Genomic DNA, 110,339 nt, shown 5'->3' on the forward strand with positions numbered 1-110,339 from the left:
AAAAGGGACGAGATTTTGAAGCTCATGTTTCTCCGAGAGCATCTTCTGCTCGTCTTTTTTAGTTACTACCTGCTTTATGTAGGGAGCTACAAGTAGTAAATATAAATATCTGGGATGGGATGGCACGATATTTAAGACGGGGTCGGATATCTGGATACACTCTAAAAAATTGTGTGGTAACAAGAAATTGTAATTTGTTACCGAGCTGGAATCAATTTTTGGGATACATTTTGGGCAATTGCTAATAACGAATCCGTGGAGTGGTTACACCAGAAATAAGTTGGTAACAAAATGTTTGCTGTGTTTAGCCATTCTACCGCGTTGGTAACGATTTGGTAACAAATTTCCCTGAAACTTGCATAAAAAACTTGCCAAATTTTTTACCGGACGGTGTCAAATTTGAGTTCACGATTCGGTGACAAATTTCAGTGGCTATAAATCCAATTTTGCTACCAACGTATTTTGACTGTAAATCCGGTGCCAATTTTGTTACCACATTATTTCGTGGGTACTGGTCGCCTGATTTCTTGCTGACGGTTGGAAGAAGAAGTTTGTTACTTGAGACGTATTCTTCTTTGTTCTCGGATTATGAGAAGATGAGGTTGGGATTTTGCTGCATGCAACTAGTGGCCTGGCCTGGTGGGTGTGATTCTTGGTGGCTTGGCTGTTTGTTACTATACGATATGGATGATTACAAGAATTGGAGGGAAAATACATGCGTAAGTTTGGTTGTTGGAGATGAAAAGGATGATGATGTGAGATACACATTGCTGCTGGAGAAGAGGAATTGATTACACAAGTCGATTGAGAGATTCTACTTTTTCGAGAAATTTAAGTGATTTAATTTGTTTATGAAATTATTCGAGATAGAGTTAAAATCTGGCATTGTTTAATATGGAATGGAACATCAGGTATATTGCATGCGGTGTTGAACCTTAGCAATGAATAAACTTTTAGTAAATGTCACTTTTTCGACACTTTATCTAGGCATCAGTAAAATTAAATAACTTAATATTAGCAAAAGTTGTGGGAAAATTAGATGAAAAAATATTTTTAAATATCCGATGGATACGTGTCACAAGTTAGTTTATCTAAATTAACAACTTGACAATAGCAGAACCTGAAGACATATTGTTATATTATCGCACAAATACAATTTTTGAACAAATATGACATTGCATAATTTGTCCAAAATTTTCTTATGTATAAAAATTTTGACAAAAATTAATAATTGTGAAAAATTTGTGGTAAAATTAAATGCAAATTTAAAAATCAAGCTATTAAAGATGTCTGCAAATACATTGATGCAAATTTTGACAATTTATTATGTACGCATTAATAAAATGAGTCTAACACACAATTTTTTATTTCATTCACTTGGTCTTTTACCAAAAAATCGTTAAAAATGCGTATTTTATCTGCATAATGGTCCACATTATTTACTCGAATCCCACACTTCTTGATCTCATGCCAGATAAGTGCACATATCCCAATTTGATTACAATTTCCAGGAAACGATCCCACCGTATGGACAATAACTTACCCAATTTTTCCCCGTAATGAGGCGCATCGTTTACTTACCTAAATACAAATACGTACACATAACTCGTACCCATGCATGACGACTACCTATTTATTGACCTACGAACAAAAGTGCGTATGTCATGCCGATGTGCTTTTACATGTCAAAATCAACCTTGATTTTTAACTTGGTAAAGTAAAAATAAAGAAAAAAATAAGACCAAGGATATTATTTTGAGACAAAAAGTGTAAAAAAAAAAGTAAGTCTTGATTGGAAACAATACATATTCCTCGCTCGTGTAATGTAAAATACATAATAAACGATCCCATCCCGTACCATGCGTCGAATGACTTTTAGACCTCGTTAATAAGAGAAGTATTAGTTTTAAATGTCTAATTTGCATATTTGCATACAATAAATTCACTAATATACGTACAATATGTAAAATAAAATTGGACATGGTTTAGGGATCTTGTTTGGTATATGTAAATATGTATATCCAAAAATGTGTCGAAGGGTGACAAAAAATGTCATGTTTTACGTTACAGGAATATTTTGTATTATTATGCGTAACATGGAAAACTTATCGTATTCGTGACATGATATACAGCTTTTACACAAAGTTTTGACTCCGTATTACACGAATACCAGTGGCTGCGGAAGCAGCCGTGGGGACAAAAGAGGGACAATGTCCCCACGGTTATTTGAAGTCCTTATCATCTCCCCACCTTATGTAAACCCCTCCCTCCCCCCCATCCTGAAATGTTAACGTCCCACATGTCCCCACGGCTTCCGCAGCCACTGAGCAACACACATACATATTATTCCATTTGGCATTCGGTTAATAAAAATGGTATTCCCTGCTCAGTCGGGTGTTTGAATTTGTGTAAAATTTGAATCTAAAATAACATACAAAGTTGACAATGAATATGTATTTTTGTTTTTACATGGACCAGACCAGACCAGAGTCGGGTTGGATTTTGTGTGTGTGTGCCGTCAACCTTTTCTTCATGCAGATGATGATGACGATGACGATGATGATAATAATGATGCGAAAGGGTTGAAATGAAAATAAAGTTTTTTCTCTCACAATGGATATTGGACAAGGAAGGAAACGTGCCTGACTGGTGGTTTGGCTCTGTAGTGTGCAGGGAGACTTGTTATTTAGGGAGAGGAAAGGGTTGAAAAATAAAAATGATGTGGAATTATGCATCTGGAAATATGCAGTAATGTGGTAACAAACTTGTCACCGGGTATGGTAGAAAACTGGTAACAATTATTGGGTAAAAAATTGCCAAGTTTTCTCCCAATCAATTTCTCAGTAGGATGATAAAGCTGAATCTGGTGGAAAATTTTGGGTAACAATTTATTACCAATTTTATGATTATCTACCAGAGACAAGATCACAAAATGGTTGGATCTTACACAATTTTTTTTATCAAAACAAAGAAGAAAAGGGTTGATTAATTTCATGTGAGACGACGACGAGCTCCTCCACGTGTAGGGTTGGTTTGGCATGGAAAGAGAGAAAGAACAAAGATTATTAAATGTAGGTTATAGCTCGTCTCGTCTCGGCGGATGGGATATTATTATTCTAGGAATGAATTATTTTTCGTGGTGGTGATGGGAGGGATGCAAATAATTGCATGTTGCTCATTGTTGTCTGTGCAAAAAAGAGGGTCTTTTTCGCACGAAAAATAGTACGTGCAAGTACCTACCTATTTACATCATGCAATGTTATCTCCTCGAAACGTGTGGGGGATGAATGATTGGATAATTTTTAATGAGGTGGATGTCAGTTTTTGACCTAGTTTGGAAGCATCCAAGTGTTTTACGGAATGAATGATATTATGTACACGAGGGCAGGTGGAAAAGGGTTGGATTTATGAATATTTAAGTGTGCGCAATGGATGATTTGGGGTAGATAGTAATAAATGCGGCCAATTTGCTGATTGAGTAAAAAGAAGTCATTATTAGTGTTTTTTGTATGTACATGCACAGTAATTTGTCGGGAATTGTATTGGTTTTTATTGGGAAGAAGTGTGTCTGTTGACTGTTGGGAAATTGAAATCCTTGAGGAGTGAGTGCCTTAATGAAGGCCAAGTGTACCTCGTTGTGCGTACGTAAGTACCTTCAAGTTTTTACTAACAAACAAATCAAGGATGGAGATGAAGGGGTAGAAGAAAGAAGTGGTGCTGGTTTTGGAGGCAGGGACCCTGCTGAGGTGACCGTGATAATAAACCTAAAGCGAGATGATGATGGTGTGGATTTGAAGAATGGTTCGTTAGACGAATGCTGACTGGACCTTGGAGATTTGGATGGATGGATGGAAGGAAGAGAAGGACAGGCTAATTTTAGGGCTAGGAAGGAAGTAAATCTGGACTTTTAGTGAGATGAGTGCATAAATAAACTAAACTTGTATGAATGATTTCATTTCATGTAATTTTTCATGAAATAAAAAACAACGCTCCTGAAACTGATTTGAAGTTGGAGTGGATCATGTCGGATTAGAAATGGGATCAAGAGAGCATAAAACTGTATGAAATATAGTCACAAGCTGCTGGCTTTTACCGGGTTGGATGGATGAATCCAAATCCAGGCATTATTTTATTACTAAATATGGAGTAGATTTCTGATTTATTTAGCAGGGTGAACAGCAGATGTAGTTTGGAAGCATGAAATTATTTACATGAGAATTCTTCTGCCCCGACGACGAACCCGACCCGACCCACCCAACGAGATCAATTGGAATAGAAATATTATGCTAATCACAATACGGCTAACTTTTGTGTCTGGCCGGGTGGGAAATAAGCCGGTTTTTACTACCCGGGTGTACCCAACCAACCAACAAGGATTCTTCTAATTCACCCTTATTTACAGTGTTGGAGAAGTGTAGACGAATCCAAATCATACAATCTCATTTTCCATGCAAGGGATGACTTTGGTATCGGGAATTGGGGAGTGAGACGAGATTTAGATTCTGTAATTCAAATTCACATCGGAAGCAAGGAAGCGAATCCCGAATCCCACGGGGTGGATGTGGATGTAGCATACTGTGCACTAATCCAGTCTAAATTAAACCTAATAAATCAGAGGAAGAAAGTTGGTATAATTTTAGAATGTGTACTTGGATGGATGGCGAGATTGGAATGGGACTGTTCTTTCTTCGAGTTGTATTTTATAGTTTAGTTTTATAGTTTAAGTTTCATTAAAATATTGTTTTGATTTTTTGTGAAATTCACAATTAATTGGTAGAACAGGTTCATAATAGTATAAGAAGATAAGGTACGCATGAATTTACGTGGTACGTAAAACCTTCGGCTAGCTTGAACTTTGTGAAATTAGAGCTTGCAAAATTTCAAAAAACCAGGGAGGATCATCCTTTCCATATTTTACGACGGGGATGTCGACATGGAGTGGAAATGGGGGCGGTGGTGGAGAAGAATTTGATCCTGATGATGAGGAATCTGTATCTATCCGGAAGTGATTTTGTGACACCTGATGGAAAACAAGATATATAGAAAACAATGAATGAACTATCTGTAAAATTAATGTTAAGTTAATGACATTGTATAGGTACCATAATTTGCGGAACGAATAACACCCCAGCCTCCCACGACATGACTGATAACCGATCTCTGGTTTTGTTTAACTTTCCCCACGCAGCTTTCGACAAGTTCGCACTCGTGAGGAGAAACCAGGCAAGTTTTCTGACCCCACTTTCTGGCGACATTCTAAAGTAGGACTTGATGTGTGGCACTGCTCTGGATCTTCCGGACCGATCGGCTTTCCATTGACTAAAATTGTTAATTATATTAATTACAATGTGTAGTTTTGTTTAAATGTGTTAGAAATTTAAAAGTACCATAAATACTTATCCAGCCAGGTCTGCTTCTTATGGGTGGAGGCCGAGTATGGAAGACATCCTCCGCCATGGAGTCCTTCAAAGCTAGCTTTGACGTTAGGATAACTTGGGTAAATCTGCAACCAGGAAGTTATGAAATTAAGAATTGATATGCATTTTTGGATTGCTAATTTTTTTTATTTTTTGCTAACCAAATGAATCGGACCCTTCTGTACGCGATCCTTTCCTGCAAATGCGGTACCCAATTCGCTTTCAACCCAATCGCCTAATCCTTTGCCTAGCGTGCCTACAATTGAAGTGTGTCAGAACATAATTCACTAATAATAAAGAGCTGACAATGTTGGTTAATTACCAATTGATGAACATTGTATAACCAACGGCCAGGAAGGATCAGTTTCTTCATCAACCACAGATTTTAGAACTTTTTCCATTTTACAGCTCCCCCACTGAAACCCTGACGTACCAGAATTTGCCGTCACAGGAGCAGACGCGATTAGGTAAACTCTAATAATTATTTCAATTATACTCTGAAAATCAAGATAATTATGATGACGGATAAATAAATAATTACTTTATCTCTGAACAATCGACCCCTTTGATTATATCGATCCACGCCCTGGTAGCTTGGACTGGATAAGTTGATAAATATTGGATCATGTCGGATCTAAATTTTGTTGAGGAATCGCCATCAGAAGAAGATGAAGAAACAGGCATCTTTGGACAACGTGGACTTATCCAGATTCTGATAAAAATTATACTCAAAATTATGACAAGCGCATGACGAATTGAAATATACAAATTCACAAGTACCCTTGGGTCCTATTTTCCCAGTCGGATTCGATCAAATTCGCAGTATAGATCAAGAACCGCATCGACAAATCGGTGTATTGGACAAGGCTCATTTTGCTATGTAAAAGGGAATTAGGAAATTAATGCACAGATTTTCGCAATGAATAAATATGAAGAAATTTGCATTTCTGATCAAACGCACGTGTGATGATGTCCAAACGGAAAGGGAGACTTGACCCCGAAAACTTTAACCCACGGATATGCCTCAGCTAAACCTTGCATATCTTTCGCCACGCCATCAAATATGATTCTGGTGGGTTTTTCTTGAAGTCCGGGTTGCCCGTGGACTTGTTCCATTAACCATTCTGGATCAATCATGAAATTGATGTGAGCGACGGCACTTATTTCGCCAAGAGATGGGTCGAACAAGTCTGTAAAAGGCGATATATTAATAAGATTTTGATAAAAATTGAAAAAATGTGAACAAGTTGATGTATACACCTTTAAAACTTGCTGATAAAACTGGGTCAGCTTCAGGCCGGATGGCGGCGACCTTGGTGAGGAAATAGTTGTAGGGGCGACTCTCCTCCCACCTGTCCAGAATGGATTTTCTTGATGTCGTAATCTTAACCGGCAACGATGACGGCGATGCTTTAGAACTTTGACCTTGCTCTTGTCTTGATTCTAAAAATTTTCTCTTCCTTTCCTCCCTAATATCGGAGAGGGATGATGACCACGAAGACGATGATAACGCCTTATCATCACTGGAGTTCGCCTTTTGCTTTGCATCTTTCAAAATTTGAATTTGTTCCAGTACCGTGGCACGCTCGACACCCGGCTTATCGAACCCGGTAGGGAGGCTGAAAAAATTTCCGGATTTGGACATTGCCGTATAAATTTTGTCAACTGAATGAAATGCAATCAGTATTATAAAAATTAACTAAACTTTTTCCATTTGTAAAGTATTCAATTATTGTTTTTTTACTTACGCAATGGGTGAAAAAATTCTGTCAAATGAGCAGGATTTCTGCGATAACACTTGTCGCCAAATTGACACACAGGAAGTTTTGGGGTGGTCGTCGTCGGTGGCGAATTCGGCGTCAAATCTACTACTGCTACCGGTTCTACCTCTTGTGACAATTTCAGCCTTTTACTTTCGTGACCGTTTTCCTCCATGATGAATTTATTTAACTAACTAACCAATTTATTTATCTCCGAATAATGTACCAACGGATTAAATTAATTTTAACAAGCAAAATTAAATATACTGAAAATTAAAATAACTGAATTTCAGTTATTTTACAGTAAATCATTGCCAACTTACAAATTACGTTGGATCCATACCTGTCTTACTGACATTCAAACCTTTACTCTTTCCAATTCCCACTAACGGAGTCTCACTTTCGCAAACTTTGTCTTCGTATGCCGTTAAAATTTATTTAGTTTCTGACAAAATCTGTGAAATATAAATGGAATTATCTAGCTTTACAATTTAAAAAAATCTAGTGAACATTGATTATGTGTAAAAAAAAAAAAAAAGTTGATAGTGAACTAAATTCAACAAATTCATATTTTTGAAGAAGAATGCGTGGATTCTGAGGACACAGTATTTACTAGTAGCTCTTGGAATGCACTAGTTATTGATCTTTATTTTATCATATTTTTGGTCATTTTATTATTATTCATAACTTCTATTAATTTTTATTTTACCCATACACAATTTTGCAAAAAAGAAGTATAAAAGCATGTCACCTGCGACCTTTCATAAATAATTTTCAAAACTGTCTTATTTTGTATTGTATTGTATATTTTTCTCAAATCATCGCATATATTGAGCAGTTCAACTACACTGTTCTATCTTCGGTGACAAATTATAAATAAATTCTGGATAATATTCAAAATAATAAATTAAGTATTCCGGAATTTTTAAGCTAAATTGATAAGATCCCTAAGTATACGGAGTGATTAACCTTTTGCATGTAGATTTATAAAAAACTGCATACAAATATTTGGTCTACCTTGGGAAATTTCTCTCTGAAATGTCTACATAACTTTCCAGCCTTGTACAGATAGTCCTTATGATGTATTTCAAAGTTATATAATCTCTCCCTTCCTCAAAAGATAGGGATTGCATTATTTTCTTATTTCATGCATATATAAATGTACACAATTTTTATTTTTCTGGTAACCACTTGACTCGGAGATCATCAATGGGACGAAATTTATTCAACCCGGGCTTATCATCAATCATTGCGTATTATTCAGTTGTCTTATTATCCAGACTAAATATTTACATTGGCAGCTTACCCAAACCCAACTACTCTGTAAATGCGACTGAATTGATTATTGATCATTTTACGGCCAACAACCTGTGTCGGAAATGCAACAAGATAATTGCAAAAAAAACATACATATGTCGCACTCGTATTACGCATTGTGCAAGGAATATGTGGAGCAGAATGTACATATTTGAATATTATCGCGAATTTTCAGGTTCAACGAAAGTCACGCATCGGAACAATGCTTATCATATTATCGTTTAATCATTAAGTTCACAGTGGAAAAATAATAGAAAAAATTAATGTAAAGTTCAAAAACTTTGATACGCAATGAGAACAAGACAATGAAATTTTTTGGTATAAAAAGCACCCAAACTTTGGAGTAGAGTATCATTCATCACTTCAAAGAAATATTAACCACAACTTCAAATAACAGAAACAAAAACTACGAAACACTTTCACTCGAAAATGAAGCTACTTCTGGTACTTGTACTCGTCGCATTGGCGCAAGGCCGACCTGAAAATGGCGACAAAATCGACTACCGTCTCCTCCGAGCAGCCAAACAAGCCGAAACTGCCGACATTTTCGTCACCTTTCAGGAAAGCACGGCTGAAACATTGCAAGCGATTGAGGACACCCGATTCGACACTCGAGAAGATCGACTTGACGCCATGAACTCTGCCCTCGTCCGCCTCGCAGGTCGTGTTCAGTCCAACGTCCTGTCCTATCTCCAGGGTCGATTCGAGTTCAAATCCCTGTGGATCACGAACCAGGTTTACGTCAAGGGAGCCACGATGGACTTGATCATGGTCCTCGCCTCCTTCAACGAAGTCAAGAGTTTGGAGTTGGAGGAAATCATTGAACTCGACACGATCGTCGAGGGGCCAATTTTACGTGGAAGACAAGATCCATCGGGCGAATGGGGCGTCAAGAAAATTCAGGCGGCCGAAGCTCGGGAACTTTTGGGATCCACGACTAAAGCGTCGCAAATCGTGGTGTCAACAATTGACACTGGAGCTCGACACACCCACGAAGCCTTGAGAGCCAACTGGTTAGGAGAATATGGATGGTTCGACCCCTACGATGCCAACGCGTTGCCCATGGACATCAACGGTCACGGTACTCACACGACCGGGACGATCTGTGGCGCTGGAGGGATCGGGGTCTACCCAGATGCTAAATGGACTTCCTGTCGCGGATGTGCAACTTCATCTTGTGCCCAGAACGCCCTTTTGGCATGCGCCCAATTCATCACGTGTCCAACGCGTCCCGACGGAAGTGCCCCAGACTGCAGCAAGGCTCCACATCTCGTTTCTAACAGTTGGGGAGGTGGTCGCGGTGCTACTTGGTGAGTCTAAATTCAATTAAATTTACTTTACTAATGCCCAGTTTTTTATGACTATCTATTTTCAACTTTTCAATCCATCAGGTTTGATGGTGCAATCGCTGCTTTCCACACGGCTAACATCATCCCACTTTTCTCCATCGGAAATTCTGGCCCATCCTGCAACACGGCCAACTCACCCGGAGATCGGAACGTGATTGGCGTGGGTTCAACTACGGTCACCGATGAGTTGTCTTCCTTCTCCTCCGTCGGCCCCACAACCGACGGAAGAATGAAGCCCGACATTTCTGCGCCAGGATCCAACGTCCTTTCCGCCTACAACACGGCTGACGATGCTTATCGAGCCCTCTCCGGGACGAGCATGGCCTGCCCCCACGCCGCCGGACTGACCTCTCTCCTCCTCGCCTACAACCCGAGCATCAGCTTTGGAAATGTGACGGCCCACATGCGGGGTGGGGTTGACCAGGACCTCGTCGACATGGGAAAGATCTGCAGCGGAGTTCCAGACAATCAGTTTCCCAACCATCATCACGGCGAAGGCAGGATCAACGCCTTCAAGTCTCTCCGACGACTTATCGATGCCTCCAAATAACTGATATCATTTTCACCCGTGTAAATTCAAGCTGTACATTTCTTGTATCATAACCATTTTCTACTTGATTTTCATCAAAAATAAATCATTTCTGCAATCCAATTCACATTTCATCAGTCGAATCAATTTTTTTAATAAATGATTTTGTAATATGTTCATATAATTTGTGGTCCAATTTTATTCCACGTTTTTTAAAAGTGAGTGGCAAGGTTGCCAACCATTCGACTCATTTATTGGATGCACCTACTTTCACCTGTTGTCCTACTACAAAGGTGTACACTTGGTTCCAATACGGGAAATGTACCCATTTATTAAAAGCAAAAACTGTGCGAATCTTAATTTTGGCACTCATTACGCATTCATTACCCCTCCTACACCTGCAATAATATAGCACAACCTTCTACCTAAGCCACATTTTTGGACGCCTTCAGCCCCCATTTGACGAATGACTATGAATGTCCAGCCCACATGAAATATATTCGAATATGCTTACTTACATAACATGTAATAAAAATAAAATTGAGCATATTCTTGTTTGTTATTCTTCAAATATTCGTCTCACATGCACCTTCGCCCAAATCCCCAGAATTTCAATATCCAACTTCTCGACATCTCATCGTCTCAACTTCCTCTGGTCAACTGGTAAGCGAAATCTTAATTTTACTTTACTGTATTAGAGGAAAGCGGATGTATGGCAATGGCAATATATAAGTAGACGACGAAGATCAAATTATTGATTTAAATCGTATCTTGATTCATTTGATTTGAAGTTAATTTTTCGTGGCAGGGTTCCTCCCTTTTGGTGACGTTGTCTGTCATCCGGTACAATGCCCGAAATATGCAAACATGCAAAAAAGGGTTGCAAAAACTTTTTGAAGTGGAAGCCGAGTACGAAAACAAGGAAGAAATGCTGGTGCAGGGGAGTTAACCGGCTGAAGTACCCAGGACTGAAGGAAGTCGTAAAACCTGATGCCCACGTTTGTGAAAGGTCAGAAAATATTTCGAGTTTATTATTTCAGTAAATTAAAGACGAAATTCATAAATAATTCAATTTTCTACAAACGTCCTACGAATTTGGGCAAAGGGTGCATGCATTTTTCCAATTTTTTTAACAACGCACGAATTTATTCCAATTGCTCAAGTTAAATCATCAAATACATATCATTATTTATAAAATTGTTGAAGCGACGTCTTCTCGACAAGGCTTTCCAAATTTTGGCCGTCATGGGTAGAAACTGAGCCAGTGCTTGTCTCCTGTATCCTCTTGCCTCTTAAATTGTTACAATTTTTGGTTATTTGGGGCATTTTCATAATTCATAAAATATCATTTATCAATAAAATTACAAGGTTTTCTTATCTAACGGTGTATCAAAAATATAGTAAAATCTATACGTAAATCCGTATTATCACAATTTATCACATCATAAAAACTGTGGATTTATATTACAGACTAATTTACGACTAGGTTTTAGCTAATCATGCAGAAAAGGAAAGTTAATTGCATTAAAAATCTAAATTAATATTTATTTATTAGCTCACCCTGCGTAGCATGAGAGCTATTGAATTCCTCTTGTCCGTCCGTCTGTCTGTCTGTCTGTTAGCGATATTTTTGCATCAATTGATGCTAATTAAAAATCCCCTTGTCCATTAATGAATCAATTAGTCGCACCGTTGGTATCTAGCAATTCGTAGCGCAAATGGTGCGATCCAATTCGGAAGATCGATCGTGAAAGGACTACAAAGGAATAAGTAGCACCGTTAGTATCGAACAAACGGTTTACTAAAATGGTGGTAAACAAACAGGAGTACTGATGGAAAACGCACCAAATGTGCAGAATAACTAACAGAAATAATTTCAAAAATTTGACACCAGGATTTCAAAAATTCAGGACAAAAATTTGAATTGTGTCAAAATTAGATGGTTATTTTGTCGCCTTATCCTACACTATTGGTGTAAAATTTTATGGTTGTAATATATATGCAGAATTATTCTGCACCAATGGTGCAAAATTGCTTAACACTTCTGTACTTATCTTGTCGGCTTATTCAGCACCTTTGGTACAAACTTATATCAACTCGTTATTGCAGGGTGAGCTACTTCTAACGTTACTACGGTTTATTTTTATGTCAAATAAATCTTAACCCCTCCCCTTATTTTTGAAAAAAGAAGAAAGTGTACTGCAGATTAATAAGTACTCATTTGTGGGGTGGGTAAAATGACGAGTCAAATCCTTTGAGTTGAGGTATTTTTCAAAATTAATGTAAACCAAAGAAAATGTGCAAACATATAAGCTATTCATTTATTGGCATCCGTCTTATGCATAAAATAAGTATATAAACGCTGTTAATTTTGTCTTACAAAAAATGATTTTATTAAAAACAAACCCATTCACATTTACTTAAAATTTTTCATAGTCTACTATTATCGCGATACTAGTTTGGAAAATAGTGTAAAATAATCTGCTTTAAATCACCGTCTCATATTGCCTCCCACTCTGCATCAGATCCTAGTTTCACCCTGCCTCTCTGAACTTCATCAATTGCCCTGTCTCACTTTCCTCCATCACTTAGCTCAAATTTCTCCATCAATTTATCTATTTCTCGATTCTGCTCGAGACTCTTTGGGGTACTTCCGTATTGTACGTAGTATTACTGATATCTACTATCATTTATCTACTAATTTTCGTGCATATGTATAATTTCAAAAGATCAAAATATGCAGCAACAACTATACAAGATTACAATTTATTATTTAGAATATGACAACTACTTGGCATACATAAACAAAGACCTCAATTGTTCAATTACGAAATAATTACGAAATAATTATGTAACCAATATTACTGCACTTTCATAAATAATAAATTTGAACACCATTGTATCAATTTGTGCAACGGATGATAGATCAAATCCAAGATACAAATGCAAACACCGCACCATTCACGTGACGATTATTTCCGTGTCCAGAAAATGAATTAGGGATTGCAAGCGTGCGTATTATATTTGCAAAATGAGCATTTGCTAAACAGTTTTTGACGCAGCTTGAAATCTAAGCCACGATTATGAAGTGAGGAACCACTTAATTAGAGTTCGCTTTCTTTTTCACAATGCATACATACATATCGATATCTCATCCTCATTAATTATGTAATGACTAGCGGCTGCATGAACCAAGTTGGTTCAGTTTGCAAAGCATATTCATACAAAATTTTGCATCCTGTCAATTGTGCTTACGAATACGATTAATCTATGCAACCCTTGTTTTGCTTTCATTTAACAGTCTATTTTCCCCGTACATATACTGATTTTGAAACAATCCTTTGGTGCACTCCAGAAAAATATTGTCATTTATTTATCCTCGATCCTGAACCAAATAAAGCAAAAGTGATTGACAAGCACGAAATGTAGGGATCGAAATGATAATCAGAATATTACTTGCAAATTGTACCTACATAACAAATAAAAAACGAATTCAAAGTATTTTTTATGCCCTGGAGTGAATGTTGCTTAACCTCCGATATTACAGAAAAACAATTAATTCTGGTAGGGTACTTCATAATTATGTAATCGCATTGTCGCACGTAATTGATAGACACAAGCTGCCTACTATTCCATCACTTGAACCCAGAGCCAACGCCATGCCATGATTCACTCTCACGCGATTCAAATTGATAGAATTTGCTCAGGCTAATGATATACAAGCAATTTATGTTTCTGAATGAATTTCAGTTCGTTTTGTCCAACATGTAAATAATTTTGGGGGTTGTAATCTAACACGAACTGTTTGAAGTAAGTATAAAATAATCCAGCCCCGATAATGGTTTTCTTATCCACCACGATCAAATTCATTATTTTTATATAACCACTTGCACTTGGGTGCTTTATCTATATCACAAAATTGGTTGCAGTTTTACGACTGAAAATATTGTTAAGCAGTTAAACAATGAGTTTATTAATTTCTTTCTCATGCGTCAATTTTAACAATTTTAACAAGTATGAATGACAGTTACATAATTTGCTAAAAACTGTTGCGTTCCGAGGATCAAATATATTTTTAACTATCTAATCTACAAAGCCTTACGTTATAATCTATTTAAACATATCGGTAGTATAACAGACCAGTAATAGTTTATCAAAAATCTAGTATAATCGTTAAGTGTTTATTCAGGTTATAAATAAAATACAGATGAAATTGACAAATCATCGCTTTGCCGGTTCTGCATTTTCTGGAGAAGGTACATTTGTATGGTAATCTTTTAGACATGTTGCGAATACATTTTCCCGAACTGCTGGATATTGGGAAGCACTGACTGGGTTATATTGTCCTGGTTTTTCTAAACTAAGGTGTCTATTGGGTAAGCGCTGGACTGCATCAGCGCAGTACCTTATGCGTCGTTCTTCTCTGCAGCATTCTTCAGTGTGGCACTTTCGAGATAAATAAATTTCACAGAATTGGTGCGCGGCCTCAGTACAGTTCCCCCGAAAGGGAACCGCAACTCCCCCAAATTCTGTGCAATCGTAGACAAATTGAGGTTCACATGAATGATCATTAGTGATGGCTGTGATTTCCTTGCCGCAGATGCTGCCTGGCCATCCAGATTTCCACTCTTTCGGGCAAATGCAAGCCTTAAAGAAAATTATTTTAATTTAAAGAGGTCAGGGGACATAAGTATCAGATGTGTACCTGTAGTTTGGAAATGTGCAGTATCCAGAAGAAGAATAGAAACCACGTAGAATTAGATATAACCATTCTCATGTTTGCGTTTTGAACAAAAGTATTAGTAACCCGTCTGTAATGCTTGATTGTTCGATATTTGAATAGTCTTATGTAATGGTATAAATCCTTAGTTCATTCAGTAATTAATACTATTTATGTTCTTTTTTTGCATCCAGTACTGTTATTTTTATAGTTTAAGTAGATCCTTATTTATGTTTTAATCAGTGTCGCCACTTATGACGGTTCATTCATGCCAATAATTTAGAGACTTGCAAGCAATCCATCAAGGCTGCTAAAAATTAGACGTCAAATTTAAAAAGGAATTCTGGTAGTGTACTTCATAATTCTGTAATCGCATTGGCGCGGATAGACACAAGCGGCATATTCTATCACATGAACCCAGAACCAACGCCATGCTTCATCCTCACGCGATTCAAATGTATAGAATCTGCTCAAGCTTCAAACATTATTGAATTTTACTGTGTCATTTGTAATTTACAAAAATTAATGTTTCTGAATGAATGCCAGTTCGTTCTGCACAACATGTAAAATTTCTGGGGGTTGATAATTTAACGATTGCTTGAACTGCTTGGATTATTAGATAATCCAGTATCCAGTCTCAATAATGGCGTTCATATGCACGCCATGATCAAGTTAACTATTAACCATTTGCATTTGGGTGTTTTATCTCACAAAAGTATTTAATTTGATGTGATTTTATTACTAGAAATATTAAACAATGTGTTTAATCTTTAAGCGTTTATTCAAGTTGCAGATATTTAGAATGCTGGTAGAATTTACAAATCATCCCGTTGACGGTGTTGCATTTTATAGAGAAAGTTTTAGGCACGCTTCGAACATATTTACTCGAACTGCTGAAAAGTAAGAATTTTTATCAAAAACGCAATAGCATGTGGATGTACCTATAAATCATACGTATCAAGCAATTATTTTGCATTTACAAACCGAAATTAAGTAGGAAAATTATCCTTTCTTTTCGTACACTCTTTGGGAATTTTCCGGATAATCCTTTAGGCAGGCTTCGAATACATTTTCTCGAACTGCTGGATATTGGGAAGGACTGACTGGGTTAGGTTGACCTCGTTTTCCTAAAGTCAGATGTCTATTTTGTAAAGTCTGGACCACATTAGTGCAGCGTCTTTTCCGTCGTTCTTCTTTACAGTATTCTTCAGTGCGGCATCCTTGACTTGAAAACATTTCACAGAATTCATGCCCAGATTCAGAACAGTTCTTCTCAACGGAAATCGTGGCAACTCCTCCAAGTTCTATGCAATCGTAGATAAATTGAGGTTCACATGAATTATCATTGTTGATAGCGGTGATTTCCTTGCCGCATATTCTGGCTGGTAATCCATACTTCCACTCCTTCGGGCAGATGCAAGCCTTAAAAAAAACTTTAATTTGAAGAGGTTAAAGCAGAAATGTTTAAGATGTACTTGTAATTTTGAAATATGCAGTATCCAGAAGAATAGAAACCACTTGGGATTAGATATAACCATTCTCACAATTGCGTTTTGAATTAATGTATTAGTAACACGTATGTTTCATCGTTTGACGTTTGAATTGACGGATGTGATTGTATAAATCCTAAAAATTTGGGCTACATTCATACAATAATCTTTCATTCAGTAATAAATATTATAATGTTCCTTTTCGCACCCAATCCTGTTATTTTTATTTAGGTTTATTTTTATTAGGTTTATTAGATCCTCGTGTCTATTGCTGTCGCCATTTTATGACAGTTCATCCAAGCCAAGAATTTAAAGACTTGCAAATCGTTCTCAAGCAATCCATCAATGCTGCTTGCTGCTGCTATTATGTAAACATGTCAAACTTCCAAAATTGAATATTGGGAAGCATAATAACAGCTTTTCTAAAGTCTAGTTATTGCATTCAGATTTAAGCCAATAATATTTAATAATATCATACGTAATATGTACACACAAAAATTATTAATATGACAGTAAAGTTCTTGATCAGTTAAAGAATGCCTACTGAAAGGAAAAATTAGTCAAAAACCCTATAAAAAATGTGTATGTACCTACACATCCGTAATATACGAATTTACATACGTATGGAGCAATTAATTTGCATTCACAAACTGGATAAATTTTGTGCTTTCGTTCCGTACACTCTTAGGGCATTTTCAGGATAATCCTTCAGGCAGGCTTCGAACACATTTTCGCGAACTGCTGGATATTGGGAAGGGCTGACGGGGTTAGGTTGGTCTGGTTTTCCTAAAGTTTGATGCCTGTACTTATAATTGACGAGGTCAATGCAGCCCCTTTTTCGCCGTTGGTCTTTGCAACATTCCTCAGTTCTACATGCTCGAGTGAAAATCATTTCGCAGAAATTGTGATTGGAACAGTCCATTCTCGGGGGAATTGTCCCAACTCCTCCCAGTTCCGTGCAGTTGTAAACAGCTTGGGGTTTACATGTCTTGTCGCCGTTGATGGCGGTGATTTCTTTGCCGCATATTTTTGCAGGCAATCCGTACTTCCATTCATTCGGACAAATGCAAGCCTTAAAGGAAATCGAAAGTAAATTCAAGTAGCTAAAATGTTTGATGGCGTTTACCTGTAGTATGCCAGTCTGTAGGATCCAGAAATACAGAAGCCAATTAGTTAAGATCATTCTCTAGCTGGATATGTGTCAAATAGGTTGTACGCAATTGAATTGTATGACTCGAAAATCGTTGAAGTTGATGACATGTGCATATTGCCATTCATTAAATATTATTTATTCCCTTTTTACACTTTTAACATAAAACATGCTATGTATCCGATCGATTTTGCTTTCAAGCGTCATGTCATACATAGAGGGGTCGTCCCGGGAAGTGGTGATGTGAAATTTGTCCCTAAAAATGGTCAAAGAATTCTAGAAGTCTCAAATTTTGGGATAATATGTTAGTTAAATACATCTGACGTAATATCTCCGCTAACAAAAGAGACTTTAATCCATTATCTACTTCGTATTTAATCTTTTTAGTCGCATCCGGCAATAATACTTTTTCGGAAGTCTTTGCAAATTCATTGTTAATTTTTTCCTACCGGAACCGAAATTTTCTTAAAATATCGACTGTTTCACAAAGCACATAGTATTACTTCTTACACAGAATCCAAAATGTTTTGATGAGGCGAAGATAAGGGACTTTTGGAGGGTTTTCATTTTTCAAAATAACTGCCATTTGATCACCATACATTTTGACGCCAACCAAATCGGAAATTTCTTGAGAAGTTTTTTAAAACATTTTAATTTCGCTTCGGTTTTCACTTTCAAGTGAAAATATATCTCTCTTGAGAGATATATTAGATGGTTTTTTCTCATGCTGCGGATTTAAGGTTAACATTTTCGGATTCTCCATACTTTTTTATGTCAGTCTTAATTTTTGTACGGCTAAACCCTTCTCTGTTAAAATGTGGTAAAGACTTCTTCGAGTCTTTCTCAGGGTTCGGAAAACCCCGGGGTTTTTGTAGAAAAACCCAACCCCGTGGGTTTTTTTCCGGGGTTTTTGGGGTTTTTGGGTTTTTGTGGGTTTTTGTGGGTTTTTGTAGATTCTGGGGCAGGTTGAACCAGAATTCGTAAAATTATATATTAGAGAAAAACTAATCTAATATACGAATTCAGCGTGCAATTTTAACCGTTATCATTGACTTGGACTGTTGCATCGAAAATTCGTGTTTAACATGTAAACCTGGAAATATTCCATAATATTTGGAAATTCAAGTCGCACAAGAAAATTCTGAAAACTTCATGATGAATCTGAAAATTTAATTATCATTGATCTAAGTTGTAGTTTAAGGGATTTTGTTTCAATCTGCCTCAAAATCCTACAAAAACCCCGCAAAAACCCCATTAAGCATTAGGGTTTTTCCGGAGATTTGATACCCCAAAAACCCACAAAAACCCCAAAAACCCCAACCCACAAAAACCCGGGGTGGCGAACCCTCTTTCTAACTCAAATTTTGGTGCTTACAAAAAATTCGTTTCCCGACTTCCTCGCTTTGAAGTTGCGTACGAAATTTGTTTTTCAAGCAAAGCTTATGAAATTTTGAGGGTACGTGGTTGAATATATTTTCAATATTATACGAAAAAATAAGATCTCTGAAACTATTGTTTATTACCCTGCTACTAATTACAAACTGATCACCACTTCCCGGGGCGACCCCTCTACATAATATCCGACCGAATTTAATTACTTTCTGCAACAATAAATCAATTTCATAGGTTTTATTGGGTCTTGGTTCTTGTTGCAACCACCGCCATCGCTATTTTTATGACTGTTCATTCAAGCCAAGAATTCAAGGACAACCCAGTCGCCATACTTTTTAAACCAACCCGACTCCCAATCAATAATGTCACATTTCCACAACTGACTATTGGGAAGCATAATAACATCAATGACCAATTTTTTGAGGAAGTGTTGAGGCGAGTCATTTTAACTGTATTACAATTCATTCAAGTTCGCATGAACAATTTATGAATATTATGAAACTAGGCTTCAGAACGAATATGAGGAGACAACTGCAGTCATAAAACTTAACGGGATGAAATTAAATCAAAATCAAGCAACAAAGTCCCTAATTCTCATGAAAATGTTCTGCCAACCATGGTTAAGAGGTTCCAACTGGCGTTCAACTGAAATTCCTCCTAACCCAAGCGACGGTCTCATGCTAAATTTTGACTTCAATGACATTAGATTGTTGGATTTTGATGAAGACACTACTTTCGAGATGGATTTAGCTGCAAAGATCATAGAGGTTTTTTTCAAATCATGAAATGTATATAGATAATTTAAGCATACTGTTATCAAATCCTGCCTGATAGGGGACCACCAAGTGCGCTGAAATGATGCTGGCTTGCACATTTAATTCAATTCAAGTGGATTGTTCTGAACTATTTAAGGATATCTACACAGAATCTGGCCCTGCATGTAGCTTTAATGCCATGCCCTCCAACTTATTGAGAAAGTATGCTTGCAATTTTACTCATAAACTATTCAGTATTATGAATTATATTACTTCATTAGGCAACAAACATTCATTACCATGCTTGAGAAAATGCAACGGAACATTAGTGGAGCAGAAAACGACACATGGAAAGCCTGGAACGTGAAGAAAAATTTCCAAACCAATATTACTCGAGGAGGCAAGAAGATAGGGATTCCAGAATTTCAAGAGCAGGAAGGGGAGTGGTTTGGCTTTGAATTCGTCATAAAATATCCTAAACGTGGAAAATATTGTCGCCAGTCTGACTCCAGCAACTATCGGGTACCGAAAAAACTGTCGAAAGTATCTTTAGTACATAACCAGTTACTAATTTGTAATTTTTTAAGATAACGGTAAATTTCCCCCTTGATGAGCCCAACTTGCGAGATCATGGAAGGGACATCCCTCCAGGTTATAAGGTGATTAATGTCATTAAACCAAGGGTTATAATGGCAGAGGAGGATTCGCGACCTGCGCCACCAGTGAGTTATTTTTAGTCAACTGTCTCTTAAGTACATAAACACGTTCAATACTAATTTACCCTTTTCAAAACAGGAAAAGAGGGGCTGCTATTTCGCTACCGAAAGAAAGCTTGCATTCTACAATAATTACACTGAAAGCAATTGTTGGAGGGAATGCACTGTCAATGCGACTTTAAAGAATTGTGGATGCAGCAGAGTGTACCATCCACGTGAATAAATTGAATATTTGTTTTTCTCATTCATATTAATGAATAACTTAACCATGAATTAATCTATTATGACACCGTTTCAGGGAATTCTGATAACAGGATCTGTTCGACACGAGATGATGAAATTTGTGCAAATGGCGTAGAATGTATGAACCTTAATTTTTATTTATAATATAATGTAAAAAAAACAATTGTGATTGACTAATTAGTTTTTACTGTTTCAGCCAATCGAAACGGCTCCAGAGATTGCAAATGTCTCCCAGGATGCAACGAGATAACGTATGAAATGACCACGACACTAGTTCCATACCCAGAAAATGAGGTTCCTGAGCTGGTTCAAGACTTTCTTAAAGGGTAAAAAATTTCGACCTGATTTTTGTCTCACTGCAAAGCACAATTCTAATTTTATGACTTATGATAGTGACGACACCCCAACATCACTTGTCATCACGTACATGCAAGCTGCCTCTGTCCTAGTGGTCACTTCAAAACATCGCTTCGACTGGTTTGAGCAACTTGGTAAGTAAAAAATAAAACCTATTTCTTGCTTTCACTTCTTGCTTTCTCTCATAAAAATGCATCCACATCTTTCACCATTAAGGATTGCATGGAGGAAATTGGGGATTAACGAGTGGCCTGGGACTCTTGGACCTTGGGAGACTAATTTTCTCCGTGATTTATGTTTTTGTCATCACTGGCATTGTTTCCTACGTGGCGAAATGTTGTTGGTGTTGGTCACGACCAGAAGAGAGTCATTCCAAAATGGCCGAGTTGTACATGACAGCGATGACACTCCCGATGGGTATCGCCATTCCTGACGCTGTTAGAGTAGGCCAACTAACCAAGTACCCGAAAATGCCACAAATTGTAAAGGATTACATGGAAGACTTTGCAAAATCAAAGCAACCGGAAGTGGAAGAAAGTGACGTTGATCACGAAAATGAGAATGGCATCGAAGTTATCACAGAGCAACCAACTTCATCCTCTCCCGAACGACCAAGCACTGCCCAAAGTGAATCAAAATCACGGAAATTAGTCCGACCCAAATCAGCAAAAGCTATCGCAAAGTCAAAATTGCCATATTGGACGGTGGGGAACTTTTTGGAGTGGTTTCCAATTCGATATGGCTTAAAAATTAAGCACAATTTGGCAGATGATTTTGATGATGATAAAACTGAGCAATGCTGCTGCACTTCTTGCTTTCCTCGCTGTAATGCTAAAGATGAGGTGATTGTCCCCCTTGCTGAAGTTATTGTGGAGAATCAAGCGGTCGAATTAGTGGATGAACCCGTCGCTGGGCCTAGTCGAGCTGTCGCCCCCGCGAACGCCAGCAATACTGACACCGACCCAGCGGAAGCTTCCCAAAGCGACCCAGCAGTTCTGGAGGAAGAAGATTTTGAAGAGATGTGGCGACGGCTTTAAACTTATGCACGCTTATTTATGTGTCCTGCTTGCAGATAAGCCAATTCGCGACCGATATTAATTTTGCAGTTTTTCTGTATTGATCTCCAATTTCTGCTAATATTACGTATTTTTAGTACAGCTTCAATTGATACACATGCGTCTAAATAAAAATTCGCAATGCTTTGCTGCAAAATGTTTAAAATTTGAATAATTTCACGTATGCATAACTTGATCTCATTGTCAGATTTAGAATTTAACGGATGTAATTACTTGACAGCGTAAAGCGAATAAATAGGTATACAATATAGAAAAGTTACAAAATACGAAAACAAAATAAAAAACCTACTCCAAGCAACTTTGCGGGGCCTTTTAAGATAGCATTAATACCATCTTGGTAGTTAATGGCAACACATTTGGGTGGAAAGGACCCCCACTGGCCAATTACTTGGCCAATCATGCCCATCTCCGAACTCATCCTTACTTTTGACCCGAAGATGAAGTGTGCAAAATTTCAAGTCGATAGCTTGTGTTTAAAGAGAGTTATCGTGCGCACAGACGGACGCACAGACGGACGGACAGACAGACATCTTGGTAAATCTATAAGGCCATCTTAAAAGGCCTAAAAACGCGTCTATTTGCAATAAAATGATTTAAATAATTCATAATTCATTAAATAATTTAGGAACATGTTTTCTGCCTGTTTTTAGTCAGATTAGACTTGTTTTACGAATTTTAATTGAATTATTGTAAAGTTATTGCTGATAATATTTTGTTTTACTTATTTATAGACAAGTAAATTTGTACTTCATTTTGAATTTATTTTTTAAATTGCTGATGAACTATGTATCATAATTACACTCTCAAATAATTGTGCTTTTGGTTTGTTTCAATTCCAAGCAGGAATATAAATAATTTAATTAATAAACACTAATAGAATTTTTTTAAACAGTTAAAATCCCTATGTACATGTATTCTGACAAAGTATAATTTGATAATTTACTACATAAAGGATTGCATGATTCGCATAATATAAGCTACAAGTACTAAACGGTGGAACTCCCTTTTGTAAAGCGATTATTTTGCACTTACAAACCGAAATAAAATTGGAAACTTATTCTTTCCTTTCGTACTCTCTTTGGACATTTTCAAGATATCTCTTTAGGCAGGCTTCGAATACATTTTCTCGAGCTGCTGGATATTGGGAAGCACTGACTGGGTTAGGTTGACCTCGTTTTCCTAAAGCAAGATGTCTAGTTGGTATAGGCTGGACGGCATCGGCACAGCGTCTTATTCGTCGTTCTTCTCTGCAACATTCTTCAGTTTTGCATATTCGAGAAAATTTCATTTCACAGAATTCACGGCTGGACTCGTAACAGATCCCCTTAAAGCGAACTACTGCAACTCCTCCAAGTTATCCAGGTCATCCAGGTCACCAGGTCGAAAAAATGAAGTGAAACTTTTGTATCGAATTTCGAAATTCTACGTCGGGTTTCTTAAGATATGGGTACAATTCTTAGCGGATAGTCAGGTCATCGTATCCAGTGATTATCTGGCCGCACCCCCTAATTACAAGTCAAAGTGGGAGTGGTCAAAGGAAAAGTTCAATCAATTAAAGTAGAAAAAAATTTCCTAGCGCAGTGATTTCCGGAATTCAAGATCGCCATTACACATAATATTGATGATGCACCCAATCCCAACGACAGGATGTTATCGTTGACCCCCTGGCGACAAAGGGGTGTGGCCATTGGCGCTTCTGCGAATACCCAACTAAAGTACGTCATGCAACATATCATTCTTCTCAGCTTAGTGAGAGGATCTCAGCCGCATAATTGAAATTTGGAAACCACACCCCCAGTGGGAGTGGTCTTCAGCGACTTCTCGATTTTAATATCACCACGTCATGTGATATATCATTTTTCTCACTAAAATCACGGGATTATCATGGCATAATTGAAATTTGGAAACCACACCCCCAGTGGGTGTGGCCATCAGCAACTTCTCGATTCCGATACCACCACGCCATGTGATATATCATTTTTCTCACCAAAATCACGGGATTATCATTGCATAATTGAAGTTAGGAAACCACACCCCAGTGGGTGTGGTCATCAGCGACTTCTCGATTTTAATATCACCACGTCATGTGATGTATCATTTTTCTCACTAAAATCACGCGATTATCATGGCATAATTGAAATTTGGAAACCACACCCCCAGTGGGTGTGGCCATCAGCGACTTCTGGATTTTAATACCACCACGTCATGTGATATATCATTTTTCTCACCAAAATCACGGGATTATCATGGCATAATTGAAATTTGGAAACCACACCCCCAGTGGGTGTGGTTATCATTTTGCTCACCAAAATCACGTGATTATCATCGCATAATCGAAATTTGGAAACATTTCTGATAATTTCTGATAATTTCTGCTAATGCGATGACGCCTGAGGTATCGCTCCTATTTTGGCGCAACTAGGAAAACCATGTAACCCTTGCCGAGTACTTAAACACGTGTTTCAGGATTTTTGATAATGTTCAGGTTAAGAGAAATTATGCCGGAATCCGGGAGCGATAGTTCCCACGTTTACCCTCGGATTTTTCTCGCGAGGGAGAAAAGTACAGATTCCGCTCACAATTTCGATCATAATTTCGTCTAAAGTTAAAATGCGTGGGCATAACGTGGTTTACTCCGATTTTGACCAATTTGAAATTGCTCACAACGCAAAGCAAATAAGCAGACCCGTATTTTTTATTTTCCCTCATGCCCGCGTTTTGGTCGTTTTCACGTCGGAATTTTTGAATACATTTCTAGCGAATATAAGGATCTTTCAAAATGCTGTCAATGTCAATACTGTCCAAATTTAAATTATGCCGATGATATCCCGTGATTCTGGTGAGAAAAATGATATATCACATGACGTGGTGACATTAAAACCGAGAAGTCGCTGATCACCACACCCACTGGGGGTGTGGTTTCGTAATTTAAATTACGCCGTTGATATCCCGTGATTCTGGTGAGAAAAATGATATATCACATGACGTGGTGGCGTTAAAATCGAGAAGTCGCTAACGATCACACCCACTGGGGGTGTGGTTTCCAAATTTCGATTATGCGATGATAATCACGTGATTTTGGTGAGAAAAATGATATATCACATGACGTGGTGATATTAAAATCGAGAAGTCGCTGAAGACCACTCCCACTGGGGGTGTGGTTTCCAAATTTCAATTATGCGGCTGAGATCCCCTCACTAAGCTGAGAAGAATGATATGTCGCATGACGTACTTTAGTTGGGTATTCGCAGAAGCGCCAATGGCCACACCCCTTTGTCGCCAGGGGGTCAACGATAACATCCTGTCGTTGGGATTGGGTGCATCATCAATATTATGTGTAATGGCGATCTTGAATTTCGGAAATCACTGCGCTAGGAAATTTTTTTCTATGATCACTCATTTCTGCGGTTTTCGGGGATTATTTCTTGATTTTATTGTTGAAAATTGCTAGCTTTCAATGAACTACTGTCATTTTCATCAGGCAAGAATACAAAGATATCGGATACAAATCTAAACAATACATTCCTTTGACAAGTGAAAAATGGGAATTAATTGTCAGTAAATGTTACTTAGTCACAGTTAAATTATAAAAAAATTTAAATCTGTGACACCAAAACTGACCTCTGCTCATTAACTTGTCTTGTTATTAAGACGTATTGTTATTTTTAAAAAAATTATATTTACCCGAGTTCATTTGTGAAATAGGTTTGTCACCCATGGTAAAACGTCGTGTGATGAAAAAAGACCAGCGACCGTGCCTTTTCACTTTGTTGCTTCGTTGCAAAATCACAATTTCAAAAAAAAAGTTATGTTGCGAACTCGTAATAATTTAATTGTTTATTCAAAATGGTTTTCTTAAATTTTACTTTACGAGTAAATAAGCATTCACTAATCAGAAAATGTGGGACGACACTGACCATGGAATGGACGGTGCATGGACATTTTATCATTTTTTTTAGTCACACATTGTGTTAAAGACACGGCTTTTCCAAGAAAATGTGAACCTTTTTTTAACTGATTTTGGACTAATATATTATTTTTGGTAATACTTGACCCTTCACATATAAAAGGATTAATGTGTGTCTAATTTTATTAGACTAATAATGTGGTTATTTTATAAGAAATAACCTACAGTGCAGACTCCATATAGCCCGAGTCAGGGATAAGAATTTTACCAATTTTGTCATATTCTTCTATTAAGACCCATTAGCAACCTATCTACCAAATTTCAGCTTGGTATAACGATTTTGAAAAATCAGTATGGGTCACCCCCTAGGGTCACTCAAGATAAAAAATTTTCCAACTTGAAGTCATTATTATCTCGTAGGAGCCATTAGCAACCTCTGTACCAAATTTCAGCTTTCTACGACAATTTTGAAACTTTGGTGCATAAGACCCCACCCACCTAGATGACCCCCACTGGTCAAACACTTGACCGATTTCGCCCATCTTCGAACTCGTTTCCTAACTTTGCCCTATATGCATGTGGTAAAAATTTCAAGTCAATCGGTTCAGCCGTTTTGGCTCTATCGTGCCGGACAGACGGACGGACATGACGGTTCCATAAGCCCTGACTCGGGCTAAAAAGTATGTATAAAAACTTTTTTTATTAATTTGATCCATACCAGAAGCAAGATCTCAAAATTTCAATTCAGCATACGAAATTTCAACTTATGTGTATCAACAACACATTCGAAGCAAATGCAAATAAGCGAAAGAGAAATTTGCATAAAATAGCATGAAAATTTGTTCGGAGATTTTTAGCCCAAAAAAAGGCTTATGTACCCGTGCTGTCTGTCCGTCTGTGAAAAGTGCGTAAAATAAAGAGTAAAATTGAACATTTTTTCTTGCATAAATCTCGCGGTTACCATGGAAACGGGAAAGTGCGTAAGCCCGAGTCAGGGCTTATGGAACCATCATGTCCGTCCGTCCGTCCGTCCGTCTCTCCGTCTTACGATAACTCTCGTTAAACTCATCCTATCGACTTGAAATTTGCTACACATGTAGTATGGGGCAAATGAGGAGTTAAGTTCGAAGATGGGCGAAATCGGTCAAGTGGTTGACCAGTGGGGGTCATATAGGTGGATGGGGTATTATGCATCAAAATTTCAAAATTGTCATAGAAGGCAGAAATTTGGCACTGAGGTTGCTAATGGTGTCTAATGAAAGAGTATGAATTTAAGTTGGAAAAAATTTTATTTTGAAAGACCCTAGGGGGTGACCCATACTGATTTGTCAAAATCGTCATATCGAGTTGAAATTTGGTAGATAGGTTGCGTATGGGGTTTAAGGAAGAACATTAAATGAAATTGGTCAAATTTTTTATCTGGAGGGACCCGAGGGGGTGACCCATATCGATTTTTGAAAATCATTTAATTGAGCTGAAATTTACCATTGACGTTTCTAATAGCTCCTAATGAAATAATATGAAGTTAAATTAGTAAAATTTTTATGTGGAGCGATCCTAGGGGGTGGCCCATACCGATTTTTATAAATTGTCTTAAAAAGATGAAATTCGGTATGGTGATACTTAATGGTCTCGTATGGAAGTATATCAAGTTAAAAGCGAACAAAGTGGAACCAGAGTAGCCTAGGGGGTGACCCATACCGTTTCTAAAAGTAGCTATTTTAAAAATTGGTAACTGATATTCGAGAAATTGGTCATACTTGAATTGGCGAGATGAGAAGAAATAAAATTAAAGTGAAAGCTATTCATTGCGTTTTCTATACAGTTCAAAAAGGCACGCAAAAAGGCAAATAGGCAAATAGGAACAAATAGCAACAAGGCTGACTTTTTGCACACACTGGTCACCCCCATTGGTTTGGAAAACGGGCGTAGACGACTAAAAGTTGGCGTGGTCCTGCAGGGTTAGATTAGCTTAATAAATGTAAAGTAAACTTTAAGATTTTTTTGCCAGGAGGACCCAGTGGGGTTTTTGGAATTGGTTAAAGAAGCTGCAATTTTGCAGCGACGATTGCGAATAATTCGCAATCGACAAAAATTTCCCCATAATGACAGGTACCAACTACTATTAGTAGTTGGTTTGTACCGGTCACTTGACAAACATTTGGAAGAGGACTCTGTCCCTGACTCGGGCTATATAAACACTGCACACTGTAGGTTTTTATTTTTTTATTTTATTTTTTGTGGAGTTGTTTTTTCATGAAATTATTAAATTACGAAAAATGTATGAAATTTTTTGTAGTAATTTTTAAATCACGTGATATGTTTTATTTACTTTGGCCAAGAAAAACACTGTGCGTTACCATGGAAAATATTATTTTGATGATAAAAATTTATGGAATTATTTGCGAGTTTTATGGAATTTTATGCAATTTTTTGCGTGTTATTAGGTGCGAGGTTTCTATGGAAATTTAAAATTTAATTCTTAGGCGAAGTTTCTATTATTAAAAATTCAGAAACAAAATTGTGCGTGTGGACACGTGCGTTCGAAAAACTAGGTCAGAGCCAGCTGTGCGTAGATAGAGAGATTCCGGGATCGATCCTGATGACGCCCGGGTTTTTAAATTTAATTTAATGTGAAATTTAATTTTTTTCTACTTTAATTGGTTGAACTTTTCCTTTGACCACTCCCACTTTGACTTGTAATTAGGGGGTGCGGCCAGATAATCACTGGATACGATGACCTGACTATCCGCTAAGAATTGTACCCATATCTTAAGAAACCCGACGTAGAATTTCGAAATTCGATACAAAAGTTTCACTTCATTTTTTCGACCTGGTGACCTGGATAACCGGTGGGTGGGGTCCAATTTCAAAAATTTGAAAATATATATTTCGCGCAAGGGTCCAAGGTTTCCAAAACGGGCGCCATTTTGAAAATCCATCAACAACTGACCGAGCAATTAATTTCGAAACTTCACATGTTATTACTTATGGAGAGGTCGGCCATTTAGCCTCCCGAGAATTCCCTTGCTCTACCTTTTCCAAATGAACGATAATGGCAAGTGCATGCTACCATTCATTAGTACAAACAAATATTATTTATTGTCTTTTTACACTTTTAACATAAAACATACTATTTATCTATCCGACCGATTTTGGTTGTAAGCATCATATACAATAACTGATTTTAATTACATTTTGTAGTAATCAATCATTTTGAGATGTTTTATTGGTTCTTATTGCAACCAGCGCTATCGCCATTATTATGACGGTTCATTCAAGGCAAGAATTCACGGACAACCCAGCCACTATACTCTTCAAGCCCCCAATTAAAAATGTCACCTTTCCGCAATTGACTATTGGGAAGCAAAATAATAATAACCTCAATGTCCAATTTGGTAGGAAAGTGTGGAGGTTTGAATAGTTTTACGTGGCTTTGGAGAAGGTAGAAAATTTGCATGCTGCAAAATTCTTTGCAGAATTAGTTCCTGTAAAGTACATACATTGTACATGCACTTTTTCCCTTGTTAATGAAACATCGCTAAATGCCAATAATTGCAAAATTCAACGTGCATTCATATAAATACATATTTATATTCCATGCAGATTCATAATGCAATGCCCAATTGACGAAACTCTTTCAAAAATACTTATTGTTAGCTAAAAATATGTGTAATTGGGACAAGTCATGAAAATATTGAAAAATATTTCTTTAATCCAGTAAACTCTATAAGTTTTCTAAAAAATGTATTTTGCAAATTTTTAAAAGTGCACGATTTTCGTAAATTTTAATTTACTACAAAAATTAGATTATCCTTTATAAATGGTTCCCAAATAAGTTTAGAATTTTTTACAAAATTTCATAATGAAATATTGCCTTATTGCCTCATTCTTACCCAAGCGAATATTATACAATATGTTTGTCTTATGACAGAAATTAAATTAAACCATTACGTATGTATGTGCATGTACGGTATCAATTTCCCAACCACAATAGAACCACCACATAAAAACTCACCCATGTCAATGTCAAATTAGTAAAATCGCTGAGAATATCTATTGTATAAGTTTTCTCCCTTGAAAACCCAATCCAGCACAAAAAAGGACAAAGTAATTAACTGCCAATCTGAGGTGGAGATGCCTTTGAAGTATCTGCGGGTTGGCATGATACGGCCAATTTGCTCGTGTCGAGTGACTCGTACGTCGATATTTTAGTCACCAAATTAAAAGCAGGAATTGTTCCCCGGTGGCAGTTTTTGTGTAAATATTTGTCATACACGTTCACGTATTGGATTGCATGGATCTCGAAGTTGCTGTGATACGATATTGAACTGGATAACGGATTGGGTTCTCGGAATAACAGAAGCAGAGCGCGGATGCCAATGCAGTCCTTACAAGGGAGGAATCCTAACGTATGCTCACAGATTTTGAGCAAATTAGTGTCATCGATCACAAATTTAATTGGAATCAAATTTGCAAAGGACACAATCTGCTAATGCTCAGGGTAGGCAGAGATATTTGCATCCGAATAGGAAAAAACCCGCTTTAAAATTTGGAAAGTACACAATTTGTAAACTTTGGGCCGCATTTTCTCCTGCCAAACCTGAGCATTGGCTTCTGCAAATTTCACATTAATTAAATTTGTGACCGATTCCCACTAATTTGCTCAAAATCGGAGAGCATACACTGGAAGACCTCCATTGTTAGTTAGCTGCAATATACACCACTACCACTCCCACCATTGGCACGAGGAAAGCCCGTGTGCCTAAAAGTTACACAATAGAGGACTCGAACGATATTGCCACTTTTGTTGCCTTATCCATCTTGTTACAAAGTTAGGCTCCGTTTCGGAGAATAAGAGTGAAGTTTGATGAGGTAAACTTGACATTTTCCTGTTATTTCACGAGTGGGAGAAAGTTAGCCGGATGAATGCATACATATCACAGTGCTAAATGTGGACGCATGCACATGTATGTAACAATCATTACTGATTTCAACGTCATTTTAGAGGATGTATTTTGAGATATGTACATATTTATAATTTCCGAGCTTTCGTACACTGCAGAACTGCAAACTTCATCAGGCCAATTTATGTAACGATTTATGCAACAATTTGTTTCCGTATTCCGTACATTTTCATGACCAAGAAATGATACAGGAAATTGGTAAAATTGAGTTGCATGCAATTTTGTGCAAATTATGCGGTGCATATTTCTCCGGTATCCAAGAGAAGAGAAGGTCGAGTGCTGGTGTCCAAGGCGTAAGGAAAGTCAGGTTGGTCATACCGCCCTAAATTGCTACCCCACATTTGTCACCCCACTTTATTTGTAAGGAGGATATGCAAATGTATTTTGAAATAAACTTGATAAAGTTTAAGGAAGAAGACCCACATTTTTACATTTTTTTCAGAATTTAATGCAACATGGGAAAAAGTTTTTTACATACATTTTGCATGCCCAATACATTTTTTTCGGACAACACGGGAAGAAGTGAGATTATCAGTCTCAAATTCACTGGTAAAAGCACTCCAATTTTGCATAAATTCCGCCCAAGAGGAAGGAAGGAGGGGGAGAAATTGGGGGAAATTCCTGATGTGGCGTCGTAGCGGGATACTTTCACCATACGTTTTTGCGCATTTATGCATCTAAATAGCTCACTTTCAATGAAACTCTTTTTTTTCATGAAGTGACACACTGGTGGCTGGGACATGCGGGAGGACGTCGGTGGTGGGCGGATTATTAGCTTGATTTGACACGGTGTAGGTGTGGTTAGACGGTGGATAAAGTGAGTCAAGTCGTCAGTCCGGGAGAGCTAGCGGTCCATACCTGTTGAACTTTGTGAAAACTGGTGCCCAGTTTCCACAAGTTTACTACATACACATACGAAGGAAAGTACGAACAAAACAAGGTCACAAATTTATTTTAAACGTGCAAACAAATTAAAGGGATCATTTTTATTATTTTTTTAAGTTTTTAAAGTAATTTTTCACAATTTTCTTCTTCCTTGAGGATTATTATATAAATATGAATCGCTTAAAAGTTGTGAGCGTCCTCGTCATTCTTGCCAACATAGTTTGTTCAATTGGTTGCGACGAAATAAATAGCAAAGAGGAAGAAAGCGGAGAGGTTGAGATTTCTGGGGAAATTGAGACAAGCCCTGATCATGCTGTTCGTTCCACTCGGGTAAAGCGACTTCCGGAACATTTGGACCCTAATTATCCATTCTGGGTGAAAATTGGAGGTAAGTGAGTTAGTGTTTAAGATTAATTAACTGAGGAAATACATTATCAATGTTTGATACTGTACAAGTTGTACAGTACAATATTGCAAAATTTTAAAGGGGATTATCAAATATTTGTAATAAGTAGAAATGATTAAACTCTAGAAGCATATTTGCGAGGAAATTGAGACGATCATAATATAACATTTTGGGTGAACTTTCAGTGATGCAAATCTATTTCTGAAATGCAATTATTTCGTTGTTTTTACAATAAAATTAGTAAATTGTAGAACATTACAGAGAGAAAGTTCAGGAAATGACTTTTTCCTATGCTTAAAACAAGGGGTGTCGTATTTCAAGAATATATTTTATTTCATTTCGTCTCTGATTTCACTTCCTTCTGGTCGTATTTCATTTAATTAAATTTTCTAGTCTCTTTGATACTCATCGCCAGTCCGTCAAGATCGAGTTACGAATTTTGGGGGCCATGCATAAAGGATACGATACATTTTTTCGCACTACCCTTAAAATCGGTTGAATTGTGACTGTAGCTACATGCATATTAGATACCTTCATTAAACACCTTTATTAAGTCAGAATTTTTCGAATGCGTCACATTTGTCCATTCAACTCTTCAAGATTGCATCGCGTCAGTCTCACTCGGTCAAATTGTAATTGGGAAAATGTGTAAATCCGTCATGAATGAGACCAAAATTAAATCCGATCCAATTTGTTGTTTCTCATTTTCTCTGCCATGTCGCACTAATCCGTTAATCCATTAACGCCTCGACAAGAATAAATCACAGTGTAATAACAATAAAATAGGATGTAAAGACAGTCTGGGGACCACTTTCTATTAAGCGGATGGCCTTTTGGGGAGAACTAATTGGTCTTAATCTCAATAATTACCTGAATTTTTGCAGATTGCCCCACAACCTTGGACGGTACGAAGCAGTATTTCTGCCCCACCCCGGCTTCAGGGGGAGGATGGGTTTGTATCGATGGTGAGATATATGGAAATTTTGATGTGGATGAATTTTGAAAATTTCTGAATTTTTTTTTCAAAATTTGCCTGTTACAGATTACCAGTTGTGCGACGGTGTGAAGAATTGTCCCAACGCGGAAGACGAGTCGCACAGTTATTGCCTCTTTTTTCGAGTGGTATGTCATTCATGCAAATTCTGAGTTATTTTATTCACGTCAAAAATACGTCAAAAATACTTTGGCATTTTTTTACAAGGTACGATTTTACATAGTACGGAATGCGGAAGTAGACACGTTATAAAATTTAAATATTTAGTAAATTAGCAAACTCTGTGAAACATATTACTGGGTTTAAATTCAACGTGCTTAAAAATCTCGCAGTTTTTAATGAAATTAATTTGAGAAATAATGTATGACATTCTGAAAATGTGACGGAAATGCTCAGAATTAAAATGTGATCCTAACTTGATGCACTTCTTGTTGGGATGACCAACTGAATTTGGGGATGAATTTTTTTGTTGACATGAATGCGCCGAAATGCAAATGTATTTCAAAATCTATTTGTAATTCCACGACCTATTTAGCTGAAATCTGAGGTGGACGTGTTGACCCGAGCGATGACGACGTTGGGCTCCACCACGCCGAATGAGCAACCTATAATGGAAATGGATGACAGTGGTGGTGACGCTCCCTTGGTCGTCGACGGTACCGGTGGTGGTGACAGCATTTTTGGACGTGGAGATGATGACACAACGGTAGGAGTCGATCCCCTAAATCCCGAGGTTTTCGTTAGTCGGTATCATCGCCAGAGTGGACGATTCGTTCCAATTCAGTAGTAAAAACACAGTTTTGTAAAAAAAAAAAAAAAAAAAAAATAGAACTATCTAGTTGATTTTTGAATTTTGTCATAAATTGGATTATTTTTAGCTTAATTTTTTCTGATATGATCTCATTTGGTAATTAATATACATATGTATGTGTGTAAGTAAAAAAAATATTGGTATGTACAGAATAAAATTAATGCATGAGGTTTGCAGGATTTAAATATTTTTAAAATATACAAGTGATATATCGTTTCAAAATTTAAAATGTCACATTCACATATTTGTAAAGCTAATTATGCAAAGTTAATTCCTGGTTGACCAAAACATGATTCAAACTATAATAAAAGGATGTATGATGTGCTTTTTTTAAGCAGTTTTAGCAATTTTAAAAGCTGTCTTTACAATTTCAAACATTATGGGAAAAACCATACTTAATTGTGAACGCATCGTTTGATCATGTTCCATATTAGGCAGCACTTTTCACTATTTTAGTTACACATCACTTCATTACTTTATCTGAAATGGTAATGTCTCAAATCTTAATTCGTCATCATTTCTATCTCGTCATCATTCTTGATGATGAGTAATTGTTTTTGTAAATTATATAAGCAACGGCAAAACCACAAGTTACACAACTCTTCACGAATTATATTGGACTTTAAACCCTTTCTTATCCAAATATTTCTAGTTATTTCCAGTTATTAAAATTATTTCCAATATTGAAATATGCATATTACTCTATAGTAGACGAAAGTTGTGACATAATTCACACCGGAAATGAGACCACGAAAATACAAGAAATTGCGTAAACGTGACTAAAACTGTCATCAGAAATTGCATGGGAAATTTCACCACAAGTTTCACCTTGCTAAATGTTACAAACTAGACATTTGTAATTCAGTGAAACTTGTTTTTATTTTCGTGTCCTTCAAAGCAATTCGTTAAATTTGTTTGGTTTGGTCACGTATTCACAATTGGTGACGCGCTGACTAAACTGTCTGGACATGTGGAAAGTTGTAAAATTCAAGGGGAAATTTGGGTATAAAATGTGGTCACTTCTGTCTCACAAGTCATTCACAACTTGGAATTCTCTAAGCTACAAAGGAGGCAATTATCTACCAAATATAGCGATTTATATAGTAGCGATTATACAGTAGTGCCAAAATTTTTGTATAATTTTTTAAGAAATTTAAAAAATAAAATGTCTGTCCGGTTTAATAAAGTTCAGTTTACGAATTTTGTCATGTTTAGTAAACATTAATCAGAGGTGACAAATCTCAAGTGACAACTAAATAAATATAATTACTTAATTCCACTGCCATAAATCTGTGATTTTAAATATTAAAATAATTTTGTTTAATTAATAATTTGAAGAAATACAAATGCTAAAAAATACTCGATTTTTCCAAATCGGCTCGAAAGGAGTGGTCGAATACAATAATGACAAATATATTGGGTCCAAAGCGTCCTTTAATTCGTATATTGAAGGATTTGCAAAATTCAAGTTGGACGATGACGAAGATGAAGAAAAGTCGGAAGAAGGAATCACGATTCACGAGAAAAGTTCGGGGTCGAAGAGTTATAAAAAAGTGGAAAAATTTGAGAAACCCAAAAGTTCGAAAATTCCTTCCAAACCGGACAAAGTTAGTCAAACAGCGCTTCAAACATTAAGGCAGCTCGGGAAGGGGAACAATTTAGAGAAATTTTTGGAATCTCACGGTTTATCAACATCTGCGGGAGGAGCTAAACAGCTGAAGGACGCGTTCGATAAGTTCTTATCGAAGGAGGAGGAAAACAATGGTAAGCTTAATTGATTAGAGTTCTTAACCTGAGAAATTTTAGCGAAAATTAAGTTCAAATTCCAGAGTGAATTGTCTAAACGAATTTTCCAAAGTTGGAAAAATTGTCCACATTAATTACATTTTTTGCAAATTTTGAAACAATTTTCATATATTCGTTATATTTATAAATATTTCTATCGTATATTTTAGAAATTTCGAAATGGGCCACGCAATTAGAAAACCTAAATTCCCTCCGGGACGAAAAAGAGTTGAGAAAGTGGTTGGAATCCCGTGGCGTCCCTGCAGCGAATGTTTCCGTCCCCGCGGTGCAGAAAGAGTTGGAAAAATATTTTCAAAATTATCAACCCGTTACTAAAATAAGAAATGATGTACGTCCAAAAATCGGCCAACCAACTTGGGGAAAGCGATCTGAACGAAGTGAAAAATCTGACAAGAAAAGTTTAGAAGTTTCTGAAGAAAAAGAAAAACCTAAAAATGTCACAATTTCAAAAATGAGACAACTTTTGGAAAGCGAAGATTTTTTGAAGATTGACACAATTGTTCCGGAAACGAAGAAAGTTAAAACTTGTCGAGATTTCGGACCTTGCATGAAATTGGAGGAGTTTAATGGGAGATCAATTTTGTTACAAGAGGACACTTTGGCAAATAAGGTTTGGGAAGAGTTTAAAGGTGTGTAATCAAAATTCAAAAATCAAAATTTTCATAAATTTTGGTGAAAGTCATAGTTTAAATTAATTTTGTGCCTCCAGGAATGAGCGCTCCCAAGCAGATCGCAGTTGTGGTTGGGATAACTGTGGTCACAGCCGCGTTGGGATTCGTAAGTTGGAGAATCCTTCTGCTCGGTGAGTTGAGAGTTGTATGCAAATTTTCCCATGAGTAATTAACTAAATAACTAGTTTATGCATTTAATTAATGCAGCCTTTCCTACCGCATTCCAAGTTAACCATTATTGGGGCGAGGTTTTGGCGCAGTGGTTCATCCAACGCCAAGAGTCAACTTTCCACCTGCTGCAACACACGGCTATGAATTCAAAACCTCTTTCGACCGCTTGGGCGAATCAGTACCTGCTCTGGAAGTATGTTTAATTAATTAAGACCTTAATTAACTATGAAAATTTAAAGTTTAATTGAGAAAAAGTTAATAAAATAATTGGACAATTTAAACTTTCACATTCTCAAGATTTAAACAACTTTAATTAACACTTTGTTGTTAAATATGTTACAATTTACATACATGTGATTCATGATTAATGGCTTAACTAACACGTTATCTGCTACTTGTTCGTATTTGATGAACGCGTGTTCCGTTTGGACTTGATCTTTTTCGAAGGCGTCGATTTTTTTGTGTCGGCGACATCGATGCATTTCTTGCTGGGTTTTGGAACGCGGTCGGACTTCCGAGGTGTTTTGGTGGTACAGGTTCCAGCACATCGATCAGCTGGTGATGGGGTCGGTGGAACCTTTTTCGTGGGTGTGGCGACAGGAGTGCACGATTTTCTTGGGCGTTTCTTTGAGGACGATGATTTTGACTTTGACTTTCTGGGCGACTTTCCCGAACAGCTACACGTTTTACAATGTTTTTTCTTGGAAGGTGGAGACGGCGACGAGGACGAAGAACTAGATGATGAGCAACGAGAAGCTGGACGTTTTTTCAACTTTTTCTTCTTCTTCTTGGAGGAAGAGGAGGGGCTTTTACAAGGTCGGCATTTTTTCAAGGCTTCGATAAATGGTTTAAATGCGGCTTGGACGGCTTTTTCGATCTGCTCTTGACTGCAGGTGCATGGTGGTGGAGGGGGTCCAGTCGGTGGGGGTGGTTTTGTTGGACAACATGGTGGTGATGTACCACAATCTGGTGGGTCCTGAGTTGGTGGTGGTGGTTCCGTAATGGGTGGTGGATCCGGTTCATCTGTAATTGGTGGGGGTGGGGGTGGATCGGGATCTTCCGTTGGTGGCGGGGGCGGAGTCACAGGACAAGGTTTAGCAGGGTCATCTTTGCCTTTGTCGGGGTCACAGTTGTCACCCATCGCTTTGGAATGCTCAGTTCCCATGATGCAAAAGTGATACAGGCGATTCGAGTTGAAGAATGCAACAATTATTTATTAGAAGATTAGATTAGAGACGATTAGATTAGCGTTTTTTATTCGTCAGACGGAATTGTTTTCAGAACAAGTGTTGAGAATGTTTTCCCTGGACAACCAAAAAATGTACAACCGGATAAAGGAAGCGAAACTAAAAATATATAGTTATAAATAGTTAAATAGATAGTTTTTAGAGCAACCCTCCAAAATTGAGATTTTTTTAAAGACAATGAATGTACAGATAGTTGATACGATTTTTTCATTGCATTTTCATGCAATTTTTTTCATTTGTGGGGTTTTTACTACGAAAGCAAGGTATACAAATATGTATATAAATATCTGTAGATTTTAGGCAGACCTCTTTTGACGTAAAATTGTATAATCAAAGTCATAATAATCGGTTTGTTCAAAAGTTCAGAACTGTGTATTTAGGAATAATTATTTGCGAATTGCACATTTCATACGTCGAAAAATTTAAACATTTATTGCAATAATCCATTTTTAAATTGACTTTGAATTCACTATTTTTTTTAATTTTCTAAAATATTGCATATGTAATTCACTAACAAATGTTTAAAATACTGGCTAAAAAATATTCAAAAGTTAATATACTGATTGAGTTGATTTCATTTTAACTTGCTACATTCATACACATTAAATAATACTACATTCATTCAGCTCTGATACACATCATGGAAATTTTCATCAAAAAATTAAATCGTCTCTCATACTTTCTCTCTCAAAATTAGGTCATCATCACAATTCTCATTCTCACTTCACTGGTGCTGTTGCGACTCATCCTGGAAAAATCATAGTTAAAAATTTTGGTTAAAACTGTTCCAATTAAAAACCTAGGACTTTAATTTACTTCCAGTTAAAAAAATCATGGCTGATTTCCTTTAATTTGTCCAAAATTCCCATAAAATCTTGGAAATATTCAGGGAACTTAAAGTCCTTGGTTTTACTAAACTTCAAAAAATTAAAAATGCAAAAATAAAATATAAAATTATCGTCACAATTCCTTTTTTCGTTGATGTTCCGGTTCGTGGGTGTAATTGTAATCGCAGTGGACGAAGGCACGCTCCACGACCCCGATGGATTCCAACTTTCCTTGCAAATCTTCCCCTAAATCGTGCGCGACCTGCAGCGTCATGTCCGGTGGGAGGACGATGTCCACTTCGACGATGATTTTCGCTCCGGCATGATAAGCTCTGGCCGACTCTACGTGGATGATCCGGTCATCATGCGTCATGGCGAGGTAGGTCACTCTCTTGAGGAAATTGGGACCCGCCGCTTTCCCCGAGATCAGTTGACCCTGGTCCAAAATAGTTTTCGTCCAGGATCGAAACATGACAAGGGCGACGAAAATAGCACCAACGGGGTCGAGAACGGGTGTGTCCAGTTTATCGGCGAGGATCCCCATGCACACTCCGACGCCGTTGAGGAGAATGTCGTTCCGGTGGTCTTGTGCGAGGACTGGAAATTAATAAGAAAATTATTGTTTACGGAGTTCGAAAATTGTGGGTACTCAAAATTTTGTAAATTTTAGTTAAGTAGTGTAATTGTACTATTATTTTGAACGTAGAATTTAAATGGATAAAATTTGGAAATAAACTGCCTAAAGTTTAGCAACTTTTCACAGAAAAAAATATCCAATTTGAAAAAACTGTAAACAAAAATCTCAAAAAGACACATCAAAAAATATTTAAAAAAATTTACTCCAATAAATTGAAAATTACTACTAAAAAATCAACTTTATTACCTTGCACACTTTGTTCCGGGATGAGTCGACAGTACAAAAATAAGCAGAATTTGATTAAAATTGCCGTCCCAATCAGTGAAATCGACACCACGCCTAAATCCGGTTTCTCATTATCCGAAATGATCCTTGACACGGAATTAATAATAATTTGGAGTGACACGGTAGACATAAGCGTCCCAAAAATGATAATCCCGACCGTTTCAAATCTCGACTTTCCGGTCGGGTATCGCATCTCGGAAGACGATTTGGACATACGATTCGCCGCTAGAATAATTCCACCGGATAACAAATCCATGAAAGCGTCCGCCATCGTGGCTATATTAAAATAAGTAAATGGCCATCTGAATATCCACTTTTTTGGTAATAATTTACCAAAAATTACCGAAAATCGCGAGTGATCCGGAATAAAGGGCCGCAATAAGTTGAAGAGATGCTAAGAGAACGTTGGCGAGGAGAGATCCGTAAATCGCGATGTCTTGTTTCCTCCGGGAGCTGATTTCCATGTCTGCGGAAGAGGATTCATCCTCCAACGGGGCTGTTAACATGTCGATAAGGGCGTTTTGTGCCGTGTAGAACTTTTGGACCTTTTTGACCTGTTTTGATATCTCGGTGGGGGCTTGTTTCAAGGAGATGAGGTGAAGAGGGTCGAAAATTGCGGGGGTCGAGGTGGAGAGGCCGATTTCGATGTCGTGAATGGAAGGAGGGTCTGCTGTCGAGGCGGATGGGCGACATCGCAGTCCGGCAGGATTTGGATCTGGGGCTGGTTCTGGACTAGTGGGGGAAAAATCAGAGTTTAATTGGGGAATTAATTTGAAACTTGGGAAATGTGCTTACTTGTCTGTGGGAGATGTCATGGTGCGAGTTAGTTAGACTGATAAGTAAACTATATGGATTTTGTATTTTATTAATTTTAACTTTTTAACATGGGTTTTTTTTCTGCACGATAATTTAACTGAAGTTAAGTTTTAGTTAAATCTTGGTTGCTGGAGTTAAGTTGAGAATTTAGTTACCTGAGGATTGTTATATTATGGCATAAGTAGTTCTTTGTATAGTTATAGTTTACTGTAGGTGTAGTAGTGGAATGGCTTAATTATGTTTTTCTATGACTCGTTAACATGATACCGACTCATGATAGTTATTATTGTTACTGAAGTTAGTCTCAAATTCAGGCTTAAATTACTATGAAGACGATTAGTTAAGTATTTATCTATGTACATAACTTGAGTTTTAGTAGATCAGTTAGTTATGGTGTAGATATGGATTTTATGTTGTGTTGATTATTTAAGAAGGTGTCATGTTTTGTTTGCATGGACCGACGCGACTACTGAAATGTGACTAAATATTAAATTATGTACGTGTCTGGAAAATGTTTAATTTAAATTGATGTTTTCCACAGAATTATCTGTATTAACGTCGGATATTTAAAAGTTGAATACGCAACGCTGGGCACGTCCGCTCGATTGTTTTGCAAATTTTGTTATTAGATGTTATCAGTCCAGATAAACCGTGGTTATCATTTAAAGTCTGATTATTATGTAAGTTCAAAGTTACACAGGATTTGCATATGGACTTGACAAACCGGGTCCGGGTATTATACTGAGGTTGAGTAAACTTTATGGTAGGAGAAAATCCGGATATTCGGTTTTACCCGGATTTTCACTTTCCATACACTCCAAAGTAACAGTAGTGCTGATGTAGAGCGTTGTTATTAGTTTGTTAATAGTTGATAGTGCGAATTTTTGCATGAAAATGTAGAATTTGAGCAAACTTATTTTTTTCGTAAATTTTTATTTATTGTTAATTAACAAAATTGATTAACAGTTCATCCAAGTATTTTATCTGAATTATCTAATTGTAAGTACATTGTTTTAGTGTTTTAATTTTTAACAAAGTTTCACAAAGAATTGCAAGTCTCGACTGAAAAACAAGTACATATGCATTTTGTACAAAAAATAATTATTACTTACATTACTAATCAGTCATTTAATGATGATAATCAAAACATAGAAAAACTTTATGAAATTAAGTTACTGGCTTATCCGCGGTGTTTCGGCAAAGTAGGCGTCCACAATTCCAGATTTTTCGACAAATCCGTTCAAAAACTTTTCCTGATTGGGATAAATTTCCCTCCGATTTACGTGAAAAAGATTAATCGCTTTGATCAAGTTGCTTTCTTGTAGGTCTAGCATATTAGTGGGACAATTTTTAAGGTCATAGAGACGGATTTCTTGGTAGTTTACGACCGTAGAGGTTGTGTCGATGTCATGTGAGGGTGGATTGCCGTTGAGAATTTGTTCGCCGGCGACGGAGGCTGGTTGTGGCATTGGCGATGAAATGGATCGCATCCCAATCACAAGCTTTGGTACTTGGCTGACTGCACATTTCGCGTAATATTGGGAAAGTTTTCGACTAAAAATTAGAAAGAAAATGTATTTAAAGGTATTTAAGAAATTATAAAATAGCATTTAGTAAATTCAGGTAAAGTCGAAGTGGAAGAAAAGAAACCAGGAAACTTTTTAAAAAAATTTAAACTCACCGATTGAAATTCTCGATCGTGGCAGACGAACTTTTAATTTCCACAGCGTCATAGTTATCCTGATTTATCTGAACCCCATCGATTTCTCCAATGCAGAAAAATCTGTAGATTACGTTCCTCCCGAGGACGATCGAATCGAACGACGTGATCGAAAAGAAATGGAAATTCTTCTCCAGTGTGGCACGCTTCATGTAAAAGTCTACCACAAAAAGATAATAATAACTTTCAAATTGAAAATTTCAAGTCACAAATCTTCACCTTTGCACATATAAGTTTCGAACATTGCTCCCTCATTGTCCGACGATGACGTCCCTTTCCAAACGGTCCAGTTATAATACTTAGTAGACTTTGGGTTATTATCAGCATCAGCATTGATAAGCCTAACTTTGATTGCATAACCATACTTATGCTTCTTATTGAAAAATTGTTCTCCCGTCCGTGCGTATCGGACTGCTTTGTCGGAACAGATGATTCTTGAAAGGAAAACAAATACAACTTCATTAATTCCTCAAAATAATTACGTACATACAAAAAATGCAAAACTTACGGAACAACTACAGCAGATTTATTTTCACATCGTAACAACTCCTTTTCCCTACTTTGAACCCATTTTTGCACAAGACGGGTCAAATCGTGGCCACATTTTGTGACTTGATTGGGCAGGGACCTTACGGTCATTTTGACGTCACATTTGTACGCGGAATAGCTGACCAAACCACCATCACATTTTTGAAATAGATTTTCACCAAAGGTCAAGATCGGGAGGGGAGTTTCCTTCAAAAGAGTGGTTAACCCTTTAGGTTCCCACGGACCGGAAATGGGGGAAGGAGGACAATTTTCCTGGTCGGGGGAAGTACACGGGATAAATCCGAAACCGTGGTGGATCCGATTACTTATTATTCCCGAGGTGGACATGGTCACCCAGTCACAGTCACAGTCACTACTTGTGGGAAACTAAAGTTAAGATTGTGAAAATTTTGTAAACAAAAACACTTTTTAGAACGAATTTAAGGTTACGATCGGAAAATCAAGGTGGTTGGTAGACAGAAATGGAACAAGATGAGACGAAACAAGTCTCATACAGATCAAGTGAATGAAACATAAACCAGACACGATTCGTGAGATTCGTGTTTGCAAAATTAGATGTGCAGATAATATTGCAATACTGAACAAGTATATGAAGTGCAACTAGTCGAAAGTTTTGCGTTACATGGACTTTTTGACGACTGGAATGTCCAGGTAGGATTTATGACTATGATGTAACGATGCAACAACGATTTATTGGAGGAATAACGTATTTACCATGAGTCAGATAAATCTCAGATGAATAATTGGATAAACACTAATCCTTATCGGCCAATGTGAGCAAGCACAAACAGGGACAAATAACCTCTACAAACTATGTATGCATAAAGCTAACAAATAAAGCCATAAAATTAATTAGACTGCTTATCAATAAGTAAATAAATATTCCAAACTTGTATCGTCGTTTGATATTTTATTAAATAAACGTTGTTGCTAGAATTAAAAACGTACTCAACTTTGGTATTTGACACGTTTTACAAATTCGTCATTCATTTACGCTCATAGAACTTATTTTTAGTCTTCTGGGTTGACATCACTTTTTGAAACGATGGGATTTATCATTTGAAAACGCATGTTCAACCTTCGCCTTGTTTTCGTACTTTGCTGCAAAAAATATAGCAAATTTTATGTTCATTGCAAAAAATGGCATATTTACATACTATAATTTAGTAACCTTCTTCTTGTACGCTTCCACAGCCTGAAATTCCGTCCTTGCTGACGCCACCCGGACCCACTGGGGAACGCTTGGGACGAGATAGTTCACAGCGAGGCGTCCCGCGATCAGAATATGTTCCACGATAATTAGAGCAAGATAAAATCGATCCGAAGTCCAACCCGCTCGCTGTGCGGATTGTTTTAAACCTGCGGATGACACCAGGAGGGCGATGTTCGTCATCACAGCGAGATAACCGATAAGCTCAAAAGCGATCTGAAGAGAAGCAATATTCAAGATTTAAAAACAGTGAACGGTTGTTTTGAGAGAAAAGGAAGTTTTTAAAAAAATTGCTTTTGTCTAGAATTTGCCAGTTCAATGAGTTTGCTAAAAAATTATTTCGAAGTACTTGAATGAATACATTTATGAACTTTGCAAATTACGTACGTAATGTGAAATATTTTGAAAGAATTGTATTAGACTTTACTCATTAACTTTACGAATTTTACATATTTTTTTGGTAGTATATAACCCACAAATGAATGATATACCTGCCAGGATCCTATGTCTTTTACACGCTTTGGAACCGGGCGTTGAAATACGGCACACAACTTATAAATGTTGGCGTACATGAGGAAAACGTTGGCAGCGACAGCGATGGCGGAAGCTTGGGGGAACAGTGGCGAAAATAAAAACACGTATCCGAATTGGAGAAATAGTTGAGAATAGTCGTCGTAACATCCCTGTAAAATGTCAAAGGTCAAGGTCAAGAAAGTGGGACAATTTTCCTCACATTTCGTTCACTAAATAAGTTAATATGACCTTGTAGGGATCCATGTCACCCTCAAAAGTACTCATTTCTATGCGTGGGTCACTCTCGAGGAGTGGGACCAATCCCAAAGCGGCTGGATCGTGGTCTTGGTGGTGGAGATGGGAGATCCAGTTGGCGTTGTGACGCAACGACGGCGATCTGTGGTGCTGTTGACGTGACCTCCGTTTGCCAGCGAGAGTTTGATAGACGACGTCCGGAATTGTTGAGCCCGTGGAAGGCGAGGTCGGATTCGTTGAATTGCTGTGTCGATGGAGGAAAGTGGTCAACTGAATTTACAAAACAGATTTTTATTAGGTTTGAAATTTTTGGAGGTGATTTGAACAATTTGCTGCATTTGGGTAAAATTTAAAAAATTAAATATACTTGTTATGTCCGAATTTACTTGGAAGTTTTCTTAATAAAAATTTATAGTTCGTTCCGCTAATTAAAAAAACTGGAATTATTAATTCAAACGGTTTAAACTTTAAATTTAAAGTAACAAATTTATAATTTTCTTAAAATCGTACATGAATGTACGATTTTGGTTGAAAATTTAATAATAACTAACCTTCTTGGTCGTACTGCGCCAAAGTAATGGTATCACGATTTCCTGCACGGCTAGAATCAAGTGCATTACAGAGATCATGACGATTAATTGCTATCAAAAAGACCAAAAAACATGGATAAGAAATTTAAATAAAACTTAACAAAACTTTGAAATGTAATCCAGTCCCCTCACCTGCTTCAACAGTTCCAAATTCTTAAGAACAAACCCAATGTACAAGAACGACATAAAATTGTTCACGCTTTCAAATGCAATCAACTTTGCGACGTGGTGTCGATCAAATTGGGTTTGTGTTCTGTGGTTCTCTGCCAGAAAAATGGTTTCCTTATTTTTCCTTAGGTCTTGGAAAATGCAAAAAGAAATTACAAGAGCTAACCCCACTCGGTCAACTCGTCAGCTAGCATTCGATAGCAGTAGGTCATCGCAGCGACAGAAATGGCATATCCGATCGATCCCAAGAACTTGAACACGAGTCCGAGCAGAGACCCAGCATAGCGTATTTTGTACGGGGCGAGAATCTGTTCTGCCATGAAATAGCAAAGCATGACGCGATATGCACCCCACATGGAGACAATGACGAGTGGAAAGGAAACCAGCCACACTTTTATGTGCGTTTTGTACCCAGGGTAGCGTGGTTGATACTGTCCGGTAACGGGGTCAAGCGCCATGCGACCTCTACAAAAGAATAGAAATTAACTGCTGAACAAGATAACCACCTGATAGTCAGATCTGTAATTTTCTCACCTGTATCCTTGCCTAGGCTGTTCCCATATTGTCATCCTCAATGTCCCCCAACAATATGCCAGTTCGGAACACTTTCTCTTCCAGAACTTCAAAAAGTACGTGATAAAAACCAAATTCATTCCAGAAACGAGGTAAATTTCCACACGAGGGGACAACATCCAGTCCGGGATTATAGCAAAGAGTAAAGTAGCCAATCCAGGTAGTGAAAGGAGGTACGTGTAGCATCCCATAAACGTGAAATAGAGGGCGATAGCTTCACCAAAATAGCTAGAATAAAAAACGTCATGACATAATCTGGGGGCTGATAGTGCATGGTTTGACCCATTTTTGTCAATTTACCTTCTCAACGCCTCGAACGGTTCATTCGCAAAGAAAGCTTCTACCCAATTCGTTTCTAGCAGTTTGTCCAGCCCCTTTTCATCGTGTAACGGATGATACCCCGATATGAGACCAGCTTCAACGTAAAGTTGGAAAATAGACTGACCCGAATGCAATTTAAGGTTGGGATAGCCAGGAATGTGACCCTCGCCCGGAAGTGCGCCGATACTTTGAATCTCGGCCAACACAATGAGCTCTTTCTCTGCGGGGGAGATGAGCGTTTCAAGTAAAATGTCGTTGACTAGGAAAGCGTCGAGGTCACGGACATGGAATTCGCGGAGGAGGCCGCGATCGTCGACTTTCTTGAGGGAAAATTGTTCGGCGAGTTCGAGAAATCGGGGCGTGGTGGCCGTCAGGTGGAGGACGATCTGTGCGAAAGAAATGAAAATTAGCTAATTTAACTTCCCAATAAATCTACTACCCACCTCTTCCCCTGCTCCCGAGAAGGGTTCACACCGCACCAGGAGTTCCGCCCCACCTGAATTTTTTGACGCCATGAGCTTCTTTGCGAGAAAAGTGACAGCATCCGGAGAAATGTGATGATTTAGCCGAATGACGAGATTCGTCGGGGGAAAATATTGAGATGTCTTGTCATCATCATCCTCACCCGGAAGTTGTTCTTCTGACACGAGCAGGTTGATTTGTTCGCGAATGTTAATCAAATCTACTGCATCTGGGTCGATAGCGTCATCCTCGTCGATATCCAAGTATCCCAGACTAGACTCATTGGAAGATTCGGTGTCAAATTCGATATCGAGTTCCGACGGAGATGGTGTAACGTTTCTGAAAGAATTCATTTTGAAATTTGTAAATAAGAATATGTTTATCGCCATTTGGAGTAATTAAAATAAGGAGCTTACATAATTGTAATCGAGGTAAATTTCGCCACAACAACAAGACGAAGAAATGACGATAACGATTGTTTTCATCGTGGGGATCGTAAATAGCAGTGACGAATTTTGTAAATTGTTATGTAGTTTTCGAACCTATTGTCACTAAATTGACCAATATCACGGTAAAAGAGGATGAATGGATGCACATAAATATTTGTTTAACTACAAAACGTCAGGTACTAATTTCCTCACCTGTTAGTTAACTGACTGAGGATGAGCACAATGTAATCTTATCTCTAAAACGTGATTTATGTAAATATACTCGAATGTATGTATGTATCCGACCCAAATAAATAACTGAAACTGGAAAGTCAAGTAATGTAAATCTTGGTTCTTATTTGTCCTTCTCACCTGTTAAACGAAATATTAAAGTGTTTTTGTACCACTCTTGCGTCTCATCTTATTCATCTTCGTTAAGTCAAATCGAGTTCATTTCAGTTTATAACTGTTATAAAAAATTTACATAACAATGTCCTCATCATCGTCTTTTGTATCAACATCGCACCCTGGGATCAATACCAGTCCACACCCACCACTGGTGGGACCGGATGTGAAGGTGTTTCGGTTTTCTGGCATAAAATTTAATGATTTTTTCCATAATTTTGAAAATGTCTTTGTAATTTTCAGAAGAGGATGAAATACAAAACCTTCCCCCATCCGGAAAACCCTAATAAAAGTACCAAATTACATTATGACGGGGATGAAAGTGATCTGGATTTTGATGACAGTGATGACGACGACGAGGACAACGACTCGTTCGGTAACAAAAGTCGACACCGTCTGGAAGTCTCCAGTTTACCAGATTTGCTTCTAGCGTCGTCTACTACATCGACATACTCAGCGACACAAGAAGGTGTCGAAAGGTCACCAATTCGGAAGAGAAAAAAATTTAAGAGGAGGAAACATCGCAGATCTGAAAGTGAATTGGTTACAAGAGAAAGTTCAAAATTGTGGGGGTTATCATCATCTCCGATAAGTCCTGCCCCGTTATCAATAGTAGTGAAATGTGGACGCGGAGGTGGCGCGTCGTTCGTGGCGTCAACACCAGTGGTTGAATTGGTGGAAATTCCACCACTCAGGGCGCAGTGGGATTTGGGAAATTCGATTGGTAAGTAGAAAATAAATTTCTGCTAGAAATTCTATTTAGAAATCATTCAGATCAATTTTCATAATGTTGCCAATTTTGTAAATTTCAACAATTTGCTTTAACAGGGCGTCGTCGCGGCGTTTGTGGCTGTGGGAAAATAAACGCTTCGCAAAATTACCTTTTACCTCCCAGCATGTCATCTCTAGACACATCCTACCTCGATGTCGCCCTTTTCACCCTTTTCTACTTCAGCGACGTGTTCGACACGTGGATTCTGGACGAAAAAGCAGCCAAGGGATTTCCCACCGCTGAGGCGAAAGAGGTCCGTGCTCTGCTCCGAAAAGAGATCTTATTCTCCCTCAGAACGTCCTACTTTTGTCCGTCGGTATCGGTTGGAAGGTTGTTCAACTCTTTGTTCCCTCTAGAACAGCCATACACGATGGGTAAGCACTAAACCAGTTATCAAACTTATACACACCGAAGGGGAATGCCTGTTTAACACAACACCCTCAAACTTACAGAGTTTGGCCGATTTTTGCGTTATTTTCTCGACAAAATTCTCACCCTACCGGAAACGACGCATTACACGAATGGAACATCGAAACTTGTCCATATTCTAAAAGTGAGGAAGATGACAACCTCCACGTCCACGAAGGGAACGTGTCAGTTGGTCGGATTTTTAAAAAGTGCCCCACAAGAATCGACGACCCCAAAATCTGTGCAAACTCTATTTGAAGAGAGCTTATCCGACTTAAAATTACTCTCCCTACCACAACCTGGCCTCTTCTTATCGATAGATCAGCCCCTCAACACCCCGCACGCGGTTATCATCCCCAACCTTCAGCTCGATCTTGGCAAGACGCTCATCCAACTGTCCACAGACGACAACGATGAGACGGAATCCGCCGATTTTTACGATGAAGAAGACAAAATTGGATTGACAAAGAATGTGACGAAAAACAGTGATGACGAAGAGTCAACATTTTTCTGTAAATGGCTCCGATGCCTGGGGAAGATTTGTTACGAATATTTACAAAATTTGGTCCATATTTTCCCCACTTTTGACGGCGTGGAAGACTCATTTTATGCCACGGAACGCGACTCGATTGAAGATTCGTGGTCAGTTGCTTCTCCACGGGGGGTTTTCTCTCCATCACGGATAAAAACTGGCAGTGACGACGACGGGCTAACTTCTGACCCATATCTGAAGAGGAAAAGGAACCGGGGGAAACTCGTCATAGGTTTGGATCTGATGGCAGTTATCTGTTTAGAGGAAGAATCGGTAACTACTTATCAAAATCGATACACTGCTTTCGTACGATGCGGTCAGAATCCGAGGAGAGGTTGGGCACCATGGGTTCACTTCACACCGTGCGATCAGGGAGCTCCGCTGGTAAATTTTAGTAATTTTTTTGAAGATAATAAGGGATTTTTACTAAAATTGGAATTTTTTATCAACTCACGAACCAATCATCGCATTGCTTCCGAAATTCTGACAAGTTGTACCGAATTTTTTTAGGTCAGACGAGTTGGCGATATCCCGAAATGGTTGCATCGCTTGGAGAAAAATCCGAAAAGTTTGAAATCTTCCTGGAATCTGATCCCATCCGATGTGCAGAGTATGCTCACGTCGTCCACGTTTTTCATCTACACGGCTAAATCAGATCACGAGAGTCAAAATACGTTATTTTCCTATGTAAATGAGTGCAGTTAATTGTTGATTAAAGAATAAAGTTTGTTAAAATTGCAAAAGAAGAAATTTCTGTATTGCGGTACGAATTTACTACATATGTCGGAATTTTTATGAGATATTGACAGAATTAGGATGATATTTGAAGTTACAACACCAAATGGGGGAGATTATCGGCTTGGAGAGGAAAAATGGCATTTTCCTTCAGCGTCTTCATCTTTCATAGGTCCCTTTCCAGTAAGCGGAGGAGGTTATTGCTACTTATTCGACGACGGGTTGGGCTCCGGATTGTCGGGGAGTTGGAGAGCGGTGAAGCCGTACTTGAAGTCGGGAGGAACCATGCCGAAACCATAGTTAACGTTTTCGTTTTCATCCACCTTCTTACGGCCCCAGTTCGAGAGGACTGCGGGGGAATAGGTGGAACCCTTGCAGACTGAAAGATATACATACGAAATATGTAAATAAGAATTCGTTAAGTGCTAAAGTTGTAAAAAGTGTGGACCTATGGGAAGTCGTTAAATGTCTAAAATTTATAGCGTTTTGTACTCAGTACAATGATATATTTTATTATTACGTTTCTGAAATCGTAAGAAAATTATTTTCAAAATGTTGTCACGTTTTCTCACCCGTTTTAGCTCCTACTTTAAGACCTTCATCCTCAGCCATCTTGAGCAATTTTCCTCTCGTGATGTTTGGTCGTTTAACCCTTGTGTTGGGGACACGTGGGAGGAAAGCTTCGCGTCTCTGGAAGGAGGAAATTGTTTAGATAATTCTGGTAAAAAAATATATTCGAAATGTTATTACCATGTTTTCTCACCCGTTTTAACTCCTCCTTTAACGCCTTCATCCTCAGCCATTTTGCCGCCTGGAAAAAAATATTTTAGGATTTGTTTCTGTAAATAATAACAATGAGTTTTATTTTTCTTAGTCGCCCACCGTAATTTTGAGGTCAGGAGGCAAATTCTGGAAAATTAGTAATGGCGTGCCCAACTCCAACTCGTAGATGAAGGGATAATTCATATCATAACCGCAAAAGAATCCTCGCTGTTTCGAACTCTCGCCACGTTTTTCGATAAGCTGCTCTCTCAGAAATAAAAGCTCCTCCCAATTGTCCGGCTTCCTCGTGTGAACAGCTTCCGTTGTCCTAATTTTTCCATACTTTATTTTACTTGAACAACTTTGAAATTACTAAAAATGCCATAAACTCACCTGAAAACCAAATCTCTCTCCGCCTGGCTTGGGTCGACCTCAACTTTCCAGCTCTTTTTCATATATCTGATCAATTTGCGGGCCATTTTTTCCGTCCGGAGAGCCTCCAAAACTTCCGGGGGTTCAACGCAAGGCATCGAAAAAGCCAATTTGCTACTCCTCTTGCGAAGTTCTTCCTTCTCCTTCTTTGTCAGTGGCTTTGTCTGGGGTGCTACGACAAGATAAAATGCCATTATGCCAGGGTCATTAATTAAAATCATGTCAACCTATACCTAGTCGAGGAGGAGCTTTGTACTTTGAATCTCTCACAATTTTTGGATCCCTGTCCGGAATACATTTTTCTGTCAAAGGTTTCATAACCTTTTGGAGTTGGAGATCCCTGCTGGCCGCTTTCGAACCGTGTCGTCGGTGTCCTTTCTTACTCCCTCCGGAGCATTGCCTAGGCGGCGTGGCTCGAGAAGTCTTGGCGACTTGAGGGTTCTCGCCGTCTGGGTCTGGTCTGCCAGATTTTCTGCGAATTTCAGTGGCATTGGGTGTGACAGTGGGGGGAGGGGGAAGAGCAGAGGGGACATTATTAGGCGTGATGGCGGCGGTTTGTGGGGGTGGTGGTTCCTCTGGTCGCGGAGGCAGCAAAACTTTAACGGGCGTGGATTCGTCCCCCATTTGTGAGCGATTTTGTTCCTAGAAAGGCAAAATTTATGTTTAAAATACGTATGAATTTGTGAATTTGTCGATCAAATAAAAAAGTTTAATTAAGGGTCTGGGGGAAGTTGCTTAGAAATCACGTCAACTTTGACGATAAAATTCAGCAATGCACAAGAGGGCAGATTTTTTAAATTATGTTTAATGCGTTAATCATATCTTTAGATTTTACTTGAGTTTTTTTTGACGATCTGCCCTCTTGTGCAGTGGAGATATTTGGTCGTAAAGTGAGGACAAATTGGCTTAAAATTGCCAAATTAATGGCAGGAATTGCATTTTGAGTATCCATGGAACAAAAGAAACAACTTTTTTCAAAAACTTGAGGGACTTGAGGGAAACTTTTTCAAAAGCAGTGACAAAACCAAAGCTTTTGAACGTGAAATGAAATGAAATGTCCCATAGAAACGGTGTCAATTAATTGTGGTCGTAACCTAACAGAGCGATAATAATCTTGGGGCCCTGGCAATTATTGTTGCTAACATAAAATCAAGTAAATCTTCCCCCGGGCCCTTAAACAAAGTTCGCTTATTTTCAAGTTGAAATTTTCAACCAAAATATTTTGCACAATTTTCTAGTAGCTATAGGAATTTCTGTCATTCATTTAAAACTGTCAACTCTGACCCGTCGACATCCACGATTGCTTGACATTTAGTATCTAGGTAACTCTTGGCTCTTTTAACGGTTGCGACAAATGGTGGAGTTACAAATAAAATAATTAATTTTTAAATCGTTGGTACACGTCCCCTGGGCCTGTGTACCAACGACTTTGACCTTTAATAACTTTTGAAAGGGCAGACATAGAGACTTAATTCTTAAAGATGAAATCATCGTAATTTTTAGCTTGATTTTTTAAGCAAAAAATCTCGAGGCTACTATTTCGAGAATTAAATTTGAAATCTGCAACGTGCAGCCTTTATTTAGCCCGAGTCATGGTCAGTGTCAGCTTCTAAATTTTAGTCAGACGACCTGCACCAACTACTATTCGTAATCGGCAAAAATGTTCCCATAATCCAGCATGCAAAATTTCAGCTCCTTGACCAATTTTAAAACCAGTACGGGTCCCAGTCTTCTGGGCTGGGCCCACAAAAATATTCATTTTCATATTCTTTAGTCTGATGTGCCCTTACCCATGATACAGAATTTCATTTTTATTCTACCAATATAAAAAGCAATGTGGGTCACCTTGTTAAATCTCTGTGGAAAAAATCTTAATATTTACTTCATATTTTTCAATCTGGTCTACCCCCGCGGGGTCATGCCAAATTTCAGTCTTCTACGAGTGTCTGGAGCGAATTTCATCTTTTTAATACAATTTTTAAAAATCGATATGGGTCACCCCCTTAAAGGTCCCTCCACATAAAAATGTTTTAATTCATATTTTTTCATCAGGGACCATTAGCAATCTCTGCACTAATTTCAGCTCGATTGGATAATTTTCAACAATCGGTATGGTATCGGGTCCCTCCAGTCGAAAATTTTCCCAATTTAAATTCATATTCTTCAATTAGACACCATTAGCAATCTCAATGCCAATTTTCAGATTTTGAAATACTCCACCCACCCAGATGACCACCACCGGTCAACCACTAAATCGATTTCGCCCATCTTCAAATTTAACTCCTCATTTTCCACATACTACACATATACCAAATTTAAAGTCGCTAGGACGAGTTTAACGAAAGTTATCGTAAAATGATCGAACGGACAGACGGACGGACATGACGGTTCCATAAGCGCTTTGACTGAAAATTACATTTCCAACTGTAACCAATGGCATATTTTCAACAATTTTTAGTTTTCTAAAAATGAAAATTTATTTTGTAACTCGGCCATTTGTCGTAACCTTATAGATTGATAAAGTGTCAAATAATCTTGGTCGACATCCATCCACGATTGCATGACTTGGTGTCCTCGTCCTCCGTGAAAAATTAAAATATCGCCAAATTATCGCTACATATTTTAATTAGGTAAATTAAAATTAATTCAAGGGAGCCGTGTTCGATTCCCGGCTGGGTAACAATTTTTGGCATTATTCGGGATTTACGTATTTGATTTCTAAATAAAATTAATTTGATTTAATTCTCAGTCTCATCTCATCCGGACGCAAACCCGGGGCTGCGAGGGAAGGAAACCGCTCTCACTCAACCCATTCAACAACTTGTCACATCGAGCGAGGTTTATATTATTTTTTGTTTTTGTTCGTTTTTAATTAATTAATTAATTACATATTGTTAAAAATAATACATAGCGTTGAATAGTGTTGAGCGTGATTAAATTTAACTTATCATTGTTGACAGTAAGAATGCCTCCTAAGAAACGACCTGCCCGCGGGGCGAACAAGCAGGACACGCCACTTGTTGGGAACAAGTCTGCAGTTCGGCAAGTTAAGTTAAAATTGCCAGTGGCAATGCGTGCTGGTGTAACCGCCCCGACGACAAGTCCACATGACTTGAGCAATTCTTCAGAAGAGCCCGGTGGAAGGTCAGCGTCTCAGGAGAGACCACCTTCTAGAGCGGAAACCGTCGTTGCTCCAATTCTGAGGGCAAGTTCTCGTTCGCCGACGAGGTGAGTTAAAATTTAATTAATAAATTAAGTGCAATTTAGTATAAAGAAGATTGATCCATAAATTACAAAATATTACAGGCGACAACACAACCTAATTTCGTCCACCCCTTCCACCGCTGCGGCGGCACGGAGAACAGACAATTTGGGCACTCGAGTCTCTTTCATGGGAGCGAACGTGTCCCCGATTCGAAATCGAGCCCTTTTCGAACCAGCGGCGTCGCCATCTTCGACCCGGTCGTCGCCAGTACGGTCACCTCGCGCTCCCCCAAACAATACAACAGAAAGTGCCAGTCGCAGACTGGCAAAGAGAAAAAAATCGGTATGAAAAGATAATATCTATCACCTACTTACTACGTGTCATTTTACTGGGAACATTTCCGCCACTAAATTGTTTTTATGTTCCCACCAGTCCGTCCTGCCTTCGTCCGTTTTCAAACGACGGTATCGTCCCCCGGAAACAGCCCTCCGCGAGATTGAATACTACCAAAGAATGACGAGCACCCTCATCCCAAAAGCTCCGTTTGCCCGTCTAGTTCGCGAAATTACGGTATCTTTAACTGGCTGTGCCACTCTCCGCTATAAATCAACGGCACTGGAGGCCCTTCACGAGGCGGCGGAAGCTTACATCGTGGGCTTTTTCGAAGACGCTTTTCTCCTCGCCATACACGCCAAGAGGGTCACTCTTCAGCCGAAGGATCTCGCTTTAGCGTACCGGATTCGAGGCGATAATAAGGCAGCGTACAATTGAGATTTTTTCTACATTTAACTTTTAACTGCCGTGGTGTGAATAGATATATTTAAAGAGGACAAGTTGATATTCGGGTCAAATTGCCATCACATGCTATTGAAATTTAATATTTTTTATGGAATACCAATTAATACTTTTGTAGGCTAGAGGGCCAGGGCACTAATTTTTATGAGTGTTTAAAGCAATGTAAAGTCCATGTAGTACTAAGCGATTATATTAAAGAGCGTTTTTGTTGACCAATGTGTTCTCAAGTTAATCTTCTTGTAATTATGCCCTTAAAAATATTCCTTCGTGAATTTCTAATATTTTGATGACATCACACCAGATATTTGACTCTATATGAAAGTTTATGACATTAAAGGATTTATAAATAAGTAATTTTACAAAGATTTTACAAAGAATTTTATGTTCAATTTAAAATAATACATATTTTTCACTAAAACCTTGTGGATTTAGGTATTTTTTGTAAAATATATGCAATATTGTGTACTAATGATCTTGTAATTCCATTAAAAATGAGGTAAAGATAAATAATTGTTGTGTTGCACTGCCACACTTACTTACTTATCAGTCATTAGTGTCAAATCATGTCATGTATTGCTATTGTTATTTTGTTGTACGTACTTAGTTAAGAGTTGTCCTTTTTTAATAAATATGTACTTACTTTCTTAAAGTGGAAAAGCGAGAAAGAAAGAAATCAATAAAAATACAATTGATTGATTGGATAGCAGAGCAGCCATAAAATTCTCAAGTGTTGGTTAGTCACGCAATCCGGGGACAAGGACAAGTTGGAGTGAATTTTATTTTCACCTCGGAGACAGATATGGAGACACTAACACCCGGGTATCTATTGTAAAGTCGGTTAGTTAGGCATCGCATTTGTAGTGGCGAGAATTCACAGGTGGATTGGATGGGTGTCTCGATAGAAATTGAGGGGTGGGACCCTGCCCAAAAGTATTTTGGGGGTGATCTCATCACAGGAAGCGTCATTATTGAGAACAAGTCACCAAACAGCAAAATTTTGGGACAAGGTAAAAAATTTTGGGGGAAAATTTCCCATTTTTTTCAAATTTCATGCAATTTTTATTACATGAATTTTTTGTGTGTGCAGATTTGACCATAAAATTTACCGGCCGGGCAGAGTCGCATTGGAAAGAGCAACGGAAGAATGTGGGTCATTATCGGCAATATTTGGTGACCACTTGTGACAGCGAGGTCTACTTTGAGGAGAGGATAACCTTGCAAAACAAAGGTAGTTAAGATAGGGTAAAGTAGTGATTATCATTGTAACAATATTGTGTTATCTGAGTAGAGGGAGGCGTGGATAACCGCGAGATAAGGCCGGGAAGGTCAGAATATGGATTCAGTTTCCGATTTCCTGTCGGTTTACCACAATCCTTTAAGAGTGACCATGGGAAGGTGGAGTACTGGGCGGAAGTAGCTTATCCGAAATCGTGGGCGCCCGATCATCGGATAAGACTCGACCTGAATGTTAGCATTATGCAAAAAAAGCATTTACAGATAATCCAGTTAATAAATTTGACTAAATTCTTCTAGATCGGTGCCGTTTTGGATTTGAACATGGTCCCACGAGATTGGGCGCGTCCTGGGAAGTTCAATATGTCGAAAACGTTTTGGTGGGGGTGGGGAACCGTGGATGCAGTTTTGTCACTCCCGAGCCGGATTTTTGTTCCCTTGGACGACATCAATTTCTGTTTGGAGGTTGTAAATCATAGTCACTGCTATTTGAAGAAAATTAGAGTCTACTTTTGCCAGGTGAGTGTTGTGACTACTTGTGACCTTGGACAATCGGATGTCACCGTAATCAATAATATGTAATTTATTCTGAGTCATATACATAAATGTAGGTGACCACATATCACTCGAAAGGTTCCGAACCGTTCAAAGAGGGGGCACGCCTCTCCAAAATAAAATGTAAACCTGTCCATCCACGAAATTCTGCGACAATCGATGGTTCAATTTCCGTACCGGAAGTCCCTCCCACCCAACTGGGTGGATGCGCCTTAGTTCAGCCGCAGTACGGAATTATGGTAATTTATTGGTAATTTAATAAGATATTTAAGAGGAGGTCAAAAGTCAGCTTCATATCCAGATTAAAGTGATTGCCACCACATTTGGGAAAATTATCAAGTCGGCCGTTCTCGAAGGACGTGTTCCCGTCCTCATCGGAACTGTACCGATAGGAAGGAGTGTACCTGCCCCAGCGTCCGCATCATTCGCGTCGTCGACTAGCAGCAGTGGTTTGGCGACAAACCGACCAGCCACAGTGTTACGACAAACGATACAATTTTCGGAGCGGAGAGTCGTTCTCACGCCTCCGGGAGACGGTCAAGATGACGATGAGGACGATCGCTTCACTAATTTGGCTGGGGATTGAAATTTGCACGCTAGTATGAGTTAACTCGGATAATTAAGTGATAACAATTAATCATAACGAAATTATTTGGAGATGTGGATAATTCATATTTAGTTGTTTGTCAATATTTTGTAAATATTTTCTAATTTTGGTTTCTGAAAACGAGACGTTTGACGTATGCATGTATGTATGTAGTTGAAAATTTAGTGGCGTTTGAGTTATTTATTGATGAAATTATCTGCTCTTGGTCGGAGTAATTTTGATAATTGGCCTTAATTGATTGGAAAATTGTCAATTTTCTGGAGAAATTTATAATGAAATGACAGATTGACATATTGGAGACTTTATCTAATTAAGTTTATTTCTCGGGAACCTTTTATTCTAATTTTCGGAAACGTAAATACATTTTTCGTGTGACATTAATTTGATTGAAGAAACATTTTTGTAATGAGGATTGACAGTGACACGACTCAATTTCATACATATCTATTCACGTTGTGCGATTTTAATCAGTTGCTTTTATTGCATTGGAGTTTCATAATATACATATTTCTAATCTGGCTAGAAAATGTCATTTAATGCCAAATTTGGACGAATCATGAATTTCAGAATTTATGCAGCAATCATTATAACTAAATATAACGTTGGATATGTCATAAATTCGTGATTATATCAGTACAAAGGACCTATTTTTAACATCACTTAAATATGATTGGAAATTAGCATAATTTATTATTTTATTTTATTATTTGCAAACACTTCGTAAATGTTTTCTGTAATCCAGTAATTAGAGATTTTGCCTGCTATTATGTAATAATACAACCAGTAAACTTGCATTTTCTCAAGTCAGATTTTTGCACATGTAAAAATAATTTGGAAATAATACATTAAGTACGTACTTCAAATTACACATTGAGAAGGAGTGAAACTCAATACAGATTTAATTACATTCTGTCTGTAAAAATGTGTAAAATGATCATGGTATTTTATTTATAGCAAAGTCTTTACATGTATGTAACTCGAGAGCATATATATTTTTATTGCTTTCATATACTTATTTTTAAGACTGTATTTATCCAGTCAAGTCCCACTTAACATTTTTTATTGGCTAAATAACACTAGAAAAACTATTTAATACTGACAATGGTCAAGTAAAGTTGTTTACTGTATGCTATAATTTCGTTATCAGAACATAATTGCTTAACTAAATTGCTCTATTGTTAATTGTAATTTTTCACCCATTAAAAAACCAATTAGTGATTAAATCCAGTGTATGAAATGAATACATATTTTTCATGCATTACATATTCATCTATCGTATGTACATATTTAATGATGCGTTGAATGTCTGGATGGAATCTTATGAACTGTTTACGATTTACCACTTTTGAATAAAAATTCATTACCTCTGTCGTTTTTGGAATAATTTTGAATATAAAGTTACGTGAGTGCGCCTATTAACAACATTATTATTGATCGTATATAGAGACAAACATACATAGATCTCGAAACTTATAAACGTTTTCCGTGACGTTGCACGCGTCGTCATTTTGTGGAGAAAGCAAATTGCTTCATTTTAGTTGTCCTTAATACAGATAGGACAATGTTCGTCCAGAACACGACCACCTGGTTCCACTTTCATGATATGATTTGATGCAATGTGACCTGCACTTGTTGTTGAGAAATTAATGGGTCTTATGTATCTCGTCCTAGTTAGCAAGTTGGCTTCCCTGCCCCTGTCGGAAATAATGGGCAAATCAAATCAAACGGTGAACCATATTTCACCGTTGATTGCAATATCGCCATGTACAGATATAGACATTCAGTGGTGCATGATTTTAGATATATGGGTCAAGGTTGAATCAAATCATGATAATAAGTCCGGTTGTATTTTTAAAAGAAGAATGCAAAAAATACGGCTTGAAGTTTGCGTATGGATATATATTTAAAATTGGTAAGAGTGTACATTTTATGAGAAATTCGGCTTTAAAAGTCGATAAACCAAAATTGTTACTTGGTTTAAAATGTATTAGATACAAATATAGATTGGATATCTTCTTAGTAATTATTATTGAAACTAATTAATTTTTAATGTCAGTAACAGCTTATCAGTAGTATAAGTACTAATAAAATGTTGAGAACTAATTACTTGACATTTTCTAGTAGAATTTTAATTTTGTATTGTGTGTATCGAAATTAGTATAATTGTTATCAATATAATTTACATTCTGTGTTTGAAAGATACTGACAATAAGTGGGTGCGATTACAAATATAATTCCTAATTCCTGGTTGAGAGACTTACATAAATTTTATGACATGATGGATTGAATTGTCATATTTCGACGTCGTTAGTAAAACTCCTCAACTTGGAATTCATCTTCTTCTGTACAATTAATTATACAATATGAACCATAAATTATGGTCCATAATTTCCAGGATTTATTATGCCCAATATATTACTTAATTACTCTTTGTCTGGAAGTCTGTCTACAAAAATATGTAATAAAATATTCAATACTCAATTGAACAACCAGCATCTCATTTTTCTTCTGATTAGAAAACTAAATATTTAATTGCTTACAGACGGCATTACGTTTACTTTTAGTTGTGTGCATTGAACACGTTTTTTTTAATTTCATACAACCAGACATGCCTGAGTTTTTTAGTAGGCTGCAGTGCATCTGTAAATTGGACCACATTTTTTATGGGTATCAATAAAAAGTTACATACATTATTGTTTTTCAAGGATTAACTAAATTTTTTGTTATCTAAAATCGTTGTTTGTTAAATTCTGTTTTTCTGAACTTATCAAAATCCCAAACTCCAGAAAATATGTAGGTAATAAATAAATGCAGTGTTAAAAGGTGAATATGCGTCGTCATAAAATATCTGATTAAATCCGGTTCGTTTTGTTTAGTGATGATGCTCTAATTCTAAGAAGCAATTGTTCGTGTAGTTCCACATCACTCTAAACAACGTGGTAACAAAATTTAAACCGAAAGAATATGCAAATTCAATAGTTCACAAAAATTAATTGCTTATTACGCTGGAACAAATTTCTCTTTGGAGAATATGAAATAATTTTGTGTACAATTCTTGTTACCGTTCGATAAAAAATTGACACTGATGCGTCACATTTCGAAAATTTGGTTACAATATTATTTAGAGTGATACAATCTGAATCGCGTCCAGATTGAGACAGATTTTCTGGTCAGACTTTGGTTTGGTTGAGTTGGCTCTGCTGACAGTCTCTGGTTGAGTCTGGTTGAGGGAAAAAGGTGAAAGGTGGCTACTTGAGATTTCCTAGTTGTCTGCATGTAACAATACTTTCTCTCGAGAAAGTTTGTTTAATAAGAGAAAGAAAGTTTGTATAGTTTATTGAGTGACATCTTATCTCGACACGGTTTGATAAGCAGGGGTGTTAATTAGGTATGTACTTAATTTTTATGTTCCTCTTTTACTAATTGTTATAAATGAGGTCTAGTAAATGTAAGTCATAAGTCATAATTTTTTATCGCGTAATAATATAAGTTTGATATCAATTTGTTAACTCTATCCATCAGAATATTACATCCTTCTTTGGATTTTTACAGATTTTTTTAAACTAAAGTATTGTTTTTCTACAAAAAACTTTATAATTTAATTCCTAAGATTTTTGTAAATCCATTTAAACGGTAAATAATGCTTTGGATGAAGATTACCTATTAAATTACCTACTGAACCCACTAATCAAAATCAAATTTCTTAATATAGTTTAGTATTACTTGTAAAAATTTATGCATACAGGGTTCAAATCCTACCATTTTTTAAATTTTATTTTGTGAAATTGCTAAATTTTCCCAAGTTTCCAACAATACCTATATTACATTTTCTTATGCAGTCATACATGTTCTTATGTATAAATCACTAAGATTCTTTAATAATTTTTTAGCCTTAGATTTAATTAGTAAAATTCGTTCTAGTAACATCAACATGTTTTTTACCATTAGTAAATTTGCATAATATTAATTAACTTGTCGGATATATAACTCACAAATAGATAAAGTCTTATTTTTGGAGAATGAATTCTCATGTGCATGAAACGACCGAATTACTGAATTTGGATCAATTGGAATCCACTAAAATAAACTTAGAAATTGATTGCAAGTCTGAGAGGTTTTCGTATCAATTTCTCGGGGGTAATTCTAGTGCCAAGAAAATTGGGTGTACTCACTTGCATATTACATTACAATAACATTTTATACATACGCACTGTGCTAACTAAATTTTGCATGCACAGTAAATTTCACATTTTGAGCAGATCCCCACAATTTTTGCAATTAATCATACAGGGATGCACATAAATATGTAGGTCCGATTTAGTAAGGCTTGGTGAAATACTTCATAAAATTTCGATCGATTGATTCCTCATTTGACACATACATAAAGATAAACCTAACATTTTAACATTTGTGCTGAATAAGTTTTACGAAATTTATCACAAAGAAACCCAACAGGCAGACACGATGCACAACCTCTGACTTGGTTAAAATATGAAAAACTAAAATTTTGTAAAATTCATCTATTCTTATAAATAGTTTTACCCAAAATGGGTTATAATCACTTGACGTGAGCATGCCTTTTGTGTATTGATCGTAGAAAGACGTAGATCTCGAAACCTATCAAGTTTTCCGTGATACTGCACTCGTCGTTAATTTCGTGGAGAAAGCAAATTGCTTCACTTTAGTTGTACTCGATAGAGGACAATGTTCGAGACCAGACTGTGTACTTTTGTTATTGAGAAATTAATGTATCTCGTCCTCGTTAGCAAGGTGGCTTCCCGGCACGAATACAGTAATAAAGCCAAATCTAATTCCGGTGAACTACATATATTTCACCTTTGCCTTGTATGTAATTGGGAAATTTCATGGATATGGGAGCTTATATGAAATTGGGTTAATTCAATTATGAATCATGCTAATTAATTAATACAAGTGCATTTTTTCTATGAAAATATTTAACATTTATTCATTATTATTTAGTATTTACTTTGAAAGAAAAGTAAGTACCTAGACTAATTGCTGCAGATTCTTGGATTTCAAGCAATTTTAAATTCGCTTAATTTGTAATTAAAGTTGTAAATGTTAACATTGCAATTTTGGCTCAGTAAGGTTAAGCTTCAACCGCGGATTAATTTTGATCGCTAATATTTTATTTTACCAAATTAATGATAATTTGGCAAGCTATTTTTGAATATATAAGTAGATGATAGACGACATCAAACCTTTATTTTTAAAAATCTGAATCTTGCAGATTATAAAACTTGTTTTCTGACGCTAAAATGTGCAAAAACCCATTAAATTCAGATACATCATGTTCACCGGATAATCTAACCCGCACGTGTATAAAATACAAATAGGACACGATAACCTACAAATATTAATATCTTTCAGCCGACAAAATAATAAAGATAACCACGATAACCGCTTATCGTCTCACATTTTATCCCAGTCTGAGACTTGATGACGTCTCTGGAGTGAGCGGGTAGCTTCGCATTCCGTTTCCACGCTCTCCTCGCGAGCACGTTTTTCGTAACTGCTGCTCCAATTAAAAAGTATTAACTTATTATTTCATCTCATCGAAAAGATAAGACTACTGGACTTATCTTTTCCTCGTATTTTGCCATTGTGATAGTTTGTTTTGTGCTGGAGAGAGAAAAAAGAGTGAAGAGATTGACAATTTGGGTTAATTTTATTGCGGGTTTAGTTTAACTATTAATTAATTATTACTCCGTCGGTTAATTCGACGATTTTTATTTCTTTCTTCTCATTGTTGGACGTCGTAGTGGGTAAGTGATAAGATGGACTTATCTTAAATGTTTGATAGTATTGAGAGAAGCTATGGTAGTCAGTCATGTAATTTTTTATGAAAATACTTCATTTCATTTGAAATAATAATACTTTCGTAAGGAGTTCAATTAGCTATAATTAATTATAAGCTGGAAATGTTTGTCTGCAACGGAAGTGAAAGTAATTTTCCGTGACGGAAGTGAAAGTGGTGAAGGTTTCACTTCCGTTGTCAACCGACATTTCCAGCTAATAATATAGATACAATACAAAAATAATTCGGTGGAATTTTGAAATACCACTTAATTTTCATGAAAATCAAATAAGCCCGTCGCCCGGTGGAAGACGGGCTTATACGCTAGTAATTAATGTTAAGAAATTAGAATTATGTTATTTTCTCGTCGCTGAATGGGTCAAGTTGCATAAAAATTGGGGAATTTATTGAACTTTCCTCATATAATTCGTCCACTTTTAACTGTTAAACAACTTAAAGTTCAGTAATCTTTTAGGGAGTCATTTTAATTTTAACTATGCAAGTGACAAAGAAGTTAACGTGGTATGAGTTAAGTTAAGCAGATAAAGAATTCACACCAAACCGTTCTTTAAAAAAACGGGTGGTGTCGTTAGCATATGAAAGGTCGGTGCATTTCATACGTTTTCATTTTTATTAGTTAACTCTTAACTAACTTGGAGGTGGACACTTGCCAAGAAGTTTAACGTTCTTATCCTTAGGCAGTAGTGGTTTGGTTTGGGTGTCTGGTAATGGTAAATGCCAAGCCAATGATCTCGTTAATATTGGCAATGAAAATTGTAAACAGTTCATTTTTAATGCGTTATGCTAACCAAATGTCGATCTTAAACTTGTTGCAAAATGTTTTTAAAAAACAAATTTTGTAAAATTTGATGACTCATATGTTTTCAAAAAAATGTTACCAGTGGTTCAACATATTATTTTTAACTATTTACGACTTCACATGTATGTATATGCAAAAAGGCCTTGCAAAAATTAATAACTTGTTTTACATCCTTGCAGAAAACACTACATCACCAGCCCTTCAAAATTCCGCACGCTACAAGGATGAACGGTACCTGTAAAATGAACGGAGAGTCGGAAGGATGTAATAATTCTTCCTCCAGTGGCGACAGTGGTGGTGACCTCGTTGATGGGGTTTCCTGCGCCGACATGTTCCGCAACAAGGAGGGGTTGACGTACAACGACTTCATCATCCTCCCCGGATACATCGACTTCATCCCGAACGAAGTCACTCTTCACGCCAAGTTGACGCGAAATATCGGACTCAACTGTCCCCTCGTGTAACATAATAAATAATTGTTTAATGTAGCGATTGAGATTTGTTGTAATACTTACAATTAATTGTTGAATATTATGTAGATCGTCCCCCATGGACACTGTGACCGAGTCGGAAATGGCCATCGCCATGTCGCTGTCTGGTGGAATCGGTGGGTAAAAAATGTGATAAGCTTTTTGTACAATAATTTTCTTCAAGTTTTTAAAAATATTCTGATTTAAATCTTTTCAGGAATCATCCACCACAACTGCACTCCCGAATTCCAAGCGCAGGAAGTTCTGAAAGTGAAGAAATACAAGCATGGTTTCATCCGCGACCCTGTCGTCCTATCCCCGTCACACACGGTGCGTGATGTTTTCGCTATAAAAAAGCAGTACGGTTTTTCGGGCACTCCAATCACAGAAAATGGAAAATTGGGCGGAAAACTGATGGGGATTGTGACATCGAGGGACATTGATTTCTTTGAAGGACGAATGAACGTCACTCTTGACGAAGTCATGTCAACTGACCTTGTCACAGCGGGAGCAAATGTCAAATTGGCAGAGGCAAACCACATCATGGAGAAGTCTAAGAAGGGCAAACTCCCGATTGTGAATGAGGACTACGAATTGGTCGCACTTATTGCTAGAACGGATTTGAAAAAGGCTAGAAGTTTTCCGAACGCATCGAAAGATGCGAATAAACAATTGATCGTTGGCGCAGCAATTGGGACGAGGGAGTCGGATCGAGAGAGGTTAGAGGGGTTGGTTGCGGCTGGGGTGGATGTGGTCGTGTTGGATTCTTCACAAGGAAATTCGTCGTATCAGATTGAAATGATAAAGTAAGCCCTAACGTTGTACAGATTTGTAAGGATTTCGTTGTCTGTAACTTGAAGATGTATTAGTTTTGCATATGGTTTCAATAATTCAATATTTCACACTACTTATTTACTTCTGTAACAGGTTCATAAAAGCGAAATACCCAAATCTTGACATTGTCGCAGGAAACGTTGTGGTAACAAATATACATTTATATATAGATCTTAAAATTTTTGTTTTTAATTATAATGATAAAGTGCTAAATGTTATTTATTTCCTTTAGACTACGTCTCAAGCAAAGAATCTAATTGATGCTGGTGCGGACGGGCTTCGTGTTGGGATGGGAAGCGGGTCAATCTGTATTACGCAAGAGGTCATGGCCGTTGGGCGCGCACAGGCTACCGCTGTTTACAACGTTGCAAAATACGCAGCTCAGTTCGGAATCCCGATCATTGCGGATGGTGGGATTCAAAGTGTGGGGCATATTATTAAGGCGCTGTCTCTGGGGGCAAGTACGTGCATGATGGGATCCATGTTAGCTGGTGAGTTAATTTAATTACTCACAGTAAAGATATTTATCTAGTGAATTACTGAATTATGTGATTCATAATTTTTTTTATTAGGAACAACGGAAGCACCGGGCGAGTACTTTTTCGCGGATGGGGTCCGTCTCAAAAAATATCGTGGGATGGGTAGTCTTGAGGCGATGGAGAGGAAAGATGCTACTTCGTCAACTAGTGGGGGTAAAGGGGGTAAGATTTTTAAAATTAATTAAAATAAGATATGCTCATTATTTTACACATTGATATACATCTTTAATAACAAATTCAATGATAGCCATAACAAGGGCGTCTTAAATTAAACCAAATAATTTAATTGTGCATCTTTTCCAGGTACCTCTGCAGCCATGAACCGCTACTTCCACTCTGAAGGAGACCGCATGATGGTGGCGCAGGGCGTGTCGGGCTCTATTGTCGACAAGGTAAAAAAATATGAATTTGAATGAATCCAATCCAATATAAATGAATTTACGAAACTTGAAAATATGTATTGTTTCATTCAAGGGCTCCGTTCTTCGCTTCCTGCCCTACCTCGAAAGTGGGATTCGACACGGATGTCAGGACATGGGCGTCCGAAGTTTGTTTGAACTTCGAGACTTTACTTACAATGGAAAACTACGGTTCGAGCGCCGAACGACATCTGCACAATTGGAGGGTGGGGTGCATGGATTGTACAACTATGAGAAGCGACTCTTTTGATATGAGGCATCCTCCGAGGGACCCGGTTCGGTGCGGAAGAAGACATAATTTTTGGACCGTTTTACTGAATTGTTGAAATTAATTTACACAACTTACGTGCTTCCCACGCCCAAAGAATTGTATAAATCTCAAATTTTTTATGAATTCGTTGATTAATTGTAATGGTTTATGTAATTTTGTGAGAATTTGTTGGAATTATTTACAGGAATCTCAATTTATAGAATCTGAAAATCTGTACTGTTTCCTTTAATCGTTAGTTATCCATCCGTTTGTTATTTTTACGATTTTTGTACTTAATACGTTTGATTGCAATTATGCAAAACTGTTAATTAAGCAACTGCCAGGATTAATTAGTATTAATTATCTTGACATTTTTCTCTCCGATGTTTGTTTGTTATCCAAAGCGTATTACTAATTTCGTCCAAGTGTTTTGGTTTGCGATCCGTTTATCTGATTTGTTTTTTGTATGTAAAACTTTGTTAGTTAGTTGACAAAAACAACTATGTATTAATGACCAATCTAAACATTTAACCAAAATGAAAGGCAGGGTCTTCTATCTATCTTATCATCGCTTCCCTCTTGCTGTGTATACATACATAAATCAGGATATACAAAAAATATACTATTGTGATTTGAAATATGCAATCAATCAGAACCAGAAGATAAAGAATCAGGAATTCGAATCTTAACCTACGATGGATTTGTATCGTCGTTACCAATTTTGTAGTCAGAACAGACTAGAAAAGGTAGTCATAAATTAATTAGAAAAATAGCGACATAAATTTAGTAACTAACTTTTGAGAAGCTATTTTACTGCGAAAATGGTACTTGTAGTAGTCATTCACGTTAAATAGCAATGCATAACACTTAACTATGCACGCTAATTTATGCAGACATGCGAACGATTTATTTTGAATTTTAGACAGCCTATTCACGAAAATATTGTAACATTATAAATCTTGTAAAGTTTAGTGCCAAACAAAATGAGTTTATGCAATTTTGCAAAAATTTGATACATTAGAGCAAGTAAATAGTTGCTCTTCATTTTGCACATTTTACAACTTTACAAAGCTGACGTGAATAATTCGAAGCTTGGAATCACTATCTCTCGATAAAAAAAGATATGTGCCAAGATTTTCGCAAAAATATTGGTTATGTTCGCAAAATTAGACTTTGATTCAGTTTCCTATGTCACGCAATTTCTCTTCCTGTCACCGCCACGCTTTTTATTATTATGATGATATATTCTCTGTTAATTAAATATGCAATGAACATGAATAAAATATTTTGTATGAAAACAATGTCGTGTTCTTTTTAGGCGTTCTAGACATTCATGCTGGTCCTGTAATGAACGCTGATTACATGCAAAAATGTTCGAGTTGCTGAAAAAAGCTAAAATTGTTACTAAACAACAAACCAAAATTTTTGAAATCATGCAAACTTAATTTTCAGGTATTCCCGTTTTGTTCCCGATTTTCTCTGGCCTATTTCCGGTCCCGGTTTCTTGTAGGAAACTGCATTTTTCACTAGTTTGTTTGTAAAAGTCAGAAACTTTAAGGAAATTTTTGCCACTTTTTTTGTAAATTAAAACCTCTGACAGAATAACTATCATTCATAATTATGGCGTGGTTTGGCAAAACTCAAGCAACATGTGGGCGTCCCATCCCAAAACCAGAAAAGCAAGGAAAGCATGAAGAAATTTATGAGGAAGCGATCCCTATTCAGGATCAGATTGAAAATTTGAGGGCCAAAATCTCATTGAAGGGTAATACATCTCGTTCTTATTTTGCAAATATTTGTGTATTATACGATTTTCGCAATTTTTACCATAAATCCATGCTGAAATTTGCATCGGCGATAAAAATCAGTACCTTTCTTAATTTTGTGGTTTCCAGAACGGTACAACAAAGCGTTACGTGATGACCTCAATGAGTCGAACCAAGGAGCGTCCTCCTACGTCCAAGAACTGTCCCATGAGACGAAAGAACTTCGGCAAAAGCTCATGGACGCGATTCATTCGGAACAAAATGCGGTGCAGAATGCGTTGAGAACGTAAACTGAATAATTTCAAGTCACATTTTTTATACTTTTATACCAAAAATTTTGTGTCCTGATTTCACAGCCATCGAGAATTTCAACTCGCTATGACGAACAAGACGCCATCGATCGCCATTCCGTGGTTGGACGACAAACTGTTCGACATGGCGAAACTGCTGAACGGGATGCTCGACCGGTTGAAGGACAAGAGGAAACGATTGGAGGAATCAGAACAAATGGTGACGGTGAGTGAGACATTAAAATTTACAAAAATTAATTAGACCGATATTTTATTGAATTATTAATTTATTGAATTGCTATTTTGGGAATTAAGTTTTTATGAATTAACAGGTGATTCAAAAGTGGCCTCGACCTGGCACCCTCCCCTGGGAATTGGAGGCTGTCGGCAGTTTCAACAGGTTGGAGTGTCACATCGAGGCACAGAAAGGTTAAATTTAAATCAGATTTTTTACAACTAGTAACTAAATAATTAGAAAATTTTAATGCATAAGGTGAAAGTTAGTGATAAGTAGGACCTAAAAAATAGCAAATTTAGACCCTAGCTTTAACAATAGTGTGTAATTTTTTTAGCGGGAAACTCGCCCCCGTTTGGCTCCACACTTTTCTGACATGGGGAGCCGGAGAGTTGGATTGAATGGGTATCGCTTCTCGGCCTTTTGGCTAAGATCAAAGTGTAGTATCTGTTCTTATCAGCTTAATATCTGATACGAAAGTCATTGACTTTCCAGTATATTAAACTGATTTTTGGAACTGGGATGGGGTCGTGAAGCTTGCTTCCGCCCGTCCACGGGTCGGCCTGGCATTGCAGTACAGTCAGGATCGGCCCACCTGAAAATAATCCAAAGAAAAACTCCAAATCTTCTAAATCGTCACTTGTGTTGGAATTTCACAAAAAAATTGTTCATGTCCATTCTACACGCAAAGACAAAGTCGAAAATCTCATCTTACATGGAGGAAATTTGGTAGCATGAACACATTGAATTTCAATCTTGAATTAGCCTGGCCAATTGTATTTGTATGTATGCATAATTCTTCATAACGTTATTTCTGCTCATTTCTGGTGATTTTTAGAAGTGAGCAAATATGATAACATGAACACATTGAATTTCAAATTAGCCTGGCCAATGGTTGTAGGCAGAATTCTTCATACCTTTATTTCTGCTCATAACTCGATGTTAAATTACGTAAGTACTGTTAAGAAATCTAGAGATTGTTTTAAATTTCAATAATGAGTTGAAAATTTCATCACAAAAATGTAAGCACTTGCAAAAATAGTGTAAAATTACCAGAGCTGAAGACACCCGATTGGAGTACACAATTTGGCCAAAATTTTTAAAAGTGTGGTGACGCTGTTGGGTATCTTGTCAAACTTTTTTAGTTGACAAGAAATGTGAACGACATTTTATAGGATATTTAGAAGAATTATAAACATGACCGTAGTTTATTAATTGCTCGAAGATATTGCTCGAATCATTGAAAATATTTATTTAAAAAAATTGTATATGTACCTTAATTTTATAGTAAAACGTGAAACCGCGTTCATCATCCACTCGAAATACGTCCACATAAAGTTCCAACTCTTGTCCGAACGTGGCAAGTACACCTCCCTCTTAAAAAATATGGAGAGTGGACTCCGTATCTTGAAGAACGAATTGGCCGGGTTGGAAACCATGTTGGACGACGCGATTTATGTAAGTGATCCATGATAAATGGGGAAAATTAATGTTCTGGAGAATATACGTAAAATTGATCATTTTTAACAAGTGGTTCAAAATGTGTCATTTTTTAAGAAACTTCATTGTTCAATTTCTAAGCTTGGTCTCAATTTGATTCACAGTTTCGAAACGAAACGTATAAAAACCTCGTTCTGACGGAAAAAGAAGCCTCAGAGAACCGGAAACGTCGCCGAATCCAAATGGCCAAGATGAAAAAAGCTGTCGAAAAGATTTTGGAAGAAAATCAACGCGCACCTGCAAAGCAACACCAGGCGAAAATCCGGACCGATGTGTCGTCGACGGTGCTAAACCCGGGGCAAATGGGCGGTGAAGTGTCGGACATCTTGCGCTACAAGAGAGCAGAGGTCGAGGAGTATCAGGGAAGGGCGCGGCGTCTGGTGGAAATTATGAGAGTACCTGATTTGACACATATTCCGCTGAGGTATGCAAAATTTTTGGAACAAAATTCGACAATTTATAAGTAGAATGCAATTTTGAGAGAAAATGCAGACACAATTTGCAATTTAAGCATATTTACATAATTGCTCAAAAAATTGTCAAATTTTGTTTTGTACTTTACAAAAATTGTATGCATACAATTTCTCTTGGATTTCAATAAAATTCATCCAATTTGATTAGACTTTGAGAAAATTATGAGAATAAAATTATGAATTAAATTGTCTCCTTTTTCCTCTCAGACTCCGAACCGTTGCCACAATTGGTGTCAGACTTCGCGAAGAATTGAACGGAAAACAGCGGCTTCGTGACCTATTTTTAAAGCAGAAAGCGCAGCTTCAACTCATCCTCTATTACTTCCGCTACACGGGAGTGGCCCAATTGGAAACGTGAGTTTGTTACCTTTCATACATCTGACCTTTGATTACTAATCGTGGAACCAACGATTTTTGTCCTAATGTTACAGCTTCAATGGGAACAAGACCGAGTATGAAAATTCGATCGAGGAGGCGCAGAAGAAACATGTGCTCATGATGCATAGAATGGACCGCATAGGAGATGTCCAAGTACGGCTAAGGTTGGGAATGTTGTCTATCTTGGATCAGTTGACTGAAGGGAAGAAGAAAACGGCGCACAGGTAAATTAACGAATAAGGAAATGATAAGTATATTACTGTGAAAATTTGTAGAAATGTGTTCTTCACATTTCAAAATTTGGACAAATTTCGTTCAATATGTTGTCAAAAATTTCACAAATCTATGCATAATTCTATTTCAAAATTTAATTTTTTTCCTTCTCATGGCCCACGTTTTCCCCAAGCAGCACAAATAATTTCGATATATGTAATATACATTTTTGAATGTAGAATTTTCCCAATTTCAAACCCTAATCCCAATTAACTTTCCACCAAAAATAACTTACTCCTTTTTGTCCAGAACTCATGAGGACATGCGACAAAATATGAAGCTGATTTCGAACAAGTTGCAAAAGATAGTGGATGGAAATGCCGAGTTGGAGGCATTGTTTGATGGAACTTATCCCGAAAAGAATTACACGGCCTATGTCAAACAACCTTCTCACCAAAACCGCCTCATCCGGGTCGGGACGCCACATGTGTCCGAAGAGTCGGACGAGGATGATGACCTCGTTGACTCCAAGGTTCCGGGCCGGCAGGAAATCAAGTCGAAAAGTGCAAGGATTGTGAATCAGGCCAATTTGAAGAGAGGCATCCGTTAAGAAATTAAAGACAAATTGTATGCGATTTCAATAAATCAGATAATACTGGATATAACACTGCATTATTTCATCTCTACTACCCGGGTAATTTGTATCGCGTTATGGCTTAATGACCACTAAAATTGTTCACAGAAAATCGTGTAATTATAAAACGTAGGAAATAGCTTTTCATGCAGATAGAAGTAGTACAATAATTGACCTGTTTTTATATCCAATTTTTTCCGAACTATACAAAAAATTTTAATTTGCATATCTTAGAGGAAGTCCGCTCGAACTCTTGTATTCCAGTAAACTAGACAAGTTTAGTCGAATTATTTTACAAAATTTAAATAAAAAGACGCCCGTGATCTATATAAATTTCCTCATACATTGATTTGTAACCTGATTTTCCTATACAATCTTTCTAAGCTTGTCGAAACAGGTCGAAACACGGATTTTAGTGGGTTACCCAGATCGAAGTGAGTTGTCTTGCCTTACAATTACAATAAACCCGTACATAATTCGAACCAGGACACGAATCGGATCAGTTTTACCACGTTTCAGCCTAGATTTTAATTTACATGTCATAATTTACAATGCAAACTGTCTCATTTTCCATCCTGCACAAAATGATTCATTCTTTCATACTTAATATGCTAATATTTCTCCCTCTCTCCCGTTCCGACTGGACGCTGGAGAAAAAAATCCAGTCTGAAAAGAAGAGGGTGATTTTGTTTTATTTTAGAGCACGTTCCTCCTTCCTCTCCTCCCGTTTTGTACGTATAATTCGATCCGAAAATTCGGGACGTAATGTACATATTCGCCACATACACACACATATTCCCAAAACCAATATGGGATGAGGATGAGGCTCACCAAGATTGGAATGGGGGCGGATTTTGGGGTCGTGTTGCTGGCCATGAAGGGAGACAGAAAGTGAACGAAAGAGCATTTTGGTGTTAACCAAGCAACCCCAACTCCCGGATGTCTTGTTGTCCGAATGAGGCTACTACTAGGTACGAACGCTACCCGGGTATTAGGAGAGGGTAAAAGTGCCGTTGTGAACGAGGGGTTGAATTATTACGGGGTAGAATGTGGAGATGAGAAATAAAGAAAAAAAGAGAGATGATCGCATCGCATTTGTTTCTGAAAGGGTTAAATTTTGGATGGGGTTAGATTTCATGTTGAATGACCAACCAGAAAAAATTGGAAAGTTTAACCAGAAATTTAAAATTAAAACAAAAGTACGCAATTTGTAAAATGAATACATTTTTGATTTCCTATTCATATTAGCATTTATAAATAAATCTCCACAATACACACACAAATTTTACATACATACTTAATTATTCATGACTTTTCCTGTAAAAAGTCGTGAAATTAGAAGTTAAAACAGTTGAAATACAAAAATTCTTAACAGAGGTGAAAGCAAGGCGACTTTTTCCCAAGAACAACAATGCATGTTCAAGATTTAAATAATTCTTTGAACGACATGAGTGAAAAAATGTGAAAAAAATACAAAAATAATTTTATTATTTTTACTCACTACTTTTTAATTTTTTTATGAAATCGTTCAAACCTATAAACTATTTTAATCTTGTAATCATAATATATTTTCTTATTGACTCTTTACTCCAGCAATATTACACAATGATTGTAATGCCTTCCTAGCCCGTCCGATAAATGAAGTTTGGAATAACGTGACAAATTACCTACAATAATGATGATATCATGTGTACATGTGTGTTATGCAAATATATAAATAATTATGTCATCAACATCATCACTCACTTTCAACTTGAGTTTCTTTTCATACGTATGGATCACTCCCTTTTTAGCAGAAAAAAAAATCTGGGACAATTTCATACATGATATGATCACCATGAAATGAAGGGAGAGAGAGAGAGAGAGATGTGACGCCTCGTGATATTGATGATGACAATGATGAATCGGGTATTAGTAAAACCCGGGTGTTGCTATTGTCGGGTATTTTTAAAGAGGTTAATACATTGTGGAAATGTGAGTTAGGAGACGGACATAAAGGATGTTTTAAGGTTTGGATCCTGTAAATAATGTGGTAATAATCTGTAGAGACAAAGTGTGATTTCGCCGACTTGGTTATAGTTAGTTTAGTAATAGTTTAGTATCCGGCCCGGATGGTTGTAATTTGGTACAAGATATTGCGAAATTAACATTTGTTAATATCAATTGGTAAACAATTATAACCAAGTTGTGGGCAAATTGTTACCAAAGTTGGTAATAATGTTTACTACCGAATTAAATATATAATTACAAAATGTTATACTTAAAAAATCTTTGCCCACATTCTTTCTGCAGAAGCCTCAAAGTACACAATAATGGACGTGACGTGATGATGATGACAGAGTAGAACGAGGGGACGTGGGGTCAAAATCAGGACAATTGGTTCCGTATATAATTGAACACATGCACGTTTTTAGTTCACACAGCTGGGTCGATATGGGATGAGTGATTTTGAAATCCAATTAATTCCGAGTCTTTTAAAATATGTTATAAAAATACAATGCATTTTTGAGGATTTTTTCAATTTTGTTTTGTTTAGTTGGAATTTGTAAAGAATCATATTATTTTTTTGCGCAATATTTATATCGCATAGTTGTGCATTGTTTTGGTATTATTGCCAATAAGTTATTATTGATTAAGAGTAAGATTTTTGCCTACAATTTCGTGTTTTTAAAATAGAATTGTATTAACCTTAGTGTTAAACTTTTCACTCACCTACTTTTAATAATATTTGTACGTAATTGTTGGTAGTAATCAACCTGGGACGTGAAAATGTGACAAATGTGAATATGTGAAATGTGAATAAAATTGACGTATGTAACTGGAGTCTCATTTTGTCCAAATTTGCCGACAAGTAGAACCATGGATGAGTAGAACTGACAAGTTGATCAGGTTCAGTTTTTAATAAAATGCTCTCTTATTGACCGGATTGGTCACGTAGTGCCATATGTGGAACACCATGAATGCCCAAATTTCATCGGGTCCATTCAGCCCGGACAAATTGCCTGGTCATGGTCAACATATTGGGAAAATGACAATGCCAACGAAACGCTGGGGGGACGTGAGGAGGGAAATTTAACAAATGAAAGATTCCAAGCTCGGTTTATTAGATTTCAGGCGAAATTGAAGAAATTGAAGTAAACAACGAGTCCGGGCGCATGGTTTACAATTTCTGTACTAAATGTGCCAAAATTTTGGGTTTCCGAAATTTTTCAGGAATATTACTTAATCTGTAAAAAATACATGTACAAGACGACAAATTATGCTATTTTGACCTTGCGTACTGTAAAGAAATCCGAATTTTACGTTTCTGAAATTTTTCAGGAATATTAAATCGGTATATACTGGACGAGAAATTATTTTATTTTCACTTTTCACACTGGAAAGAAATCCGATAGATCAGCATTATTTTCCCCAGGTTTGTAACTGGAAATACAAATATCTAAATCCTAAAAAAGTGCACATGGCGGTAACATGTTTTTACGTAATTATGTGCATCGTCGCGTCGCATGTATGTCAACCAACTGACTAAAAGGAGCAAGTAAGGCGATGGAGATGTTCGTGTCAAAACATGGTCAAAGCGCCATGTTTTCCTTCAGTTTGCTAAATGAGGACATTTTAAATTTCTTAATGGTTTTACACACACTTTTACACAGATAAATAACACCATGTTTGTTTTAAGATGGGGTATTTTTTGTTACGTTTCGTAGTGTGCTTGCTTAAGCAAAGTGCACGAAATGTGGTGGGAGAAATGGGGATTAAAGTCACCTTTTAACTTGCTTTTTTGATGAAATGAACCAAATTGTAAGGTTAAAAGCCAGTGAATAAATATGAAAAAAATTATAGATGCGTGATAAGTTTATTCAGATACAATGAGGACACTTATTGGTGGCTCGATAAGAAGAAATAAGAAATTATACCAATGTTTTAAGGAAATGCATTTTATATTTCATGAATTTTTTATACTTTGATCGATAAGCTAAGATTTCATCTAAATGTGTTAAGATATGGTCGAGTTAGCTTTTTTGTGTGTAAAAAGTATCAGAAATTAAGTGATTGATTAAAAATACAAGTATGTAAATGACCAAGTTATTAGTGTTTGAAATGGATTTATTTCATACAAGTTTAGTAAAAATCTGGGATTTTTCGCTTAAATTTCAGTTTTGGTTGGTGGAACACAATCCCGTGAAATAATTTAGGCTTAAGCGACTCCCAGCTTAAGTTTGGTTTTTTGTTAAATGTTTCCATTAGCGAGACGTGTTCTCTCTCTCTTTTTCCATGTTATTCATGACTTGCAGACGGTTGAAGAGGGGGAGATGATCCTGATAATTGCCCCGAATTCGGTGTGTGCACATACCCGGGTGATTCTCGGGAGAGATGTAATCTTATGTTGTGTGTTTTTTTAAAGAATGCTCTTTAACGGGAAGGATTTCAAGAATGTGAGGCAATTTACCACACCCAGGCCAAAAACGTAACCCAACTAACCAACCTTAAAAAAATTGATGGAATGTTTGTCGTACACAAATGCAAATCTTGATGTGTAAAAACTGTGAGATTTTAACCACTTAAAAAAATCTGGAAGTCTGTATTTTCATTAAAGCGAAGTGGAATGAGATGAAATCATGCAAATACAATGTTGCATCGATATTATGCAATAAACTCAGATGACTATACATACGTAACCCAACAAAACTCTCTAAAATATGTACGTTAATCATAGCACTCCTTGAATTATAGGTGGCTAATTATTTGTCAAAATTGGCTAGCCAGGAGACTATCAATTCGTTCTCTGGGTCGTAGAGCGTATTTTTTTTGTTATTTAGCATGATTTATTAAATCCAAAAAGAGTTTAAAACACATAATTTTCATTATAAGCTTGTCAGACCCCATTGCACATGGGAAATTACCTGATCAAGCCAGTCAGTCTTTTAGTTAAAAATATTTCAACTAAGGTACACGTACATACATACCTAAAATTAAGTATTAGAGTAAGAGAGCGGTTTAGGAGTGATGCTCGATAATTAGTCAACGAATATCAGTTAAAATGCATGGACTTCAGTTTCTTTTTGAAAACAGCGTAGCTTGACTCGAATTTTAGCTCTTCATTCAAACCATTCCATAAATTTACACCAGCAAAATATTTAGACCATGAGAGGTCCTCGGTTTAACAGAGCTAACCAGAGCATTATAAGATCTTCTGGTGTCATGATTGTGAACATCATAAATTTTAGTAAAATACTCGTCAAAATATGGAAACAGAAATATTTTTAAATAGTGTCCTACAGTCACACAAGTAGATTGAGTTTGTTTGACAATTATCGAATCTAGCAAATTTCCACCCCAAGTAGGAAAATCAGCACTCTTATGCTCTTGTCAATTAGATTTCATATTACACACTTGAATCGAATAAACATAAATATTCTAAGTAAGAGGGATCAGACCAGTCAATATTAGCTAAGGATATTTCATTTACTTTTAAATCATTTCTCGCCAATATTGCAGCTCCACCCCCTCGAGTAGATCGGTCCTTTCTGTACATTACAAAGTTTGTGGGAATACAATACTCCCTGTCAGGTCTAAACCATGTTTATTTTGATGACCACTTAAAATAGTACGATTTGCTGCTAGTCAGTTCGTTTCCATGCTTGTCACACCCACTCGATGTATCTTGGATTGTTGGGAGTCAAGTTTACATTCATTCTTCCGCTTTGAAAGTCGTGTGGCCATTCGCTCAGACGATGTTGCGCCCGTCCCTTTTTCAACCCTCGCTTTAGATTTTGCCTTCCATTCCGCTTGCTCTTTACGTGTTAGATCTTTCCGCACTGAGATGGTCTTAAATTCGGTCCTGTCCTTCAACATAGAACAGTTTTTTAATGCCTGGGTTTTTTGCTGAACTGTGGATAAGTTAATCCGGATTGGACGAAGCTTTCTTCCTTCTGAGTCACCAATTCGGTTGTCGTGTAGAGGACCTACCCATTCAGGTACAATTACTTTCATTAATTGTGCCCTTCCTTTGATTCAGGCACTCCCATCAAAATAATATTGCCCATCCGGATTAGCCTCTGCTTTTGCTCGACGAACTCCTCTCTTACTTCTTGCAGCAACGTGTCCTTAATTGATTCACGTGAAAGTTTTTCTTGATGCTTCAGAATGTTCGCCTCCATCCCCTCCATTTGCTTCTTTAAGACGTCCATGTAAAGATTTGTTTCACACGAGTAATTTACAAGGTTAATTCAGGTTCTCAAATGAAAAAAAAATGGTGAAGATAAGTATCTTGCCTATAAAGGCTCTTAAAAGAGCATGGAGGTGGGCCAACAAGCAAAAAGAGTGACGATCATACTCAGGTCACTCCCTTGGTGTGGTAATCCACCTCCCCCTTAGAAATTAGGGTAAAAACTTATCCCCACAACCAGATCCGTCCACAAAAAAAGAAATTTGTCCGGGGGTGGGAAGAATGAGTAGCAGCAGGAGCAGGAATGGGCACCACCAGCTACTTCCTTTTACACTTGATTTCTTAATCGCAAAAATCTAACTTTAAAATTGGTGAGAACTATCAAAATTGCGAAATTGTGGGGAAAATTTTTGTAACTTAATGACCAGTGGGTACAGCTCTATAAAATGATACCAATTTCAACTTTATAATTGCAGTTTAAAATTATTTATTTCTATTTATTCGTAGAGTTAAATGAACATATGTACACGTCCCAAGTGCCTTATATACCATTTCATGCTTAAAACAAATTTAAATCAGTTGAGAACGAATTTCGAAAACCATAAAGCATGGATTTCTACACAAGAATAAGGAGATGCATTTTTAGCATTTTGTAGACCAGAATGTGTGCCAATTTGACCTACAAAAATTGTAGCGATCGATTACGCACGTCATTACAGACTGAGTTTTTACTAAGGAGGGGAGCTTGCGAGGTTGATAATAACAGATATTGGTGCCCTTTGGATATGTGGTAGGGACCCATGAGTGTACTAAAACCCTGAAGTAGTTTGACTCCATGGCCCCATTTGCGCCCGCCACACCCACTCAAAAATGTCCAAAAAACGCTTTCACCCCAGTTATCACTCACTCAAATCCACGCCAAAAATCCAATTTTACTCGGATTTTGAAATTTCTTTCACCATTATACTCCCAGATAGTTGCTTTCTTCAATCCAATATCAAACTCAATTTTTTCGAAATTTTTAGTATTTTAAAAATTTAAAATTCTGAATGAGCATTGTTGTAGTCATCAACAAAACAAATTATGTTTGCGAAATAATCATCAATAAAATTGAGTTTGATATTGGATTGAAGAAAGCAACTATCTGGGAGTATAATGGTGAAAGAAATTTCAAAATCCGAGTAAAATTGGATTTTTGACGTGGATTTGAGTGAGTGAAAACTCGAGTGAAAGCGTTTTTTGGGCATTTTTGAGTGGGTGTGGCGGGCGCAAATGTGGCCATGGAGTCAAACTACTTCAGGGTTTTAGTACACTCATGGGTCCCTACCACATATCCAAAGGGCACCAATATCTGTTATTATCAACCTCGCAAGCTCCCCTCCTAAGTGATTTATGTACAAATGTAATGACGAATAGGTCCAACGTTCAACATTTACCTACCCAACCAAATTTAGTTGGTCATTCTAATTACACAAAGTAAGAAGTACTTTGATTTTTTTAGACCTGGTTTATTTCGTGTCCATGTTACATTCGCACTTACACGGGTGATTACACGATGATAAGAAGGAGCTAATTGTGTAAGTGGGACTCTTGACTAATACATAATTGACTTGTTTGATAACGTCAATGGTTTGATTTGATGATGATTGAAAATTTGATGACGGGTTTAAATATGTGAAATTCACCTGACCAACAAACATCTTGATTAAATAATATCCACCTCATTCAACCCATCCAACTCTGACCCCGCAATTGTTTTTTAACTGGTATTAAGTATTTGACCAGGTGGGGATTGGATAAGTTGTTCCATTCATATAGCAAAAAAACGATATGGTTTTACAGTGTGCGTCAAATCTTGTCTCAAAATTCTCCAAATAAAATCTGCAGTTTTTCACGAATTCTTGAATAAAGCATTTTCAAAATTTTTGTATTGGCGTGGAACTGTCTAAATTTCATTTTATTTATGAACCCCAGTAAAAATTTGAACGGCGTTCCGGCATACATTCTTCAGAAAAACTTTATGCAGGACGATTTGTGCAGAAAACTATGCAGCATTATAGACATAAGATTCAGCAAAGTAAACCGATAGAAATTTTTTGCATGATTATATACAAAAATTATGCATAATTACAATATACATCGAACTTTTGTCGATTTCTGCACAGTGATTTTACTCGGAAATTCCATCTAATTTCTTCTATTTTGAATTTATCTGCATATTAACAAGTGCCATGGCTTTTGGAACCCTGTCCGATCATTTAGGTGATCATTTATAACGTCTGGAACTCCCAAACGGACGATTCGGAGATCAATTAGAATGTAATTTTGACACATAAAATCGATTTAAGGTTGGACCATGACATGGAAATATATTATCTCTTTCAGATAAGCATTTCGACAAGTTGCGTCAGTCACGATATAAAATGTTCCAGTGTCAAGTTAAAATTCCTCAATTAGATCGGATCAATTGTATTGATAGCATATTCAATACTGCATAATTTTTTGCAACAATTTGGCAAAAATGTTGAATACGAAAGGTTTAACAGTTTTGGTTTTGGTGGCCGTTTTGGGTGGAATTAATGCCCAAAATGGATCCCCATGTCACGCCAGCTTTTTCCAGTTTACACCCAGACACAACTTGAATATTTCAAGTGTGAGTTTTGCATAAAAAAATTGTTCGAAAATTGAGATTTGGTAATTTTGAAAATGAAAATTTATTTTCTTTAGTACATGGGAGACTGGTATATCCATGAAGTTGCAGGAAGTCATATTGGAAATTTCCCAGAACCTGACTGGAAGTAAGTCACTCTTAGACATGATGTGCAAAAAGATTTGCACACGTTATTTGCACACGTTATTAATTACCAATTTATTAAAGATGTGCCAAGCGTCACCTCCACCTTCCCAACGAGACGGATATTCTCCATCTCGAATCGACTGATACGTAAGCAGAGAAAATTATCAAATATGAAAACATTGCAAATTTTTATTCGCGAAATTTTTGCACAGCTTCGTCAACATCACGGATGGCGTCACCGTTGCTGAAAGCAAACTCGTCTCCGTTAACAATACCCGCAGCCCGTTCTCTGCCATGTGGCGTTTGAATTCGGGTGCCGAGGGCGAAAGTAAGTTACAGACACGAGTTAGGAATGATCTGTAAATGATGTCACCTCGCTCCACCCGTTACGCAAATTTTTAACGTGTGGCGCAAATGGGGCTGTCATGCAAGCTGTATAGCTAACCAACAATTCCCCCTCTTCGATGACATTATTTACGGATCAAGCACTATGCAAATTTTTAGGCCAGTAAATACTAGAATATTATGCAAATTTTTGCACACATTGTGCCTAATTTTGATAAATATTCGGATATTTATTTTTTGCAAACTAAATTAGTAAATTTTACAGAAATCTGAGTTTGCAAACAAAAGTTTAAAGTGTTGTTTGTACAAACTCAAATTACTTTATTAGTTTAAATTGTATTTATTTTTTTTTATTATTTTACTATTCAATTTTTTATAAATTTCTTAGTTGATACTCAAGTGATCGTGTTATTCGCGGATCTTGATTTTGCCCACTGGACGGTCGTGTACTCCTGCTCCATCCTCGGCCCGGATGCTTATCGCTATGAGGTCGTTTACGCCATGACCCGTGCACGCGCCATTCCCCCAGAACTCAGACAATACCTCAAGGCACTCATGGTCGGTCAAGGATTCAGAATTGGAGACCACTGGCCAGTCGATCAGGCCAACTGCGATTAAAAAATAAATGTCATTTTGTGAAATTCGAAACGTACAATAAACTAAATTTCAATGTGAGACTAAAATTGTTTAACAGAACAAAATTTTGTCAAAACGTGTTTGTTTGGTAGCATCCGCCTTAGAATCTTTGAATCATTCTTATAGTTCAAACTTCCTCAAAAAATGAAATTGGCGATTTAATCAAACAAATTTTGCATGGCTTATAAATTTTTATTTGTGAAATTCAAAAAATTATAAATATTTTTATAAATACATGCATAAGCATGTGGAATTCAAATTCTAGTAAAATTTAGCTGAAAACACAATTTATTTTGAGTGCCGCTTAAAAATAAACTTTGACAAAATCATCATATTTTTTTAACAAAATTTATTCATAAATATAGCTACCCTACTGAACAATAAATCCAAATGGCATCAAATGCAAGCTGAAAACCTAATTTTTCCATCAAATTTTTCGACGCGGTAGATTCCAGCTCGATTTCGACCAAGGGGCGCATGCGCAGGCGGACTAAATCTACCGCGACACGTTTCATTGCCAGCTCGGCGAGTCCTTTCCGCCGATAAGCGTCTATAGTATGAAGTGCATTTATTGTCCCTGTCGGCATTGTTATGGTCCAACAGATGGGTGAAGATAAGGTTGTATCATCAGAGAGAAAAATTCCTGCAGAGGGAGAATGGCGAATTTGGTCATTGACGTGAATCAGCGCCCCATCTGAGCCAAATTTCCAGACAGAATTGATCATAGGGGCGTGTTTGTCTGGAGAGAGGGGACGGATGGCGAATTCAGAACTATATTGTTTATGGATTAAATTAAATTAAGTTAGTAAAGATTTTCATAAAATTGGAAAAATTAGTAGATCCAGGACCAGTATTTTCTTATATATTTCATAATTAAAAACACATGCACAATTTCATGCGTTCAACCAACCCCTCACAAAAACATGCACCCACCTTTCGTTATTACTTTCGATATCCTTCTCAAATCCTAAAACTGTCGTTTCGTCCAGGAACATCGTCCAGTTGGGGTAGGCCACCATGTTTCTGTTATTAAGAGACGTGACCTTCTCGATGAAGGGAACATAGCGCACGTCCATTGTTCCAAACACAATGTCACCTTTATCCCCAAAGTCGAAAAGTGAGGAAAAGGCTGATATCAGGTCGGAATCGTCAGGGGATGGCGTTTCCCTCGAGTACATCAACGTATAGGAAAAGTTTGATGAATTTTTGATAATGTACTGGAGGAAGAATTATAGAAATTAAACCCGAAATATAAGGATTTCTCCGAAAAATAATTGTATCATAAATAATAGCAAAAATAATGTGTCGAAAATGAATACAAGCTTGGTAAAATTTAGAAAATGTAGAATTTTACCTTCGTATTAATTATGCACACCAAAAACAACGGTTTATCCAATGTATTCCAATCTCGATCGGAGCATAAAATTTGGGCATCTTTTTTACCACGCAAAGAACCCACTTCCGGTTCATAAGTAAAGAACTTAAAGTACGGAACCCGTTCTGGAGAAAATAATCCTCCCATCTTCACTTTCAGGAGATTGAGCATCTAATAAAAATTGTTAATTGGCGTATTTACAAATATGTTGATGATGCAAAATATTAACCTTGCTATTCACAAAGTTTATCTTGTGTTTAACATTACTTTAGCAATTCAGACATAAAAAAGTAAAAGTATGACCTTGGACATATCTAAAGATTTTTAACAAAAAATTAACAATTTAAGAAGATTACAATTGGCGTATAAGTTTGCAAAAATATTTTGTCTCAAAATCAGAACCAAACCAATACGAACTTGAACGAAATTAACGAAATTATCAAATTTTCACTTACTTGGACCGTTGATGGCATTAAAGTCTCCAAAACTGACACTAAATTTTCGACATTATTTCCCAACTGGAGCTCAACAAAAGAATATTTTTGTGCCATTTTTAGCAAAAATGAAAATTTATTTTTGTGCCATTTTTAGCAAAAATGAAAATTTATAAAATTTGTTCCGTACTGAAATGAAAATGAGGAATGAATAACTATTCAGCTGTTTGCGTATGCAATGATGGAGGTTAAACTTAATCAAATAACTGGCTCGTTAAATACACATAAATAAATGCCCCGTTAATAAATGATAGCTTTTATATGTGCCAAGCCATTGCCAAGCACATGAGATTTTCCATGCAATCCTTTACACATCATTATACGAAAAATTGCAATTATTTTTGATAAATATGCTATTTTGACTATATAAAGTTAACTGTTCTCGCTAAATGAAAAAAATAAATAAAATGGAAAGCGTACAAAAAGGTCATCCGATTTCTTCACTTTTTCTGTCGTCTTGAAATCATAAGGGGCCGTGCATACAGTATGATGGAGAAGGACACGATTTAACGATCCACTCAGAAATCGTCTAAATTATGAAATCATATTTACTCACGTAAGAAAGTGCGTTTAAAAAATTTCGACGCAATATGTGAACGTCCCCAAGAGCTTTGACCTCTGTCGTCTAATTTTCTCAGTCACCTTTTTTGTTCGGTCGGAGTCGGTCAACTTTTTTTTTCTTGTTCCGTCCTGTCGTTAAAAGTAAGATAAGTCGACACTTATTGGACCTTGTCATCTGGATAAGATAAGAAGATAAGGTAAGTTGGTAGGGGGAAGTTAGTTTTCATTTTTTATTTCTAATTGCGTTCAATTGATTCAATTTGTAGAGCAGCCCATTCCATATTTATTCTGCAATGGAGATTGAAATGATGGACAACTTGACGGCGGCGGCCGATAAGAACTTGAAGACGTTTGAAAACAAGGAAAAGATGCTGCAAGAGGTCGAATTTTCCCAGAGTAAGGATAAGTTTGAGGGAAATATGGTGGAAAGCGAGGAAGTCTTCATCCCCACCCCGGATAACGTCATGATCGAGCCTGACAATGACGAAAACATGACCGTCGAGCAGGACGAGGAACTCAATCGTCAAACCCAGTTTTTAGAATTGCTCAAGTGGGAGGAGGAAAGTGTGAGTGGGATTAATAAATAATTTAGTTAAGTAATTAAGTATTTTATAGTTTTATTTAATTTTTTCAGAAAGCATATCTCGATCTGCTGACCGCAGAAGAGTCCGGTCTTCGCCAACAGGTTGATGCAGCGGTGAAAGAGACGCACGGCCTGCTTGAACTTCAATCCAGCTTGGAAGGTTTGGTTTAGTTTACGATATTCCTTTGCAAATATCTGTATAATTTGTGTTTTTTAGCTAAGATCGAGGCGCAACGACAAGCCAGAGTAAAATTGGGGTTGGAAGAATTAACAAAGCGGAATACGGATAGGCAAAATGACTTGGATAGAGTGAAGGAGGAAATTGATACTATTCGGCTGGAAACTTTGACCAAGAGGTAAAATACATATATTTCAGAAGTGAACTAGAAATTTATAGACTAAATTGGGTAAACTGTTTTGTTTTTTAGCACGAAAATGCTACAGCTTCAAGTCGAGGACACTGCTAATATAGCCAACCGCTTGAAGCAGTATCGGGTATGGAATTTTTGTAGTTGGTGGAACGTTTTCATTTTCATTTTGAAACCGTATAAAGTTTTATGTAAACTTTCTGACAGGACCCTAAATCCGTCGCAAAAAGTTTAAAGGCCACAGAGGACGAAATTGTCAAAGTCCGTTCGGAAATTGAGCAGGTCGTCGAAGAGCAAAACCGCATAATTGCGGAGATGGCAGGATTGGATGAACAGAAAAACATGACTGCAATTTTGCAACAAATTGGGTAAGTTGCAAACAATTGTTTGATGATCGTTTTTAAACCTCAAAATTTCTGAGTTACGTTTCGTAAAATTTATTTTGTGAAAATTACAGCTCAGAATCCAAGGATTGTGCCGAAACCTGGCTGAAATCGGTGGCTGCTCTGAACGCTGAAATTGCCACTCTGGAACGTGAAGTAGGATCTGGATTTCGCCAATACGACCACGAAAATGATTGCGGAAACAGAGAAATTATTAATTAAGTTTCCCAAATTGTACCAGTTTTTCATGAAAATGAGCCAACATTTTTCAATGTTTTAATTCAACCTGGTTTTTATTTACGTATTTATACACGCATTTGAAATACGTTAAATAGTTTTTTGATTTTTAAAAAATTCATAAAATATATTTCTTTCCGATATCTATTATTTTTGTATTTTTGTAACCTTATCGTATAACATGTTTCTCCTTCGTTATACACAAATATGTAAGTACACAGTATTCTTGTTCCCGAATAATAAACCAGTCAGTTTAATAATAGCTTGTTTCTGTTTAAAGTATTACCTAAAATTAGTTAATTACATATTATATTTTGTTTAAAACTATATTTAATATGGTCTCCAAACCCCCTTCGTTGGAGCGGAGGATGTGACCGTGCAACTCTTTGTGGGACCGACGCCACCAGAATTGAGATCTTTGGGTTTAATACTCTTATTATTGTTGTTATTATTGGTACCATTTCCGGTCGGCGCGGTCATTGGGATGGACTTGACCTTCGTTTCCTTCCCGACATCGTCATCCGACCCATTTCCAGCGCTATCACTGCTTATCGTGCTGCTATTGCTAGGACTGGAGGATGACTTTTGGTGGTGATGGTGATTATGCGACGACTTGGGGCGTAAGTTGACATTATTATTATTATTATTGTGATGGGTGTGGCGATGATGGTGATTATTGTTGTTATTATTATTATTTAGTGAACTATTGGACCCACTTCCGTTCTGTGGAGATGTGGAACTTGGCGATCTGAACGTTCCTAGGAGTGGCATCGGTGGTGATGTGAGGTGTAAATGGGGTGGGATGTTGGCATGTCGTAAGAGAGGATGTGGCGACGTGAAACCGTCGGGAAGATGGTGCGAACCCAGGGTGGCGAGTGGGCCGGAAGGAGACGAGCCGGGTAGTTTGGGTAGTTGTGGTGGTAGTGGTGGTGGCGGGAATGGGGGTGTGGATCCGCCCGGCGTGGATGGAGGCGGGTGTGGATGATGCTGGATTGAGAGGAGAGCCTCTTGGCGACGAAGGCATTCCCAGTTGTACGCCATATATGCGGCGGCAGGGTCGAGCCATGGCGCCCCCAGGAGGGGGAACATCCCACCGTGACCTGGAAATGAAAACACTGCGTGGAATTAGTATGTAATTTTTTAGGGGGGACGGGATGCATTTGGGGTAAAATTAGCAGAAATTTTGATATGGAAAATTCTCTTAAGTTTAGAGTGCAAAATTGACAAAAGTATTTAGCATAAGGAAATTTTGATGCAACGTTAGTATAAACTTTGTTATGTTTACGAAATTCATAGAAATTTTATCCCATGAAAACTTCCTGCAAAAATTCCCCGAAATAACGAACATTGATGCCAACCCGGAACCTAGAATACATATTCCCCCATAAAAATCCTCCTTGTTTACATCTTTCCCACTCTTTGATTACTTTCACATTTTGTTTTTCCGTATTTTTAGTAATTTTAGATTTTATTACGCCTCTCGGAAAGCTGCCCACCGTACCGAAATTATTCCAAAAGGCGAACCGATCCCCCTGCCACTGGTATTGTAATTGTTTAGTCTCTCCCACCACCACCACTATACTACCACCACCACCAATGATACCTACTAAACCAACCAAACCAACGCCACCATCTGCACACATTCCTCCTCCGAAAACCGTAATTAAACCCGCACCACCCACATTCACGGGAGAAACAGGAGCAAAACAACGCCTTGTTTTCAGACGATTTTAGAATTCTTGGAAAAATACAATACTACAATCAACCATCCATCCAACTCGAACTGTAACCTCGTAAATGGTGCAGTCTGAAAACAAAACGAAATATTGTGATGATCAGCATGGTCATAAAGATCGCCATCATCGGCAGCTGGAAACCTAATAAACTTCCATCCCTGTTTATTTTACTTGTCGGCTACGATTCGAAAAATCTTTGATGATTTTCACATAAAAGTTTAATCCTGTTTCTTCTAGAAACTGCCTTCAACCTCCCATTTTTAATCGTTACACACATACACACAAGTCTGCCCTGGCAAAAAAAATCCGGGCATCATCGGATCGGGAAACATAAGATTTGTCTCGTCTACACGCTTTCATCCATGTTTTGTTTATCTACGGGAGCAAAGAAAGGACCAAAGTGTCCAAGAAGCAATGAATCGGAGAAGAAAAAGGAGAGATGGACATTCAGACGGAATCCAAATCCAAATGGGCCCGATTTTTATATATATGTCTTCAGATTTCGAAACGAAAATGTCCCACTCCATTTATTCCGCTCAATGAGATAAGAGATTGCCATGAACGGAGAAAGTTTTCCCTTTTTTTGTTACTGCCTTTCCCTTTTTTGTTACTTGGTTGGTTAGTTAACTTGGTGGTTTGGTTTGGTCTGGTTGGAAGAAGACTTGGCGAGGGTTGAAATAAATAGGATGCCAAAATTGCTCAACCACACAAACTGACAAACTACCCGGACAAGGACGAGGAACAAACGACCATGCATGGGACGATTCATATGATGTCAGGGAATATAAGAGGAGAAGGAGGAGACATATTTTTAAAGGAGGAAGTCACCTTAAAAATGTGGAAAGAGGGGAAAGTTAAGGATTGAGAGATGATTTTTTGTCGTAAAAATTGAGATATTATGGTCTAAAATGGGTTAGATTTTGGATAAATGTATGGTTTCCTTTAGGTCAAGATTTTGAATATTTTCGAAATTTTGGATAGTTTTCACGTCTTAATTCGATACTTTAAAGAACTTTGCTAACATTGACGTTAACAGATAAAGTTTTTAAATCCCCAAAAAAAATCGAAGTGCCAAAATGTCATTAAATGATTTCACTACATTTTTGGTTAAAAAAATTTTGAGGTGGAATTGTTCCCGAAATTTTTTCGATAAAGTTTATCCCATCGCGTTTGGTTTAGTTAGCTTTTGTTGATAAGTTGTTCAGGAAATGCTGCCCGTCTCGCCTGGATTGGATTGAGGACAAGGAGGAGAGGAAGCGATGAACGGCCGTAAAAAGGAGACATTTTTGGCACCGCGACAAACCACGCAAAACTCCATCCATGGTTTTCCACCTCGTTAAAGATGGCAACTAGTCTAGGAGAAAATTGTTCAGTCCAGTGAGTGTGTGTGGTCCCACTTCCGGCCAAGAACAAGAAGAAGAAGACACAATTCCACTGAAAAATCCAACCTCGGACAAATGTCTCGAAAAACTGGGAAATGGCAAACCTCAGGGAAAATGGTGGCGTCACGTGAAGTGAAAGTTATACAATTTTGGAGATATTTGACTTTTAATAATATTGAGAAGTTGGTATATAGACTTTGTAACGCGACAAACTGTGTAACGTTTGTAAAATTTTACTGCAAACTTTCTAAAAAAATTCTTGATTTGTGAAATTTTGCGCTAGATTTGTAAGCTGATTTTCCTTCATAATCTTTGTAAACTAGTGGAGTCATTTTTAAGATGGATTTTACTCGGTTTGTAAAGAATTGCTTCATTATTTCACTTTTAAATATGCATAAGAAGGTTACAAAATCATACTCAAAAAGTAATTGGCTGTAGCTTTAAAGTATACAAATTATACATATTTACTGACCAGGTTTTGCATATTTGAAATACCACATGCAAATTCATGCACAAAATATTCTCAACAATTTGGACCAATGTCTCTGAAATTAAAAGTTATTACGAATTGGCGGTACTACATGTTCCTTGTTACAGAAATATTTACAAACACGTTGCCGCGAAATTCAAATTTGTTACGAATTCGTATGCACTAAAGTAGCCCGAATTATTTAGAGTGTGTCCAGCAATCGTAAAAAGGAGTGTTTTTTGGTTTTCCAGAAATGCGTTTTTCCACATCTTTCTCCTTTATTATACAACCTCGTCGTAGCGATTCCGTTCTCTGGTTCCAAATAAAAATGAAATGGGTTGAAAAAACGGATGGACAATTGTACTTACTTTCCCCCCTTCCCAAAAAGCAATATCAATATCCATGCCAAATTGCGAAACTAATAATTCTGTCGTCTTCTCCACATTTATCTCTTTGCCCCCATTATACCATTTCGTTAGACCAAAAAACAACCATAAAATAAAATAAAATGAAATAATCCTAACCAAACTGTAGCATTTTTCAGTTGCATGTTTCGAATTACAATTTGGTTTTGGTCTCGTGTAGCATTTTATGGGATGAGATTCCGTTAATTAGTCGAGTTATTATTATTACTGGTACGATTACAATGGGGGAAATTGTTTTAAAGGGAAAAAATAACTAGGGCTGAGAGAGAAATCGAGAATCGTAGAATTTTATTGCGTTGTTTTTGCCTTTGTCAGACTGTTTTAATTTCATGGCGAGAATAGAATAGGGTTTGGGTCATTTATTCGTAATTCTGCTAATGGTTATTGTTATTGGGATAGTAGTGGCAGAAATGGGGAGGAATGACGAAGGGTTGGGTGGGTTTCGCAAGATTGGATTTTTTTTGTGGGAAGGGTTAATTTTGAGTTTTCGAAATTTTGTAATACGAAAAAACTAACATAATTTTTCGAATTTATGAAAGTTGATAAATTCTGGGGGTTCAAATTTACCTTGAGGCTTAAAAAATTCACTAAATCGAAAATTCAAATCCCAGTTAAAAACATTCGCAAGATTGGATTTCTTAGTGGCAAGGGTTAATTTTCAGAGTTTTCGAAATTTTGTAAAAAAAATATTTTTCTTCACCTCCGAGCCCCCAAAAATAAAATAAATCACAAATAAAAATCCCACTCAAAAACAACGCCTCTAAAAAACCCACACATTTTGCACCCTGTCCCAAAAATAACAGACATACTTATTTTGCTATGGGTGGGGTTAAGTTAAACCAGTGACAAAAAAATTTGCCCTCTCCATCACTCCAACTTCTGGGTGTGGCCACAATTGAATAAAATGGCATTTTCTCTCCATAAATATTTTGGAAAATTACTCAATTTCAATCCCAATTTTTTCCCCTGCTCCATTCCACTCGTGGTCTGGTTTTGGTTTGGTGTATCTCTGGTCTGGTCAAAATTTGGGGTTGGTTTGGTCATGCTGTGCCCACCAATTAGGGCGAGGAAGCCGCTTTATTTTATTTTACGAAAGCAGACAACTTGTCCGACAATTATAATTATACCCACGAAACCAAATCCAACCAAGGTCTGAAGCCCAGGCAGAAAGGAAACGGTAATGTTTAACGACTTCCCTGAATTTGAGAGAGACCTTAAAACTTTTTTGTTAAACGATGAAAGAGCAGGCATGGTAATTTTCCTTGGTGAGGATGATGACTTAATTACTTGAGACACGCGATAGCCATAATATCCGAGGAGTAAATTGTAACTCTCTCAAGGTGTGTTTTTGTTGTAACCTTTGACAATCGGATAGGTATTTAAGTATGGTTTGGTTTGGGGTGAAGAGAGAAAAATTAAAATTAGTCGCCTAATTTCAACGAATCTACTTTCTTTCGTGAAAATTTGGAGTCACAAAATTATTGAAATTGACGGAAAGCTTTACCAACATGTAACTTATCAAATTTAAAGGCTTTTTGATACTATTTGTTACTGAATAAATTCAAGTGGATGTTAGTAATTTTGTAAAATCTGTAAATTTATATTTATTTACAGTTTGTAAAGATTACGAATGAAAATTAGGTGACAAATCTATTGTAAGCTTAAACTGATAAAATAAGTTTACACAGTTTACTCGGTGTTTATTAGTGCGAATTCTCGAATATGCGAATCAAATTACTTTAATTACACCCTTCTATCTATCACATGATTTTCAACCTTAATCCCTACAAATTTCGCATTTGACGAATAAGTTTACCAAATTTTGACTTTCAAAATTTCTGTTCCTGTAAAAACCTCTGCTTTGAAATAAAAACATATGAACACATCTATTTTCATACAAATCATAAAACTGTCACGACCTCAATAAATAATGGTGTTAAGTATCAATCCTGAATTTAGTATCCTTTTCATCCACTTTTTCACCTTATCATCATAAAAATATGTAATAAAAAAGGAGTAAAATACATACATTCTACGTAAACCTGTAAACTCGTAAACGGTAAATTTTTACCCCCCGATTTTGTGGAAAATTGTAAAAAGTAAGCCCACAAAATTTACTAGTTGATTATACATTTACCTTCATTCATGTTCGTGTAGTTTGAGAGAAAATCAAAATTTTATTTTACAGGTTAAACGTTAAACTGACTGGGAAGAAAACGATAAAATTGAATCGTTCACCTTTCCTACCTTTTCAAAAGGCAATAAACTTAATTGTTTCCACTTTTACAAGAAGAAAACTTGTCAAACTGTGAGCTACCAGATTTTACTTGGGATTTTATTACCCCATCGAAAAACCGAGCAGCTACCGCATTTCGTTTTTACTCACATGACATAAAATAAAATGATCCGCTAGGTTTAAATCCTAGTCGTTTACGGACTAAGCGGTTCATTTAAAGTTTTAGAATTTTGTACCATTTACATTTTCAAAGTAAAAAATAAGGGTCAGAACTAAACTACCTATTTTGGTAGGTAAGCACTTATCAGTAAAATAAGTGGCACCAAAGGCATGTATAAATTGGAACGATTGGGTAATGGGAGACTTTTTAGAATAAAATTTGAGATGAAAAGTGAATTGAAGAAAAAAATTATTTGTAAAATGGATTATGTAAAATTTTGTCTATGAATCTATGAAACTCATTTTTGATGAAATAATATCTTAAATATTAAACAAGCAATGCAAATATGTACAAAATTTGTTGTCGGGCGTCAAGCTATGTAAAAAAATCAGTAAAAATCAGTTTGACCCTTTCATCGATTTTAACAAGCTTAAAGCTCAAAATGTTGAATTTGGAAAATGTGACAGGCAGCAAATTCTAAAACTTGTCCTGATTTTTCACTATTAAAATTAACACCAAAATTACCATTAAAACTAGAACACCTTTTTCCAAAGAACAAAACATATTTTAAAAATTAGATTAAATCACAGAGAATTCTTTTCATCCAAAGTCGATTAAAATTTGACTTTTTACGGATAAATAAGGCTTGTTTAATATGTAAGTAAGCGCACTTGTTAATTTTTGGCTTATTCTAGAACTCAGCGCTTTTTACTTGTTATTAAACGAGACCACCCCCACACGCCCTCCTGCCTCTAAAGATACAACATAATCCTCTAATCCCCTCGTGAGAAGGACCCTTGAACCTTTAAACCACAAAGAAACCCTCGAGTAAAACAATTCTTGTTTTCCATTTCGTTTTCCAAACCAAGAAAGAGTGACACGAATTTAGCTCAATAATCCACCTGTACTTTATTACTTGATATGTAGGCACACACCACAATTTTGTCTACCTGTCCACTTAACCGACTAATTGTACACCCACCCACCCACCGGAATTTCACACCGTCATAAATAATAAAGATGTAAACTAGTTGTAAACCTAGGAATATTTTGTCATGTGGAATTATATACTTTGTCGGACGGAAATGTCAATGAATTTGTGGATGATTTGTATATATTCCAGGAATTTCACACTTTTCTAAGATTTCTATACGTATGTTTTTCTGGTAACGGGATTCGCTTTGAAATAGTGGAAATTTTTGCGTGGAAATTTATCGAATACTTCCAGATTTTGACAAAAACATGATTCACTCGGATGTTGTAAACTTGTATTACACATTCTTTTTCAAAATAAAAATGACCATCGATCTGTGTAGGTTTACAATACAGGGATTTGTAAATAAGCGAATTTTGCTTAATAAACTGAAGTATGTTACAGTAGTGTACAAAATATGCGTAGTTTTAAAGACGCAAAAGTATCTTTTTAATGAAAATATATTCGTGCATTTCATAGGTTGTTGAGTTGTGCGTCGATAATTAAAAATGTCAATTTGTATGAATGACCTAGTTTTACAGTTACCCAAAACTATACTAATTCGGCTTTTTAATAGGTTATGTCAAGAGTTAATTAAAATTTCAAATACAAAAATTCAACGAAATGACAGAGCAGAATTTTAAGTAATAATTCCATTCGTTTTTTAGAACGTGCATATTTCCCATGTGTAAATTTTATCTTCGAAAAATATTGAAGTGAGACATTTTTGCATCAAAATTTCCCTAAAATTTTCGAATTTTATCACAAAATTATGAAATTAACACTTACTTGTTTTCGTTCTTGGTTCTCGTGGTCCATCCACCGTGACTTTGATCGCTTTCATGTAACTTGCCACCATAACGGGTCTCGCCTGCACGATGATCGTCAGAGAGAAACTTTTCCCTGTAAAAAATAACAAGTTGTTTTTAGAAATTTCTGAAAAACATGGGAACATATTGTATGCAAATGGGAATAATAAAATCGCTAACCCTTACCTCGTCCAGACCTCCCGACGAATCTGAGATCGTTAAATTTGGCAATATGGTTTTTCATGATGGCCGTGCAATTTCGCAATTCGCCACAAAAATTGTCGTCATTTCCGGCCTTGACAGTGACAAGGGTGCCATCTTCAATCTCATCCAAGGCTACGACCTGGAATGAAAATATGAAATAAAAAGTGGGCAAATTTGTAAAAAATAGAGTTAAATTATTTAAAAGTTTTTGGACACTTTTAGTCTAGTTATAACGTCATCATTAAAATTAAATAAATTTGGAACGCATTCCATTAGATTAAGATTCAGAACTTTTCCATCACGGATTTGGATTTTTGAAAATTCTTTTTAAAACTCGAGATTTTTAACTATTGTCAAAACTTTTACTAATTTAACGTTAAACATATTGATGTGAGATAGGAAAGGGTCAATGGGGTAGAGACAATTAATTTATCTTAGGTTGTTTATCAATAATCTTATCTAGAAACTTGAGAAGAAGCGTATTCATTTGGTTCTGTTTGGTATTAAATTAATTTCTCGCAAACTTTATGGATGTTTATCAAATTTTTAATATTTTAAGCTAAACGTCACGTCGGTATGAAAATTTACAATGTTTACGACCTGTTTCGTTTTTTAGTAATAATTGAATTGTCAATTTGTTTGTTCATGAGAATCAATTTAAAAAAATCGCATAATCAATTTACTGATAAATAAATACAAATATTTCCCCATTAAATATTTTGCGCACTACTTTTTAATTGAAATTATCATATCATTTAGGGATAGCTAGATAACTTTGTTACCTCTTTTTGCAGAATGAAAAGATGCACTAGCAATGTCAGGCTAAATAAGTAGCCTGAAATTCTCCTCTGAGATTTGTATAGCCTGTGTAATCTTGTTAAATTCACAAAATTTCAAAGTTTCACACATGATTCAATTGAGTATAAAACTATAAATTTATTTTTAAAATTCTAAACTTTCACAAAATAAAGAGACGCCCTTGATCTATGTACATACGGAAGTTTCCGATACATTTGTCACCTCGTTTTCTTTCATAATTTTTCTGATTTCTACTTTATGATAAAATATGGGAGAAATAATTGTATATTTGAATTTCGAGTAATTCTTACTAATTTTGTACTTACGTACAGACTTTGTCGAGCACGTTGAAGATATCTCAAACTTATTTTCATAATTACACATTTCAAGAAAAACTGGATTGGTGTGCAAATCCTACAGTTTAATTTAACCTCGAAAGCAAAATAAAATATAATCTGCGAAACTTCCATTACAATTCTGGTACAATTTTTATAGCAAAAATAAGTCCAGTTTCATAAGTTTTATGATTTGACTGAAGTACAAAAATCCTCCTGAAATTCTGCAATGCTACAGCATCGCTATTAATATTGTGTGAAACCTAATCTCACAATGTCTTCATCTAGATCCGATCTCCGCTAAGCATTTATCCGCTCACTTATCAATCCTCTTATAAAAAAATACATCAAATTCTTCTCACCTTAAAGGCAACCGGTAAACTTTTATTCGACCTCCAATGTGTCGGTAACGCACTACAGAGCAAATTAGGACTCCCCGTTTGCACCAATTCGCCCCCACCGTTCGCAAAGTCCATATAATCCTGGGGAAAATAACCCCCACCGCCTAAACCACCCCCACCACCGGGATGTTGCTGTTGCTGCTGCTGCTGGTGAAAGTGGTGGTGTCCACCATTTTCTAAAATTTCGGTCCCCATTTCCCCCGAATAACCGAAATCAAACCCTCCCAAGAAGGTGGATCCTCTTAAAAACTGAGTCTCGTGTCGATTATTAAGATGACTTTCTTCCTCCCGTTCGACGACGTCACCATCGACGTCAACGTCAACGTGATCGTCGTCACTGTCTCTGTCCACTTGTGCTAATTGCGAGAGGAGCGGATTTTTGAATGGAATATGCATTTAAAGTCGGACAAAAGGTAGTACTAATTTTCGGGGAGGAAGGAAACTGACATGGTTTTTATGTCCAACTAATTTTTATTTCAGTTTAACTTTCTCGGAAATTTTCAAATTTTGTAGGATTGTTTTGTAGGATTATTTTGTAGGACGATAACGTCGCACTTTTTTACACCAAAAATTTCATATACTTTGTAACTTTATCAGGTATCATTTATTTAAAATCCGCGTACTGTGTCCACTTCGATGATGGCTATTTTAACCAAAAACCACACAATATTTCCACTTTTTTAAAATTTTCCAAAAACTAAATTCAGATTTTTTCACCACTTTTTTTCCGTATCTCTTTCCACCACAAGAGCAAGTACACTGACGACTGACGGCAGGATGGGAAAAAGTCCGGTTTTTGGTCTGGTACGAGATGGAAAAGTGAAGTAGGAGAGAGGATGAGAGATGTGAAATGGTGGGGTGTGTGTGGCGGTGTTGGTATCATGTCCTATGGCTTCCATACCGTGGTTGAAGTCGTGGTTTCGTTTTTCTCTCTCTGCCAGAAAACGAAGGCTCATCACGTTAAAACCAAACCAAACCAAACCACCACGGATGAGAAGTAGAAAACCGTAGAAAACCAGGAGCAAAAGCAGAACCCACCCCTGTAAATGGATGACAGGATGGGAACAAAATACCACCCGCAGTTTGTGCGATTTACGCTACTTTCGAAACATCCATCCCTTTCACTGAACTGACTCAGAGGACGAGTCTCTCATTCTGTAAAAGGTTGTTGAGATGGATGAAAGAGTATTAATTTATCTGGCTTAAGGAAAGTAAAGAGTTTAATAATTGTGTTAATTGTCGTAATTTTGCGATGGACCACATTATTTTATAGGCGAATCAAATTTCCTCAGGTTTTAATTTCGACGTCAAACTTTCACAGATTTTAGAGATAAATTTATTTAACTTTGTATCATTTTTAGTGATGCTACACTATCGTAATGGAAATTATTAGGTGTGTATGGTAAACTTGTCTCGAACTTTCTTAACCATTTAATCTGTGAAAGTGGCATATGTCGCTTTGGCGACTTGTCCATAATTCGTGACAAAGGCATATGTCATCGCCAAAATCCGCTCCATAACTCGTGACGACGACATATGTTGCCACAGAAAACCTTACCTTAATTCGTGACGTAGACGTTTGTCGTTCTCAGGCAAATTCGCCATAATTCGTGACGTCGACATTTGTTATTTAGCCCGAACCAGGGCTTCTGTAATTGTCATGTCCGTTCGTCCGTCCGTCTGTCCGTCTGTTTATAGATAACTCTGGAACGAGTTGGCCGATTGACTTGAAATTTTTACCAGATGCATATTGGACAAAGTTAGGAACCGAGTTCGAAGATAGGCAAAAGCGGTCCCCTGGTTGACCCGTATGGGTCATCTGGGTGGGTGGGTATTATGCACCAAAATTTCGAAATTGTCGTAGAAAGCTGAAATTTGGCACAGAGGTTGCTAATGGCTCCTAATAGATAAAAATGAGTTCAAGTTGGAAAAATTTTCATCTTGAGGAACCCTATGGTGAGGGACCCCAACTGATTTTGCAAAGTCGTAATATAGAACTGAAATTTGGTAGAAAGATTGCTTGGTCCTAAAAGAAAAATATTTTCTCAAATTGGTAAAATTTTCATCTGGAGGGGTCTTATTGGGTGACCCATACTGATTTTTCAAAATCGTCATATCGTTCTGAAATTTGGCATTTGGTTTTCTTATGGCTCTTCATGGAAGAATATACATTGGAATCTGGAAGGACCCTATGGGGTGACCCCCACCAATTTTCAGGGATTAACATGGAAAGCTGAAATTAGGACCAGAGATCTTTACTGCTTTCTCATGAAATAATAGGAAGTTAAATATGAACAAAAATTTGCAGAGGGACACTAGGGGATGTAGGGTGACCATCCGTCCCGATTTAGCCGGGACATGTCCCGCTTTTCAAAACCTGTCCCGGCGTCCCAAAAATGTCCCGGTTTTGATAAAGTGTCCCGGTTTATCAAAATCTCAGGAAAAAATTAAATTATCCCGCTTTTTGCAAAAAAATATTGATGAAAAAGTAGATTTTAGCACATAAATACCAGTAACGTGCATGTAATATTCACTTAATCTCCTACCCTAGCTCTTTCTCAAAATTCGGTTATACTCGAATCGCCAAGCACTAGATATTATTGAAAATTTTTTCGCCAAAATATGTCCCGGTTTTAGTCGGGAAAAATATGGTCACCCTAAGGGGATGGTCCACACCGATTTCTTAAAATTGATATAATCAGCTGAAGTATGGAGTCGAGAAATAACTTAGGATTAACATTTACCCTATAGGGTACCTCAAGATAAAAATCTATTCAATTCCACGTTATATTCTTCCATTGCAAGTCATTATAAACTTTCACGCAAATTTTGAATTTTCGTTACCCTTGACCCCAACACCCATATGACCCCTACCGGCCAACCACTTGACCGATCGAACCAGTCTTCGAACTCGAGTTGTGTATTTGGATGGTCTATATGTGTGGAAAATATCAAGTCGATCGGATAATTTTAAAAAGAATTATCATCGTACAGATGGGCAACACGGGTACATAAGCCTTGGGTCGGGCTAGAAATTAAAATTTTTTGTGAAAATGTTGTCACGGAGTAACATATTTGACTGGCATTTTTGGTTACGAATAATGATCCCTTAGAAATAAAGCTCCCTCACGAATTAAGGTAACTCTACTGTCGCCTGGTGGCACGAATTATGGACATCATGACTTTTACTTGTCCTCTTTAAATGGTTAATCTTGAACTTGTTTCTATAATTACACATTTCAAGAAACACTGGATTTGTGTACAAATCATACAGTTTAATTTAAACTTGAAAGTTAATATTTTCGCACATTGAAATAGATATTTATCCGTAAAATGGCATATACGTCATGTCATATTTGTAAAATTTCCTTAATTTAGCATTTCAAATTCATAACCACTTTCTTTTTATTTTTGTCACAATTCTAAAAATTGGTAATCATTAGCGTCGATCTGTAAAATAAAAATGATAAGCACTTTTCTACTTCAACAGATCAAATCGTTGTTTTTATCTCAAGATGTGGGTAACATTTTCATTTATTTTGGCCTTCGTTCAGATTTTGAAGTGAAACGAATGTTGGGAAAAAATATAAAAATCCGAGATTTCGGATGAGATGAGATTCCAGGAGTTTGTGTTCTTTACTTAAGAAATCAGTACAACAAACTTATTTATGTACAAACGGCTTGTAGCTTATTTTACGGGTATGCGTGCACATTACAAATGTACTGTGTTACATTTACATTTAAACTGCAATAATAATGTACATGTCCTCTGCACTCTTGAGAGGATTAAAAGCATCAAATGTGTGCATGGATTTGGCTACATTTTTCTGCTACACTCTTAAAAATATGGTGAACAAATGTAACAAAGTTCCCAGCAAAATAAAATAAATTCTAAAAAAGTCTATCAAAGTGGTAGAAAAACAAATAAGATTTGTAACAAAAGAACGCTACCGAAGTTTTAACTGCTGTTGCAAAAACTAGCCTAAATTAATTTTATGGCACCAAAAATCTTTACAATTTGGCGATATTTTTATACCGACGTGGTAAACCCATACATACACACAAAAGCAGGGTCACATGAGTATCTATAAAACAGAGTACACATTTACCCGAAAAAATATATACTGTTGAGGGTATCCATTGCCACCATTTCGGGCCAAAATATATGAACGGGAGCGAGAGAAGAGAGGAAGGAAGCGTGGAGCTATGGGAAGCCCGAGATGATGTGGCGATGAGAGGGTCGAAGGTCCTCTTTCTGTTTACAGCTTATTTAGTCAACGTGAACGTGCAGACAATTTATTATGATTTACAATTCACATTTAGCGTTCGGGTCTCGGCTAATCCACAAATCACGCACCACACCAGCCAGCCCTGCGTCCTTCCAATGTGTCATCAGCTCACAATCCAACCTCCTCACTTCCTCTCGCCAGAAGTAAATGAAATCCATAAAATAAACCCACACCGACAGGGTTCCAAAGTCAAAGTGAGAGAAATGAGGGGGATTTATCTGTACTAAACTGGGCGAAATGATGACAATTTCGCTAACTTTCTCCACCTTGATATGTAGAATTTGTGGTTTTGACACGAATTTAGTCATACTTCGTGTAAATGTTAAAACAAAATTAAGCAAGTCAAGACAAAGTTGTCATTTTTTGCTATAATTTTTACTTTGTGATATTAAAAATATAGAAAAAACTGTATACTTTCATTTGACATAATTCTTGTTAAATTAGTATCTGAAACAGAACACACCTAGAACTAATCTTATTAATTGAACATTTCAAGAAAACCTGAACTAGCGTGGAAATCATACAAGTTAATTCAACTCGTAAGCAAAATATAATCTGGGAAATTAGCAATTTTAAGCAGGTCTAGTACAATTTTTATTGCAAAAATAAGTCCATAAATAAGTTCATAAATAACACCGAGATTAATTTATTATGAAACAATTTGGAAATATTAGATTATTTATTATTTGAAAATAAATATATTTCATAAGCATTTATTATGTAATCTAATCAATTTTATTTATGCAATGTATCGTTATTGGACCACTTTTTCTCTCTCTCGTGATCTAAATGGAATATTTTTTCTAAATAAAAGACTACATAAATCCCACTTTTACCCACGTGATTTTATCCGAGGGGTGTGAAACATGGCATATTTTGGTCAGGATTGAGATGAGGTATACCAAAGAGCAAGCCACACCAGAGAGGAAAGCAAGGGTCGCCTTGTCGCCATATCTCGCCAAGAATAACACGACACAAAACAAGGACATGGATATCTACACGCTACACAAAGAGGGAGAAAAGGGAAAGAGTAAAACTTAATGGTTTTTACTTTTGGGAGATGTTATTCCAGAAAATGAGGTTAAAACGAGGCTGATTACAGTAGGACGACTATGTGTTAATGGGAGCATGGAGTGGAAAAGGGTTGTTTTACTTCTGGAGAAGAAAAGACTTATTAAAAACTTAGATTTTTACAAAATACTTAAGTTGAATGTGCTAATATTAAAGTAGTAACTTGATTTCGCAAATTCTAACAGTGTTCATTTGTCAACGAATTCTTCTTAAACATTTTTAGTCAAAATCTTCAAAAAATGAAATGTAATCCTTTATATCCATCCTCTGGCTCAATCTAATTTCTTACAGTATTATCATCATGCTGGTTAAAAAAGCCGAACCGACTCTCAAATCATACAAATTGCAATTTCATTTTATTAATTTATAGTAAATTTTACTATCACAGATACGCTATACTTAAATTGGTAAATGTCATTTTATATATTTTAACACTAATTATTGAGTTTTTATACATATTCAGTAATTTTTTTTATGAAGTATTTTTCACAAAGTAAACTGACATTTAATCCACAAAATTAAATTTGCAGTGTATTTCAAACTAGATAGGATTAATTTAATCGCAAACTAATAATTAATTCGAAAAATTTATTACGAACCAGTAACAGAAGATTGCCATAAACAAAACAATTAAACAATATCAAACTATGTATATGCTACATATATATTTACAAATTAACAGTTACTAATCAAGCAGAGTGCATAACAGGTTTAAAAAAAGCAACAAATTTCCGCGAATTATTTAGAGTGTCCTCCATCGCTGTGCGAGGAGGAGGCTGTGGTTGTGGTGTTGGTGGGGTTAGCTGGCTCGCTGGCCTGTGGGGTCTTTGCTTTCCGAGAGAAACGGGGTGACCAAAATACAAGCCGCACTGATCGACCAAACCGAACCACCACGAACCCCAAGCTACCAAACCTCACCGAGATCTCTCCTCTTTTGATATCACACACGTATTTCATCATGTGGAAATTCTAGCCGGATCCGATCACTGGATTCATAATGGGGTCGGGGAAACAAAAGCGTCCCTCTTCACGGCCAGGCTGCTGGATTTCGGGCTCCTGAATTTATTAGCGTTTACTTACCCTTGCACATATGTAGCACAGTCGAAATCATCCCTCTCGTGTGTGTGGAAAGTTCCCTTCGTTCTCTGAAAACCATCCCATGAGAGCTTCCGACTGTATTCATAAACCGAATATGCAATGTAAAAGAGGTCGGTTCGATTTGGTTTTCAATTGAACCAAAGGCAGCGATACGTCATTCATGGTTTGGATTCACGATGAGGGACAAGAACGGATAAATGGAAATCGAATAATGTGAATCATAACCTTTTTATTTGAAATTGGAATTTTGTAGATATAATTTTCGCCAATTCTGAAACAAAGGCAGCAAAATTGTATATATATCGTTAGAAATTAAAGTCGGAATTATGTGATACTTTTTTCTGCAAATTGTGCGAAAATTTTGCATGAGATTTTTCCCTAAAAATTTGATTTCTTTAAAAATACTTCTTTTAGCTTAAAATTATACCCATTTATTTATTTATATTCGTCTTGCAAGCAGAAGAAAAATGAGAAATTGGTTAATTTTCATCCCGAGATGCAACTTTAGCCAGTGGCAAAACTCACCCTCGGTCGTCTCGTCTGGTCTCTTAACACACCAAAAACTCACCCCATCAATGATCCCATTGTGCGTTTTGTTGTGTGCACTTGACAGGGCATCAATAAGGTCGGTTGACAATGTGGGAAGCAGTGGGAAGGGTCGCTGGGTTGGTTGGTGGGGTCGGTCGGGGTTCGCTGGGATCACACATGTGCCAACAAATACGTAACTAAAAGATCTCTCTGTCAGGAAAAGATGTGTCATGGGTTTCGAGGTTGGGATGCATTTTTAGCCACGATTCCCCTCTTATTAACAGGCAGAGAGAGTGGAATAAGGGGTTGAAAATTGAGATGAGTAAAATGCAAGGCAAGCAAAAAATTCTCATCGCTTTTCATATTATTTTGCGAAAAAGTAAGATTTTGCAGAAACTACCAATCGGATTTATTTCAAATTTTTAAAGTGAAGGGCTTTGAAAGAGAAAACACATAACTTCGATGCCGATTTAAACATCACGGAATAAAGTGTCATAAAACGTTTATCCAAGATATGCAACACAAGTTTGAGCAATATTTTCATTGCAAATGATGTAATTGAAATGCTTTATAAAAAGAAAATTGTCTTAAAATTTTATTTAATTAAACTGTAATTAATCACAAAGCACTAAAAATATATTCGAAACTATCACAATTTTGGATAAAATCCCTACACATTTCTCCGAGTTTTCGGACAATCTCATATGGGGGATGAATTTTAATACCCGGATAAATCTGCACCCCAATCCACAAAATCCACCACCCTTTTCTTATTAGAAACGCATCTGTGGCCTGGCCTGCGTCTGCTCTTTGCTTTGCCACCCCAGTCGTGATCTCATTAAGGTGACCCTTGCGCCCCATAATTTCACATCTGTGCACCGTGCTGACGGGAGGGGTCAGGGGTCACGATGTTTGGAGGGAGGAGAATCACACCAGGAGAATAATATATCATCGCATCTCTATATTTTGTAACTGGGTGACTGACGAGTTAGTTAGTGAGACTGATGTACTGATTTGGGGTTCAATACATAGTTGCTTAGGGCGAATACAAATTAGATTTGGATGAATGTCAAATTTGTGCTTATTTTTTTAAAAAGTGCAAAATTTAAGCGGAATAAAATCCTAGTCTAATGCTTTACTTTGTTACTTTCACCAGATAACAAGGTGAAAGACTTTGATAACAAATCTGTTAGATTAGATTGAAGTATTAATTTTACAATTATCTGAAGAAGTTTCCCAAATCTATGATCTATTTGTTATATATTTGAATTTTGATAAACTATTTAATTTGGCGTTATCATTATTCAATTCTCATCTAGTTTGCAACAATTCGCTCGAAAATAACCAATTCCATAAAACCCTTGGAGTGCGTCAAAAAGAAGGAAAACTTATTTACATATCTTCAAATTCAAGATTTTATTGATTTTATTCATACTTCAAATACACATCAATTTATCATCTGACTAATTTCCTTTAAAAAATATGACCTAAACAGGGGTAAATTAGTTAAAGAAATTGACTTTTATGTGTTCCTCGTCTAACGCTGCTACATATGTGGTTAACATGTTAAGCAATAAGAAACAAACAAAACATTTGAGCATTTAATGTTCAAAAATTGCACACGACTAAATTTTTATAATGCTCTACCAAATTTCAGCTTAAAATGGTTTTACAGAGTACTGATAAAACTCATCCCCAGTAAATAAATTTTTTTAGCAGGTTTACGTCCTCACCAAAATTTCTGTAATATTTCCCAGATTTTCTTCAAACTTCAAAACTACAAAAACTGTAACCCATTTCATTCCATCCCCTTAATTGAGACATCACAAAGTTACAACCGAACCCACGCCATGGGTCGACGACAAGCTCCCTTATCCGACTGATTGCCTGCCTTCCATTACACAACGGTTGACACTTAACCCCGTGCTGTGCGAGGAGACGGACAGCATGAAATTCACGGCTGGAGAGGCAACGAAATCATTTTTATTGCCTCATTGTTGTCCATCCCATTGTTGGCAAGAAGTCGTTCCCACAGGCAGCAAATTCACGACCCATCCGATACACGAGATGGACCGAGATCTGTCCTCATGACAAGTGACGGACGGCAGAAGGCTGGACATTTGAGCAATAAAGAGAGATTCATCACACTACTTTGACCGACCTTTATGGTTTTCGGTGGAGATTTTGAGGTTGTGATTTTTTGGAGAAATTTGTTCCCAAGTTTTTAAGAAATATTGACATTATGCGACGCCAGTAGAAATTTGGTATTAATTTTACGCGGCACAAAATAAATCAAGACTTTAGAAAGCTACAGTATCATTTATTATGTAGGTTGAAACGTGTGCCCCTGGTAATTTGGTAATTCTTTATTACCAGTTTGGTCTTAGTTTGTTTACTATGAATTGATGACAAATTTTGAATTGAGCATTATAAATTGTGCATTGTTTTGTGTTAAATTACTACCACGAGGTTGTTACACTATGTAAATACGTATTATATATTAGAGTCCTATCCATCCTGTAACAGAAGAATGTTACCAAACGTTAAAAATGGTTCGGAAGTTGTTAATATATAAATTTGACGTTGTGATTTCGAGATTGATGTCGGGTTTGGTTTTTACGTCGTTACTCCAAAATATCGTGACAAGGAATCATTACACGTTCAGAAAGTCGGGTGTAACTCGCCGCATTATTCTGCACTCCTCATCCCAACAGTGGTAGGAAATTACCAGGGTGTCGTTTACAACAAGTTTTTTATGTGTGGGGAATATAATGCACGAAATGCATAAAAAACTGCGTAAACTGCTGTTGCGGAAAAGCTAGTTGGTTTCTAAATTCGACCACTTTCTCTCGAATTTTGTCTGTCAGATAACTAAAATTGCAATGAAATATGAACGGTAAATTTTTTAGTTTTGTCTACAAAGTTTACTAATTGTAAAAAATTAGATGAAAGTCAGGTTAAAAGTCTATTATAAATTTACACGGGTCACCGGCAAAGTTTCCTTATTTTGCCAACTTTACAAAACAATTTTCCAAAAATTGCACAGTTTACAAAAATCCTAGGGAATTATTCCCTCCCAATTTTTCCCATTTCCTGCGAAATCCTGTCCATGCACTTCCAAAGTAATGAAGACATCAGCCAAGATTGGGGAGGATTGCGTGTCAGGAGACATCAACGGTGTCGTGGTCCATGAGGCGAACCGCACAAGCAGGGCACGCTCACTGGGACCTGCAGAAAGGATGGGGCCGATTTTTTACCGGATTTTTTACCCTGTAAGATATAAGAGGGATAAAACGTGAGCTTGTATCTGTACGTAACGCCTCGAGAGACGGCATCCGTTCTGCACAGCCACCACGAAAATTTTGCCCATAATTCTTCCTCCCAAGCATCGTCGCCAGTTCGACACGGTGTGGTTGAGTGGTTGGTGTGCATTAAGTCATTACTTTTTACGTAACCGTGATGACTTTAGGATTTTGGGAGTGTGTGGTGCGGTCTTTAATTTTATTACGTCACATTTTTCATGGGCTCTGGTCATTTCCCTTTTGTTTTCAGGTTGGGATTTTATGTCCATTTTTTACCCAGTTTTTGGACTTCCTCTCGTCTCGGGAAATAGAAATCGCTCTATTTTTTGGGAGGCGACGAGTGCTTCGATTTTTTTAGGTAGATTTGCGTGTGGTGTGTGGATGGATGGGATGTAAAAGTTTTATGTGCTTATTTTTGTGTTTGTTTCTTAAAGAAATAGTGAAATCTGACCTGAAACAAAGGAGTGTTTGAGACGGAATAATGCGAGCAGATGGGTAACGAGAAGAAAGATTTATGAAAAAATGAGAGATTATGGGTTGAAATTTTCATAAATAATGTGACAATTTGTCTCTCATCATGAGAATTTCACGTTGAGAAAACTTGGAATAAAAAACTCTTCAAAAAAGTGAAATCCGACAAATTTATAGATTTCTGAAAATAAAAAGCAATTTTTTTATTTTTTTAAAGCATAATTTAGTGCTAATCAATTTAGTCAATTGGTTTGGTTTGAAATTAGATTTCACAAAAAAGAAGGTCTGTCTCTCCGTTAGTAATTTTGTTTGGACACGAGCCACGCATTTTACTTATTTTTACTAACACCACCGTTAAATTGGGTCCAATTATTGCAATAAAAGTTTATAAAGAGACACCAAGTTGGTTGAATTATTGTGGACTGCATTCTGGACAACTTGCTAACTTCGGCAAAAATCGGATTGGAAAGGCAAACCAAAACCCTCATAAAAATTTACCACTGCGCCCCACCCAGTAATTTTCAAACAGTGTTGGATTGTTGTATTCCAAATTCTGTAACGGTTTCTTCCTTGGTGTTTACGAATTGGATTTGGGTTGTAAAATTAAGAAACTCATCCAGATGGTAAAGTTGAGACAGGGAGTAAGCATTGCACAATGAGATTCGTTGTCATCATAACAATGTGCTACCGCACTCTAAATAATGTGGTAACAAAGTGTTACCGGAAGGAGATTAGGTATTGTCTGATCTACAATACTTCGTAACTTCGTAATATATTGTTACCCGGTTTATCTAGAGTTTTCACTCAATTGTAATTGTAACAATCAAATCTAAGTTCATTATCAATTTCTGGCAATCACCAATTCGGTAAAAATTATTTCCAAACTTGGTAATACGTTTGTCACCGGATTATTTAGAGTGCGCTTTAACAAGACCTTGGATTAGGTCAACGGGTCGAAATGACATAAGAAATCGTGTCATAAAATTGTTTTATTGCTCTCAGAAATTAAAGGAAGTCACCCTTGGGACGAGTGACACATTTTACAACGTTAAACCCAAGATTTCTCCAAATTCGAGGGTCTGAAAATTATAGGACGATTCAATTGATAGCATAAACTTGTTGGCGTGTTGTTTGTGGTTTGGATTAGTGCAATCATTTGAATCCCTCCTCCTCGGTTTTACGGAGTAATTTATTTATTTATTTACATCTTGACAAGCCCAAAAACGAGTTTTGCTATGAAGGTGAAATCCCACTCGCATAAAATCCCCGTCAAAAATAGTGCACAATTTATACAGAAAAGCCAACCAACATTGTTTCAACAAAACTCAAGAACCTATTTTGTTATTTATAATTATGCAATTTGTAATGTTTAATAAACGTCGACCAATTCAAGCAGTTCTGTACTAAGTATGTTTTAATTACAGTAATAATAGTGGTTCAAATTTTGCATTTCTGTCGAACAATACGAAAACCCACCGTTCAAAAAACGAGCAAAAAATTCCATTGACTTCTAAAAAAAATTGCTGCCATTTCAAATATCTTCCTTCAATTTTCATCTCCAAAAATTAGAATATAAATTTGTATGATTGAAATATCTCGATTTTTCACCTTTCCTTTTTCACTTCCACTTGATTGCATTTTCATAATGAAATATGAAGAGGTAGGTAATTCGTTCACAACATTTTACTCCTCTCGCAGCTAAAATCTTACATTTCATTAAACATTTACTTGAGCAGAGCAGTCCTCACATTTCTTTCAGTCTCAGAAGCCCCAACCTTTTTTTATTTTCAAGGGTCTCGGTTTCACGGTCAAATTTCTGAGTGAAAAGAAAGCCTGAAGAAGTTGTCAGGTTGGATAATTTAAAAAAATGTTCGCATCGATGCCCACATGATTTTTTACATGGTCACTTTGGTACGTACTTTTAGCTTTATTTGGATTTTTGTTTTATAAAATAACGTCGACGAAATGAACAGCAATTAAAAAATTAATCTACTAATTCTCTCAAATTATGTTTATTCCAAATTATTATGTTTGGCTGAATAGTAATTCAAATGGACTTGATAAATTGTCAAGCGATACATATATCGACAAATGAAAGATGAAGGTTAATTCCATTATTGGGAAATTGATACTATAATTATAAAAATGTATGCAAAATAATTTCACATAATACAGACGACCGGTTGGATATAGTTCGTAAAAAATATGCCATTTCGCACATTTTAGAAATTCTACTGTAAAAACCTGATGAGAAAAATTGATGAATAAGTCCAAATTTCATCCATGTCATATGGATGAAATATGGGTATGATTCCCTGCAAGAAATCTCCTCAGCAGATGTGTCCCAGAATAAGGCACGCTTTTTCCAGCCCATGTTACACAATAGTTAGCCCCTTACTTTTAATATAACGAATACATACTTTTACACAATGACGACAAATGACACGACCAAACCGTGACCAAGGAAAAATGTTCACTTATTCAAGAATTTTGTGTAAAGTGGGTCCTTGACAAAACAGAGATGAAGAATAAGCTCTGCGTAGAAGGGAGTAGTTTAAGAAGTGCAATAAAATCGAGACATGAAATGAAAACCGTTTCCTCTTCGTAACATCTTGTCCTCTCTTTTGTGCTCCAGTCCAGTCGCTATTTCAGTATTTGTTAGGTCACTAGACCAAAATACCAGACTATTTAAAAGTAAATGCATACAAATGCTTAGATGTCGTGCAGAAAGAATGTGGTCGCATCCATTTGACAGAGGTTATTGGGTGATCTCACACAACTACGCCATCAGCTCAACGTATATACTTAAATTCAATTGTTTGACAATAGTGTGGGCACACAAACTTGGTTAAAATGGAGAAAACTCGGCTAAAATCCTTTATGTATTACCCCAAAATGTAAGAAATGGGTCTTATTTTCGTACTTTATTTGTGTTCGATGCTTCTTTATTTGTGTAACGACATGACAAATGACCAAAAGTGGGGACAGAATGAGAATGTGTAAACAGTTTTAATTTTGGAATACGAATGTAACAGGAGGACGACTTATTTAGTCCTGAGAGATATGAAAATAATGTTTAAATTTTAGATATGCCAAGTTTGTAGTTGGATTTTACAAAGTTCTTTACAAAAACT

At 36.8% G+C, this 110,339-nt stretch overlaps 19 protein-coding genes, 2 long non-coding RNA genes and 1 other non-coding gene across 32 annotated transcripts; 13 read left to right on the plus strand and 9 right to left on the minus strand.

The window, feature by feature from the left end:
- Positions 1–4,693: 4,693 nt before the first annotated feature.
- Positions 4,694–8,035, minus strand: LOC110853072 (probable tyrosyl-DNA phosphodiesterase). Its single transcript, XM_022101301.2, has 10 exons — positions 7,166–8,035; positions 6,678–7,082; positions 6,379–6,607; positions 6,198–6,293; positions 5,959–6,129; positions 5,740–5,891; positions 5,579–5,673; positions 5,388–5,503; positions 5,103–5,319; positions 4,694–5,020 (listed from the first exon to the last, which is right to left on the minus strand). The coding sequence occupies exons 1-10, from the start codon at positions 7,350–7,352 to the stop codon at positions 4,844–4,846; spliced, it is 1,845 nt and encodes a 614-aa protein (XP_021956993.1). The 5' UTR covers positions 7,353–8,035; the 3' UTR covers positions 4,694–4,843.
- An 800-nt stretch (positions 8,036–8,835) lies between these two features.
- LOC110853424 (bacillopeptidase F) lies at positions 8,836–10,499 on the plus strand. The gene is made up of 2 exons (XM_022101685.2): positions 8,836–9,804; positions 9,886–10,499. The coding sequence occupies exons 1-2, from the start codon at positions 8,924–8,926 to the stop codon at positions 10,391–10,393; spliced, it is 1,389 nt and encodes a 462-aa protein (XP_021957377.1). The 5' UTR covers positions 8,836–8,923; the 3' UTR covers positions 10,394–10,499.
- A 12,512-nt stretch (positions 10,500–23,011) lies between these two features.
- Positions 23,012–26,216, minus strand: LOC118436497. The gene is made up of 2 exons (XR_004835505.1): positions 25,956–26,216; positions 23,012–23,776 (listed from the first exon to the last, which is right to left on the minus strand). It is a non-coding gene; the product is annotated as an uncharacterized LOC118436497 (long non-coding RNA).
- A 4,240-nt stretch (positions 26,217–30,456) lies between these two features.
- On the plus strand, positions 30,457–34,299 carry LOC110853268. Its single transcript, XM_022101520.2, has 5 exons — positions 30,457–30,590; positions 30,886–32,418; positions 33,321–33,401; positions 33,479–33,558; positions 33,966–34,299. The coding sequence occupies exons 2-5, from the start codon at positions 32,202–32,204 to the stop codon at positions 34,215–34,217; spliced, it is 630 nt and encodes a 209-aa protein (XP_021957212.1). The 5' UTR covers positions 30,457–30,590; positions 30,886–32,201; the 3' UTR covers positions 34,218–34,299.
- An 836-nt stretch (positions 34,300–35,135) lies between these two features.
- LOC110853269 lies at positions 35,136–37,176 on the plus strand. Its single transcript, XM_022101521.2, has 4 exons — positions 35,136–36,005; positions 36,197–36,676; positions 36,757–36,849; positions 36,926–37,176. The coding sequence occupies exons 1-4, from the start codon at positions 35,588–35,590 to the stop codon at positions 37,090–37,092; spliced, it is 1,158 nt and encodes a 385-aa protein (XP_021957213.1). The 5' UTR covers positions 35,136–35,587; the 3' UTR covers positions 37,093–37,176.
- Positions 37,177–37,280: 104 nt separating this feature from the next.
- Positions 37,281–38,054, minus strand: LOC110853271 (pollen-specific leucine-rich repeat extensin-like protein 2). The gene has a single exon (XM_022101522.1). The coding sequence runs from the start codon at positions 38,052–38,054 to the stop codon at positions 37,281–37,283; it is 774 nt and encodes a 257-aa protein (XP_021957214.1).
- A 65-nt stretch (positions 38,055–38,119) lies between these two features.
- LOC110852879 (metal tolerance protein 11) lies at positions 38,120–41,420 on the minus strand. 2 transcript variants are annotated; one of them, XM_022101024.2, is made up of 5 exons: positions 40,681–41,420; positions 40,229–40,617; positions 39,847–40,161; positions 39,101–39,560; positions 38,120–38,884 (listed from the first exon to the last, which is right to left on the minus strand). In XM_022101024.2, the coding sequence occupies exons 1-5, from the start codon at positions 40,698–40,700 to the stop codon at positions 38,830–38,832; spliced, it is 1,239 nt and encodes a 412-aa protein (XP_021956716.1). In that variant the 5' UTR covers positions 40,701–41,420; the 3' UTR covers positions 38,120–38,829. The 2 variants fall into 2 exon arrangements, with proteins under 2 accessions (XP_021956716.1, XP_021956717.1); XM_022101025.2 differs by having other exon boundaries at positions 39,106–39,560; positions 40,681–41,418.
- Positions 41,421–41,617: 197 nt separating this feature from the next.
- LOC110852880 lies at positions 41,618–43,632 on the minus strand. The gene is made up of 4 exons (XM_022101026.2): positions 42,930–43,632; positions 42,641–42,855; positions 42,383–42,581; positions 41,618–42,255 (listed from the first exon to the last, which is right to left on the minus strand). Exons 1-4 carry the CDS (start codon positions 43,295–43,297, stop codon positions 41,874–41,876), a joined length of 1,164 nt encoding a protein of 387 aa, XP_021956718.1. The 5' UTR covers positions 43,298–43,632; the 3' UTR covers positions 41,618–41,873.
- Positions 43,633–43,846: 214 nt separating this feature from the next.
- LOC110853272 (anoctamin-10) lies at positions 43,847–47,832 on the minus strand. 2 transcript variants are annotated; one of them, XM_035854439.1, is made up of 12 exons: positions 47,704–47,832; positions 47,479–47,613; positions 47,044–47,401; positions 46,580–46,986; positions 46,241–46,507; positions 45,873–46,171; positions 45,671–45,801; positions 45,500–45,589; positions 44,943–45,218; positions 44,672–44,863; positions 44,142–44,396; positions 43,847–44,071 (listed from the first exon to the last, which is right to left on the minus strand). In XM_035854439.1, the coding sequence occupies exons 3-12, from the start codon at positions 47,113–47,115 to the stop codon at positions 43,982–43,984; spliced, it is 2,079 nt and encodes a 692-aa protein (XP_035710332.1). In that variant the 5' UTR covers positions 47,116–47,401; positions 47,479–47,613; positions 47,704–47,832; the 3' UTR covers positions 43,847–43,981. The 2 variants fall into 2 exon arrangements, with proteins under 2 accessions (XP_035710332.1, XP_035710331.1); XM_035854438.1 differs by having other exon boundaries at positions 47,479–47,710.
- On the plus strand, positions 44,421–45,085 carry LOC118436401. Its single transcript, XR_004835420.1, has 3 exons — positions 44,421–44,563; positions 44,645–44,879; positions 44,950–45,085. It is a non-coding gene; the product is annotated as an uncharacterized LOC118436401 (long non-coding RNA).
- Positions 47,833–47,863: 31 nt separating the features above from the next.
- Positions 47,864–50,357, plus strand: LOC110852878. The gene is made up of 5 exons (XM_022101023.2): positions 47,864–48,067; positions 48,139–48,619; positions 48,724–49,041; positions 49,120–49,991; positions 50,118–50,357. Exons 1-5 carry the CDS (start codon positions 47,981–47,983, stop codon positions 50,310–50,312), a joined length of 1,953 nt encoding a protein of 650 aa, XP_021956715.1. The 5' UTR covers positions 47,864–47,980; the 3' UTR covers positions 50,313–50,357.
- A 1-nt stretch (position 50,358) lies between these two features.
- LOC110853273 lies at positions 50,359–52,405 on the minus strand. The gene is made up of 6 exons (XM_022101524.2): positions 51,770–52,405; positions 51,498–51,708; positions 51,225–51,432; positions 51,106–51,153; positions 50,915–51,032; positions 50,359–50,721 (listed from the first exon to the last, which is right to left on the minus strand). Exons 1-6 carry the CDS (start codon positions 52,158–52,160, stop codon positions 50,546–50,548), a joined length of 1,152 nt encoding a protein of 383 aa, XP_021957216.1. The 5' UTR covers positions 52,161–52,405; the 3' UTR covers positions 50,359–50,545.
- A 1,835-nt stretch (positions 52,406–54,240) lies between these two features.
- Positions 54,241–56,193, plus strand: LOC110853016 (histone H3-like centromeric protein A). 2 transcript variants are annotated; one of them, XM_035854249.1, is made up of 4 exons: positions 54,241–54,374; positions 54,497–54,764; positions 54,843–55,083; positions 55,174–56,193. In XM_035854249.1, the coding sequence occupies exons 2-4, from the start codon at positions 54,502–54,504 to the stop codon at positions 55,510–55,512; spliced, it is 843 nt and encodes a 280-aa protein (XP_035710142.1). In that variant the 5' UTR covers positions 54,241–54,374; positions 54,497–54,501; the 3' UTR covers positions 55,513–56,193. The 2 variants fall into 2 exon arrangements, with proteins under 2 accessions (XP_035710142.1, XP_021956921.1); XM_022101229.2 differs by having other exon boundaries at positions 54,336–54,764.
- A 202-nt stretch (positions 56,194–56,395) lies between these two features.
- Positions 56,396–61,319, plus strand: LOC110853274 (arrestin domain-containing protein 17). The gene is made up of 6 exons (XM_035854248.1): positions 56,396–56,543; positions 56,624–56,764; positions 56,825–57,003; positions 57,070–57,288; positions 57,381–57,563; positions 57,626–61,319. The coding sequence occupies exons 1-6, from the start codon at positions 56,423–56,425 to the stop codon at positions 57,908–57,910; spliced, it is 1,128 nt and encodes a 375-aa protein (XP_035710141.1). The 5' UTR covers positions 56,396–56,422; the 3' UTR covers positions 57,911–61,319.
- On the plus strand, positions 61,175–68,382 carry LOC110853127 (inosine-5'-monophosphate dehydrogenase). 2 transcript variants are annotated; one of them, XM_022101370.2, is made up of 9 exons: positions 61,175–61,319; positions 64,749–65,029; positions 65,109–65,176; positions 65,257–65,845; positions 65,967–66,018; positions 66,106–66,364; positions 66,446–66,574; positions 66,716–66,804; positions 66,887–68,382. In XM_022101370.2, the coding sequence occupies exons 2-9, from the start codon at positions 64,794–64,796 to the stop codon at positions 67,079–67,081; spliced, it is 1,617 nt and encodes a 538-aa protein (XP_021957062.1). In that variant the 5' UTR covers positions 61,175–61,319; positions 64,749–64,793; the 3' UTR covers positions 67,082–68,382. The 2 variants fall into 2 exon arrangements, with proteins under 2 accessions (XP_021957062.1, XP_021957061.1); XM_022101369.2 differs by lacking the exon at positions 61,175–61,319 and adding an exon at positions 63,433–63,717.
- Positions 68,383–68,701: 319 nt separating this feature from the next.
- On the plus strand, positions 68,702–69,968 carry LOC110853275. Its single transcript, XM_022101527.2, has 4 exons — positions 68,702–68,846; positions 68,977–69,133; positions 69,204–69,363; positions 69,470–69,968. The coding sequence occupies exons 1-4, from the start codon at positions 68,702–68,704 to the stop codon at positions 69,569–69,571; spliced, it is 564 nt and encodes a 187-aa protein (XP_021957219.1). The 3' UTR covers positions 69,572–69,968.
- On the plus strand, positions 69,770–72,608 carry LOC110853448. Of its 3 annotated transcripts, none has more exons than XM_035854604.1 (6): positions 69,770–70,323; positions 70,661–70,830; positions 70,977–71,296; positions 71,553–71,699; positions 71,777–71,947; positions 72,246–72,608. In XM_035854604.1, exons 2-6 carry the CDS (start codon positions 70,759–70,761, stop codon positions 72,544–72,546), a joined length of 1,011 nt encoding a protein of 336 aa, XP_035710497.1. In that variant the 5' UTR covers positions 69,770–70,323; positions 70,661–70,758; the 3' UTR covers positions 72,547–72,608. The 3 variants fall into 3 exon arrangements, with proteins under 3 accessions (XP_035710497.1, XP_035710499.1, XP_021957410.2); XM_035854606.1 differs by having other exon boundaries at positions 69,770–70,101; XM_022101718.2 differs by having other exon boundaries at positions 69,770–70,830.
- LOC118436502 lies at positions 69,780–69,972 on the plus strand. The gene has a single exon (XR_004835508.1). It is a non-coding gene; the product is annotated as a U2 spliceosomal RNA (small nuclear RNA).
- Positions 72,609–81,179: 8,571 nt separating the features above from the next.
- On the plus strand, positions 81,180–82,577 carry LOC110852957. Its single transcript, XM_022101143.2, has 5 exons — positions 81,180–81,392; positions 81,467–81,537; positions 81,618–81,683; positions 81,749–81,864; positions 82,270–82,577. Exons 1-5 carry the CDS (start codon positions 81,261–81,263, stop codon positions 82,497–82,499), a joined length of 615 nt encoding a protein of 204 aa, XP_021956835.1. The 5' UTR covers positions 81,180–81,260; the 3' UTR covers positions 82,500–82,577.
- Positions 82,578–82,688: 111 nt separating this feature from the next.
- LOC110852956 lies at positions 82,689–84,578 on the minus strand. Its single transcript, XM_022101142.2, has 4 exons — positions 84,348–84,578; positions 83,872–84,063; positions 83,451–83,734; positions 82,689–83,288 (listed from the first exon to the last, which is right to left on the minus strand). Exons 1-4 carry the CDS (start codon positions 84,441–84,443, stop codon positions 82,883–82,885), a joined length of 978 nt encoding a protein of 325 aa, XP_021956834.1. The 5' UTR covers positions 84,444–84,578; the 3' UTR covers positions 82,689–82,882.
- A 283-nt stretch (positions 84,579–84,861) lies between these two features.
- LOC110853276 lies at positions 84,862–86,778 on the plus strand. 2 transcript variants are annotated; one of them, XM_022101528.2, is made up of 7 exons: positions 84,862–85,144; positions 85,219–85,513; positions 85,582–85,690; positions 85,748–85,886; positions 85,959–86,025; positions 86,106–86,266; positions 86,356–86,778. In XM_022101528.2, the coding sequence occupies exons 2-7, from the start codon at positions 85,241–85,243 to the stop codon at positions 86,501–86,503; spliced, it is 897 nt and encodes a 298-aa protein (XP_021957220.1). In that variant the 5' UTR covers positions 84,862–85,144; positions 85,219–85,240; the 3' UTR covers positions 86,504–86,778. The 2 variants fall into 2 exon arrangements, with proteins under 2 accessions (XP_021957220.1, XP_035710216.1); XM_035854323.1 differs by having other exon boundaries at positions 84,864–85,144; positions 85,214–85,513.
- A 20-nt stretch (positions 86,779–86,798) lies between these two features.
- LOC110853084 (segmentation protein Runt) lies at positions 86,799–97,363 on the minus strand. 4 transcript variants are annotated; one of them, XM_022101315.2, is made up of 4 exons: positions 96,408–97,363; positions 94,895–95,051; positions 94,689–94,802; positions 86,799–87,618 (listed from the first exon to the last, which is right to left on the minus strand). In XM_022101315.2, exons 1-4 carry the CDS (start codon positions 96,840–96,842, stop codon positions 86,849–86,851), a joined length of 1,476 nt encoding a protein of 491 aa, XP_021957007.1. In that variant the 5' UTR covers positions 96,843–97,363; the 3' UTR covers positions 86,799–86,848. The 4 variants fall into 4 exon arrangements, with proteins under 4 accessions (XP_021957007.1, XP_021957006.1, XP_035710214.1 ...); XM_022101314.2 differs by having other exon boundaries at positions 86,799–87,633; XM_035854321.1 differs by having other exon boundaries at positions 94,889–95,051.
- Positions 97,364–110,339: the final 12,976 nt, after the last annotated feature.

The sequence above is a fragment of the Folsomia candida genome, unplaced genomic scaffold, assembly GCF_002217175.1.
Source record: "Folsomia candida strain VU population unplaced genomic scaffold, ASM221717v1 Fcan01_Sc008, whole genome shotgun sequence".
NCBI lineage: Eukaryota > Metazoa > Arthropoda > Collembola > Entomobryomorpha > Isotomidae > Folsomia > Folsomia candida.

Coding starts and splice junctions, on each gene's coding strand:
- LOC110852956 (XM_022101142.2), bottom strand. CDS start 84,443: ATGGCACAAAAATATTCTTTTGTTGAGCTCCAGTTGGGAAATAATGTC. Junction 84,064..84,347: donor TAATGCCATCAACGGTCCAA/GTAAGTGAAAAT, acceptor AATTTTTATTAG/ATGCTCAATCTCCTGAAAGT. Junction 83,735..83,871: donor TGTGCATAATTAATACGAAG/GTAAAATTCTAC, acceptor TTCTTCCTCCAG/TACATTATCAAAAATTCATC.
- LOC110853273 (XM_022101524.2), bottom strand. CDS start 52,160: ATGGGGGACGAATCCACGCCCGTTAAAGTTTTGCTGCCTCCGCGACCA. Junction 51,033..51,105: donor TAAAGGAGGAGTTAAAACGG/GTGAGAAAACAT, acceptor TCCTCCTTCCAG/AGACGCGAAGCTTTCCTCCC. Junction 50,722..50,914: donor TAAAGTAGGAGCTAAAACGG/GTGAGAAAACGT, acceptor TATATCTTTCAG/TCTGCAAGGGTTCCACCTAT.
- LOC110853127 (XM_022101370.2), top strand. CDS start 64,794: ATGAACGGTACCTGTAAAATGAACGGAGAGTCGGAAGGATGTAATAAT. Junction 65,177..65,256: donor GTCGCTGTCTGGTGGAATCG/GTGGGTAAAAAA, acceptor AAATCTTTTCAG/GAATCATCCACCACAACTGC. Junction 66,805..66,886: donor CGGGCTCTATTGTCGACAAG/GTAAAAAAATAT, acceptor GTTTCATTCAAG/GGCTCCGTTCTTCGCTTCCT.
- LOC110853448 (XM_022101718.2), top strand. CDS start 70,642: ATGTACCTTAATTTTATAGTAAAACGTGAAACCGCGTTCATCATCCAC. Junction 71,297..71,552: donor TTGACACATATTCCGCTGAG/GTATGCAAAATT, acceptor TTTTCCTCTCAG/ACTCCGAACCGTTGCCACAA. Junction 71,700..71,776: donor GGAGTGGCCCAATTGGAAAC/GTGAGTTTGTTA, acceptor CTAATGTTACAG/CTTCAATGGGAACAAGACCG.
- LOC110853272 (XM_035854439.1), bottom strand. CDS start 47,115: ATGGCGTCAAAAAATTCAGGTGGGGCGGAACTCCTGGTGCGGTGTGAA. Junction 46,508..46,579: donor CCGTTCGAGGCGTTGAGAAG/GTAAATTGACAA, acceptor TTTTTATTCTAG/CTATTTTGGTGAAGCTATCG. Junction 44,072..44,141: donor TGGAAGCGTACAAGAAGAAG/GTTACTAAATTA, acceptor TATTTTTTGCAG/CAAAGTACGAAAACAAGGCG.
- LOC110852957 (XM_022101143.2), top strand. CDS start 81,261: ATGTTGAATACGAAAGGTTTAACAGTTTTGGTTTTGGTGGCCGTTTTG. Junction 81,393..81,466: donor ACAACTTGAATATTTCAAGT/GTGAGTTTTGCA, acceptor TATTTTCTTTAG/TACATGGGAGACTGGTATAT. Junction 81,684..81,748: donor CATCTCGAATCGACTGATAC/GTAAGCAGAGAA, acceptor ATTTTTGCACAG/CTTCGTCAACATCACGGATG.
- LOC110853084 (XM_035854320.1), bottom strand. CDS start 96,842: ATGCATATTCCATTCAAAAATCCGCTCCTCTCGCAATTAGCACAAGTG. Junction 95,052..96,407: donor GTTTACCGGTTGCCTTTAAG/GTGAGAAGAATT, acceptor TTTTCATTCCAG/GTCGTAGCCTTGGATGAGAT. Junction 87,634..94,688: donor AGAACCAAGAACGAAAACAA/GTAAGTGTTAAT, acceptor AATTCCACGCAG/TGTTTTCATTTCCAGGTCAC.
- LOC110853276 (XM_022101528.2), top strand. CDS start 85,241: ATGGAGATTGAAATGATGGACAACTTGACGGCGGCGGCCGATAAGAAC. Junction 85,514..85,581: donor TCAAGTGGGAGGAGGAAAGT/GTGAGTGGGATT, acceptor TAATTTTTTCAG/AAAGCATATCTCGATCTGCT. Junction 86,026..86,105: donor ACCGCTTGAAGCAGTATCGG/GTATGGAATTTT, acceptor ACTTTCTGACAG/GACCCTAAATCCGTCGCAAA.
- LOC110853072 (XM_022101301.2), bottom strand. CDS start 7,352: ATGGAGGAAAACGGTCACGAAAGTAAAAGGCTGAAATTGTCACAAGAG. Junction 6,608..6,677: donor TTTATCAGCAAGTTTTAAAG/GTGTATACATCA, acceptor CGCCTTTTACAG/ACTTGTTCGACCCATCTCTT. Junction 5,021..5,102: donor TATTCGTTCCGCAAATTATG/GTACCTATACAA, acceptor GTTTTCCATCAG/GTGTCACAAAATCACTTCCG.
- LOC110853275 (XM_022101527.2), top strand. CDS start 68,702: ATGGCGTGGTTTGGCAAAACTCAAGCAACATGTGGGCGTCCCATCCCA. Junction 69,134..69,203: donor GTGCAGAATGCGTTGAGAAC/GTAAACTGAATA, acceptor CTGATTTCACAG/CCATCGAGAATTTCAACTCG. Junction 69,364..69,469: donor AATCAGAACAAATGGTGACG/GTGAGTGAGACA, acceptor ATGAATTAACAG/GTGATTCAAAAGTGGCCTCG.
- LOC110853268 (XM_022101520.2), top strand. CDS start 32,202: ATGAATCGCTTAAAAGTTGTGAGCGTCCTCGTCATTCTTGCCAACATA. Junction 33,402..33,478: donor AGGATGGGTTTGTATCGATG/GTGAGATATATG, acceptor TGCCTGTTACAG/ATTACCAGTTGTGCGACGGT. Junction 33,559..33,965: donor ATTGCCTCTTTTTTCGAGTG/GTATGTCATTCA, acceptor CGACCTATTTAG/CTGAAATCTGAGGTGGACGT.
- LOC110853271 (XM_022101522.1), bottom strand. CDS start 38,054: ATGGGAACTGAGCATTCCAAAGCGATGGGTGACAACTGTGACCCCGAC.
- LOC110853016 (XM_035854249.1), top strand. CDS start 54,502: ATGCCTCCTAAGAAACGACCTGCCCGCGGGGCGAACAAGCAGGACACG. Junction 54,765..54,842: donor AGTTCTCGTTCGCCGACGAG/GTGAGTTAAAAT, acceptor AAAATATTACAG/GCGACAACACAACCTAATTT. Junction 55,084..55,173: donor TGGCAAAGAGAAAAAAATCG/GTATGAAAAGAT, acceptor TGTTCCCACCAG/TCCGTCCTGCCTTCGTCCGT.
- LOC110853274 (XM_035854248.1), top strand. CDS start 56,423: ATGGGTGTCTCGATAGAAATTGAGGGGTGGGACCCTGCCCAAAAGTAT. Junction 56,544..56,623: donor CAGCAAAATTTTGGGACAAG/GTAAAAAATTTT, acceptor TTGTGTGTGCAG/ATTTGACCATAAAATTTACC. Junction 57,564..57,625: donor AGCCGCAGTACGGAATTATG/GTAATTTATTGG, acceptor CTTCATATCCAG/ATTAAAGTGATTGCCACCAC.
- LOC110852878 (XM_022101023.2), top strand. CDS start 47,981: ATGTCCTCATCATCGTCTTTTGTATCAACATCGCACCCTGGGATCAAT. Junction 48,068..48,138: donor TGGTGGGACCGGATGTGAAG/GTGTTTCGGTTT, acceptor TGTAATTTTCAG/AAGAGGATGAAATACAAAAC. Junction 49,992..50,117: donor GCGATCAGGGAGCTCCGCTG/GTAAATTTTAGT, acceptor GAATTTTTTTAG/GTCAGACGAGTTGGCGATAT.
- LOC110852880 (XM_022101026.2), bottom strand. CDS start 43,297: ATGTCCACCTCGGGAATAATAAGTAATCGGATCCACCACGGTTTCGGA. Junction 42,582..42,640: donor CGAAACTTATATGTGCAAAG/GTGAAGATTTGT, acceptor TTTTTGTGGTAG/ACTTTTACATGAAGCGTGCC. Junction 42,256..42,382: donor ACGATCGAGAATTTCAATCG/GTGAGTTTAAAT, acceptor TCTAATTTTTAG/TCGAAAACTTTCCCAATATT.
- LOC110853269 (XM_022101521.2), top strand. CDS start 35,588: ATGCTAAAAAATACTCGATTTTTCCAAATCGGCTCGAAAGGAGTGGTC. Junction 36,677..36,756: donor GGTTTGGGAAGAGTTTAAAG/GTGTGTAATCAA, acceptor TTGTGCCTCCAG/GAATGAGCGCTCCCAAGCAG. Junction 36,850..36,925: donor TTGGAGAATCCTTCTGCTCG/GTGAGTTGAGAG, acceptor TAATTAATGCAG/CCTTTCCTACCGCATTCCAA.
- LOC110852879 (XM_022101024.2), bottom strand. CDS start 40,700: ATGACATCTCCCACAGACAA. Junction 39,561..39,846: donor CCCGGAACAAAGTGTGCAAG/GTAATAAAGTTG, acceptor ATTAATTTCCAG/TCCTCGCACAAGACCACCGG. Junction 38,885..39,100: donor CATCAACGAAAAAAGGAATT/GTGACGATAATT, acceptor TGATTTTTCCAG/GATGAGTCGCAACAGCACCA.
- LOC110853424 (XM_022101685.2), top strand. CDS start 8,924: ATGAAGCTACTTCTGGTACTTGTACTCGTCGCATTGGCGCAAGGCCGA. Junction 9,805..9,885: donor GGTGGTCGCGGTGCTACTTG/GTGAGTCTAAAT, acceptor TCAATCCATCAG/GTTTGATGGTGCAATCGCTG.